Raw genomic sequence first — 111,372 nt, 5'->3', positions numbered from 1 at the left:
ACCACGTGAGTTTGACGTATTGTGTCTGAAAACTGTACTGCCACGGCACCATTAATTTGACCTTGATGAAATGCAATTGAAACACCCTTTCTTCTTTTAGGGCATGAACCCAGCCTGCACAGAGAAACACTCACAAATCAAATGTCAAAATGAGTGATTTAACAACAGCACCCGTGCCGAGCAGTAACCATACAGCAGTGGTGGAAGTGGCAGCATTTTGTCCCAGCTGCAGCCCCCATAGCGGCTGCTGCTATTTTATAACTGTGCTGCATTGCAGGGATATTTACCCCACAACCATCGCTGCGGTTGCATAAGAACTGACAGCATTGTGGTAGTTTTGAGGAGCCCGGAGAGAGAAATGGGTGGAGGAGGCTTGGGTGAAATTTGCCTGAAGAAAAAAATGGAAAAGTTGAGAAAGAACGAGACAAGTTTGTAAAATGATTGAGGGATGAGGTGCAGAGAGAACCAACAAAATATGTAAATAAAGAAAGGAAGAGAGGAGCAGCAGATTGCAGAATTGACAGATTGGCTGTTGTGTGTGTTGACGTTGAACAGATATGGGTTAGGGGGGGTGAGTCACAGTAAAAGAGCGTGTGTGTGTGTGTGTGTGTGTGTGTGTGTGTGTGTGTGTGTGTGTGTGTGTGTGTGTGACGCAGTAGGACGTGTACAGAGACTCAAATGCACTTACTCTATCTCCCCCTCTGCTCTCCTCCTCCTTCCACTCAACCCTGCGATATCACAAAACACTGCTCTACATTACTGTGTGTTTGTGTCTGTGTCTAAGTCTATGTGTGTAAATTTAGAGGAATACTCTTGGCCTCTATCACTCTGTGCCACAGCTTTTAACATCGATGTTGCACTGCAGGACTGACTGCTGTCTCTGCTGACTTGCACATAAAGAGATGTACATGTACTGCACACCCGACAGTCACCATGCCACATCTTTTATTATTCAGCCAAATTAGCAAACTGACATATGAGCGATGACAAGGGACCTTTTCTACTGTCTATGAATTCTGTGGACCCTATAAACTCATGGTGTCTTACTTCCTTACTGTGTCCGATTTTATTCATTCTGAAACATTCTGCAAAGATTTGAATATAAAACATGTTTTTATATGTATCTGACTAATTTAGTTTGTGTTTATTTAACCTCTTAACAATGTGTTTACTATATTTATGTGCATGGGACACTGTGTCATCATGGCAACACATATGAGTCAATGCATAATAGAAACAACATACCCACTAAGGGTATGAATCTTTCCCTTTCAAGACGATTCAATTCGTATTTCGATACATGGTCTGCAATACGATAGAGAACGATACAGTTGGCCATGTAACCATTCGATATCGTTCAATAAAGCACTAGTTTGACAAAAGCATTGCTACCTGATTTATTCCCTCACAAGCGTGACCCCTCTGTTCTTATTTGTGACTTCTCTCAAGTATTATGTTGCGCTCTCCTTTATTCGCTTATTCCCACCACCTGAATGTATTATTCTAACGTGCAATAGATTTAATTGAAAAATCCTCCTTGTAAAAGTGCACAATGTAATCATGAATGACGCATGGCCCTCCTCTAACATTTATAAAATCAGCTTCACAGCAGCTGTGGAGGGACAGGGAAGGAACTGAGCCATTGTGATGCATTAAAACAGAAAACGTATCCATGGGGCTTGGCTGCACAGAAAGGGGCTCCACTCCACTGCAGTCAGTGTCTGAAACGCGGCTAATGTGCAAAAACAACTTGTGTCTAAACCTGTGTATCCTACATGATTACTAAAAGACTTGGAGAAAAAAATGATAGACATATATGAGGCTTCACATGTTACCATGTTTTCATATTTTGCAATGTTTTCACACAACTATTGAATATTGAACAATATCAAAAATGATGGGATAGAGACGGGGAAGAAGATGTTTGAAAATGTGTGACATGGCCTCTATACATAGAACTCATGAGGCCACATCTTGTGACTACGTCATGTGGTTTGGTCCTTGTGCAGAAGCAGACTAAAAGCTGCCATTCAGGTCATGGGGACATTTTTATAGTTCATGTCTGAAAGGTGTTTCAAATACTTTTCTGTTTTCTTGAATGCATGCAGGAGCAACTACTAAGATATGACATAATTTATCCTGAGGGAAAGTGTGGAATGTCAATTTCACTAAATCAATACTGAAGTTCCTTTGAGAATTACTTTGCTACATTCTTTTTCACGATCACTAGACTAAAGTTAAAGCGAAGCAAGCGACGGTCGATACTTTCATGGTCTAATGAAATATGAAACAGAAAATCATCAGCTTAGAGGGAATGTTGGCGCTTATGTCTGTGTTTTTTTAATTTGCGGTACGGCTCCAAACTTCTGTAAATAATAAAAACTTAAAATTGAAATTTAAACTGTTACAGAATAAGCTACATCAAATACCTAATTTTACCATGCTCAATTGATACCAAGTTAAAAAAAAACATGCAACATCACTCCTCCCTAATGTGACGCAGAATACCCACAAGGCATCTTTCTTTCTTCCCCATTTTCACAGTCCCTCTCTTACATCCACACACATGCAGACACACGCCTAAATATTGCAACTGGATTAAGTTATCCCCAGTTATCCCGTAGTTTAAGTTTTTTTTAATTTTGTAACCAGCCAGGTCGGGATGCAGAGAGCAGCTTATCACAGCCATTGTGTGTGAGATAACAGCCAGGAGAGAGCGCAGGATTTCCCTGCCTGAACAAGTACACAACGACAACCGCAAACAAACAGTAGCAGGTAAATGAAATCCCTTCCAGACACACAGATTATCAATTGTTACTGCTTATCTGCCTTCCTTTTAATGTACCATCCTTTCCTTTCTTTGGTCACCACTTTTAACACTGTTCCTGCTGCTTTCTTGATAAGGAGATAATCAAGACTCACTAAAAGGAATTGCCAATACAAGGAAACTTTGAAGTTCAAACAGTCTCCTTCTCTTTGAAAGGAGAATGATGTTGGAACAATGTGGGGCTGGATTTTGACAACCAAATATAAGAGGCCTCTTTAGCTGGCCTTCAATTATATTAACAACATGCTAATTATCACATTGGATTGCCAAATGAGTAAACTCATAAATAACTGCGAACTCAATACTAAACAGCAGTTCCATGTCGAGACCCATGAATGTAATGAGCTGCTCCCTTTAAGAGATCAAATAGGCCACATTTAGATTAAATGTTCCCGCAGGGGAAACATGTTTCAGTTGCACAACATTATCTTTCCGTTTTGACTGTTTGCTTTAGAAACTGTTTGGTATTTGGGTGAGAGCAGGTGCTGATGAGGAAATTATGTTACACAATAAGAAGCATAGGAACCTGTTTTTGAATGGAGGGTTTTGCTGTTTAGGTGCTACAGATTAATTTGCCAAGAATCAGTTCTTTGAAAAAACACATTTAAATCATATACAGCATAAAATATTGTGCATATAATATGAAAGTCCTCCTAGAGTCCTGTTGATATTTGCTGCAGGGGGAGACTGAAATATGCCCCGACTCCATATGAATGTTTCAGCTTACACCGCAGTGCTTTCCGGTTTGTGTGTTAGACAGTTACAAAGATATGAAACTGGGCAAAAACAAGCATTTGTGTTTCACTTCTTCATTGTTTTTGGCACCTGTATTATTGTTTGTTTTGTTCCTAATTCAGAGCCATTTTTATATTGCAGAGTGGAGATTTTAAACAGCTCCTATACCACCACACTAAAATCAAATAGCTGATTACTTCTTGTTTTCTCTCCACCCATATAACCAAACTACAGTTACCGTGCAAATATCTGCGGTTCTCAAATGCACTTCTCCATATTGTCCACAGTGGGGCAGCAGTGTAACCAGACGGCCGATCTCACTGCCATCATCACGACTGCAATGCAAGCCAAGGTCTCTTTCAAGGGCACACATCATATCTGCAAAGTCATGTAAAGCAGGGAGAGGCTGTATAGGCGTTTTCAGCTGAAGCAAAGAGAGCAGTACCGAGGAGAAGAAAACGCTTTCAGCTTAGACATGTATTGGATTGATCTAACACCGACCAAATAGTTCACACCCTGCTGTAGTTGTAAATATTTCAAGTGAAAAAAAAAGAAGAAGATAAGCACAAATATATAAGAAGTATAGCCAAATAGTGCTTTATTTTACAGTCCTTACTTAATGGCTGCTTCTTGTTTTGTCATGAATATAGTTTTCTACCAGGCAATATTCTCACTGTGCAATTTGTGTTGTAAATAATGATGCATAGTTTTGTAAAAGTACAAAGTGTGTTGCACTTCGAGAATGAGCAGGAGAGCCATCATAACTCCAACCCCCCCAAGCCTTACCTTTTTATAGCCATCAAATATACATGGCCCCTCTGAGTATACATATAATGTATTCACGGATTTCCACTGCACTGGAAAGCTCGTCATCAGCAGTTTCTGTGTGTGTGTGTGTGTGTGTGTGTGTGTGTGTGTGTGTGTGTGTGTGTGTGTGTGTGTGTCTGTGTGTGTGTGTGTGTGTGTGTGTGTGTGTGTGTGTGTGTGTGTGTTTGTCTCCAGGACAAGAAACAAAACATAATCAATAAACACTGATTCATAGTCTTGTGGAAGAAGAAGCGGGAGAGAGACGGAGAGAGTCCGCAGTGGCATGTTCTGTATTTGTCAGCAATATAGTAGCTGTTCTACATTAAAATACCAAATATATCATAAAATATTAATAATATATAGACTGTGATGCAGTTCTATTACACTGTTCTTAATGCTATTTTAATTCAGTGTCTGAGGGAATGACACCGAGATCGAAAAGTGGCCGATGGTATGCCACTGTGGTTCAGCGGGGTATATCCCTATTGGTATGCTGTTCAGCGGTAGGTACCTATCCCTAGAGTGGTATGCTGTTCAGCGGTAGGTACCTATCCCTAGAGTGGTATGCTGTTCAGCGGTAGGTACCTATCCTTAGAGTGGTATGCTGTTCAGCGGGGTATATCCCTATTAGTATGCTGTTCAGCGGTAGGTGCCTATCCTTAGAGTGGTATGCTGTTCAGCGGGTACCTATCCCTAGAGAAATGATTAAGCTTTGGCTCCTCTTTGAAACCAAGTACAGAAAACATGCCTTAGTTTAGACAAGAACTGAACATTGTGAGTTTTGTGATGTAATACAAATGTCTCTTCATTGTTTGTCTTGAGAACATTTATTAAACTGCAACAATTATGTATTGAATGTTTATTGTTATTCTTTTATTTGTTAGGAATTAAATGCAAAAGTATTGGGTGGTATTACCCTTTGTAAATAAACGGTAACATTCTGGCATATACCTTAAAATCACCGTAAAACCCAGTTATCCTATCACATACCGTATACGGTAAGATACCGTAAAAGTAAATTACGTTTGGTTCACCGTAAAAAAACAGTAAGTTACTGGGGTCCCTGCTACCAGTAAGTTACCGTTATTTTACAGTAAAGTTGTTTAGAGTGTAACCATAGAAAGTAATAAGCCCCAACAACAAAATGTCTCATTAAAGAAATATTGAGGCAATACAGTATATACTATCAGGTTTGGCCATCCTTTTTCCCCTACACACGTAAACAGTGATTTCTTGCTTGCTCCGCCCACTCCCTCTCTGTCATCCTATGGCAATGGACAAATGGGGGAAATGCACACACACACACACACACACACACACACACACACACACACACCCTTTCTCATTGGACATCAGCTATGGGTGGTCACTGTAAGACTGCTCTGTCAGCGCAATCATTATCACAGAAAGGATGGATGGCGTGTGTGTGCATGTATGTGCGTGTGCGTGTGTGTGTGTGTGTGTGTGTGTGTGTGTGTGTGTGTGTGTGACTAAGAGAGAGAAGGATTGGGGTGACTGACACATAAAATAAAAGGCGGTTGGGTGACTGCAGCCCATACAGCTACTAACTGGACCATTGAGTATTGATCACTGTGCCGAGGTCTACTTTAATTAGCACCACTACAGCATGCCCGAACACACACATACACACACACACACGCACATCGTTACCAGCACCCATTCCCTGTACTGCTGATGCAGTCTCCTTCAGTGTGGTTGATGTTCACTATTATATAAAGACCCTGCAGCTGAACCGGTTAATGAAGGGAGATTAGATGGATAGGAGTTGACATAGATGGATGGATGGATGTTGTGTTCTGTAAATGATGGCCTAATTTTGTAGGGAAAACACAACATTTGAACGGTAGCTTCTTCTTTTAATGAACAGCACTTTGAAGCATTTTGTTCAGGAAAGCGTTCTGCAAAGATATTTATCATGTCATTATTATGACTCTCAGGAACACGGGTACTAATGTGGCTTGTTTATCCTGCCAAGTTGGACAACAGAAGGTTTTCTAATTTAAGGAACATCGCTTTCAGCCAAACACTCTCTGCTATTAATTAGGATAACTTCACACAGCAGCCAACACACACACAGTCCTCTGTCTCTCCTCTGTGCTCTTTCTCACTTGTTGGCTCTCTCTTTGATGCTCCCATGCTCATAAGAGGGCACATACACACATTCATATACGCTTAGATGCACAAACACACAGACACACATGCACCCGAGAATGCACTCTAAAAGCTGCGGGTGGTGTGTCTCATATCTCATGCATCACTCTCCGTGCTGGCTCATCTTCGTCTTCCTGTTTTCCTTTCTCACCTGAATCAGAAGTCTGTTCAGCTCTGCAGTCAGTCCAGCTCTTCTACTTTACCATCAGTTCAAACAATAAGCTTTTAACACGGTTGCAAAGGATTTATGTTATGAAGTCCTGTCTGATTTGTCTCCACTGAATAAAAATCATATTTCCTTTTTCTGCCAAACGGCCAGTTGTACCAGAAAACCACACCTACACGCTAATAGGACAGTTTAAACAAAGCCAGCTAAAATACTACAAGATGTGTCTTATTTCTACACTGTTTACTTACTTGCACATTTCTTTTTTCTCATTTGTTTGACTCAACCTTTATTTGTTCTGCACCGTTTTGTGTAAAGGATTGCAGACAGTCACCTCCTCTCGTTTCCCTCAAAGGAGCATCTGATTAGACACGGACGACCTGTCAGAGGTGTTCTACAGGAAACTGCCTCCAGTGCAGTTTGTCTCCTTGGGCAAACACGACACGTCGGTCCCGATCCAACTGTCTATGCTTCCTTTGTTTATCTTTAGGGTGGGTGGACGAGGAGGCAGTATCACTTCATGACGATGAGCTAATGTAAGCATTCACAGCAGTCTGTGAGCACAGACTCACTGAACGTTTTGTATTTGTGATACATCCTCAGACATTGTCATTCGAGAAAATAATCATTAGTTATAATCAGGGAAATAAGTGTATCTACAGGCTGGCAACACTTTTGCAGTCCTCCTTCAGATGGGTATAGAGGCTTCAGTTGAATCTGTTTCAGTCACATAGCTGTTTTTGACCCCATGAGGGCAACAAGGGCAATCCCATCTGCATAACAATATTTCAAACCTAAAGAGTTTATCACAGGTTACGTACAAAAACTGCATCTTAAATCTACTCAGAGGAATCCAAATGTCTGCGCTTGCTGTCCACTGCACTACCTTCATGCTCGTATTTATCTGTGTGGTGGGCGTGAATCCAGCTCCCACCACGCTGTCACGTTCCTCTCTTCCCTGCATTGCTCCGTGACAGTTCTACTGCACTAGCTTTCTAGGGCACGATGCGCTCTGCTCTGGATGCTTTCCAAGTGTGTAGAGGAGAGTGGGGGGCCCAGCCTCCTGCAGTATTTTATTCCTATTTCAGACAGGTGCAGGGGAAGATACGGAGGAGAGGGAAGGCAGCAAGGGGATTTGCACTGCCCACGCCCTGCAGTCAAAGTGTGTGGACAATACAGGCAAATAGACAGTCTGGCGACTAGGCCACCAGGGAACAGACGGGACACAAACTTGCTCCGAGTCTGGAGAGGTCATGTCCTGATCAGTGTTTTTCCATCGACAGCACAGTGATACCTGACTCATTCTCTAAACTGCACCCTTCCTTTCCTTTTGTGTGACTTATAAAGGCCAAGTGAGGAAAACCATTTATGCATAAACAGCACCGTTAATGTGTTTCTAGGTGTCACGCTGAGCTGCTTCCCTCACCACGCCTTCGGGCCTGTTGTTGGACCTCAGGCAGGGAGAGAACGATCTCTTGACACCACAATATGGCAAGCTCCGATGTCACGCTTGAGTGAAAACCCTGTGACTCCAATTTTGGTGATTCAAATGTTGAATTGAGCGATACGTCCGTACGCCACTGTGTGGTGTTAAGAAAATCCATCAAAATCAACAATGTTTACCATTTTGGAGGTACAGGGTTTCCATGGGACAACTGAGATGAAATTGTACACCAAGCCAAAGACATGCATCACATATTTGAACAGAGATGTTACAACGAAAGGTTCTCAATCGAGCTTTCACCAAAACCAAATCCTTAGAAGGAAGCATTTTCTGAACAACAACCTCCCAGAATCTACTTCACCACACAGTACAGCAACGTGGCTTAAGATATATGACAGATCATCTCTAAAAACTGGGACATTTTGCTTAGTGACCCCACCCTTTGTGTTTCCAGACACTCGTTCAGAAGGGCACCAACACTCAAAGACAAGCCTGGTGAGGAGTCCCCATTCTCTCCAATTAGAGATCAGTTCCATACATTCACTCACCTTAACCATCTCAATGATCAAACTCAAGTTGTCATTTGAATTCTTAACACACACAATGCAGTTAAACAGTGACATGAATCATAAATTGTCTAAACAATCACATGGCAATGTCAAACTGATAAAACTTGAATACCTTGCAAACCTTTTCTTTTTACTTTTAGTACATATTGCAGCTGCCCTTACAAAGTACATACTGTTGCATGCATTCAATTAGGACATATAGCGACTTTGACCCTTTAAATTACAAATCTTTCCAAAAAGAAACCAGAATTTGTTTTCCTGTGTGACACACAAAGTCAGCGAGGTAATTAGCTAGTCAACCAGTCGGTCATTCAGCCTTTCAATCAGTCAGGCTGCTCACTGCACTAAGACATGAAACTGTGATGCCTTTACGCATTGCAGCAGTACACACCTCCCTCTGTCTGGGACTTCAGAGGTCCTCTACGGGTTGATGGACACACACACGCACACGCACACAATTACACGCAATCCCTCCGCCTCCTTTCCCTCCTTCATCCCCTCCCTCCGCCTCCTCCTTCCCCTCTCTCAGTGTCTCCGGGGACCTCAGAGTGCAGCAGGGATGATGGACAGCAGACTAATATCCAAAGCTAACGACTCCTCCCCTCTGACTTCACACAGTAGGCTGACAGAGGCCACTGTGCCCTTCAGATGGAGGAATATGACCCACTACAGTATTGAGGAAACGTTGACGGCGGTACAGCCTGAAAGCATGAGCACAAAGAAGGATGCATACGCTGTGAAATCATTAATATTATAATCTGTTCTTTGAAATATGAATACTGTCCCTCGGAGAGATTTCAAATTTTATAGTCATGCAGTCAGGCATCACTAGGACATCACAGTTTGTTCACCTCACAATGCATTGGTTCAAGAGTTTCAGTTTGATTAAATACAGAGAGGATCAAACAGTCAAACAGGGAGGAATTAATGAGTAACACCACATACATTTAAAAATGTTTCTTGATGATTTACATTTTCACCCTCAAAAGTTCCTTTTGATTTGATCATTCTGGAGATCATTGTGGGTATATTTAACAACACACTGGAGTTGATGTATGAATCCTTCGTGTAATCTTGGGACAGTAACTGTGTAGAAACTTGCTTGGGTCTGCAAGGGGATAGGGTGAGAGCAGGGACGCAATAACGTTGATCGAGGAGGCAACTACAACTTTTATTGTTGATTTAGACCCACGAAATGTCAGCAAGAATGTCTGGCTTCCTCCAGTTGACCCCCTCAGACACACTAAATCTACACTCCTGCTACAACACTGTTGTAACATGACATATTTTGTGCATGATTAGTTTAACCCTGTCAGCTTGGTTTCAAGGACATCCGTGAAATTATCTTCACGAGCACAGAAGTTAAGATCAATGATCAGCTTGCAGTGTGTTCATCCAGTCAGCTGTGGGAAGGGTTCATTTCAAGGAGAGAACCTGTCAATCATCTACTATTAAAATGTTGTCTAATGACAAATAACAAAACAGCAACAAAATGCAACAAATACATGTTGAGAGAATTACACAAAAGACACATATCGGAGCGTTGGGCTGCAGGATATGATTAAATTGCATGGTGGAAAATAGTTGGTGTGATAAATGGAAAATACTTCAAGGTGACGCAGACCCGGTGGCCTAATGGATGAGGCGGCAGCCTCCAGAGCTGGGGATTGTGGGCTTGAGTTTCACCTGAGATTGCATTTGTGTCCACTTCTGTATATTGCAGTTAAATCAGCTGTTTTCTATAGCAACAAAATAGATTGAAGCACAATTCTGTAGGGTTCTCTTATGTGCACAACTAAATCGAGCACCACAATCAAACGGTACATTATCATGAAATGTTCTGAACTACACCTTTAAAGGGGCCAGTGTAGCATTTAGGGCGATCCAGTAGCAGAAATTTAATAAAGTATTAATACATATGTTTTGTTTCGTTTTTTTCACCTGAAAATAATAGTTGTGGTGTTTGTGTTACCTTAGAATGAGCTGTTATTATCTACATATGCAGCGGGTGCTCTTCACGGAGCCGGCCGCCATGTTAGTTGCCAAGAACGGACAAACCAAACACTGGCTCTTGCGTTGTTCGCGTATTCACGTTCACACAGGAGAAGTTTTAGTTGGTTGCAATCTGTAACCTCACCACTAGATGCTGCTAAATCCTTCACACTGCACCGTTAAAATAAAATATATTCTAACTGAGGCAATGACAAGGTATTTTTATTCTGACTGTGCTCTTGTTATAACAGGCTCCACAGTCACTGTCATGCCCACTGCCATGCTCCCGAAACGTTTTGTAAAGGATGTTTTCGGCTGCCACTCCATACATGTTTCACCCTCTGAATAATTGTTCTCAGTGTCTATCAGAGTACTTCACACAGTTGAACGCTTCAAAGTGACTGTGTCCGCATGACATTCAGCTGACTTATTGGCTTATTATATCACAATGAACAAGATTTGACAGGGTCCCTGTATCCAACAGCATGCCTCAGTAGTTGATAATTCATGAATCAGAGGGGCCACAAAGTGAGACAGCTGGCTCTTTGTCAGGCAAACTGTCCTTTATGTACAGAGGTGACTGCCACATGAGAGACCGTAATAATGAAGCTCATGCATGAAAAACACATTTTAGGCTTCTTTTTATCCTCTGTGGAAAAGTTTTTTTTTTTTAAATGATATTAACTGGAACATTACTGACAACATAAGCATGCAGATGCACCAATCCAGCAAATAGGTCTGATGTTGTGCGGCTAATGTCAGGCAGCTATGAGTGAAAACATTCAAAAGGATCTTAAAAGGATTTCAAAAGCCCTTTCACTGACGATCTACTGATGCAGACACCTAAATCGCTGCCTTTTTGCTACGTTCTGCCTCGGGAAATGGCACAGCCGCACTGAGTTGCTGTCCTGAGACATAAGCCACCTTTTCATTGGATAGCAGCGGTGCCCAGCCCCTCTTTGTCCCGGGGCAACAGCTTCGGCAGATCGGAAGCAGGCTGTGTTTCCACAACCGCCACATGCACACGGAGAGGGAAGTTGTTATGCACATACGTTGAATGGCCCTAATTTAATACAAAAGTAAAGGGTGTAGTTGTAGTAGTAGTTGCTTACAGTGATCCCTAACTGTTGGTCATATGTATGCATTGCATAACATTCAAAATGGCTGACTGTTAGTTTTGAAGAGAGCTAGAAAAACAGCACTACAGCTGTGTTTTCATGTGACAGCAATGCTATGCTAATTTGCCCTTCTTTTGAATGGCATGCAGTCCCTGTGGAGCTCTGCCATGCATATTTTGGTAGAAAATGCTTATAAAGTTTTCAGATGGCATTCATTGTAATTGTCTGTGTGTTTCATAGGTTGCTACAGCGGCCATAGATTGGTAATTTTCTTTTATTTTGGAACATATTTATTCTGACTCATAACCTGGATGCAGGCCACATGCTGACATGTGGACAATTAAGGAAAATACAAGGATTTGAACTCCTGTTGTGAGACTCACAAAGACTCAACAAACAAAATAACATACAGACATCATGTTACATAATGAAACAAAGCAGAACAGGGTGCCGTATTACCACCTGGCTGTTTGGATATTGTGCTATTAAAAATGCAAAGTGTCCACAGAAGCAAGTGAATTGTTGTAAAAATGGGATAACTGTAGAGACAGGTGTGGAGATACACTGTTAGAGGAGAATATTATGTTTGGTCACACTCAGCCTTGAAACAATAGTACAGTGGATATGGGTCAGGAGCAAAAAGTGGCCAACCTCTGAGCATACAATCAAGAGACTATAAATCATAGGCTCGTAAAGAAAACCACACTACACTGTAGTGATTGTGGACAGTCAGAGGACACAAACAGAAGCGTGTGTCTGTGTGTGTGTGTGTGTGTGCGTGTTTGTGTGCGTGAGAATGCACTCTGCAGTGATTTCCAAGCGTTTCTAGGCTGTAAACAAGGTGATGGATGCTGGTGCCAGGGTGTGTCGAGTGGACACAGCCTCCTGTGTCTTGATTAATTGATGGGAGATACAGCAGTTTAAGCTCCCCTTGGTCCTCGTTGTGCTCTCTGCAGGTCTGCCTCACCATGTGTGGAAAGTATGGCAACGTTACTATGAGGACAAAAAAGGAAGGACATTGGAAACACTTTCAGGGGCAGGAAAGGCTTATTTCAGAGCTAATGACTTCGTCTGGCTTCAGAAACAAGGCTAGCAATGATAAATGATGAAATGATGATGATGAAACAATGATAAATATCACATTCTTTATTCCCTTATATTTGTCCTCTGATACCATAACACTATGTCATTAGCTTTAATACACCTCGCTACCTCCATATCAGGATTGTCTTGGTGTGAGGTTGTTTTGGAATATTTCTGCCCCTTAATAATAATGGCTTAACAATTAATTTCCAACATTTTGGTTGTTTTTTTCTCATCCCTCAAGTCAATTGCCCATACCCGGAGATAGTACCCGGAGATAGTACCCGGAGATAGTAGTGGCATTGGTCAGTAGGGTAAGTAAGAGACACAAGCGATCAGATGACCATGTTGAGAACAACCTCCAATTTAACCATGTTTCCCAACATCTCACAACATGCTAATATGACTGATTGAAAAAAATTTGAAAATAAAACCCTTAAAGTTGAAAGCTAAAGAAGGGTTGACAACAGGTGATGCAACCATTTACGGGAAAGAATGAGGAAAACCTAATGTTGACTTCTGTGTGTAGCTGTAGCGTGGATGGATTACTGAATGGGCCTACCGGGAACAGGTGTCTGGGGTCCCCCTGGCCTTCACCTGCAATATGGCATTCAAAGGGAGAGACTCAAAATGACCTCAAAGAAACTTAGCAAAACTACAAAGAGATACCAAAGGACTACAAAGACACAAAGCAACTACAAAGAGATTCAGAATAACTACAAAGAAACCCAGAACAACAAGGGAGAGACCCAAAAAGACTACAAAGAGATATAAAATAAATACAAATTAACACAAAATGACCACAAAGAAACATAACACATCTACAAAGAACCTCAAAATGACGACAGAGACATACAAACCAACAAAAACAACAAAAAGAGGCTAAACAACAATAAAGTCTGTGTGTCTTGGTCCTATGTCGGAGCAGTGGTGGGGCCTTTTGCATGTCTGTGCCCAGGGGTCCATTGTCCCATAATCCGCCCTTGAGCTCTAGCATCACATTATGTGCTGCTGCAGACTCTTCTCCAGCTTGCCAAGGACATATTTTCAAGGGACTGTTGAGTTGACATAACACCAGTAGATTCCTTGTCTGCCAGCAGAAAATAAAATATAAAGGTCCCAAATATCTCAAGGACCTGATTTTACCTGCCAGAAACTTGAACACTGTCTTCCCAGGACTTTTTATTAAAACTACTTATGAGCCTTGTTGTTGTCACGTTTGATTGCAGAGGGTCTGAGGATATGGTGATCTATCAGTGAACTCATTTTACTTGATGCCACTCCCTGACTGACTAATTATCCATGTATCCGTGTTTTGTCAATGCATAACACAAAGTAAAAAAGCATGGACTGAATCAAAAAATGGAAGTGAATAATGAAGCGTTTTAGCATCTTTCAGCTCTTTGTCTTGGTCTAAGAGCCTGCCACTTAACGGTTTTGGTTACTCATCGCTCTCAACCTTTTTTTCCAGCAGCAGAAGGCAGAACAGAACAGAAGCTCTGATAAACCCTCTGTACGCTATGCGCTAGGCACCAAACAGCAGACAGACACAGCCCTCCTGCATTTTAGCAGCTAAAGAGCCAGATGTTTCCCTTAGGAGTTGGTGGAGATCAAAAACAGAGCTAGCATGAGAGTTATTGGACTGAAGTAATGCTAATGATGTTATGAGTGCTGCTTTAAACCTCTGTATGTATCTTTAACACTACATATTTGTGTGAATAATTATTTAATATTTTTAGGGCAGTGCATGTAAGTGTGTGTTTTTCATTAATTAAGTGCCTTTTTGCGATATATGTTCTCTATGCAGTCGTACTCACGTGCCACGGTTTGATGAACCGCAAACTAATGAGCTGTGAAGACATGAAGGGAAATCTCATGAAATGCTGATTAGATTTATTATGATGATGATTTATGATCTCCCACGCATTGAGTCTACTAGTAGGCTCCCGTCAAAGTACTTTTAAATGTTTCTTTTCAGTTGAAATTGGTATAAAAAAATTAAAATGGAACCTGCACTTGGGTGATATTACATTGATGTGCTCCCCCCCTCCCCCCCCCCGCCCGCCCCTCTCTCCCTCTGCATGCTCTCATCTCGTCCTGCAGGAATACTCTCTTCCTCCGCCGCTGCAGCCTGACTCTGACACAACCGGCATGTCTGCAAACTGAGAGCCGCGCAGGAAGACACACAGAGAGGCACAATCCCTCCTTTAAGACGCACAACTTGTTCTCCCCGCTGAAGCAGAAGGCGGAGGGTGGTTATAACACTGCGACGAGGCTTTTTGCATTTGGAGGGATAAAGACTTGAAGGAGGATCAAAACAAGGTAAACGAAGCCCGAACAGCCAAAGAACAAGGGATGTTTGTGTGTGTGTCTTTTAGGGTACGGGACCAGGCTCGCGCGCTTGGTAAAAGATGCTGATGCTTCCATACTCTTCGACACTGTGCATTGGCTTCTATGTGCGTGTGTGTATCTAAGCTTGTGGGCGCAGTCATTTAAAGGGAGATCGTACAGTACGGTACTGTAATTGTGCCAAAACGCTGCACCGCACCAGGAGCTTTGAGTGAATACTGTAAGGGTTCATGTGAGGGGAAACTGATGCTGCTGCAGATGATGATGATGATGACGATGAGGACGAAGGAAACCAGGAAATTATTTTAAGGACGTTGCGCTCGTGCAGATTTGACTTTGGGGCGAATGAAAATGACTCGAGGACGAAACAGCGATGTAGGAATAATGAGTGCAGCAAGTTTTTCAGGAGGCTGTTCCCCCCCCCCCCCCAGTAGTCTGCTGTGCCACAATGGCAGAGGGATGCTGTAAAATGCAGCAAAACTACACGTGAGGTTGTTATGTCGTAAAATTAATTATATTATAAAACAATGTATTTTTAAGTAAAAAATGTCGCTTTAGAATCGTTATTGCGCTCTGTGACTTCCATATATATCATAAGAATACTAAAATGATAACCTGGATTATTATTATTTTGTAATCAACCATAAAGCACAATAAGGTCTGTAAACTCACAATTGAGTACCTTAGACATAAAGTTCCAGCAGCAATATCATATAAATAATATAAGTAAGGTCATGTAAGGTTATTATAAAATGCCTATTGATTCACTGTAAATCCTAAAACAAATGTCCTTTATTATAATCATATCAAAAGGAATAAAATGCTCTGATGCTCAATATGAACTCACAAACGTGAAGTGTAAGACCTTGAAGGAAAGCACAGTATCTTTACGGCCGTGTTATGCCCTTGCAGTGATGCTCCCCAAGGCCCATGTACTGACATAAACCATGCCTCCACTTGCTCATCTTTGACCTCTGCATCTGCTTTTTTTTCTGGGAGTTATTTCCAATGAGGGAACCATGACAGGCAGCGTCAGCATAAATTCATACAAGGATGTAGTGTTGGTTGTAAATCAAGGGCGCAGGTGCCTTCGACGAAACTCGGGACACGGTGTTGTACTGGAGGCTAAAGTCATCTTAACCCAGTTTTCGTCACCCTTTTTGTTCTTTAGAGTCAAGATGTGAATTCACAAGTTGACGTGAACTAATTAAGATTTTGTGATTATCGTAAAAAGGGGGAAGAACGTCTTTGTCCTTTGCCAAACAAAGATCTCCGTCTGGAGGTCGTTTCTTGTCCGCATTGAGTCTCATGAGCATCATCATCATCATCATCCTCCTCCCCCATCCCGTCAAACACTTGTATATAAAAATCACTGGAATGAAACTGCATGTCCCAACAGTGGTATTCATGCAGTCACAGCTTGTGTATTCTGTCCCCTGGCTGCAGGTCTGTCCCTGATAACCTGACCACTGAAGGAAGAGAACACAGAACTGCTTCATCATGAATTTTGTAATGAAAGCTGCGATGGGAGGTGAGTAGTCTGCCGGGCTAGAGGTTGATTTAACAGCACTGCAGTGTAAAGGACTTAAAGGGTTGTTCCGCAGCCATAGCAGCAGTACTGCACTAGTACTGGTAAGTTATGGGGCTACTGGGCTGATATAATCCACCCTGCACCAAACTCCTGACTTCAAACAACAGCTGCGCTTCTCTCTCTCTTTCTTTTTTTTCTTCATCCATCTTTTAAAAACCTCTCAGGGCAGGGCATGACATCCTGTTGGTCAAGTCCCGGACTGTTATAACGTGATGTGTTCAAGATTATGAAAACCTGTTCATGGTTTGTGGCTCTGCATTTCTGCCTTTGCAGGAAAAATGCCTTTGTGACCAGTGATTCCCTAAAAGCGTGAAACGTCTCCGTTAAGAAGGTTAGGACTGCTGCAGATGAAATAGGACAGCTGCAGCAGTAGCAGGTCTTTTCATGCTCTAATACTGTACCGGAAAAAGTGCCAAAAATGTTATCTTTTCAAGAGTGCAGCACCCTTATTTCTTAGCTTGATCTTCATGCATTTTTGAGTTTACCCGATGGAATTTGCACAAAGAAGGCTGAACTTTCTCCTCATCCTTATAAAGTTGTGATAACATGAAAATCCCCCCAAAATTAGAGTTATTAGGGTATCAAATTACTTTAATAACAAGGCAGTTTTTGCTTTTTAAGACAACTGTTGGCTTCTTTTTTAAACAAGATAGAATAGAGAAGGGCTATTTTCCCAAGAACTATGACTAAAATTTCTTTTTTTTCCACAAGACTTTTGTCCTTTAAAGCCTTCAGGTATTATCCGTTAGAATATTATCTTAGCTATTATTTGCCCCTTAATTAGTCCTCATTATGGCCCTGTAATTCATCTGCCTTGTCGGCTATAGCTTCAAGGGGAAAGGCAGGAAAGTGGCACCTTTAGCTGTAATAGAGTAGTCGAACACACACACACACACACACACACACACACACACACACTGGTCAGTTATGCAGGTTGCTGAGCTGTTGCTGTCCAGGTTACAGAGGTGTTAGGACTGTTGCAGTTAGGATGTGGAGTTGAAGCCGCTCCTCATCGGGATGCAGAGGATGACAGCCCTGCCTCGCTCTGCGTTGCTGCTGTGCTTCGTGTCTGCGCTATGAATTCTTAAATCAACTGCACTGCATTGGACGCTATTTTATTTCTTCTTTTACTCCGCAGAAGTCGGGCTGCAGTCCGCCTGCGGACTTTGGGAATAGATTTGACAGTGTGGGTGTTTGCTTGTGTGAGCGTCTGTGCCCTGCCTGTGCCGGAGAGATGTTTTATAGATATTGTATAGAGAGTGTGTGTGTACTGCATACTTTAGGGTATAGATTTCAGTGTGTGAGAGAGAAAGCTGAGAGAGTGAGAAAGGGTGCAAGGAAGAGAATGTTTAATAATGTGTGTGCATGTGCTTTAATAATCAATATGTATGGCTATCAGGGTCATTTGGCTATTCTGTCATCAGTGCAAGCCGTCTTTGGTTGTGGGCCATGTTTACCGGCGGGGACACAGTGACCTCTTTCCACTCATATGTCGGCAAAAATGCTGACACTGCACTGGCAGCAAATCAGATAATGAAACAAAGCAATAAGCAGGTAATCAATCCCCTCAGCTATCAATCTGATGGTCAGCGCCAGTCAGTCAATACGTCAATATGAGTGAAATGTGTTTTAATCAATATAGGCTGCATTATTGAGCGTACCTGAGTCTCAGTCCACTAAGTCTGAGTGGTGTAAGCTGCGAACCATGAAACCATGAAACCATGAAACCATCACATGCTTGATTCTGGCTGGGGACCGTTGTTGCTTGGGGACGGTTAATGACTTTCCCTTCACACATTTCCTGTCTTTCTTTAATGTCATCTATCAAATAAAGGCAAGAAATAAAAAAGATTAACATATGATTCTTCTGCCTCTTGCAAAGAGCGATAACATTGCTAATAAGCAGTGTAGCTATAGAGATGGCAATGTTGGTTGGTCGGTCTACCTCGTTGGTCTGTACTGAAACATCCCAAAAATGATAATTTGTCATGAAGTTTTCAACCCTGTCTTCTACAAAATTACATTCCCATACAACTAAACTGCACTCTCAATCACGTTTCGAGGGAAACCTATTTTCTTTCGGACACAACGGTCACAGATTTAAACTGTGAACAAAAAAACACCACAAAATGACACATACAGCAGTCTCTTGGGTGAAAGCCTACTACCGTGGACTCATTTGAAACATATTTTTGATATGTCAAAAGCAAACGTAATCCATGACGAAATAGTGTCCGGGCTGGAAATTTTGCATAAACGTTCATGTGCCCCAGCAGATGGATCCTTATTACTTTGGAGATCCCCTGACTTTTCCTACAGTTCCACTGTGAGGTTGACATTTTGGACTTTGAGTGAAATATCTCAACAACCGTTGGATGGATTTCTGTGAAATGTGGCACACACTTTCATGTCTCCCTCAGGATGAATTATAACGACTTTTGTGAGGCCCTGATATTTCGTCTAGCACCATTATCAGGGCAAAACTAATGACATTTCGATCAGCCTCAACAGCGTTGGGTTCAGTTCTAATTTGCAAATGTTATTGCGTTAGGACACTTAACTAAGATGGTTAGCGTGATACACTTTACCCCCTATACACTCACAGAACCACGAGTGTTGGTCTAGACTCCTAAGATAGTTGTGAACGTGACACCTAATGTACCATTAACAGAACTGCAGGTGTATCTGCTGTCTTGTTAAAAACTGGTTTTGAAAATCAACTTATTCAAACTACTTTAATAAAATAATTCATACAACCTCCTTGAGAGATTAAAACTGAATAAATCAAGCAATGTTTTTTCACTCTTGAACTACTGGGGGATCAGATCGTATAGCCTGTTGTTTGCTCTTTTTCCATCCCGTGATTGTTTTGCTTCTTGTTTGGATGTGGAGTGTTTTTCTGAGTATGTTCGGTGATAAGTGTGTGGACGAGTCTCCTTGAAAGAGAGGATGCTGCCAGTGCATTAACTAATCCTCCAAGGCTTCTTTGGTTACAGACACTTGCAAGAGAACCGAGCAACGTTTAACTGCGGTAAATCGGCAGGACTCTAATCCAGATACATCTGCAGAGTTCAGATGTCTGTTGGATTTTGTTAACAACACTTTACTCATCCTCCCACTGGTGTCTGGAGCCAGCAGCTACAGCATATGTGCATCAAGGAACTTGTGGTGCAATATATAAAAAAATGGCTTCTTGATGGCATGCAATTCTGGACCAAATTGAATGTTAAAACGTGTTGCACTGAACTTCCTATAATGAATTTAGTTTGAGAACAGTTAACACAAAGGAAGTACAAATGACCACTGCAAATGTGGTCAGCTGTATTAGAGAAAACAATAAGCAGCATGTTGGACTGAATGGTCTCGTTATGTACTAGAGGGCACAGATATGGAAAGCAAACACAAAGTTGGCCTTGTACTACAGTGACTGTAGGCTTGCTGAGCTGAAGGCAGTAGTTTAGAAGATAGACAGATAATCGTGCACATTTGACATCCTAATCCACGCGTACCAAACAGTAGAAATAACATGGATTCTTCTTGCGTAGCCATGTTGCTCCATCTCACTGTAGTCAGTAAAGGTTTTAAGTATCGTGTGCAGTCTGTTGGCCTGAGGAAGCTTTTAATCTACATGAGTCAAACATGTGGAAACCTGAGAAGTTTTCAGTGTCAGCTCCATCTTGTTACATTGTATCAGCATTCAGGACACAATGGGAGTTACTTTCTACCTGGATGAATTAAAATCAACGGAATTTGAAATGAATTATTTTAAAGTGACGTATCTGTCACACCACATCTCAGGAATGTATTTGACATCAACTGGGAATTCAGTTCATTGTAATTTGTGCTTTTTCTAAATACGATCTCAATTTGGCGCTGCCCTTTTTATACACCCAACATTTTGACCAAAGGCATACATTAGATATGATTTCCACCCACTAATTATTCTCTTTCTGATTATGATTTTATATTATTAAGGTTTTTGTTAATAATTCGATTTTAATTATTATTTTTCCAGTATAGTCACGTTGAGACTTGAGATTGAATCTGTTTTCCCAGCCCTAGCCTAGTTTATAATAAATAATCGCGCACCTTGCTATCTCCATTAACAATTTAACTTTTTTTAACAGCAGACGCAGTTCAGCAGACTCACTATTGGTTCCTTTGTGATGAATCCCATCTGGCCCGCAAGAACAGAGGGATCCAGACTCATTACTGCTGATGCAACCAACGCCTCTCATATGTAACCACTAAACAATATGGACTTAACTTGTCGATGAGGGAGTTTTGAAATTAAAATATACTGCATTATGCTTTACTGTACAATTGGGATTCATTAGCAATCAATCCTGCAGTGTTGTTATTAGGGAGCCATGAAACAGGGCCTCACACAGCTTTTGCACCCAACCTTAAATTCTTACTTTAGTTTCCTTGTGCGTTGATTGATTCTGTGCTGACTCTGCACTTCAGTGCTTCAGTGCTGACTCTGCACTTCTCAACTCCTAAAAGCCGAAGTTAGTTTGACAGGATACAGGGCTGTTAAATCAGGCAGACGTTAGTCCTGAGGTATGGAGCTCCATCAAACCCTGAAGGCCTCAGGCAGCAGTGAAACCTTGACTGCATCAGCAGAAAGTCAGCGCTACACAGCTAATAGGCGACGGTAGCGATGGTAAGGTTCAATTTACAGAATTAAGAAACATTTAACTTTTGCATCAAGTCTCGTCGATAAATGTGTGGTTTGAGAATCTGCTACAGGAATAAAGAGAGTCTGGCAAACAGTAACTATACTTAAATGTACATTTTAACGATCAATTCAATTAGCAGATGAATTTAGAGACATACCGGTAAGCTTGATATCAGGAAAATAGGTCAAGAAGACTGTCCTTTTTTATTCATGTAGCACAGCATCCAGTTGGGATATCTGTTGGATTGATGTGGGGTGTAATGGAGTTCAAAGGAATTGTGATTTAAGTATTTTCAGCATTAACTGTTTCATTGGAGTGGGATTATGGCTACCAGATTATGGCTACCAGTTTTTCTGGTTCATGGTAGTTTTACTGATATGATACATTGAATTAGACCATCATTTTATGATGTTTAAAAGCGATTTAAATAGCTCCTTTGATTGAGTGTCAAAGCCCCTTGAGGCAAATTTGTGTTTTTGGTTACATAAGTAAAATGTACTTGACTTGAATAGAGACGGGAGACAGTTCTCATTTTGCACAGCTAAATGAAGATGCAGAACTGAATAGGATCGTTGACTCACTCAGTGGTTCTATGTGCTTTCTGGATAAGACACTTGGCTCGTTAGTACTGTGGATACTTAAAATAGCTCATGGCAGTGAGTGTCATTATCCTAACTGAAGCTTTTAGGCAATTGCCAATGATTTATTTATTTTTTTTCATTTTGCAAAACAATGCAAAAATGATATGGCTCCAGAAAGCGTTTTTTGAAAAGCTTGTCACTACTGCATCTTGCAGAAAAGATAAGTGGACTAGAGTAGACCCCACCACGCTCAATGTTTAGCCTTACTGATCTCCCTGAATCACATACAGAATTAGCAAACAAGCTGAAGCTACTTTGTCATGATATTGAAAGCCCAATTCTTTCTTTTATCAATATTAATTAATTCTCTAACTTAACTTTGACTGGTTGGCTTAACAAAGTGTCAGCAAGTACATCGGTTCCCACTAATGGGTGACATTTTCAGTGGATAAGTGTGACAAAGCTGTGTGATTTGAGGCAAAATGAAAACTGAAGACACCTTGAGATGTTCCCCCCCCCCCCACCTCGTCTCCTCAAATAACAGATAATCCCATTTAGCAGCACTCTAATATGATTGGCTGAGAGAATCAGGTCTTCACCGCTGACACAGACACACTCCCCCCCACATCTTCTTCTTCTTGTGCGGTACTCAAGCAAATCAGATTCAGTTCATCAAATTGACCTTGAGCTCCGCCTACTGTAAAGAGTGTGTGTGAGTGCGTGTCTAACCCATGACTGTTTGACAGTATGTCCAGATCTCATAAATAATACATTCAACCATCCAAGTCTTGAATAGTGAGAGAGAAACTGACAGAGAGAGGAAAGGGGATTTGTATTAAAAACATTGTCTATGACCTTTCTTTTGAACATATATATAGATGTATATGTATATACATATATATACATACATATATACATATATATATATATCTAATATATATATAATATAACTGCGACCAATTATACAGCAGAACGGTGAGCACACTTTATCTGCCTTTTTCCACCGATTTCTCACCCTGCCATGTTTTCCCCCCTGCTGTTTAATAAGCTGTATTGAGACAATGTATGTCCTGGAGGCCAAACCCAGATCTTTACACTCATCCGCTTTCCCACCACAGTTTGGATTTAGAGAGGGGATTTGCCTCCAGAACCTGGAGTGGTAAAGGAGTAGATAAGCACTGTTTATCTGATCAAAAAGTTCAAGCACTGGGAGAGTTAGCTAAGGTTAGTCTTATGTCCTCCTTTCCCTCCCGAGACTTTGGATTTAACAAAGACTCAGCAAAGCACTTTCAGAAGGAAAGGATTAGAGAGATGACACCTTTTAACAGCGAAGCAATGTCCAAGTATTGAGAGGAGAATCCTTGTATAACTTTACCTCTGCTGGTAAAGTTGCAAGGAGAAAGTTGCCAGAGGAAAAATGTCTTAAAAAGTTGAATTTGGCACGAGGTCAAAACACCTTAACCCAGGGATCGGCTGGTGTTATTTCTGAGATGGTCTGCATGTTTGACAGCCATTATCATGCAAGTATCAGATCACAGTCAACCCCTTAACATCATATTCTATTTCGTCTATAAGTCAGCTGGCTTTTGATTGGCATGATAGAGAATTTCTCTACAAAGTGCCTCTCTGTCTCTGCTGTTGACTCATCTAATACAACGTTGACTGTATAAAAAAAAAGGGCTAAAGGCCAAGCTGTCAGTCTTCCATTACCGGCTTTTATTAGCTTACATATTGAATGTTATTCCGACAACTACTACAACCTTATGGAGTGTGCAGGGATGAAGTGTAGCCGCACTCTATTCAAAAACATAGCTCGACACAGCTTATGCGATGCCTAAGAGCTTAATAGATTCATATTCTGGTTTGAAAGGACCTTGCTGTATCTCTAAAATGGCTCACAAAGCACGAGCTGGGATCATAGCTCAATATAACCCAAGGCTTTGTCTCTCAGGATCCTCTTTTTTCTTTTTCTTTTTTACATTCGAACAAAGACAATCTGGATGTGCTAATAAGATTTTGTGAAACCAGACCAAGTTTGTTTTGGTTTGGCAGTTAGGAGAGGTACTGGAGGGCTTTTATTCTGGGCCCGTGCATGGGATGGGAATCTTTTGACAATGAGGCTTAGCTGGCAGTGAGTCGCTGCTCCACTTACAGGATTCAATAGCAGTGTTTACACGGACTGTATTGAAGATATTCGGGTATAAGACCATAAACTGAACCCGAAATAGGGATGCACCGAGTTTCAGTCCCGATACAGATACCTGGGCGTTGGGTGTCGGTCGATACGATACGATAGTGTTTATTTAATAAGCCGTATGCCTCACTGTGTGGAAGCGATCGTTCTTTGTAAGGCGACATCAGGCTTGACTTAAACATTGCTTTCCTAATTTTGTAAAACTAATTGTAACAAATATATACAAATATATACATTTAATATAAATTAATAAATATAATATAATAATAAAATCGTACACCAACAACCTGGCAAAACAATTACAAGTGTAAACCTTTCTAATGCAGCCACAAATTGGCCAAAACTTAAACAGAAATTCAATTTCCAGTAGATGATGTATATAGTATATAAACATAGAACTGCACTGAATAGATGGCTCCATTGTCACCGATACCCGATCCAGGTATAGTCAGTCAGTATCGGCCTGTTATCTGATACCGGCTGTGGTATCGGTGCATCGCTGTCAGTACGTCAGATACGAGACACTGGCGCGTGTGAACGTCGAGTTTAGTTTGGATATCCACAGTTTGTGCAGGCTCATTGTTTTGCCGACTAAATCCGAAGTCAAAGAATATATTGCCATTTGTCAACTGCACGGATTCTTAATTGGTCCTTTTTTAATCCCTGTTGCGGTGTTTGCTTACATCAGCAGCTGACACGAACATAAAGGTGGAGGCGAGCTGTTTCCTAGAAACGCAATTAAGATTAAAACATATTGTATGTATGGCGAGTGGTGATTAGAGTTAGGGAAACACTTGAACATGGACACTACTGTACATGGACATGCCCATACATACACATACTGTAATCTGCACATTCAAACACACATGAGAAGTAATTGCTCAACCACTCATGCATGAGACCCGAAAATGGAACGGAGCAATTATTTATAGCCACATGCACATATAGGGACACTCACAGTATGGGCTCTTCAGCTCTCTTTCTAACCATATTTCTCTCACGCAAACACACGCTTAAGAGAACAAAGATATAGCATATCATGGTCGGGGAGGTATTGCTTTGTCAGCTTATCAAATGCCGATACAGCAACACCTTCGTTCACTTTGGATTTCTCTCTGAACTTCAGTCACATCCGTCTCTTTCACTCCAGTCAGAGGGGCTAATTAATGTGACTGATCTAGTAAAAAAAAGAATACATTGCAGCTTTAAATTACTACTAGCTAATTAAACTAATAAAACTGTTCAATATTTGATTTTAAAAGATGTTTCATACACTGCTGCATAGTCATCAGAATATATATTAAAAAAGAGATAAAACGAAAACTCGTGATTGCACAAACCTCACTTTTTATAGCCCGCAGTTTTCCTGATTCCTTTACTACCCTTTCTTTTTCTCCTCCGTTGCTCTTGCACTCATCCCTTCCCACTTCATCCTCTCCTGTCTTTTATCTCTCTGCATTTTGCTGCAGTTTGTTTTCTTCATGCTGATGAGTGAAAAATAGAAACGACACCGGGGGCAGCTGCAGACTGAAGGAGTACTCTTTCTTTCTTGGTGGCGTGCTTTCTCTCCTCAGATGCCCCTTGTCTGCCTGTCAACCTTTTACCTCCTCTTCCTCCTGACTTAACTCTCCCATTCATCCTTCATCACTCTTTTCCTTCCCTCCTTCCATTTATTCTTCTGTCACACTCTCTCTCTCTCTCTGGTTCCACAGAAATTGCGGGGTAATCCCACTAACTGGAACAGCTCAGCTAATATAGCTTCTGACAGATTCTCTCCCTCTCCTCATGCTATTCTTGTTTTTTTCCAAATATGTCTTGTTTTGTCACAAAATTCAGCCGTACACTGACTCCCTATCTCCCGTTTCCTCATTTCTTCTTCTCTTTTTTTCCCCTCCTCCTCCTCACTGCTTATCTGCTCCTGTTTTTGCCAAAATCCTTTAGACCTTTGGCTTTTCTCCTCATCTTTTTCTCTTCTGTTGATGCTTGTTGACAGCTTATACGGGTTTGCCAAGCTCAGCACTTTTCTGGTATCACAAGGCATTATTTTACGGGATGTGCAGCTCCTACAGCGACAGCAAGAAGGCCTGCGTAAGACATAATCCAGGGCTTGTGCCTTGTTGTGTAAAAGTCATATTCACGCTGTACATCGCTTGACCTCCAGTTCGGAAACTACCAGCGCTGTATAGCTACCGCTATGGACACCAAGGTCAAGTCGTCAGTGTTGTTTGTGGAAATTTGGGGGGTTGAATGATGAAAGAATAAGTTTATATTCTACAAACACAAAAGCATTGCTATGGAAGCCCACTGTGAGGAAAAAACGCTGTTAAAACCTGATCTCCATGATTGAAACACTGTACACTCAGACTCAGGCATGTATTTGAGGAAATTCTCCACTACATCGCTCTTCACGTATCCAAACGCAGCTTGCTCTAATATGACAGGCGCGATCTTCACAGACCATCCAAAAAGCAATTATTCAAGCTACACTCTCCCACTGCTTCTGCCCAAAATCATGTCTTAGAAAAGGCACTTTGAGAGCATTTCCCGTTGCGCATTGGTCGTAGAATTCACTCCAGAATTCTGAAAGACAATCTCTCACAACTCCTCCATCATAATATCCCATCTCAGGAGGCAGTACAAGCTGGATTTTGATGTCAACATCTTGAAGTCCATCATCAGAGAAATGTGCCATGAGCTGTGGCAGTACCTGCCCTCTCTGAACAACCAATATTCTCTTCACTCTCTCACTGGCTGGCATGGTTTGTGGTGAAACAGGCAGCGTATCATCCAAATTCTGTTGCTCATCTTCAGAAAAGTCTCCTACAAAAACAACGTCGCTACTCTCAAAAACATCCTCACTCCCACCCTGTGTGGAATATAGTGCAAAGTCAAAATTGTCATCGCTTGTAGTACTTCCAAGAAATATCACATCAGGGTTGACTGTTTGAAATGTAGCAGCTGGTGGGGCTGTAGCAACACTGAGAGAAGAAGTGGAGGTCTGATTCTGAGAGCTCTCTCGTCTCTCCAAAGATGGAGCCAAACCCGTGACTGTGACTGTGTGGTCAAGTAAAACCTAAGAAGATTGAGTTTTGTGTCAGTGTACAATTGTCCAACTGTAATTACATTCTCAACTGTCACATCTTGATAATCTTTGAGATCTAACTCAAACTCTGTTAAGTCCTGTCTGGAAAGAACAGGCCAGTTGCTTCCTGAATCAAATCCCTTTGCTGAGCATCCTTTGAAACGTTGACTTTTCTTGTTCCACCTCCTCGTCTGACTCTCACTTGCTTGAAAGCCTCTTTTTCCATCATCATAATGCATCCATCCTCGTTCTATTTTTCTAATTGTCTTGAGAGCATGTCTTTTCTGAGATTCTTGTGAGTGCTCCCCTTGGTTTTTGCTGCAGCCTCCTTCATCACAAGGTTTTCTTTTGGCCAATTTGTGTTTCAGGCGCTCAAAAAGCTTTGATTTTCCGAGTGTTGTTGTGGCTGTTTTCCTTCCGCTTACAAGATCCTAACACTGCTAGACGATCACCATATGATGGCAAATAAGCCTTTCATTGTTCATCTGTCATCAGCTGTGTGGTGCTGTCATCAATCTAAACAAGGACAGTGGAATTGTTTTAAAAACAGCAATCCTGATTGGATAACTTAATCATTTCTGATAATATTTAGTTATCTACAGTTTAATGAAACAGTAAAATAACAAGTGCTGCAGGGACGTCCTGGTTTACACATATTCTGCAGGCTTAAGAAAACTTATTTTCTGGGTCCAGATTACTGCAAAAACTCACACCATAATCGTTTTCATATTTAATCAATGGAAATAGTGACAGTGAGGGGATGTGCTCATTCGTGCAGCTCCATGGTCTGCTTTCAGGATTCAAAGTGACTAGTTGCCATTTACAATGTTTTAAGGGAGGAGTAGTTCCTTCACTCTCAAACTATTATGGACACAGCCTTTGCCTTTTTCCTTTTTAAAAGTTTTTTTCTCGTTCCAACTTAAATGCTCACAGTCAGTCCTAGGGGCCGGTTGTCCTTGTGTCTCATGCTTTTATGTTTTTCTCTCTCTTTCTCAGGAGGTCCTCCTGATGTGGGCAAGATGCTGGGTGGGGAGGAGAAGGAGGAGGACCCCGACGCAGCCACGAAAGAGGAGGAGCGACAGGAGGCGCTGAGGCAGCAGGAGGAGGAGAGGAAGGGCAAATATGCCAAGATGGAGGCTGAGAGGGAAGGCATGAGGCAAGGCATCAGAGATAAGGTACGATAGTATGCTGTATAATAAGTTAATGGATAATTGAAATACTAATAAAGTTCACACAAGGAATCAAGTCAGAGTCTCGAAAACAACCACTAATACAAAGAAATGAAAATGTATTAATAGAATTGTGAACACTAAACTCTAAAATTGTGTCAAATCCATTGTAAGAAGTTTTGATGACTTTGGATGCCGTCCCGTCTATTTATGTTTCAGTAGCTTCTAAAGGCTTCTCATCTTGGCTGCATGACAGCAAAACCCTTTTTTTTTTTTCTAACAACAGACCCGTGTTTGAAATAGACTATCATCAGACTATTTTTGTGTGCTTTTATGTAATTTTTAAATAGATCAGTGGAAAATCAGGAAGGAGCGGTGCAGAACTGAGAGAAATGAGGAGCCATGATTAATATGAATACATTTGAATTTAAATGGTTGGCTCAGAGAGGACTGCTTTAGGAATGCAAACTTCTATCTGAATTCTTCTTCAGGAAATTGTTTCAATTCGTCAGGCACGACTGTAACAACATTGTGTTATATGTACAGCATGATATCTCATTTCGTAGGTTTTTGATATCTTTTTTTTTTTGCATTTTCTGACTAAACCACAATGTCCCGTAATGACTGAATGAGCATTAGTATGCTTTTATTGTCTACAGTTAGTGTAAGTGTTCGCTTTAAGCTCCCCTCTCCACAAATGTGAGGCTGTGGGGCTGCTGTGATGGTATATAGAGGCTGCAGTGTAACCACCTCACTGCAGAGGCAGTGCGAAAGACAGGCAGTCTGTGGGTGGGGCAGGTCTGAGTGGAATACTGTGAATCAGCGGGATGAAAAGTGGCACTCCTTCCCTGGCTCCTCACCTCCTCTATTCCTCCCAAGTTCTCCCTGAGCAAGGAACGACTCCCAAAGTGCTCGTTACTGAGGAGTTTCTATCAGCTTCCTCCACAGCTTTGTCCCGCTGTGCCACATACTGCGAGAAATCTCCATATTACAGCTGTGTTATCCAGATGTTGGGAAATAGAATGACATTAACAGTTTTGGGTGGCATCAGTTTCCAAAGCTGGTGTGATTATTGTTGTGTGACTTTTCCAACAAATACATACTGCGTGTTTTAGACCGGTTTTTGACATATTCCATAGCTTTGCTGAAAGACACAGACGGGAACAAGAGGAAGACAACGATGAAGGGTTAGCAGCTGCTCAAATTACAGGAACACAGGGAAACGGCTCCATGGGATGATGGGCAAATCTCAACGTTCAGTATAGGATATGGACGGATGAGTAGCAGTGCATGTGCATTATGTCGTATTCATGTTATATTGGAGTTATCATAATTACAATTTACCAACTCACATCCCCAAATGAGTGGTTATCACAATTAAACAACGCTGTTTCCGAGCAAATCACATCATCCGCAGACCATCATTCAATTTAATTAAATCCATCCATTGAATGTAGCGTTACATGGTCAATGTGCAGTGTTTTTCAACACACACGCCAATCTGTATTACATCCCATGCTCACGATGCTTCAAGCAGACATGTTGGCCTCAGCAGAAATTGGTGTCAAGCTTTCCAGGGCAGAGGGCAACTCCATTGTTACAGCTGCAATAAAAGATGTTTTTGGCCTCTTGAACTCCACAAAGGAACAGCACTGGGAGGCACAGCGATTGTTGGTTTAGTGGCCATAGTAGAAACAACAGGTCATGTGACACACTTGGAACCAGACAGCAACCATCGCAAAAAAGAAAGTTTGAAATATTGAAGACGTGATAATACCACACCCAGCAGAACCAATCACTAAGCCACTAAATGCAAACAATGCATCAAATAACAAAATAATGTCTCACATTTGTGTTACTGCCAATGTAGTTATGCATTTACTTTGCACCCTTCGCTCTTCTAACTTTTAACATATTTATTTGTTAACATATTTGTTAACATATTAATTTATTTGTTGAACCAACAGTATGGCTTGAAAAAGCGCGAGGAGGCCGAGGCCGAGGCCGCAGCCGCCGCAGAGGAGTCTGCAGAGGGCAGCCTGACTCGACCCAAGAAGCTCGTGCCGGCCGGCTGCGGCGACGAGGAGGAGGAGAGCATCATGGACACAGTGATGAAATACCTGCCAGGCCCGCTGCAAGACATGCTGAAGAAGTAGGCTAGCTCGTTAGCTAATGCTAACGTTATCTAGCTCAGTTCATAGGCTACATTCACAAAGTTGGCTTAGATCCGGGGGTTTTTTCCCGCCCACGTGACAGATGTGAACATTGCTTTGTAAGTAATGTTACATAACAGGAAGTTTAATCTGGCGTGTTGTTTTGGTGTTCGGACAAATCTAAGTTTTATGGTGGGGAAGTGAATCAGATGTGAAGCAGCAGTGTGAATGGCAGCCATTAGACTGAGCTAGGCTGACCCCAACGGCCAGGTGAACGTTAGCTATGCTACACTAATGAAGCTAACAGCAAGCAGATGGGCTAAAAACACAATGTTAGATGGTTTAGCCTTCTAGTCTGAGACGTTTTAAACTCCCTCCTCTCCTCTGCAGAGCTCTCTTGCAGCACTGAAAAATAACCCCTTTGTCCACCATGCTGTTCACTCAATTTGTACATAAATAAATTAATACATTACAAGCCTGAAGGTGGGCAAACAATCATAAAATATTATATGAAATTATTATATTAACTGTCTGTCTCCAAAAAAAAAAAAAAAAGTGTTAACTTGATAAGCCATATTTTAAAAAGGAAATTTAAACATTACTGTTGTGTGCTCCTAAAGCTACTGTTTTGTGTTGGACCATGTCTGAAATTTATGTAAAACTTTTTGCACAGTGTTACACATGCTCTGTCAGATCTATTGTCTATCTCCCCTACACATAAGTGTAATAACATTCATGTAGTGTAGTGTTTAAAAATGTTTGTATTCCCCTTGTTCAGTGCGTCTCCTTCTTACGTCTTGCATGCCATTTGTCTCGACACGTTTGTTGTGTGAGTATCTACAAACTCAACCCCCCCCCCCCCCCCACCCCTTTTATCCTCTTCTTTGTCATGCAAAAAATATTTAAGGCAATAACTCCTAAGTTTGAGTGTGTTTTCACTTCCATGCAGATATAATCGTTAATAATATCAGTAATGAAAAAATGATACGTATGCATTCAGGAAATTTCATTTACAGGTTTGCAGGGTTTTCTTTTTTGTTGTCTCATTGTTTTTCGAAAAAGAATGACCGTGTAGCCGTTCATACAACAGCCAAAACCTTAAGCTTTCAGCCATAAAACCAGAACTTACTATATATATATATATATATATACTATTACTATCAGGATCTGTAATAGGGAGCGAATACTGAATGAATCTATGAATAAACAGGAAACATGAGTTTTATATTAAGCGGTATAAACCTGAAGGTGGACTACATGTCTGGATTTTGCATCATGTGAAGAAAGAGACCACCCTCCCTCAATACACACACACACATACATGGTGAGTTTGGCTACTGGTTCAGTTACACAGAAAAACCAGAGACAAAGTGATGCTTGATTTAGTTCTTATTGTTGGTTTAGGTGTGAGAATGAGCCGCTGAGCGCGGCGTGGAATGCCATTGAGCAATAAAGGATTATAATGTATGTTTCTGCCTGAGATTCAATAAAAACTTTAAACCTTGTTCAACAGACATTAAAAAGTTGTCATCTTCTGTTCTCTGGGACGTGTGGTGGGCTTCACAACAGAAGTGAACTAGAGACCCTATTGGCCATTGGGATCACACCAGCCGCTCAATCGGGCCAGGGGTGGAACGTGTGTGTGTGTGTGTGTGGGGGTTGAGGTTGAGACCCGATCGAGACGACGAAATCTGTCGACGAACAAAAATATATGCAACTGGCAGACTACTCAAAACTACTTCTGCATAGCAGGTGACTCCAGGACCACATGATGCCAATACGACTCACAAGGGGAATTTGTATTTTTCATATTTTAACAAAATATTTTGTTTCATCTTCATAATTATTAGTATGTACCCAAGATCTTCCATTGTCCATTTCAAGTGTTAATTGTAAAAACAAAGTTGACTTGGTGTATTTCCTCCATATTGCCACAGGGTGGCACTGTTGTCTATATATGGGAGTACACAAAGACATATTTCAAGCTTTATTTATTCATTTATTTGCAAAAATTCAACCCAAAAAGGTGAACTATCTAACAAAACAGAGTCAACCACTAAAATATCAGAAAACACTAGACAGAAAAAATAAAAAGAACTGGACACACAAAGACTTTGAGTGGCCTCTTTTGCCTCTCGGCATTCAGTTACTTATTGTTTTAGAAATGTTTACATCCATAATTACCAGTTGTTGAACAACACCCACAGCACTGATGAGAGAGTAACAAAGCAGTGGTATTAAATAACATTAAAAGGGTTATCAGACCCTTAAGCATGCTGTCAGTATCGGGTACAGTTGTTGGCATCGAGGAAACATGGATGACATGGTCAGGTCAGATTTACTTTCCAGTCTGCAACTTTTGTTTTAAGCAGGAAACATACAGACACATTTCATTTTGAGCCGTTAAAACGTAACAAGAGTGCAGAGCATTTGAAGGTGATTCTTACTGGAGCAGTTTTATTCTCAGACAGCAACATATCTGCTCTGGTTTCTTGTGACATCAGCGGTTCATTGTGCTGTTAGGTTGAATTAAGTGCTGCAAAAATACACTGCAGCGTAGATCATCACCAGCATGTAGTTGTGTAGTTGGTAACAAGGACATAAACATGTATTCACAGACATGTTTCGCCCTCAATAAAAAGAACATGTCCGTCGTGAACTCTAAAAGGATTCATCCAGTATCAGAGCGTAAAACAATATTTCAGATGTCCGGTGTTGATTTAAGACCCGTCACAGCTGAACAAGCATTTTTAAAACTGCTGTTAAGGTTTGTTTTATTCAAACACAATGGATGGACTTGTGTAATCTGACAGCTGTAAAGACATTAGAGGTTTCCTGTGTTTGTAAATCTGTGTCCACTGAAATATTCCCAACCTGGACTGAGGCGTTAATGTGAAACCTGTAACAAACAGAAAGTACCAAACATTTTGTATCAAACCACACAGTTTAGCTCCAGTAAATGTAAAGTAAACACAAACAATCAACAAACCAGACCTGGTTGAAAGTGTGACAGAAGTCCATTCAAATACTCGCTGTTACTTTGGGTTATTACAGTCTGACTTGTAGACAGGAACTTCTATATAACAACACGGTGTTTGTGGGATATAATACAGAGGGTTCATAGAGTATTTAATGTCAGTAAATAAAAGTTGGCAGTTGCCATTCCCAGCTAGCGGGAATGCTCTGCAGGGACTGCTAACATACATGCTGGATAGTATAACAACGTAAAGTGTAATTAGAGTGTACATTTTCATTTACAGAAACATTTTTACACAAGTTATCACGCTGTCCAGCACAATCAATCCATGAAATGAAGTGTTTGAGTGGCTTCTGATTCTTTCCCAGGTCTGTCACAAATAAATATATTCCGTATATAGCGAGAATATCTCACAGTAGCCAGGTTTATAAATCTAATAGTCCATCACTGAAGAATTTATGTAGCTTAGTATTTGAGGACGGTGAGTCACTAAAATACTGTTTACACCGAATTAGAAAAAAAGGCTGCGACATCAGGTCAAAATCCAATATCACAGAGTTTTCATTAGGTCTAATGAATTGAAATGGGACATTGACTTTGGTGAATAATTGGTAGAAAATACCGATTATGTCAACCTTGAAGCAACAGTAGAAGCTTTTGGGAACAGCAGTAATGACAGCATAACTCATTTACAGCATAATAATAATATTAATAATTAGAACTCATTCAACTCATCAATAGAAACAGGGATTTCTAAAAGTGTTCTGTCACCTTTCAGTGGGCCCACATTCAAAACCACACCTCCAGCCCCCTTTATTAAGGACTCTAGACTCTCGAAGGAGATATTAATGGATTCACAACGGCAAAGCCTTCCCTGGTGAGTTCATACAAAGGCCCACGCCTCGAACCCAAGTCACAAATTCAAACTCCAGAGCACAAAAATAAGCACACAATCTCGTCTTTTGCACTGAAAGCTCAGAAGGACACTGCTGATAAATCCCATTGGATCCTTTAATATCTACTAAAAAAAAGAAAAAAGAGTCTGGAAAGTAGAAAGAGTTCAGAGACTATTGAACCTGAAACGATGGGCGTGGTCTTCTGGGCAGGCCATCGGAGGGTGCGAGGCTGGAGAGGACGGGGGTTGGAAAGATGGTAGAATGGGGTCGAAGGGGAACGAGGGCAGCCCTGGTCTCTACACATTCGTCCGACACTTAGGCAAGATGGGACCTCCCTCAAGCCTTCTCTTTCTTACTGTAGATGGAGGAGAGGAGACAGATGGACAGATGAAGAAATATAGCGGTATGAGGGGGAAGGAGGAAGGAAGGGAAGCCCAGAGAAAGAGAAAGATTAGAAAAACAGACATTTATCATCATCGTAAACAACAACTTTAGCTAAAGCATTATTTCCACGAGTAAAGCAAAGAGATGCAACTGAAAAACGGGAACAACTTTCAAAAAGCAGGACAGAAAGATTAAAGTTACAGCTCTTTGTCTTCAAGTGGCTTTAGCAGGAGCTATTGGAGGAGAAAGCAAAACGGCAGACGAGAGTAAGACATTGATAAGAGAAGGGCCAGATAGACAAGTGATCATCATTAATTTGACTGATCACATGATCATATTTAGCAGAATGCACCATGTAACAATATATATATATATATATATATATATATACTGAAACAACAAGGGCCAAAACTTAAGTACTCTGATTTAGCAGTGCACTCCCTAGAACTAAATCAATGCAGCAGAACCAGAGATATCGTCCTCATCAAAACCTGGTGGCTACATTACCCACAATGCAACTCAATCGTCCACAGTTTGATCAGAAAGTGTCATGCTAGTAGCGGCTAATGGTCTGGTACAGAGGTGTGGTAAACTCACTTCTCTCTAACGCCAGAACCCAAGAGTCTCTCCGTTTACAAACTTGCTGCAAGAGACATCACCTGAGGTGATTCATCAAATGTCTCTCTTTGGTGCCACTAAAAGCTTTAACGAACTTCTTTCACATATGCATCCTCAACACCTGTAAACAGAGTCTGGTGTGTAAAACTTGCATTCTTAGGTCACTTTCCTTTCAGTTTATACTGTGCTTTAGTGGTGCATAAAATATGACCAAAAACATCTGCAATGTATTAAATGATCACAAACAAATTGCCACACAATGACCCTGACAACTTCGGGGCCACCGAGGGTTTGGGGAACCAGAGCAGTTGCCCACTTTGCCAGTTTAACAAAGAGTAGAAGAGAGGACAGAGGTGGAGCAGAAGAGGCCAAATGCCTGCAGACAATGCAGGAACAGAAGAAACAGCACATCTGGATAAGAGAATGATCAAATGAGTGAAAAGGCCAAAATGAAACATAAATAAAGTGGCCAAAGAATAGATCACAGCACTGATTTATTACTGGGAAAGTGATGCCAAAACAGCAGATGAAGACCATGAAATTTTTCTAGCATGAAATATATTCTGACTATGGTGGGGACCGTGGAGCCAACAGCAGCTACATTTGGGAGCCGCTGTCAGTGGTGTCTGCAGATCAGAGATGACTAAAAGCTGAAAGGAGGGAAAGTGATGATAGGTGTCGTGGAGAAGCAACAGAAACTCCCGGAGGAGTATGACAGACGGTGGCAGAGGTTTCCAGCGGTCTGGAAAAGAGCCAGGTGATGTTGGCAGAAGAAAGGCAAGGCTGTGCGCTGTTGTTTTTAAATATTTCTTTTACTTAGTCTTGGACTTGAACTTTTTCCCAAAGGCTCTTTCCAGCTCAGGAACAGACAGAGTGAGGGTGAAGGAGCCGTCCGACTCCGACCTGACGACTCGAGCTTCAAGATGGCGAGGGGAAGGAAAACAGTACGACAAGATTATGACACATGGACTTAACTTCAAGTGGTTTGCGACACAACACGAGCACAAATGTAATCATAATTCCTAAACCTAAAAACGGGTTGCCAGGTTACGTTCAAGAGCATTCACAAACAAACTTAACAAGTGTTTATTTTGTGCCGCTTAAAAGTGTAGAGGAGGTAAAATCAACTCATTAGTACAAAGACAGCAAGTCAAATAACTACTGTTGTGCATGGGCAGAGCAAGAACCATCTCGTCCACCGGTTACATTTCGTTCTCTCTCTCATGCACAGACTCTTTTCTTAGTGCTGATGTCATAACTTAGGAAGCCCCTGTTTTGATTGGCCGGGTCTCTCTGGCCATACGACCGTGTTAACGTCCAATGATATCACTCTGATCCTTCTATTAGAGTCTGATTAAAGTAGAACCCGAGGAGATATAGTGAAGATAAAGTGTCAGCACTGACGCACGTAACAACCGACACTGCCAAATGCAATACTACCGAAAGACTGTGTACAAGTTAGATAACCGCCATTACTGGACCAGGACCAGTTCGTGAACTTTTGTCATGTTCCAAATGCAGTTTCTCAGAGCAGACATAAAATGAGTCGTGTGCATGTCAGTAAACCCACCCAGGTCGTTGTTGTTCATCATGGCGTTGGAGCCTCGGAGGCGCGGGCCCTGCTGGGTGAAATGATATCCAAACTTCAACAGCGTGGTGTTTTTCTCCAGCATGCTGGCTATCTCCATCTCCACCTTGTTGCCCAGCGGCTGGCTCTGGAGTTGGGAGAGAGAGAGAGAAAGGAGGAGGAGGAGGAGGAGGAGACACACAAAGAGTTGTGTAGTGATGATCAAAGACGGTGATTTTTTTAGGTCGCGATATGGAAACGTTAGGCGAAAGAGACAAGAAGAGGAGAACGCAAAATGACTGCCATCCTCTCCGCAAACTGCGCCGCCACGGATGAGGCGGTGATCTCCATGGCAACAGAGGATGAAGAGGCAGGAGTAACATGCTTCATCAGGATCATTCAACAAGTTCAACTAATGAGCGCGCTTGTTAGTCACAGATGTACAACTATGCAGTATGACACATGGCAATGCAATCAGGGAGCATTAGACCGAAGTGGCAAAGATGGCCTGTGTACACTACCTGACACACACACACACACACACACACACACACACACACACACACACACACACACCTTTGTTTAAAATACGAGACTCAACGCTCAATTGCGATTTTTTCCCCCCCAGATTCGATCTTTCTTCCTACACAGTTCACATTTAAAGTGACTGATATGTGACATCAGTGTCAACGAATCTCTTCCTCGCATGCAACCAATAACACACACATGCACGTTGAAACAACAACAGAAAATGTTACTTTTGAGAGACAGACATTTCGAGACAAAATGACGTCACACACATGCACGTTCTCTTAGCAGCTCTTAGCAGCTATTGTTGGTTGGATTTGGGCCACTTTTACTTGTCATGTGAACGTAGCCGATGGGTCTGCATCAACACTATGCAGGGGAGATTATCTGTGTGTGTGTATTGATGTGCGTGTGTTGGTACCTGATTGTCTATCTTGAGCTCCTGCAGTATGGTGTTGTACTGCAGTGACGCTATGAGGAACAGGATTCCTGTCCCTGTAATGAAGTTGGACTCAACGTTCAGGCTCTTCAGCGTCGTGTTCACCTTCAACATCTCTGCCAGGGCCTGAGGAAACACACATAACTGTATCTTTTTTTTTTGCAATAAAGCATGATTGTCATTAAAATAAAGAGTGACTCAGATAAACCCTGATAGAAGACAAGTGTTAATAATAGAATGATACCATAACTTGGGACTTGATTTCAGATAGACGGAGCAATTAAGCAGGTAACAGGATTCTGTGCTGTATTTTGTAACAGTTATGACTTACGAATGCGACCGGGTCGTTGCTCCTGGTTCCTACAATACTGAACCTCTCCACCACAGTGTTCTTCACCAGAGCCTCAGCGTACGCCTTCAGAGTCTTAACGGGGATGTTCTGGGTACAGAGAGACACAAACATTACAGCTCAGAAAATGTCAATAAATGAATGTTCTTCACATAAATTCCCAATTTTTTCACATTACAGAAACATTACTTCATTTTGCCAACGGAACGCCTAAAATGTGTTTCATGAAATAAAATGTGCTAGAAATTCAGTTTATGCTCTAAAAAGAATTTCATATTTGCAAAATATTAAAACAAACTTATTTCATTTAAATAACTTTTTAAATCCCATCTGCAAAACTAAAATGTAAAAACTAAATTGTGTGCACCGAGGTTTGTTTGTTTTTGCTTTTTGGAATATAACCAAACACGATATGAATCTTTTGTGAGACAACGTTTAGTTTCCTTCAGTGGTACTAAAAGTACTAAAACAAATACCACCGGGGACAGATGATATGTTTCATATCAGATGTACAACTTTACAACATGTAGGTTGTCAGAATCCAAAATAAATCAAAATCAGACCCTGTTGTTTTTGAGTTTAACGATACAGCAGTATCAAACTCATATCCTCATACACACACACACACACTGTTACCTTGATGTTGTTGAGGTTGACCTCCACCAGGTCAGGGTCATTCCTCTTCACTCTCAACAGGGTCTCTTCTACGTCAGTGGAGTTGGGCTCCTCATCGGGGACTGGTTTGTACTGGGTGCACTGGATCACACCTACACACACATGTACAGGACACACAGAGGATATATGCTGATCGATGAACATTTTCCAATGGATACCACAGCATACATAGTTGTATTTGTTTTATCCCACTTTACAGGCAGTCAGTTTACAACTGGATTATATATCTAGTGTGGTCCACTTATTTCTTCACTGTGTGCTTTGGAAACACTGACCTCAATTGCAGTCCTGTGAAACAATGCTCAAACGATAACAAAAAAAAAGCCAAACACTTTTTCATGCCCTGTGTATCGGCACTGAAAACAGAGCAGCTGACGATTTCAGCAGGCGAATCAGAGGTTTATAGCTAGCGCTCTTTATGAGAGCCGGTCATATTTGGAAGTGAGACGCTCGCCCCCTCTGTCTCTGTTTGGAGCTGGAGCAGAATCTATAGGATGAGCCTCCACGCAACATAAACAATGGCTCTTAGCACGTGTGTTTCTCTGTGTGTGTGTAGTAATGTACCACAGTTTACACTGTGTAGTGGAAGACGACGGGTAGACAGATGAATCATCAGTTATTCCCTAAAGGAGCTATAGGACAACGTAAGTATACACTTAGCATCATCTAATGAATCAGTACTTTGTGTAACTATAGTTGTGCATGCGAGTGCAACAGAAAGACTGAGCCGAACATCTTTGGTAAAATAAACCAACATTCTGCCAACGTGAGATCATTCCGCTTGATTCTGGTCCAAGTCAACTTCGCTTCAACATTTTTCTCGAATGAGGCGATTATTTTTCTGCAAACTAGTTGAGTGATCTGCGTTATTTTAGGATACTTTTACTGCAGCCCTGCAGCAAATGCGTCCGAGTGAAGACAAGCTCATGCAACTGGCGGATTACAACAAATATAAGTTACATAAGTTTCAGTACGTGCGTACTAACGTGTACATGTGTATGCGCGTGTGTTTCACGTACTGTTGAGGCCTTGCTTGTTGACTATGGTGCTGCTGGCCAGGGCTTCGTAGTACTGCTGGTTACTCATCAGGGTGTGCATACCCAGGATGGCTGGAAGACAATAGAAAGACTCAATGAGGATGGAAAGAACAAAGGGCATGAACAGAGAGTCAGAGGAAGAAACACAGAGAGAGAGAGAAAGAAAGAGGAATGCTGAAAAAGAGTCTATAGATTTGATGATTGACTAGTTACAGCCGTACAGTTGACCACCATGCTAATACAGACAGCACATCGGCACTTGCAGCATCACGAGCAACTCACTGTCCTTTTCAACGATCAAGCTGAAAGGTTTAAGTTAATGGGGAACATGTACTGTTTTTTGAACGAGCAGCTACTCTGAGGACGCTAGACAATACGAGATAATGATCAACTCGTTAGTTTGACAGAGACAGGAGAGAACAGAGAGACATAAACAGTTAGGGAACACAGGCTACCAAGCTGCTCTTTGTAGAATTGGGGAACGTTACCTTCATCAACTCCGGGGGCTCGTGCTCTGAAAATATTTCTGCAACAGCATTGCTTGATAATACATTTCTGTCGTGCTAATGCAGGGAGAATAGACTCTGGTAGTGGGTGAAACTAAATGTGTTTACATATTGTAATGTATCCCTCTCAATAGAGATTTAATGTAGCATTTACAGTTGTGATCTCTCAATTTACCACAAGTGAGATTTTAAAAAAGCCTGCTGCTAAATCCATCCGGATCACTCGTTAAAATGTCAGTCACCTTTACAGCAAATATGTTAAAAGTTTGTACATGCAACAAGTAATGACATTCGCCATACATTACACTGAATCGATGATGTGTAATGCATGTACAGCGCAGACTATGTGTCCCTGAGTCAAGCTGCAGGGGTTTTACTAAATGTCTGCCTAACACGAGCTGACAGCACGAACATGACAAGAGGGCCAGAATCGTTCCATGCAAAGACAAATGTGTGTGCAGTCTACAGATACCCCGGGTGATGTTCAGCTAGTGAACCGAGGTATCCAGCAGGGATGGAGGAGGTGGAGGAGATGGAGGGATGAGGGGGAAGGGTGGAGGGAAGATGAAAAGGATTGCTAGAGGAAACGGAGAAGATTTGGATTTAGGAAAAGTAAATGAATGAGGGGAAGTCGAGGCCACCGATTAGTGAGAGAAGATGAAGATGAAGAATAGTGAGACACCTGCACTTTAGCGCATGAGATCCAGTCCATGAATATCCTTCATTCAGATGTTTTTATGTATGTATGTGTGGGAGAGTGTCTGTTTTTTTTAAAGTTAGTTTTTAGTTTTAAAGAAAATCCGAAAGGTTCATTTTCTTTTTTTTTATAAATGCTATAAACACATGAAAAACAGAATTCTTCACTTTCTACTATTGGAAGTATGTTCTAAACTGCCTTCACCACGAGGACTCTGATAATTGTAAAACTGTGGTAAAAGTAGTGTCTTCTTAAAGTTGCAGATATAACAACATTTTGATAAAGAGACACAAAACAATTACAAAACACGTGTGCATATGTGGTTGAAAATAGGAGAAAAATGAAACCTCTGAACCTGAAACGCATACGCTGTATGTATATAGGAGATGTGAGTGGGTGTGATTGAGATACCTGCAATATCACAGAGTTCAGCATCAGAAGCACTAGCCAGGGCTTCTTCTAGCTCCGGCTCCAGGGTCACATTCTCCATGATGGGGTCCACCCTCTTTTTTGGCACAAAGGTTTTCCCTACAACACGAGTGGATGGACTCAATACAGAGACATACACTACAACGACCAGCATCCCTGGCATGTAACGATTAGCTAATAACATTTTGAATATATTGTATTTGCTGGAGACTTGTGAGTTAAAGGTCCCCCTCCGCGCTCACAAAAGGGTTTAATTAATCTGACTAATTAGACCTTTGCAACTAATGTCAATCCAGCCTCTACACAGTCCTGAGGAGGAGTCTAATCAGGCAAATAGGTGAAAACACCTGTGTGGGTGGGCAATAGGAGTGCAGGGCCATTTAACATGACAAATAAATAACACGGCGGCTGGACACTTTATTATATAACGGTATATGAAATTAGCTGAGTACAAGCATGTACTAACAGAGTAAACACGACAAAATGGCCTTGACATGGCATTTTGATTTATCGTAGTCGGCAAAGTACAGGTGTAACTTATAATATTAACGATGTCTCCGTTCCATTCAAGTATCCCACTAAGACACAACAGCGAGCCAGCATGTAGCAACAGCAGGCTCCAAGTCTGATATATATGAGAAGAGTTACAGAAACACGAAACTCTGAGATGACATGAAGGCATCAGCGCTGTACAGACACAGTACAATTGGTTAAAAATACATCTATTTGTAGGCAGAAGAACAACATTTCCTCAGTAAGTCAGTATGAATTACAGAAACAATGAAGACCATTGACTTGTTAGAAGCTTATATTGAAATGGAGAATATACAGACATAATTGTTTCAAATTTAAATGTCAAACTAAGGTGAAGAATGACACAGAGATCTCTGACGAGCTCTCTTACATAACAGCTGAGCCTATCACTTCATCTCGTCACACCTGGCCGCAGGCTGTCGTCACCGGGTCTGTCTGACTGCAGAGACCCAGGCGTCTGTGTCTTTATTGACAGGTCCGCTATGTCTGCGCTCGTGCGATCAGCTCCTCGAATTTCAGCCAGACGGTTACCCAGATGTTACCCAGAGCTCTTAGCCGCTTCTCGCGTGCTCTCTCTCCGTCCCAATCATACCACCGCACCCGCAAATCACAGTTAACAGTTGTGACAAGTAAATCGACCCGTTTCAAGCCCAGCTATGTTGCAACCCTCAGTGGGCTTCATGTCAGTCAGTGGAGGGTGAGCAGAAGGGGAGCAGTGACAGACAGCTTCAAACAGGGTGCAGTAACTCCGCTCACATGCTCCGTTTCGAAGCCGAGTGTTTTAACTAGATGTTAAAAGCCTTGCTCAGCGGTACCTTGACTGTACTAGTTGAGGGAAGGGAGATTGTTACTCATTCACTTTCCCCACCTGCAGTTTTACAGCTGCTCTTTTAAGTGCACTAAAGCAACAACGACAGCAAAGAAGTTCATGACGACAGTGACGGCACGGAGACCTACTAGAGTTTCACATAGAGAAGTTTGGTATCTCTCGCCATCCGTCACGCACCTCTGTGTCCACACTGGACCGGTGCTGCCGTGCTGACAGGCCCCACAAGGCCTGATGTGGGGTAGTCTTGTGGAACCAATCACCCTTCAGGGAATTTAAAAAAAATCCTCCTTGTCGTGGATACCTGAGATGCCCATGCTAGACGTGTGAAATCAGTAGGTCATGATTAATTTGAGCGTTGATTTGAATCTTCTCCAACGTTGAGCATAATATCCACCCTCCCCTCAGCTCACATAATTGTATTACTCTGTCATGTTTAATATTTAGGGAAACCAAACAGTGTTGACATCTGGTGTTCTTGTCATCTTTTCACTTGATAACAACAGGGCAAGGAGCGAGACAAAGACACCTTTTGATCCAAGTAGGTCAACTATGTAGGTTAACAAGTCCGTACCTCTCTTCTCCCCTGTGAAGGGCACCAGGTCTTCTTTGTCAGGATGCTCTTTGGCCTGTTTCTCCAGATGGGCCAGCAGGTTGTCTCTCTGAAACATTCCCGTCGGAGATTTCTTGGTCTGGTCCTTCTGCCGCATCCCAGCTGGCAACAATGCATTCTAGACAAGAATGAGAATTTACGTCAGACTGGCACTGCGTATTAGGGGGAAAAAGTAGTTTTTTCCCGAATTAGTCTCACTTCCTTCTTTCAATCACAGCAGTTAAGTCCTGACATGCAACACCAGTGCAGAACAATGTAGAACAAATTACTCCAGGATGTTTTCCTTGCTACAGTAATACTACTGTATAAAACAGTAATCTCCATTACACATCTTCCAGGCACCAGTGGTACCATTGCGGACTCCAGTTAGAGGTGAGGAACGAATCCTTTGTGCATGGTTTGTGGCGATTTAAATGTCAGAAAATAATCAGTCTTTTATTCTGAAAAATTAACAGTTAAACAGTTTTCATTTAAATGGATGTCTGTTAAGTTACTATCTTTGCCGAGTGAGGACACAATGGTGATTGAGCCTACGGTCCACTGATTTAAAAAGGCCTTCCCTTTACAGTATTACCAACTGGGTAACATTCCCAGGAAATACCACAAGCGGCGATCTCTGAGAAAGTGAAATCAAAAACACACCTGCAATCGTCACACGTGTCGCGATAAGTGACAACGAAAACAGAGATCTTTGCGATTGCCGGAAAGTTAGGACACCTTTAACCCGCTGTAGCATGCACATTCTCCACATTTATTCACGGCAATGAGAATAAATAAGGTCATCACCAGATAAATAAAATAGACCAATAAATGCACGGCACATTAGTGATTGGTAAGTTTAAAAGAAACCCGTTTAAAAAACAAAAGTACACAAACCCACAGCAGAATACACGTTTACTTTTCATACATTTTGCAGGTATTCACTAACATAAGACCAAATTGTGGCCAAATCTGAAATGTATTATTTGTAATACATTATTTTAACAATTTTGTGGACTTTTTAGGAGGGGGACAACAACAATATGATAAAATATTACACCATTAAAGCATAGTGAGATAGATCTTTGGTGGTACAATATCTTTGCTCTGGATAATGTAACTCCTACATCCTATCTCTACTCCAGCCCAACACAGAACCAAGACATTTCCCAGAGCTTTGCTGCTCGCCACGTTATTTTCAACCTAAAGCAGCATTCAAAGCCAAGCTCTTACAAGTGCTACTTATAGCTTCATATCTTATCAGTCCTCTCAGCACTCACAGGCTTCTCTCTCCTCATGACTCTCACTCTCTCAGCAAACCTTTTTTCGAAAAAACATACCAAATTATTTCCCCAGTACGCCACACATTCACCATTATTATTTGGTTTGAGATATACTCTTTGGAAGTAAAAGAACAAGTTCTCTTCTTCTCAGTTTCTCTCATTCAGTTTTTCCAGTGGCGGCCTGTAAATGTTCACGTGACTTACAGAAGTATTTATAGTAAAGCCAGGAGTATAGCACACCGTCACTGCCAAGCTTTTCATGTCACACTTTATATCAGCTGCAGATAACGGGTCCCCAGCATGTTATTTTTACCAGCATGAGACTCTGTCTCTCTGACTCCTGTCCTTTTCTAACTGTACCTTCCCCTGTCATCCCAACACCTGCCTCGTTTGGTCTCTGTCTCTCTCCTCCTCCCAGCAGCCTTAGCAGTCATCTATGAGCACATGAATGCCACCTGTACAGTTACAAGCCTCCACGAACACAAGGCTGAGATGCAGGGGTTAACTTTTTTCGGCATGTGAGTAAAATGTGACATTTTCTTTTTAAAGAAGCAATAACTGATGGTAATATTTTGGAGGGGGGGGGGGGAGGGGGGGGGAGGGAGTAAAGAGGAGGGTTGACCACCGTGAAAAGTTAACATGGCAAACTTGGCAAAAAGCTGCTTATTTACGCATCCAGAAGTCTCAAAGCAACTTTAGCATTAAAATGTTCACTAAAAATATGAGGTAGTGCGGCTTTAAGTTATGTAGATGAGTGAACATTTTCTCTTTAGGTTGAACGTTCCATGATTTGAGAATTGTCACCAGTAATCTCGGTACATGAGACTCGTATTAGCCTATTCCAGATTTGAAAAAGCCTGTTAGAGCTTTAATCCAAAAATGTCTCCAATCTTAAGGGAAGTGACGGCTTAGAAAAGTAAACAATATGATCCAGTCCAAGTTGTAGTGTGTCATTGTATGACTGTGAGGCAGTACTGTCTGTACAAAAAACACAAAATGTTCTCAAGATGGTTGACAATACATTTATATTCCTACAATAACAGTGAAGCTGGCAGACATGTGTTTTTTTTTTTGTCCAACATGATGACTTTTTTGTTTTTTCAATGGCTTACTGAAACTGATGTGAGACGTCTTGCTGGGAAGGTTACAGTGTGTGTCAGAGCAAAGGGGCACTTTACTGTTGTGAAACGGGTTACCCTCATAAACAGGCACAAACAAGGTAAGCGACGCACGCACTGCCTCCCACTGTTTCCTCTGTTTACGTCATGGAGTCCCTCTGGTCCCTCACTGCTGGCATCGGTCTCGCTAATACACACACACACACGCACACACTTAGTCCTGCACATTATACCCTTCCAGTCATCCCCTTGGCATTGAGGGGGAATCCAGCCACTTTATGAGCAGTCAGACATTCATCAGAAAGCTATTACAGCTGCTGTCACCAACTCGACCCATGACACATCACTGAGGGTACCAAGCTGGCGGTGGATGCAGCGAATGCAGAGATAAACACGCCATAAAAAGTAACAGAGACTAAATACGAGTATAACTTATGATGTACTGCACCTTCCGTAGCATAATGACAACATGATATGCTGCCCTGCCTCCCATGGACTGACCTTAATGCTAACAGAGAAATACTAAGACAAACCATTATTTACATCACAGCCATGTACTCGTGAGTGCTGTGCGTTCAAGGGCATTCACATGTGTTGCACTTGAAATGAAATTAGCTTACAGCGATGCAGATGAAAACACAAGGACGTGTAGTAGCAGTATATTACACCAGGGGCCTGTATTAGGCCTGTATGACCCCATAACTCTCCACTGACAACAACATAGCGACAGAAACTCCTCCTTAGGGACTTTATATTATAAACTTACATCAGGATCCAGCTCCTCTAGTTCATCCTCTAATCGCTGCAGATCCTCCTCTGACAGTTTCTTCAGCAGCTCATCCTCGTCTATGTCCCTGTACTTCTCCATCTCCTTCCTCATCACCGACATGATGGACAGCAACACCTGCAAGGTGGATAATGTCTCTTCAATTTGATTTCTGAGATGTGTCTTGAGATGTGAGATTCAGTGCTGCCGGGGTAAATATACACAAAGGGCTTTGGGAGATATTCAAAGCGCTTCCCTCACCTCAATCACCCCTCCAAACGAGAATAACTAATTTTAAGAGATTGGGAGCCTGCAAGACCCTGCGAGTTTGAGAGAGAAATAAAATCTTTATCTGTGGAGAGAAACAGCAGAGAAAGCACTAACAACATTTATGGTGAGTGTCACTTGTTGTTACTGTTTGCTGTTAAAAAAAAAAACTGCACTCACCTCAATGGCCCCCAGCTCAGGGGTGAAATAAAAGCAAAAGGCAGCCAAGTGCCTGTAGCGCTCCTGGGAGAGAGAGAGAGAGAGAGAGAGAGAGACCTGGAGGAAGCAGAAGCACGGAGTGAGGACAGATTAATAGTTGAAGATTCATTTCAACTTCCAAGTTTCCCGATGAGGCAGCTTGTGTCATTTTAACCTCAACGGATTTGATAGCTGGATTTCGTCAGGGTATAGCTGGTAGAAAAGGACATTTGGCATTTGAAATCTGTAAATGTATTCGCTTTCTAGCTCAGATAAGAAAACCGGTAAAACACGATCGTGTTGTTGGTTGGGAGTTGGTCAAACTACTGGGTAATGTAGAAGGGGACAGGAAAATGCTTTTGACAAGAATATCAGTGTTAAATCATGCGAGGTCACTGAAGGTAGCAAGCTGAGATCACCTGTCGATGTTATAAAAATCCGCTGTTCTCAACAACAGATGGAAAAACATTCATCGAGCTTAGTTCAACTGCAGCTACCCGTTTGTGTGATTCTAACAGCAAACGAGCCTTTAGTTAGCAGAGTAGGTTTTCACCTGTTCACTTGCTCTCTTCCCTCCCAGTATTAAACCCTGTATCTGACCCCTCTGCCATGAATCACTGCCACAAGTGCTGTGTATTTTCCTCAAAGTTCTCTGCAGAAAAATGTAAAAGTCGACCTAAGATAAACCTATCTTGTCCGGAAAAGCGTTTTTTTTCTTTCCTTCTCCGCTGGCAGTGTGGACAGACTGGAGATCTGTTTTCCTCTCTCTCTCTCTCCGTGTCAGTCTTGGCTGTAGGACCAGATGACTGATGATGGATGAACTGCAGCAGAGCATTTGAGGGTCACAGCACCGAACGCTCGGCATGCGCTCGAACGCTCGTCTCTAAGCCACGGCTCCTTAAAACTGTGGGTCAGGGTTTGAAAGGAAGGTGTGAGCTGCTGCTGATAGATGTCCACATGACAACACTAATGATAAGTTAGCCTGCATCAAAGGTTGACAACGTTCTCAAATTTGGCAGAAAAAGTTGAGATGTAGCTTAAAAACCCAACCGAAATGCAGAAAATATTGCATTCAAGGAGCGTAAATGTGAGTATAAAGATGTCTTTTTGATCTTAAGTATGTCAGCAAGTGTGTTTTGGCTGAACTCCTATCAGGTGGAGACAAGCGGTTTTTTTTGGGGGGTTCTGCTTTCTCTAAGCTTCACGACAAGACAAGTTTCCAAAACTGAAGATGAAGAACTGGGCTGACCTCCAAGTAACGCTGCAGGTCTGCTGGAAGAAGCCGGCCTGCATCTGATGATATCAAACAGACCTGTGCCTGTATTTACTGCGTTTCTACCAGCTTCTGCTCCATTGGAGGACATTCACTGGGCCCAGAGGAGAGACAATTAAAACTGACCTGAGCCAGAATGTACCGTGTAACGTCATCAACACTTGACCTCTGAACAAGGCCTGTCCAGTCCTAAAGCCTCTTATCACGGCAAATGTGTGAAAAAAACGTTAAAAATGGTGTTAAATGACACCTGGTTCTTCATGAGCACAGCCTCTAATCACAGTAAAATGTGAGTTCACGACTGAAATATCTGTTTTTACACCGGATTTACACAAAACAGCTACTTCTGTAACAGCTGCTCCGAGTTTTTCTGCTGTGAAATACACAAACATCTCAGTAAAAACTCACACATGCCCACAGAGAGGCAGAAAACTCCTTCAGCCAATAAATCAGCACATAAAACAAAGCCGAGAGCACAGCAGCAGACTTTTAGACAACGTCCTGCTTGATGTCGTCAAACAGCTTACACTGTCATGAACAAAAGAAAATCACCACATGTACAGTAAGTGTCGTGTGAACATTTCACTCAAAAGTTCCTCAGTTTGGGAAGTTCAAGATAAATACCTGTCCTCTCTAAGCTTAGGCCAAACTCAGCTAACATAGGAGCTTGATTAGGAGGCACTACCCTCCACACAAACTTTAACGAGAAAGTATTCTTTAGAGTCACATACAAATAAAAACGTAATGCTAAAATTGACAAATTGAACTCTAAAACACCTTAAATATCCTGATCTGCAGGTGGAGCAGTGGACTTGGTAACAAAACATAACCACAATATTCCCATAACGAGACATTGCTTACAGATTCCATCATGCTTTATGCTATTTATCTTCTGTGGTCGAGGAGTACAATTTGTTTGGCATCTGTCTAAACTATTTTGCAAGATTGCAGTTGTTAAGAGTGGTCTCTGGGACGGCCCAGCAGAAAACAGCTGAGAAGCAACTGGTCAGCTTTCCTCTGCGTGTGGCTGAGATAAGCTACCGGACAGTCTGTGCATGTGTGTGTGTGTTTTCTGCTATGACTGTAACAAGGGGGACCAGCAAGGAGTGGTATGTCACGGTGTGTATGATGAGGGGCCGAGCAGCTCACTAGCTGCCTTGGACTTGAGGTCTGGCCATTTGTGCATTCTGCAGAGGTCAAAGAGTCACTTCACTGGTCAGCTAGCTGCTAACTTGATACATTACTAATCCAAGGGAAGAAGATACTCATGAGCGCACGTTTATTATGGTGAAACACGGTGCAACAGTGGGTTCATGGCAAAGAGGGACAAATGGCTCCTGTAGAGAGGTGACCAGAGCTGAAGTTTAGTCTCAAAGTATACAACACGGTTTGCAGCCTGCAACAACAAAAACTAAGAGGAAAAAGCTTAAACTACAAAGGTTAAGGCTCTGCAGTGACGTATGCATCTCACAGCACTCAATAATGCAACGACGGTTTTACATTTTCTACTAAAATTGTACATGAATACTGTTTTTGATCACATCATAAACCACCAAGGAGACACAATTTGGATCATAACTCAAGCCTTTCTATTTATTTTTTTGTAGAGTGATTATAAATCTAACTTAAGTTTGTAGGCTGCAAAAATGTAAATACATAAGGTGAGCCCTATGAAGCACACAATAATAATAATAACTACTCATTTGGCAATCGGATGACAGGCATCGAATGAGTCGAAATAGAGAAGTGCAGGACTTTTCTTGCAGGTTCCCTACCGTTTATAATAAGGACTGCGTTACAATGCGCATATGTGCAGGACTGCGGTGTTAGGACTTGCAGAGTGCCGTTACTTTAAGAGGGATGCAACAGCTAGTAAGACATTATCCAACAGGAAGGAAAACCCTAACAGAGAAATACAAATTAAAAACTATTCCTCAGTATTGCTGGAGAAGCTTCCTTTATTCTCAATGACATCATGGAAACTTATTTTCTCGCAGTACTTCAAAAGCGTAGTCCTGTACATTATTTGAACCTTGCTGCGTGATCTTCACTAATTTGACTGTTGTACAGTGTGCAGTATAATTTTTGCATTTATTTCCGTACCTCCTCCGGCGCTATTTATAGCCGGACAGTCCCGCCGGGTGACAGCAACGAATACTTTGACCAGATATGGTTTCCTTCAGAGCCGCCTGGAGTCGCACTGCGAGGTCCGCTCTGCTGCAGGCGCACAACCCGGGAATCCGCAAAAAAACTCCCAACTAGACGACACCGTCCATGACCCGCAGATAATCCTGAATTCAGCAGATTTAAGCAGCGTGCTCTCAGAGTTTCCTCCCCACGTCCCTGGTCGTGTCTCGGCGGGTTTGCGGAGGCTGAATCTCATCTCCCGCAAAGGGCAAAGTAAACTTAAGGGGAGAGATCCTCCTCCTCCTCCCTCTCCTCCCCCCCAGCACGGCTGCCCTGTCACTCCAGTGATGTCATGCAGCGCAACTGCGTCCATAGTGGGACTCATTGATTCACTGTCATTCAATAAGTGAAATTAGAACGTTATATGCGTACACAAATACTGCTAAGTGTGCACCGCTCATGTTCGTTTCTCGTGCACACAATATGCAGTGGATTTACTCAAATAATGTAAAAACACTCCACTACGTCCTTCCAAAGCGACGAACGCTTGCATTAAATCAGAAGACTGATACTCTCGTGTCCGTCTATTAGAAGTTGCAGCCAGTTAGCTTAGCACGAAGGCTATACGTAAACAGCTGAGATTACAGGAAGTTACTGCACCCAGAAAACATATTAACCCACATTACGTACACTTTAGTCAATAAATGAACTATTCAAACTACCATGTACTAGGTACATGGTAGTTCAGTCCAGTGGTTCCCAGCCTAGTGGGCCCCTCAAAAGGGCCACAAGATAAATCTAGGGGAGTCATGAGAGGTGTTACTTTTCTTAATAATTTATTTTATCTTTTACTTAAATTAAACCACCTGAGAAAATCTAGCTCTTTTCCTCCGCTGATGGAATGTGCCACAGCTGTATGTCACCAGCCACATCTGCTCCTCAGCCCTGAACCAAGTTCATGCTGCGACCCGCATCCTCACCTGTGTGTGTTTGATAACGGATACACTCTATACAGTTACATTTAGTCTCTCTCACAATTTCAACTCTCAGGATGAGCAACAAGTGAAATGAAGTGTTTTAAGTTGAGGTTGTTATCCTGCCAGGTGGGAAATATCAAAATGTTAAAACCGTCAGGTGACGTAGCTCATCTGCTAGGTGCCGTCCTATAACAGACAGCAGATCATTTAAAGTTTGCCCTATCATTTTAAGGGCAATGAAAGTGTTGGTTGGGTCTTCTGACATATTTTAAACACATTTATTACTGGTAGGTCAGATACAGATTCAATATTTCCTACTTGTCAGAAAGCTACGGCAATTTAAAAATATTTTATTTTGCAGTTCAAATTGATAGATTCGTTTCCCCACCAGACGGACTTTAACTTTACTTAAAAGCTCTTTTATTACTGGCAGTGCATCCTGACATGGCAGCTCACATTGCCCCGACACTGGCCCATCTCGGTACATTTTTTAAAAACATTTTTAAAGCTTTCAGTCAAAGTACAGCCTCTTTTGGCGAAATGTTTTAATTGAACAAAACCTTGTGAACAGCTTTTCATGTTGACACACGAGAAATATTACAACGTATTCTTTAAAGCCAAGTAACATGGGGTGTTATTAAACAAGATGTTCCCATCGGTGAAGTTTAAACAATGTAGATTCATAGCAGATGTAGATTTATGTGTTTGAATTGGATTCATGCAAAAACATATACACAACACATGAGCCACACCATTGCATGCATAAGGCACAGCAAACTAAAAACAAAAGAGATGGGGGCAGAGTAGAAAATAAGACACAAAACATGCAACATACAAGTGACGTAACTTTAAAGTTTTGATGAATTAGAGTGAGTTTGGTTTGTCTTACAATGAAGACTGGCAAGAGCAACAATTGATGGCGTGGGATGTTTCCCATCTTTATTTCTCATTCATTTTGACCTCAATAGTGCCCCTGAGACTCATGCAACAGTCCTTAAATTCAGAATAAAATGAACTCCTCAACAAAACATCTATCTCAAGTTGACATGAGCCTTGACTACAATCAAAAATTTAAATAAAAAGGGACTTCTTCAATGTCTCGGTTGGGAGAAAGATCAGGAATGCTGAAAAATGAACCAAGGGCCGAGGAAGTGGCGTTTGGCTTCCAAAGTTCACCATTTTTAGAAAATGAAAACAAGTGTTGTAAGACTCAGTCAGCTTGCTGGTTCATTTACCAACATGCATGAGAAGAGATCCTAGGACAGCTCACTGCTGATGTCTGCCATCATGCCGTGAATCCAAAGGTCCTTGTCCTCGAATGTAGTGTCCACCAGGAACACGGTCAACCTGCATTGCCAGAGTTGACTTCTGACCTCTGACACACTTTCCACCTGGGCTACCAGCGCTCGGTCCTCCACGTGGTTCCTGAACAACATGGAGGCCTCCTCTGACCACTGGTGCTGCTTCATACCTGCAGAACAAACAGGGTGCTGGTACTCACAATGATAACCCGAGTTGCTTCACCGTGTGTTGACAGGGTGGCATTCCATTAACTATAGTTGACTGGCTGATAAAACGACTCAATTAGCATACTCGATCAAGCTACATCCCACAAGGTAACAGGTAGCTAGCAAAAACTAGCAGAAGCCGATAAGTTATTTATCGGTGTACTTTACTTTAGGCTATCTGCTGGCCTTTTAACTACTAGGCCTGTTTTTAGCCCCCTGCTCGGAAATTGCATACTCCTACTCCTTTGAGTACACTACCCAAACTACAAGGTCTATTTTAATAATTTTGATGCTAGAATACTGGTAACACTTGTGAGATGTGTTGATATACATTGATTGATGTATATGTTACTGGTTAATATAGAAAAATAAGAGATTACACAGCTGAAATTGAAAACATTCAGCTCCGCCTGGAAAAAATGCACTTTCAGTGATAAAAAGTTATTGAAATAATGCAGTATGATCCCTAAAAACTTTCTTAAGTCATAGCATAACTGATCAGTAGTTATTACAAAATGGTTAGAGTGGAATAAAGTGAATAATAAGAGGTTTTTATTACAAAGGGGTCAGGCGAGGTCATCATTTTCGAACCAGCTGTTGCAGCTCTTACATTGTACTTTTATACACTATATAACTATATATTTCACTTTCTTTATCACTCATATGATTCAATACATCCAAATACAGATAATAGGAATCATATTCATATTCATAACATCATCAGAGCCAGTTTTGGCTGTCATCTGTAGGATTTTCTCATTGCATGTGTGTGTGTGTGGCTGGATCTCAGCCTATCCTCGGTCGATTTCCAAAAACAACCCCTCTTTAGACGCGTCATCGTCTTAGGAAGACTCATGCCAAATTTGGTGGCGATCGTCAAAAGATTTCGTACAATAAAGTTGCCAGAAGTGAGGCGTGTACCCCGGCGGATATTTCCGGTCGCAGGCAGTCTGACCACTCGCCCAAGCCCCCTTGACCGCTCTTATTCTGGAAACAAGTCGGAAGTCAACAGTATGCAGTTGGCAGCAATGACTACAGCTTTGGAACGGAAATTCCGCGACGTTATTATCCATATTTAGAGAAAACTTGGGCGCATAACCACGATTTTTGTCGGCGAAGTTCAGTATGAAGGTACGTTTGATCGGGACACAACGGTTTAGTGCTTCTACGGATCGTAAAACAGAAGTTAGTTACGTGTTCCGCCACGTGTGCTAATGCTAATAAATGCTTTGTATGACTGGGTAGCTGTTAGCATGAGGGTACAAACATTGATTTACTGTACTCATAGCGCCGATTTCTGGCCCGGATTTGGTGCTTTTATGCCACGATATTGTTATACTTATATGAGTAGCCTATAGTTGTCTTTGGAGTTTATAATAAGTGACTTATATGATGTTGTTGTCCACACGTTGCTATTTCATCCAAAAAAAAAAGTGGCCGTGTCCACACTACTGGCTAATAATCATGCTATTTTCCGCATTTGATTTTGGGGTACCCTCAACACGAGCGCCCCCCAATTGGGGGGCGCTCGTAGCCAGAAGGTTAACTGAAATAACAAAATATAGAATATAGTCACTCCATATCATCAGAACTTACCTGAGATCATGCAGCAGTAATTGCTGAACGCACTGTGCGTGCAGTGGGTTGTAATCCTACAGAATTCCTATTTAATGGGATGCTTTGATGCAGATCTAACAGCAACGCTACCGAGAGAATTAGGAACAAACTCACCTGCAAGTTGTGCAGTGATGGCCTGGAAGGGCAGCTGTCTGAATTCCTCTATCAACGGCCTGAGGAGCGTACTGCGGACCAGCTCATGTTTGCCGTAGTCCAAATCGAACACAGAAGCCAACCCGTTGGCCAGAATCCCCTTCACCTGCACTCGGTACCAACTAGGGAGAGGCACGCATCAGTAAAGCCATTAACCATCAGACAATAGCAACCTCTTGTTTTTACTTCCTCACAGCGGCGCCGAGTCTCTGAGACAAAGGCAGTAATCTAGACGATTCATACATTTACAAATTCTTTAGTCAATTTGTATTAATCAATGATTAATAACCTAAAGTGCTGCAGTTCTTTAACGCTTTCTGTTTGTTTGTTCATTAAAGTTCTGCTACAAACACTAAACACAGTGCATCTGGTCCTTGTGCATACATTGGTGTTACAATTCTAATGCTACGGTGACGTCCAAATCAAATAAACTAATCAACAGAAAGAAAAGAACTTACCAGGACATATTGTCCATGATTAAAAAGGACCAAAACAGGTGTGATGCGTCAGGTTTGAATCACCTACTTCTTGTCTATTTTGGCAGCGTAGATCTGTCCTTTCTGGATGTCTGGGGACGAGTTGGTCTGGTTATAATAGAGCATCATCTCTCCCATCAACACCACCAGCTTATGCAGGTCCTGCCATGGCTGCAGCACAAAGTAACCAGGGTGGCAGGCCACGGGCACAAACACATCCATATTCTGGCCAGGCTGAAAGAAGACGGGGAGAATGACGTGTTTATAAGCACAAGGCGTTGATGAAATATTGGTTTCTATTCTAATATTTGAAGGCATTCTGGGGTTAGTTTATACCCAACAGCGTGCAGGTACGACAAATGAACTGTCAGCTGAGAGTCTGGTGACAGTGGAGTGATGGATTTGATCCACGGGCCACAAAGAAATATTTCTCTTGAATAGAAATCTACAAGTTAACAATTGATGAGTCATAAAATTACAAGTGTGATAGTCAGTAGCCTACAACATGTATACTTTACATCTACCTCCCTCACATGACAAGTGAGCCCCTACAGAGAGTTTGTCCATCTGCACACACCTGGGGGAGCTCCAGTGGGGGAGGCAGCGGAAGAGGCTTGGTGGTCACATCTGGAGCGGATGAGACCTCTGCACCTTGAAGAGGTCCCGTTGAGGATTTGGTGACGGGGTTTGGGACCGTGCTGCTCAGAGTCAACTTCTCTACAAGAGCACTGAGACCTTGTCAAAAAGAAAAACAGGTACATAAAGCTTAGTCAGCACTTTAACCCCAGTCACTGTGCTTTAATACAAAATCGAAAAAACAAAAAAAGAAGTTTGACCAGACATGTACAAATACTGAGTGATCGAGGGAAGCGTCCCACACCTATACAGGACTTTGTGTTTCATGTTGTGTCTTGTGCAGTATTACCTGTTTCCATGCTGCTGCTATTGCTGGTGATTATGTTGTTGTTCTGGGTTGTGAGTTCCTGCCACAACTGGGACTGGGCCAGCTGATGGTTGTAGCTCTTGTCCAGCTCCTGACTGTCAGCACCAACGAACAGGTACATGTAGACCAGCCGGTCCTCTTCATGCTGGTCTAACTTCAAGATCTAAAACGAGGGAACAAGGGGTAAAAAAACAACAACAATAACAAAGAAACACAAACAAAGTTAGAGAGGCCTTGAGGTGACTGTTATTGTTTTACGCTGTTCTCCAACAAGGCCTTACTTGTAAGTTTGATTTGCTGTGTTTACATTTTAAATATCAACACCACTCCTGCTACACTGCACACTTGTTGTGCTTCAAGCAGTCAAGACTTTATTATAAACATAAAGTAAACTGGCTACTTTATTAGGTACTCCTTTCTCATACCGAGTGATACTTTGTCCCCTAAACAGCCTGAATTCTTGAGTTCTTCGTGGACTCCTTAGGATTCCGGTCCATATTGGCATGATCGCGTCACACAGTTGTAGGACATTAGTCAGCTGCACATGCGTCCTGCGAATCTCCCGTTCCACCACATCCCAAAGGTGCTCTATACAATCGAGACTGGTGACTGTTCAACTCGGATACGTGTTAAACTTTACGTTACCTTCATTTTACAGTCTTCAGAGCCCAGGAGAGCCTCCTTCACCCACAGAACGGCCTCAGGGCTCCAGTCTCCCTCTGGAACTGTGACGTCAGCCAGGCGACATTTGATAGCCTGAAGAGATACACAAAAATGTACATGGATTACTAACAATTTTATCAAACAACCACATTAGCATCTTTGGAAACAATGTTCATTAATATAAAAGCCTGTGTGTACATCCCAAGTCTCTTAATTGCGTCCCCGTTTCCCTCACTTGCATCTTAGTCCCTCCCACCAGGGATGCAAGGAAACCATGCGAGGACAGAGGAAACGAGGACGTATGTTTTAAGAGAAATGAGACGTCCTTTCTTTAGTAGCATCACGTGAAGCGACATCTGTTTCTGATGACGGCGGATCAGCTGATTACAGCTGTCAGTTGGCTTTAACAGCTGGAGAGACTTCTGACAGATTTTGTGTCTGCACACATGATCAGTGTACTTTTACTAATAAAGACAGTAATGCTCACTGCCAGAGTAGAGATGTTTTCTCTCAACTGCATTGAGTATTTATACCGTGTTCTGTTTATAAGCGCAGGACCGATTTCTACCAACAGAACGCACTCGTCCCATTTATGACGTCATTATTAAACAACCCAGAATATGATGAAGGTTTCTCTTGAATAATGGCATTAATTTATTAGGCTCCATGTTTCGGGGGAAATTGAAATGATATAACTCATGTAAGAGTGCTGGTAGTTCGAGGAGTCTACATTCCAGCCAGAGGGCTCCGCCCACTCCTTCAGGAGAGCATTGGGGTCCGGTATGGGAGGAGACGCACCTGGAGCTGATCTCATCAGGGAGATGAAGAAACGTCAAGCAGGACAAAACTGATCAGTGTATAACTTGTCTTCCGTCTGGTAAGAAACTCCAGTGATACCGATAAGTATTATAGACAGAGGCTTCAAATCAATTAGCACAGAAAGGATGCCTCGATAGGCTTTTGATTGGTTAAAGATTAAGGTGCAGCTACTCCCAAAACAGGCACACGTGAGAACACATACACACACACACACACACACACACACACACACACACACACACACACACACACACACACACACACACACACACACACACACACACACACACACACACACACACACACACACACACACACACACACACACACACACACACACACACACACACACACACACACACACAACTGACCAGTGGTGGGATGACGGTTATGTTTTTGAGGAAAACATGGGGGATCTCTCGGAGATCAGTGACCTCTACAGTTGCTGGGACACCAAAGTCAATGAAGAGGATCTCGATCACTCGGTTTCCGTAGATGTTGGTGATCTGAAAACAAGAGCAACAACAAAGAAACAAGACCTCAAACTGTCAAGTCAACAATGCAATACACCGATACTTTATGTCCAAAATAATATAAGGTTTTCAAGAAAATAAATGTGAATGGTTCCATTCTTACCTCCACTCTGGACCACTTTCCTTTGTAGCGGGCGAGACAGAACTTGCCAATGAAGGGTCTGGACACCAGGGACTCAGAAGTCATCTGGTCGGTATAATTAAAGAATACACAATTTTAAAGACAGTCTACCTTTCCTGAGACGACTTTTGTGGTTGTGGGTAATATCAAAACACAGCAGCTGTGGGTAGCACTGCATTTGTGAAATGGTAAAAGCCGATACATATACAGTTGATTCTGTATCACATCAGCGGCCAATGAAGGAATAAATCTGGTTTATCGGATTAGGAATCAGCGAAAAATGCTTCGACTTTTATGAAGTTTAATATGATTGATCTTCAGCTATCAAAGGCATATCAAAGATTGGGGTGTGGCATCAATTGCAACGTGCTCGAAAGGTCTCAAAGATGTGTGGCAACAGTATTGTGATTCAGGGTGGGTTTACATCCCTCCCCCTTATCCTATCACATCTTCGTGGCAAGGCTCCCTAACAAAAACAAGGTCTGGTTAACCTGGGAGATGAAGAAGCTCTCCGTTTCTTCCAGTAACTTGCTGAGTCTTGCGGATCCTCTGCAGGGCAGCTGGCAGTAGACGATACCATCTGCACACACATTTGTGACACACACATCCTGATAGGTGGCATTTACCTACAGGCAACAGAAAGAGTATCGTTAGATAACGCAGGCGTCACACTATACTTGTAGTTAGCACCACCATCCTTACAGTCAGAGGGTTGCTCATGGTCACGTCCTGGAGAGCCTTCAGGCAGGCGGAGTTGATGTTGATGTCATCATCCTGCGACGTGTCGTACAGCACTACGACGGGCGTCTCATTCTGTTGACTCGACTCTAATGTCTCCATCAGCAGGATCTTTTCGACTGCCAGCTTGTCCAGAGAAGACAGCACCAGTGGATGGGAGCTGAACGCCTCTAGACCTGGGAGAAAGAAAACAAAGAAGGATGGGAAGCAGTGGGGGGGGGGGGGCATCGATATCCATCTATATCCTCCATGTACCTGCAAGTCCAACACTTATAGCCTGGAAGGGCAGAGAGAGGAAGTCCTGGTGCAGCTCCAGCAGATTAGTCCCACTGGTTTCCACAGAGGAGCCATGGTCCATAAAGTATACCTGGCAACAAGACAAAAGCTCCTTTACTACAGAAACACTCAGCCACCCTGTCTTCCTCCAACAAACTGAAAATTGCCACACGCTGTGCGAAGAGTGAAAGTCAACATTTCTGAACGGGGTACATCACTAAACTGCTGAAACAGTATTCAACCCCTTGACGAAGTAAAACTTGACAGCCAACTGACTAAATTAGTTACCTTGACCTTGTTAGGGGCCGTGACACCCATGACTTGAGCTCTTGTCAGCTCCTCTCCAACCTCCCCTCTGACTGCTACCAGCTGACCAACAACGGGTTTGGACAGAGGACGGTGGGCGGAGCTTTGGCTGTAGAAAGAGTGCATGGCCTCCTCCATGGCTTCCTGGGCGTTCGAGTAGTTCTCACCTATATACCTGATAAGAGAGACAGACTTTTCTCAATCTGAGCACGGCAGTCTTCCAAAAACAGTAACAGTGTGTTGCATTAACAAAGCAACCACGAGTAGTTATGTTATCATAAGATAGAAGATTCTGCACATCCAAGAAAGCCGGATGGCAAACATTGATGTCTGCTAGAATAATGTCTCACCTTATAGTGACAGCATTGCTTCTCTTGGCATCAATAATCAGAACAGAGGGGTACTGCTCTGAGGGAAGAACCAGAGAGGGAGGCACAGGACCCAGGACCTCCAGACCAGAGGGAGGGAGGTGGCTTCTGCACGGCTGGCCTTCGTGGCCTTGTGTGGCTTCCATGTCATCTCTTGTGGAGTTATACAGGATGGCCTGACCACAGCAAAAACAATCATACAAACAGGTTAGCAGGACGGATGTCCCTAAACTCACCTAAAGAATTAAAGCTGACAGACAGCTAGCAACTCATGACCTGATGCGGCAAACACTTGCAATGTAAAGCGGCCACGCTCTCAATTATGCTTAACTTATAGCCTTAAAATAATTTAAAAAAGGTAAGTTATAAAAAAAAAAAAATCACCTCCGTACAGTCGTCATTAACAAGTAAATAAGCTATAGAGAACAACACTTTGGCTAAAAACTGGGCATTTTAACATGGAGGTCTATGAGGATTGATATCAAGTGGCCATATAAGGAACTGCAGTTTTTAGTTGGCTTCACTTCTCAGCACCAGACGTTGCTGCTTGGCTTCAACTGTGAGGACAACGCGACTTCAATTCTACTCGTAAGGACTTCCTGTAACTCTGGCGTACGCTCTCATTTACCTTCTTCTTGTCATGCGGCATGGGGTGCTCCACAGTGAATATATCCAGCAAAAGAGACACGTTGTCCAGAACATGTTGGGGGAACGGCATCTTGTACGTGTCCAAAAAGAGTTTGGGCAAAGCGTGGGCCCACAGACCCTGACTGTACTTGGACAGGAGCTCCTTTATTCTCTGACGCACCTCAGCCGACACAACGACAGCGGGAGATTTCAAGGGAGGACAAGGGGCAGAATCAGAGAAGGTGGCCTTCAAAAGCGGTAAAATTTCCGGGCCGGGTTGGAGGGAGGAAGCCAATGAGGGAGCGCTGGTCGACGCAGGGAAAGTCCAGGTCGGGGTTAAGTTCAGCGTGTTTTGGTTGTGGGTAGTCGTACGCAACTTCTGATTTTGTTTCCATTGACTGCTGGCATTGACTGCATTAGTTACACAGTTGGGAAGCTGCGGAGCAAGAGCCGGGTTGCGGGCAGGGCTGCGCAACGTGACTGAATTTAACGGTTTGCTGGAAGACGCGGCGACAGGTTGCGGAGGAAAGATGAAGGTTGGCTCAACCAAGGGGCTTTGGGGGGAACCTCCAGGTTTAGGGACAGGAAAGGGAGGGGACGAAGGTTGGTCGAGCGTTGAGGGACGTGAAGAAATGGGTGTGGTGATAGTTTTTGAATCAGTGGGTGACGCTGGCGGCATGTTGGTGGTGCTTCTTCTGGGAACAATACTAAGCTTGGGAGGCAGAGGAGGGTAGATTAGGCGGTCAGCTCGGTTGGTGCTGGAAGGTTGCTCCACCTGTGAAAGATGAGCAAGAGATGGAACAAGAAGGAAAGAGATTTGAACCATCAATTCAAAAATATCAACAAAAAAAAAAACTTCTACCTTCATCGACTTGTGTATTTAAATAATGTCAGATAAGTCATAGAGTTTGTACAGGCCTCAAACTTAAGACTCACAGGGCTTCATAATATCAAATTGATCGGGGGTATAATTATCTACTGACTCACCATAATGATGCGTGTCCACTTCTCCAGATCAATGAGTGCCTGAGGGTGGAGCTTCTGACTGAACATTTGACTGTAGACCTCCGAGAGTTTGGACATCCACAACCCGGTGCAGTACCTCTTCAGGAGCTGAGTTATTCTGCTTTGCACCAGCTCCACGTCATACAGACAAGACTGTTTGGGGAGATGTCACATGATTGATCACTACAAGCATGTCCCTGTGCTTTTCTGATTGAGTTTTCTAATCAAATCAATAAAACACTAAATAGTACAAAGTATTAAAAGAGCAGATGGAAAACAACCGCTGTGATGTCACTGATTGGGATGTGGCACAAGTGCTGAATACCTAAACATTATGCAAAACGAAAATAAACATGCAAGAAGCTCGTTGGTGAGAGCTCGGCTAATGTGTGAACTCATGAATGTAATATAAGTAAATATAAAGGCACGGATTAACCCTTTGATTTAGTCTCAAAACATTTTATTAGTGATGTAAATACGACCACACAAAAAGCAATGCACTGCAACTCAAATGTACGCTGTCGGGTCATTTCGGGTAAAATGAGAACAAAATGTTTGTACCTGGGATTGGCCGAGTCTGGAGACTTGTTCAGGAGGCTTCTCTGTGGAGGATTCTACGAAGGAAGAGGGAAAGGTAAACAAGTGCTGACATCAGCAAACAGAGTGCAGCAGATTGATATTTCGTCTCGTTAGCATAATCCGATGTTTGTTCTGGCAGTGTTGCCCAATGTTGATATTACAACTGATGTTGACATATGACAACTAAGTGGATCAGTGGGACTTTTAATTGATCACCATCAGCTGTATGAAGCCCACTTTGTTCATCATGACTGTGTGATCCGCCAGTTGTCAAACCCCCCCCCCCCCCCAACTGCACTCATATGTTGGCTACATCGTCAAACGGAGACAAATTCAGAAAAATGAATATAGCAGCAAACAACGATTTGCGATGTAAAGATAGAGAGGAGAAATGAAGACGCTCTCCCTCTGTGTGCGTTTGAATCCGCTTCAGCTTCTCTGTGCTGAATCAATTAAATGTTGTGACATTGATAAAGGACACACCAAGAAGGTCCCACTTACCTCTGGGCCTCTGGCAGTTTGCCACGTTCTTCTCTTTCCTGTTGGCAACAGAGCAGTCTCTTGAGCATATTGTGCTTTTAACAGCAACCAGCTGCAACGCAATACAAACACCCTGCACTATTTGTTGTAAGTACTATTAACAAGTAGTGTTAGAACGCTAGCTTTTATACTTATCTACTTACACAGAAAATGCATAAGTACCTGAAATGAATACTTAATAACCGAGAACCAGGTGATTTAACAGAGCTGATTTTAGCTGCATGTGTATGTTCACCTGTCAGGCAGGAGACACTGTCTTACAGCTGGTAGAGAAGCCGGTCGTCTGTGCTCGACAGGGGTGAAGGAGCTCAACCTCTGGTCCGACTGCCTGTTGTTTAGAGAGAACACAATCAAAAACTCTGCTTTATTCGTTTTGGATATTGTGCAACTACTGCTCTTTATTTCTTGATTAAAAACAGTTTTGTTTTTTTTACCTGTAGTCTTCAGAGGCGCTGAAGGCTCTGTAGCCGCCATGAGACCGAGAACGGTATGCTGGCCAATTAGAGGCACCGAGAGCTGAGGGTTGGCGGAGAGAGGACTGTGGCCTCACTAAATGCACGGAAAGGTTGAAAATAGGTCGTGTAGGGTGAAAGGAGGAGGTGGGACACAGAGAAAGGTTAGAGGTTAATGTTTGAACCTCTCATCCCTCGTTTTCATGAAAAAAAAAAAGCAGAGATAGCGCCCTGATGTAACAGAACAAGCAGCAAGTGTCTCCTACCGTTAAGCATGTACGGGTTTGAGGGTTTGAATCTCATCTTGCAGTTGACCAATTGGGAGCGACCGGATCTCTTGGAGCTCTTCTGCTTGGCCACAAGCTCAGCAATGTGAATCGTCTCTTTACACACTGCGGCAAAGCATATTATCTACAGAGCAGATTCACTGTATCATTAGAAATTCACAAAGTGATGCATACCGTAAACGGTTTAGCAAATTTGACGACCTACAAACAACTTTTTTTATGTTGTAATGAGTTCCTGAGTTTTGTGCCGAGTATCCGTATAGGGATGCAAATTAACAACCAGGTAAAAAAATGGTTTTATAGATGGGTAAATTTAAGAAAAAGAAACAGCCCTTACATTACCCATGCGGTACTCCAAGCGGACCACAGAGGGGATGCTCTTGAGGTAGTCCTCCATGTTTGCGAAATGCAGCGTCCCCAGCGGGATGCTCTCTCCGCACAGTGACCGGTACTCTGACTGGAGGGTGTTGATGGACACGCCATCCTTGCTGGACTGGAGCACAGACCGCAACAACTTCTTGATGGATTCGCTGTCTGACATCCTGGGAGATTTGCTGTAGAATAGAAACAACAGACATATCAAATCAGTGGGGTTAGACCAGTTACAACATTTTTTTAAATGATTCTACCATGTAGTTTGGAGAGAGAGATTTAGGATTTTCTCACCAATGTGAGATTTTAATCCAACCCTGCTTGGTAGAAATCATGTTTAACTAGCTACTGTATATGCTAAACATTCTTCTTTACTTTAACTGCAAAAGCAGACATTCAACGACATTTTTTTTTTGTATCTTGCAATAACACAGTTCAGTCTTACGGCGGTGGTTTGGGGGGGGGGGCAAACTAGGTCAATGACGTCCCGGCGCAGTTTCACTCTTTCAGGCTCGATTTCAGATTCTCAAAGCAACAAATTGATTAATTTAGGTTGTTTTGCGCGTCTGTTTTCCACGTATTATCGTATTGGTCTTATTGCTGCGAAGCGTGCAAACGTTGGAGATCCATTATCGGACTCCAATCTCCCCGGAAACAACGGGTCTGGACCGACAACGGGTGTTGAACGGCCCAGCTAGAGACGGACAATGTGGGCGCTGGCTAACGTTAGCTGTTAGCTGGCAGCTAGCATGAAATTAAGTTGTTGTTTTTTTAGCGGCCCTCAATTAACCTTTGACAAACCAGCCCAAAGTGACGGCAATGAGCAAGTGCATTAGTTCAACGACGGACAAATATGTGTCCATATTCACCCCAACTTACCTGTGATTTTCACGAGTTAACGTTAGCCAAACTGCCTGGTGTCTTCAGTGTCGCCGCATTCAAAGTCTCGCGCAGTCGCGCACGTTTACGCCCACAAGTTCAAAAGGACGTTGTCGGTTAGTTCGCCTTTTAGACCGACGTTAGGATCACGTTTATCTAATTAGCGTTTATCTAATGTGCACTTTTTAGGTGACCAACGAGTCCGTTGTACAGAAAATAGCCGTTGGAAATGATGCTGCTTTTAAGTGCTGTCGAAAATGTTTGTATTCGAAGTCAGGCGCACCATGATTAGCTAGCTAATATTAAAAACATGAGTGGAAATCACATCTACTCTTTCTGAGTCAAGCGCTGCAATGTTTGTTTATTTTTTCCAACTGAAAGCATTTGTTTGTGCAGCAATTTACAATATAGCAGCTTGGCACACATTGAAATTCAGTTACATTTTATAAAACAAACGTAGAATGAGTTGTGGCTCACATGCATTTAATGAAATCAACATTATTAGACAGAAAGATGGCCAGCTTTAGTGCACAACATCCATTTGTAGATTAGATGCTACAGAGGTTAAGTTTAAAGCTCAAAGTTTCTTTAAATTACATCCAACTGGAGTAAGTTACCAAGAATGAATGCTCCTTCTGAGCTGATAGAAAGGTGTCCTAATTTGATCACATAACTAGATTATAACTCATCAGTCAGATGTTGAAAACACCACAGTACTCCTTCTACGACATGGAGAACCCACGAAAGGACACATAAACAATTTTGGATTCCAACAGATATCTGTATTTACTTTAACATGATTACAATCTATGGAAATGTTTCTTTAACAGTCTTGTGCTGGTGTGACTATGATCTCTGGTGGAGACTGTGACTCTGCTTGGTGGCTCTGTGTTTTGAATGCCATGACGCGAGCCTGCACCACTATGTCTGGCTGGGGAGGTGATGGTGCATGTAATGATGAAGATGAACAGAGGTGGTGCTTCCTGAGCAGGATCAGATGAGGGTTCCTCAGTAAGGTATAAAACAGCATCCAACGCCTACTAGCCCGGCTGTTCACAGGGGATTCTGTCCAAAAGTAAAAAATGTAATAAAAAATTTTTTTTAATGATAACTGAACAAATGCACCAATAATAATCACAGTAAAAAGATAAATTATACTCTTATAAAACAAATACATCTGTGCAGGATCGAACAAAACTGCATTACAGAAATATAGTGCATTTTGAGAGCTAATTTAAAAAGAAGATACTCGTTTGTGAATCTTAGTCAGCGGACAGGTGGAAGCAATAGTTATTTAGTGGATGGTTGTTCATGTAAGAGCTACAAACACACACATACACACACACACACACACACACACACACACACACACACACACACACACACTACTGACCAGAGGGCATGTTGCTGAATGTGGAGTAAGCAGACGCAGTGTGTTTCTCCAGCGAGTTGGAGACCAGCAGCTGGCAGAAACACACCATGACTGGATTGCTATGATAGTGGTCAGCAAAAATCATCCCAATCCAGGTACTGTAGCCTGGGACATGCAAGAAATACTGTTAGAGCCACACACATATATGAGAAATAGCACTGACCTTACAGTATTTTTAACAACATGTGTTAGGATGCACAACTGAGGGGGGGGGGGGGGGGGGGAGATCTACTGATGCTTTGTGAAATGCTGCCACCTCCTGGAAGAAAATGATCTTTAAGGATGAATGACAGTCTTAATCTATAATATGACTCTAATGAGCCACACCACCATCAAATAATAATAATAATAATGATGATAAAATCATATTTTGTCTCTTATCTTCCACCATAGTATGAAAAACAGGGTTGACTGTGACATTGTATGCAGGTAAACATGGAGACAACTTCTTTAAACTGCTTAAACCAATATTTCACTTTTTGTCTCACACACGTCTCGGTTGAAGTTCATCTTACCGGGGTCCATGTTTTCATATCCTCTCTGCATAATGCTCCGGTCTATGCGGGACACCAGCGACGTTCCCACCACAATGCTGCACAGCAACCTCAATATGCAGTTGCTGATCCCCATCACCACGTTGTAGAAAAAGAAGAAGTAGTTGAAGCAGTGGAACGCTTTCCTGAAGAGGAGGAAGAGAAACTGTGATTTCACATCGCTTTGAGTTATATCTAATTTTTGTATTAAGGGGATTTTCCACACTGTAAAACTATCTCTGTATCACCAGCACCGCTCGTTTAAACAATCAGTGTTTGCTGGCAAATGGAGAACCTGGGTTTTAGTGAGGCTGATGGTTCTTCTGATGGTTTTATAGTCAACCCTTCTGAAATATCCATATTGAAATATATAGCCACCTGTTGTTGAGAGCCAGAGGTTTGTCTTTATCGGTAGGGGACATCTTGTCCTGAAGGAAGAAGATCTGAACCAGAACGATCTGGAGAATCACCAGGGCGATGACCAGACTGATGGTCAGACTGAGGAGAGGCAGGGAAATCTAACTGTCAATCTAACCGTCCATTCATATGCCATCGTATATGCACAAACACAGGGAAAGACGGCTTACAGTATAATCCCCAGGTTGGTGAGCATGGTCAGTGTCCTTCCATGCTGTATAGGAAGAACCAGCACATAGACCAACAGCAGAGCAAACAGGAAGTGGACAAAGTGGACAATCAGGTAGCCTGAAGAGAAAATACAGAAGAGCGATTGGTCACTGAAAAGTAAGTTAGTTCCTAAATCTCCCTCTCGCTTCTCTCATTCTCTTCCCCCAGGCTTCTGAAAACATCTCGCTTTGGACAAATTCTGCGTTGGGTCCCATAACGTATACCGTGCTGATATACATCTGCTCAGTGTATGTATTTCAGGAGATGAACTGCTTACCCCACAATGTAAACGCTATTTGCCAACCAGAGTATCTTGCAATGGAAGCCTGTGAAAATTGAAAGAGAAAACTTGTTTTTAATACATTAAATTAGGGGGCCAAAATAAAACGAGATGCAAACGTTCACACATGCTCTGCATATTTGAAACCTCCAAAGGCACGCTCACACAAAATATGCAGATCATCCACTGTGACAAGCACATCATGACCTGGAAACAGTTAAACTGGGGCCAATGTCACACTTGTGAATGCTGCTTGCAAGCATTTGGTGCCAAGCTGAAATCTGATTTGCCCTAGAGTCGTCTGCCATCTGCTGTATGTGTGCGTGTGTGTGTGTGTGTGTGTGTGTGTGTGTGTGTGTGTGTGTGTGTGTGTGTGTGTGTGTGTGTGTGTGTGTGCGTCTTACTTACTACGCTGACAGCAGAGCGAGGGTTGTGAAACTTCTCAGGAATAAAACCCTTCTGTCCTTTCCACAGCCTCTTCAAGTGTTTTCTATAACGGCAGTACACCATGTCACTCATCTATGTTTTTTTGTAATAACATTTCATCTAACTTCCCATTATTACATCAATTTTGTTTGTTGTTTGGGACATTTATCATAAAATTTCAATACATTTTGTATATATCAGATATGTTTTGGTCTCTTACCTGTAACATGCCAAGACATGGAAGCAGTAGGCTACAGAGTTGAGACTAGCAAAGATGGTGGTAGCTAGCCAAGACTCTGGAATAACACAAATAACAACAACTTGACTGATTTACCAGGCTCGGTGTATCAGTGGGGTGCTCATTATTGGCCTATTTCTGATAAGAAATACCCAGAATCAAGGAAGCAGCGGAACGTTTGGTGTAAATGTTCTCAGACTTGTCTTGTTATACCCATTAATGAAGCATTCATCACACAAACTATGAGGGCGGAGCAGACCAACTCACTTCTAGCCACGTCGATGAATTCTTCCAGCTGTGGTATCATGGTTCCCAGATGTTCAGTCTGGTTACAAGACGTAACCAGCTGCTTCAGTGTATTCTTCCACCTGTCTACTTTGTCAAAAGCCACATTACTGAGACTGTAGTCTGCCAGGGTCATCTGGAAAAATGACAAAAAGACAAATTAATACCTCCAGCGGATGCAAAGGTGAGGTGTTTTAGGTATCACGTTTCCAAAGCAAAGTGTATGTACATTAAATTTATGTCTCGCTTTACCGTGTATAGGCCTATTAGCGAGATAATGGAGGTGCCGATGATCCTGTTGGGGAACTTGAAGTAAGGGTCCCACTCATACACTTTGCTCCGGAACCAGCTGCGGGGTTTACTGCAAGATAGAAAGGAGGGTCAAAACCACTGTGTGTGTGTGTGTGTGTGTGTGTGTGTGTGTGTGTGTGTGTGTGTGTGTGTGTGTGTGTGTGTTGTCTTCAAATGCTGAATTCTGGTACTAGTAACTATTCATTTTGTTTCAGCTGGGATCGTTATTGTGTTGAATGACATTAATCAAGATATCAATGCAGTCGCGAAGCTGGTGCTGAAGTCTACCAGCAGCACCTGAACACACCAGAATGGACTTGAAGTCAGTACATTGAACTACATTAACACACAGCATTTGACACATACTGGCTTAAATAGTTTAAACAGACAATAGTTTTCATATTTTAGTTAAACGAATGATACATAGTGGGTGACTGAAATGTAGTAAAAGAGAAATCGATGTTATGTTGTGCTTTTGAAAACACTTAAGTGCTCTCCTTTTAGGTTAAACTGGTTAAAACATTCAGCCATAGTGGATCCCTTTACAAGCAATAGAAGTGAACATACCCACGTGTACAAGGGACACTTGAAAGCAGCATTGGTGCACATGTCTTACCTGTGTGCAGGTGCTTTCCTCAGCAGTCTCTTAACGTGCTGCACCTGATGTTGCTCTGTCAGCTCTTCAGGATCCTGGCAGCAGATTCAGCATGTTAACAGCCACACACAGTTTATTGTTTAGAAAAGTCAGATTGAGATTATATATGTTCACTGCAGAATAGGGACGGAGAATAAAATGCAACAGAACGGTTGACATGATTTTCTTAATGTGACATAAAATCGCACTTTAGATCGTTAGATTTCACCCACAGGGAAAATACACAGCAAGAACCATTTCAATGAGTTCATACATGCTGACCTCCTGTTCCACTTGCAGATGTAGTCGAACAGCTTTCACCAGTATGTAGAAAAATCGTCCCAAGAGGAAGATGAGGGAGAGGATGCAGGGCAACTGGACAATCAACTTCTGGTATTTACCAAGAATCTTTAAACCACACAAACAAAGTCATTCATTCTTTTATGGTTTTCATGAAAAGACGGGCAGCTCTTCATAACTCGATGTTTTGTAGAGCCTAAATTGTGTAGGACGTGACTGGTTCCTTGGTGGAAACCACACAGCCTCAGGCGCATTTCCACCAGCTTTCACGATAGCTTAAATACTCACCTACCTTACCATCAGGACAGGTGAATGTATCCCAGACTGTAACGATGACCCTAAAAAACAAGCATCGAGACATGTGATGTATTTTCTAAGGCTATTAAAATGTGATCAACCACATATCAACCCATTCATCTGTCCATACGGCCGGACCTCTTATACAAATTGTTTTTTAGTTTGTGTGAAGTAACCATCATATATTTGTTTCCATTCCATTTCAAGACATTTACCAGGACAGAGAGTAGAGTATTCCCAGCACTGCCCCGGCCGTTCTGAAAGGTGTGGACAGACAGGCAAAGAAAGGGAAATAGACCAGGCCCACCTCTAACGCTCCAACCAGATACACTATAGCTGAGGACAATAATAAGAAAACACGTCAGTCCACCTGCTAATTTCTTGTGTGTGCAAGGTAAACAGGTGTGGATGTGGAAGCTGTGGGAGTACCTCTGGCCCAGGGCGGGACGGTGAAGGGGATGTATTGTTCAGAGAACAGCAGCAGGACGCTGGAGGACACGGCACCAAATGCGAACCCATAGGACCAACGATTACTGAGGCTGCCAATGGTATCCAAAGGCCTGGGACACAGTGACATCAGAAACACAAATAAAGCTCTTAGACTAATATGTATTCAGACTGTTGCCTAGAACAACCGCAGTGCTGAATTTGAAATACTTTAGCTGTGATATTGAAACGGATATTGCTGTTATTTTATCTCTTGACATTTGTAGTTGTTGATGCTGCTGTTGACTTACACCACAATAGCAAAACGTCCCCCCAGGAAGGGCAATCTGTGGTCGATAGCCAGTCTCTGGGCCCTCTTCTGGAGGAACGAGAGCACCCCCACAATCAACAACTGGAAGACAAGACGTCGATGCATGAAACAAAACTTACTGGGAAAATCCTTTGTTTGCATTGCTGCAACTGTGTGAAAGTGGAAATATGTTCGAGGTAGCAGGGTCTTATCAAAGTAGTTTTAATCAAGCTGCTGTACCGATTTTGGTTGTATCGTGTATTTGTTTTTATTTTGTATTCCTATACACACTCTTCCAATTCCAGGGTAAAGAACAGGGCTGTTTTTCATGACAAGTTCATGTTTTCCAGATTGTTGTCAGGACAGTGACCACAAACAAAGGAAGTCATGGAGTATTCATCTTCCAGGTTAAATATATGGACAACTTACTGCTGGTACGAGTGAAAGATGAAGGAAGAGCTCCATAGAGATTCCACTCTGACAGTCCTGAACCTTCGCAACACTGGAGAAACAGGTTGTGACATTTGATTTAAAACGTTGTGAACTGTCGGGGCAGAAAGCAGGATGAAATAGAAACTAAACAGAAAAACGAAATCAATCAAAAAAGGTTCGAAATCATAAAAACTTCGAGTTAATAATGCATCATTAATCTCAGGTTCAGGTTTAATGTTGCTCTGGCTTGATTCAAAACAGCTACGATTAGGTTGAATAATCCTAAAGTCTGCGTAACATTATACCACAGTGACTAACAGCTGCTAGTAACAAAGTCAAGAGCAGTGTTGTAAATGAGTATATGAAGTCTGTACTTACACATGTTCCACCTGGTTTCTTGTCATCTTTGATAAGTCGGTTCACTGAAGTCTAGAAAGCGTTGTTCCTGCTCTACTGTAAAGACGAAGGAAAGCCTCTGGATTGAAACCACTTCATTGTTTCCTGGTTACAACCATGTGACTCACACATTTGACCTTTGGCTCCATGATACGATACTTTATTTCTCTGTTTTTTTATGTCCTCTCTCCCAGTGCGTTGCTCTGTGCTTCTTTCGCCGAAGCATTTGCTCATACTTTCACTGTTTGTCTTCATCACACGCACACATGCACGCGCACACACACACACGCACACACACGCACACACACGCACACGCACACACACACACACACCTGAACACCATGGAGCACTGTTACTCAGTATAAGGAGTGTAAACATTACGCTCTCCCAAAGAGATAACCAGCCGACCATTCACCTCCTGCCTCCTGCTACAATGAACGTTTTCAGAATATGTTATCATTTATGTTCTTTTCTCCTGACCTTGTATCACTTCCATTTCAAAAAGAAAAGAAAAAAATCTTCCTCCTCTTGGTTCACTTTTATGGGATATAGATGTTATTGATAAAAAAATAAAATAATAATAATAACAGAAGGTTAAATACTGCTGGTTGACATTTATTATTCATTGCAATGACACACACATTTAGGAAATGTAATTTCACAGTTCCATGTTGGGTCGACAATCAGGTCCCGATTGGTCACTCTAGCGATGACATCATCCCCTGGCTGCACAGGTCAGCAGCTCTTCTCTTTGGCGATCAAAATGTCCACCCTGGTTATTCTGCAGAGAGGAACATGACAAGACACGTGCATGTGATTTGTGCTGTTCTGCTAACCTGAGATTTAGTTGAGGTGTAGCAATGTTTTTTTGTCTGGGAAATCACAACTCGTATGAACTCATATGTGCCTGACAGTCGGGATAAAGTGTCCAAAGCCATCAATGAGGATTTTGAATACAGGAAATTGTGTGTTATAAACAGAGACGGAGAGCACTTTCGAAAAAGAGTCACTTCACCTCCAAAATACAACTCATGTGATTTGGAGAAGTTTTGAGATGACATCGACAACAGCTGTCCCAGACCAAATAAATATTCAACTGGCTCTCTTCAAGCCATGCATGTGTATTTAATCAAAATAATCTGCTGTATTTGTTTTTTTCACTGTGGAAAGCAACAAAGCAGAACCGTCTCTTGACATGTTGGTCATCATTATCCTCTAGCAATGACCACTAGACGTGGAAAAAGATGAATAACAGACGAAACTGTAAAGACTTCCAGTCATTTGATTCAGCTGCTGCTGTCAGCCAATCAGGGTTCAGCATTGTGACTGCTCTTTAAATGAATCCACCACCAGAGGGCGACTCCAGCACTCAGTCCTCCAACCGGCCGACTTGGAGGTAGCTGTGCTTCTTGTGTGAATGCCATGAGACTGGAGCAGCTGTGTGTGTGTACTCACTGTCTCTGGACACACAGGGTGCACTCGTTGGCGTATGTGTTTCCATCGCTGCCGCACACAGGAGCGAGGTTCAGAGGGCACGCCAAGATCTCGGCCGTGTCCGGACAGGACGGCTGCCAGGAGGGAGGGAGGGAGGGACACACACACACACACACACACACACACACACACACACACACACACACACACACACACACACACACACACACACACACACACACACACACACACACACACACACACACACACACACACACACACACACACGATCGAAAGATCATGATCAGAAGAAAGCGCACTCACCATAATACATGTTTGGAATGGATTGAGTGAAATAGTTTATACTTCTTTACTTTTTAAATCAGTCACACACACACACACACACACGCACACCAACCTTCCTCAGGAGTCCAGAGTTCTCCTCAGCTTCTGTAAAAGAAACCATAAATGTTGGCATGCAAGTGCGTAAGCAACCCACCCGTTATTAAAAAAATATATAATTAGCATGCAAAGCTACATCCAGATACGTAAACTACATTCATGATTATTTAATATCTGTGATACATTTGATCCTATTATTGATAATTCTGATCTATTATTGTAATACTATAAATACAGAGTATATTATATGTAACATTGAAAAACACATGATGTGGTAACTAACTGAGTATATAATATACTGTAACAGGTCTATGAAAAGCATTGAAACATGAATTTTGTATTTTATATTTCTCTCAATTTCATTGTCTATTTTATATTTCTCTCAATTTCATTGTCTATTTTCACTTTGACCTCAATTATTTTTTTATAATAGTTGATCAGTGTCAAATACACTTTGACACAATGTTGTAAGGCAATGTAACATATTAACTTCCAAAGTGTTTTATTAGACAGTGCGTGTTTCCTTCTATGGCATCTAAAATGAAACCCATCAAAATAGTTGTTGAGACAAACTGTATAGTCTTTAACAACTCTCAAACTAGAATGTAACTCGGATAAAGAGTGTTTTTCTTTCTTACCTGCAGCCACACAGATGAGCAGGAGTCCCAGAAAAACAACTCTCCCAATCATGATGTTGGTGGATGAATAACTGACTGAAACCTCTGAGCGTGCCTGTTTTTACTGGCAACATAAGTGTGTGTGTGGGAACACAGCAGGTGGAAAATAGACACACACAAGCACACTCTAGAAATTTATAATCAGCACGTACACACACACGCACGCACACACACACACACACACACACACACACACACACAGTAACCTTTTGTTCAGTCATTATACTAACTTCCCTTTGACAACAAGCTTTGTTGCATCTACCACACAAACAAAATGCAAAATAATCAACTCAGACGTTCTTTTTTTTCCAAAAGGTATGATTTTTTTTTTTATTTATTCATGTAAAGAGTAACTATAGACAATGCGTAACAGACTCAAACAGCTGTTTAATACTTAAAAATGTAAACATATAATAACAATATAGAGCACGAGAAGAGAAAAATCACCACAGTAATTCAGTCCTGCATGTCTCTCTTTATCTCAATCACGTGGAAGCCGTCCATCTCGATTTCAAGTTTCAAACAGATGTTTTAATGCAGTGGTGTAGCTTCATTTCGTCTGAATTATACCTGTGTTCCAGTGCAGAGAATTGTTAAAACGTACCAAATCCCTACGAATACGTCTTTGGACACAACAGGCTATGAAGTCTATAAAGTGCTCACATTTCACTGAGGGTTTTGGTGCGTTCCAAGATCTGATGTGACACAAGAGAACCCATAATGACAATCCGTCCTCAGTTGAAACCCTGGATGCGGTTTCCTGGACTATAAAGCATTACAAGCACAACTCTAATTCACGTGGTCCCTGTTTCTGTCTAGTCTGGCATGTCGACTTGTCCGTGAAACATAAATTTAGTCAGAAGCGTCTCAACCCCACGTCTAAAAATGTGAGTAACCAACAGTGCAGTTAACGTGGCAGCTTATCGATGTGGACAAACGGAAAGATTAGAATTTTGGCAACATGACTAGAAGATAACTTAAAAAAAAAAAAGAACGGATGTTGACTGAATGAGGGAGCACACATTTTGACACAATGTGTGCTTTTTTAGTTTCGAGCTGCTGACTGCGGATGAAGGCCTGGAATGAAAGCACAACTTTACAAAACAGTTGCCTCCTCCACGTTATGCTGGTGGATCAAAGATATATATATATATTCAGCTCCATTTGGCACAGATACGGTTTGTTCACTCCACTGGTAACATTATTTTTTTTTTTTGTACATAACATCGGTGCTGGCTCAGGTCTTGAACGCTCCCGTCGTGCCCTCACATGTATAAAAGCACGCGTCACTGGAAAAGCCACCATCTTTAGAGCTACAGTTTGATCTGCAGAAGCATTTCCATCTGACTCATCTCACCGCCAACAATCCCATTTTGATACAGATTGCTTTTTTTTTTTGATTAACAACAGAATTATGGATTTAGACTCCACATATACACGATGTGCCAGTAATCCCACAATATTGAAGCACGACTCGAGCCCTTTTACAAGCTGATCTTACGGCATGCTTCGGTGCACACACAGAAGTGCTGATAGTACAGGTGTGTGTGTGGCCCGGTGGAAAGCATGCAAGTATATATTTCCAAGGAACTTTCAAAAACCTGTCCAAATTCTTTGAGCGACATTCAGCCTTCTCTTGAAGTCCCAACTGCCAGTTTGCGATGGTCATCCTTCCGTCCACTCTGATAAGCCTTCAGTTCGTTTAGAGCGAAGCAGGGCGAGTCAAAAACAAGCCAGGACGGCAGACTGCACGTCTTGTACAGACATCAAGCAACCACAAGATTTTTTTTGTTGTCGTTTTGTTTTTGACAATGAAAGACAATTAAAAAAACAGTCACGTTTCATTGACCCTCTTCACAAAAAGCCCCCTTTTTTTGTGCTTTGATGGTATCCGTCTTATACATTCCTGGGCAGCCTACATACATTGTTGTTGTTTTTAATGGGGTGCTCAGATTTCTCTCTGCACCTTGATACAGTATAGGCACTGTGCTGGACAATGTCAAGGACACGAAGAACAAATATAAAAAAGACAGCTTGGTTATCAATCTTAATTATTACCCAAACAAAGAAAAGAAAAACTCCGTAGAGGTTAAGTTTGTCTATTAGAAATAAATTACCTTAGAAAACCGATTAGTACAAATTATTATGTTGCATGATTGTGACTGAAATCAATTGGATTGTAAATGCTTTTTTTTCTTTTTACCATCATTTGCATGATAAAAACAACTGTGCTTGGTAATAAAGAGAGAGCTCGAGAGAGAGAGAGAGGTCTGACCCTGAATAAAAAAAAGTAGTCGGTCCATCTTTTAACAGTTGGCAGTGAATGATCTGGATTTTTGTCTTGTTCCGTTTTACGCTGCGGTGATTTCACGATACGGAGCCGCCCGCCCACGTACACAGTCCCACTGACTACTGCAAACTACTTTCAGGAACGGGGATTCAAACCTACAGATATTTCCTTCCATCATCCCCGATGCCATGTCCATTGAGAGCCTCGCAGGGCCACTACACCTTCCAGTCGAGCGCAGCATTATAATCCCGCTGTTGCTTCAGTCTTTTCTTTCTTTCCGTCCATCTAGTGAAGGAGAAGCACCAGTCTCCAACCCTCACAGGAATATCTTCTCATCTTAAATATATTCTGGTATATTTCTTGCATTGATTTGCATTGAGTTTTCATTGCTTCAGTGTGACAATACCCGCAGTCTCTGCCTTTTCAAGAGGCTGTGCGCTGAAGTGCAGGTCCACTGAGAAATGACAACAATTAAAAAAGACTAAAAAATAGAAGTAACAAAATGAACATAGTTCGTCTCCCCTCGCTGGTTAGTGGTCCATGTTTTCTGGGGTGGGTGAAGCGAAGCGACTCCCATGATGCCATGTTGTGGAATCAGACGCAGCTCTCCTTGGTCTTGTCCGTGAGGAAAGAGTTAAGCTTGGAAATGTCCACTACCACAGCGTCCCGTTTATTCAGATGGGCCTCTTTCAAATGGTCCTCATCACTTTGGTCCTTGGCGAAATTTACAAACACCTGCGGGGGGAGGGGGGGGGGGAAGAAGAGGAAAGGGAAATTTAGACTCAGCCCGTACAGAAGTCAGGGTCCAGTTATAGTCAGAGCTTCGGGGTGCAATTGCTTACTTGGTCTAAAGTTGTCTGTGAGACGGAGTAGTCCTCTATGCTGAGGGCCTCCTTGTTCTTAGAGAGCAGGGAGAAGATGCGGGCGAGGGAGGTGAGGGAGGAGGGCAGCTGGTATTGCAGCATGTTGCGGTGTTGCTCCTTCAGCGTGCTGCCAGGCAGCTCCTGCTCGATGAACTCCATCACCGGCCGAAGGTCTGGGTCCGGGCCAGCCACCCGCAGGATGATGGTGTAGCCATCACCGAACCTGGTGAGAATGCAGCGAAGCACATTTCATTCAACAGAACCTTCTAAGCGATAGTCTGATGAAACCTGCGATTCTTTCATTTCTCATATGGGTGAGCTTTCGTGAAGTGCTATTTTGTCAAGTGTCCCCACCTGTTTTTGAGATGCTGCACACTGCCCAGACAGCGGAACCTGCCGTTGACCATGATGGCCATTCTGGTGCAAAGTGCTTCACACTCCTCCATGCTGAAAAAAAACAACAAAAAAAAAAAACACACACACGGGAACACACCAGGATGAGGTCAGTCATGTTGAGGTAACCACGTCAATTAACAACAAAAATATATAGTTCCATTAATTGAGAAGGTGTAGTTCAGATGGCAAGTCTAACCTGTGAGAGGTCAGGACTACAGATCGTCCCTCTTTGATGATGCTCAGGATTGCGTTCCACAGGGCACGACGGGCTTTAGGATCCATGCCTGTTGTCGGTTCATCCTGTGAACAGGAAGCAACAGATACTCAGCTGCTGCTACAATGTACTTTCACACTGCTGCCCTGCTTTACGCAAAATAAGCCAGAAGTATGTTGTGTACGTGTGAACATGTTCTACTGACCAGAAAGACTACAGGTGGTCCTCCTATGAGAGCGATGGCAGTAGACAGTTTCCTCATGTTTCCTCCGCTGTAGCTGCCCGCTGACTTGTCCACATACTTGACCAAACCCAGCTTCCGGATGCCCCACTCTGCCACCTAGTGGACAAGATACAGTTTTCATGTCAACCATTTTCTTTTTCTTTTGTACATGCATATTGACTGACATATAATAGAGTCGGTTTGTTTATTTGTATAGACCTTTATATCCCACTTAACTTCAGAAAAACATGACTCCAAAAGTAGAGTTATTATATTATATATAAAAGACCAACACAATAAGTTTAATACATCATGTCATAGTAAATCATGTAGGCCCAAACATGTGTTTGTTACTGACCTCACAGACTTCCTTCTCAGGCACTCCTCTCAGGATGGCGTAAAACTCAAGGTGCTCTCTGCCGGTCAGCAGGTCGTTGATGGCATCAAACTGAGGACAGTAGCCCATGTTCTGATGCACCTCATCGATCTCTGTCGTTACACTGAGGTGAGATAAACATGAGTGGAATTAAGTTCCATAGAAAGCAAAAATATACAGTTTTAACTAAATGTAGCCTTGTAGTTTACATTTTTTTTTAAGAATTTGCTTATTATTGCAATATTTATTTCAAGTGCCTTTAAATTGCATCATTGATCCTAAGACCATATCATTGTGACTTCTGCTATTTGCCAGACTAGAATAATATATTCATTCTAACACAGATGAGTGGATGTATTGTATATTTTGAGGAGGCATGTGTCTTACCTCTTGCCAGCCAGGTAAGCCTCTCCGCCGGTGACCAGAGAGTCTCCTGTCAGCATTTTAAAGGTGCTGGTTTTGCCTGCCCCGTTCACGCCCAGCAAACCGAAGCACTGCAGGAGAAGAGAAACACCGTATGTTTATTTTCACGTATAATAATACACACTTTCTTTACTACATTCATTGCATCTACTGTATCATCCTCTTACAAAACACATTCCTAAACAAAACACAAACGTTTTTTAACTGTACTAAAGAAAGCCCCGTGTTTTGCTGGTTTAGAATCCCGTCTGCTGCACGCTGTCTGTATCGTACCTCTCCAGGCGGGATGCCAACACACAGTCGGTCCACTGCCGGCTTCTGTTTCCTCTTGTAGATCTTGGTGAGCTCTCTGAGCTCCAGGATGTCGGACTGTCCTCCTCCGCTCAGGATCCTCTGTCGCTCTCTGGCCACGTCCTCATCTTCTTCTCCAATAGGCTTCAGGTGACTGGTGGAAGACCTGGAAGGTCAGCAAAGGGAGGAGAGACTTAGTTGAAGCCTTCACCCAGAGGGGATTCAAAGCCAGATCCACGTGTTTTGAGTTGTAATGTTTTAGTTACGGATACTGCGTTATAAGGAAAACTCTGGAGGAATGATTCTTTTTTTGTGTATTGAAGGTTTTACCCACCTGGCCTTGAAGAAGAAGTGGTACTGAATGAGGACGGTGATGGTGAAGAAGATCACGCCCTCTATGGCCATTGCAAACAGGTTCTTTCCCACCATGTCCCAGGCCAGAGGGGAGCGGAACCGGTTTTCACCTACAGAGACACGACCACAACCAGAGAATATTTAGAAAATGTAGATCACGTCCCTTGTCAAAACAAATCGGGATACATTTGGGGTAGTGGGTAAAAGAGGTCTGCTGTAATTACCGAATCTCTCCAAAGCGTCTGACATTGCCTGATTCTTCACCATGTCAATCAGTCCTCTGCCCAGACAGAAGTGAGGGAAGATGAGGAACACGTTCTTCAGGATGTCGTTGATGCCACCGATTTCCTTAAAAAGGAACAAAGTGAATATCAACAGTTAATATTCAATCATTCATTTCTAAGTTTGCATTCAAAAGCCTCTCTCTCTCTTCACACTCTTGAATCAACAAACAATCTGTTGCTACTCTAGCTAACTGAATCAAAATGACTTGGAGACATTATTTACATTGCTTCCAAACAGCTCCAGCACAAAAGTGGCGACGCTGCCGTTGATCCCGATCAGGATGTTAACGCTGGTCAGAACCACGTAGGCCGTGCTGGGGATCTTGAAGAAGAACGAGGCCGGGTACATCAGAGGGGTGATCGACCATCTGGAGGGAGCAACAAAGATCATGGTTGATTAGCCGAGGTTAGAGAATTAGAGAAAGTAAGAGCCAAAACAAACTGAGCGTGTGTCAAATATACCCGTAGAGCAGCAGCAGCAGCGCCAGCACGGGCAGATTGGTTGAGGAGACGTACGCGTCTTGTTGGAAACACATGAAGATAATGATGACCAGTGTGGCTGGGACGATGTAGTTACACTGCAAGAGAGGAAGAGAAAGAGGGTGAACAATAGTATTACACTCTATCAAGACAATAATGTAATATTTAGACTTTCATCACTAATATTTAATCTAAACTGAGGAGGAGACAATGGGGCTCAGGGTCCAGCTGGACTGAAATGTCTTACCATATCCCAGACAAAGTTGGCCAGCCAATAGAGTAAGGGCTGCACTCCGCTGATGAACTGCAAGTGTTTGGCCTTGTTCACTCTCTCCTGGATGAGGAAGACCACAAAACTGGCCGGGACAAAGGACATGGCGAAGATCACGCAGATGGAAACCAGCACATCTACTGACGTCGTCATCCTGGGAACAGAGCGAAGGGAGGCGTGAGAATGACAGGCGGGCGATGTCTCCTCGAGAAGGCCAAAGAAATGTTGTCACTTTATACGTGCACTCCCTCGATACTCACAATGCGACCTGTGACAGCTGCTCCTTGGTGAGGTTGAGCGGGTGATTGGAGGCGGTGATGCCAAACTTCGTGGGGTCTTGGTCGTCTTGCAGGCTCGCCCGCAGGATGCCGTTGTTCATCACATTGAGGAAAGAACCGATGCTGTGCCAGCCTTTGTTGTTGAACCAGATCTGGAAATAGAGAGGCGTGTAAGTTTCTGTAACCTCAGAGGAAATACAAAGCAGCCTGGAAGTACATTTCTGTGATCAGCTGTGTGTCATAAGTCTGCATGAGACTAAACATTACATTATGTCTTGAGTCTTGTGTTGTTGTATAACCAGTGTGTGTGTGTGTGTGTGTGTGTGTGTGTGTGTGTGTTTGCTAACCTTGACATTATTCTTGGTGTCCAACCCTTGTATAAAAATGGAGAGACTGTGAAAGAAACGATCTGCTGCAGTTCCCTGGAGGGTGAGAGAGGGAGAAAGTCTTCTTTAGCACACGGGTGAACTCTCACTGTTCAAACCAGAAATATAAGTCTAGCCCCACTACAGTAGTAGTAGTAGTTAGTATAAAAATGTCCCACATTATTGTTTGCTGGTGCCGATTAGTTTAGTGCAGTGTGTAAAACAGTAACGTAATGAAATGTCTTACTCTCTCCAGATGGAAACGCCTCCTCAGTTGAGCGATCGCCTCATCGACGTCGTCCGTGTGGGACATGAGCTGAGAACTCATGGCGCCCAGCGAGAATCCACCGTATCTGTGTAGATCACAATTATTTTAATACCGGCGAAGGACACAGCAGAGAGGCACTCGGTTCAATGTTATCGACCGATTAGCTGAAGACGGATCGTGTCTGATAGTGTACCTGAACTCGTTGACCCAAAGCTTGTTCTTCAGGCTGAAAGAGAAGGAAAAAGAAAAGAAATGAAACGTAATACAATGAATCAAGAATTAGAACTAATTCAAGTGCGCAAAAACAAATGGAAGTTGAGTGTTACCTCTTGCCAATGATCTGAGCGTAGGTTTTAACCAGATAGTCAGAGATGTTTCGGCCAGTCAAATTCTGAAGAGTGTCTGTCTCGCTGATTTTCATCTGTATACACAAAAAGAAAAAGAAAAAAATTAACATTTGGTTTTTTTGTGTGTGTATTTAGGCTTTGCCTTTGTAATTTTAGATCTATAAAAACTTCAGTTTTGACTTTTTAAATGTTTGATGTCGCCAACCTGAGGTGGTGGAAGTCCCCCAGCGCCAGCAGGACACTCGGGAAGCATCCTCTTGCGTCCTCCACAGCTGCACTCACACATGGGAGAGGGGTTCTCCAAGGACCAGTTGCCGTTGTCGAACATGTCCCTCACACTTTGAGAGACTTGCGTGACCGACCACTCATCCTCTGCTGCTGTGCAGGGAGTGTCCCTGGAGCACAGAGATAGAAGTCAGATCTCCATTTGAATGCGTATGTATAAACTACCACATTTGTGTTTTTGCTAAAACTGCGATCAGATCAACTGTAGATCTTAAGTGTTTTTATTTTCCTTAATCAACGTTTTCTTTTGGTCTTAAAACTCACGGTATGGGTTGTCCTTCCATGCAGTGTGTTCCAAATCCTGGGTTTTCTGTCAGAGCTCCCAGTAGTTTGTTGATGTGAGGGTCCTCAGGTAAGTCATTACTACAAACACACAGACAACACGTTGCCTTTAATATCACAAATCATCACACACAAATGATGTTTAACAATCAGCTGTCCAGCCATTGTGTTAAGACTGAAGACAGGTGCACTATATTAATAATAGATTGACATTTAGAATAGTTTTATTATTCATTTCTGACACCATAACTCTCTACTTTCACTGAGCTTAAAACACATCAGGTAGGTCACATGCCTAACCCTTAGTGCAGTTAGGTAACCTTCTACAATTTTAATGAGTTATGCACTTTGTAGATGGAAATAACACATTTCTTTGGACTAAGAAAAGAGAATGCTCTGATTCAGGTGAGTTGAAGATTAAAAAGTCGCTAAATGTAAATAATGAGCAGAAACCTTTTTTTATCTGGAGACACATTGATAGAAAGGAGGACAATGTCATTTTCCCAGACATAAAGAATGGTATCTCACCTGATGAAGGCAAACTGTTCCCCATACATGCTGTGATCCAGAGTCAGACTTGGGTACTTTCCAAACGGAGGGACGATCAGGCTGAACACCAGGGCAATGCACACAAACACCGCCGGAAGAACAATCTGAAAAATCACATCATGACCATTCATTACAACTGACACACCTCAGAAGTACTGCTTCCCTCTTACATTGACAACCTGTTTATTGACAGTGTGTGCAATGAAAATAGCATCAGTATACCTGAGCAAAGAAGCCTTTCCTGGAGCGCCGAGCATAGAGGAATCGTTTCCAGAGTAGTGCAACAAACTGCTGTCTCTTCAGACTCCAGCCTTTGACCTGGTACGAGCCTTTGCCATCTGTTCCACTGAGCCAGTCGGTCTCTCGGGATTCTGGACATAGACGACACAATAGACATGAGCAAACTCATCTTGTCTGTGTCCCGATTCTGTAATATTGCTAATAGGTTGTCCGCAATTGCAATTTCACTGGCACAAAGCAACTGATTTGTATGCTTTGCAACATAAGTCTAGCTTTCTTCAAAGAGAAACTGCACTTTTTCTCTACTCAAATCTGGGATGTGAATGGAGAAATGTCTTTACATATTTTTGGTGAAATACACCTTCAGGTGCAAACAAAGGGCAAAAGCGATGATGGCAACAATACGGTTGCTATCATTGCACTGCATGCTGGGTAGTGCAGTTCTACCTTCAGAGTCGTTGAAGTCAAAGTCGTCCTCAGTGAAGGGCTTCAGGCAGCTCTGGTGGTCTCCGAATGCATGATGGCGACGAGTCCTGGTCGGCACGACTCCATCTGCAGCCACACGAGGGTCAACATGTTACTATTGAGGTTCAAGTCTTCTGTTTTGTATGAATATAACCCCCACAATATTCCAGTAACCTAAAAGCAAGTACCGATGCTGCTAATAGACGTTTAAAACAGGGGCGTAACAATGCGTTTTTTAATACAGATGTGAAGTGTTTAAGTGCTGTGAATCTTTAAAATGCATCATAAATCTCACCTGAGAGCTCAACAGCGTCTACTCCACTGTCCTCAGCCACTTTCAAGAAAATCTGCAGAGTTGGAAGACACATGCTTTAAACATTGGCAGAAGCATACAAACCATCTGATTTTTGTATGTTTCATTCTACTTTCGACAGTGTTTAATATGAAAGGCCCACTTAGACCAGCTGCTCCTTACCTCCTCCAGGGTGGTATCAGATATTCCATAGCTGGATATTCCCAGGTCGGTAAGTCGGTCATCCAGCTCGTGGAAGAGCTCGACAAAGGCTCCGTCTTTAGCTGACTGGTAGGGCAAGACATAGGTGAGTTCATGGCCAACGTCCTCAACCAGGCGAGCCTCGTGGACATGCTTGAATATCAGGTTTGAGATGAGGGACACATCTGTAGTGAAGAAAGGATGAGAGATTGGTGAGAGGGAATGATAAAACATCAACATCTTATATGCCTTTCTAAGTTCATTGTACAGGAATAAACATGTGTGCCTTTAAAGTAGCCAACTGAATGTCTGTTCTCACCAATAGTGGTGGTTTCACTCTCTGGTTCGCTGCCCAGACCAGCATCTGAACTGCTCTGTGATACGCTGTCCTCCTGAACCAAAGACAAAGACGGTAAAGAGTTACCTTTTTAAGTTAACAATACTATAAAGGGAGACAACTTCTCTTGTATCTTTTAAAGACCTGTGTTCTCTGTAACGTCTCTCTAACCTTCTCGGCCTTCTTGATGTAGGACACGGTGCTGGCAGAATTCCTGCAGGACTGAAGTGTCAAGTCATAGTCTCTCTTGACCAGGGTCAGGTAGTAGCCCGTGCCCAGCTGGGTCTTCAGGAAGAGCGAGGAGCCCACGCAGCACAGCTTTCCGTGGGAAATGATGGCGATGCGGTCACCCAGGATGTCGGCCTCGTCCATGTGATGAGTGGACAGGATGATGGTGCGGCCTGATGAGGAACAGAGGGACACATTCAAATTACAAACTCCAGAATTACACAGTTATTGAAAGTAATTTGTAACTGTTACCGACTATCAGTTGTACTTACCTTGTCTGTATTTAAGCAGCAGGTCCCAGATGCCTCTGCGTGCGTAGGGATCGACCCCAGCAGTAGGTTCATCCAGGATCACAACTTTTGAGCCCCCAACAAAAGCCAGGGCCACTGACAGTTTCCTCTGCGTCCCTCCTACAAACACAACAGGGAGTTAAGACCATTTTTCAACATGAAAATCTCCCTGTATAACAGGACTTGTGAAACAACTAAAAGGTAAAGAAATTTAAAACAATCAAACTGACCGGAGAGGGTGCTGGTGCGGGCATGTCGTTTGTCAGGCAGTCCGACATCGTTCACAATTTGTTCCATCTCAGCCTTCACCTTCTCCTCCGACAGCCCCTTCAGACGGCCGTAGAACCAGATGTGTTCCTCCACCGTCAGCCTGGATTACAGCAAAGCAACCAATCAAACAACAATGCTACAAGCGTGCAAAGAATTCAGTCTTCGTTGCTGCTGTATACGTACATGCTGAAAAGTACGTTGTGCTGGGGGCAGACGCCCAGATTCTGCCGGATGGTGCTGAGTTCACTGCGGATGTCCTTGCCGTGGATGTAGGCTGTGCCAGATGTGGGTGGGAACAACCCCGTCAGGATTGACCTATGAGAGAGCAGGGAGGCACACAACAATCACCATTAACAGCTGAACCAACCGAGTAGATTTTAAAGTCTTTCAACTAGTTTCTAGATGAACTGCAGACAATGCGTGTATAATCTTACATGGTTGTTGTCTTGCCAGCTCCATTGTGGCCGAGGAAGGAGGTTATCTGTCCCTTATAGAACTTCAGGGACAGTCCGTCTACAGCCAGCTTTTTTCCATGGCTGTAGACCTTCACCAGATTCTCGATGTAAACACCTGGCTCGATGTGGCTCGGCTCCTCCTCAATACAAACAGCTGTGGGAAAAAAAAAGGATTTAATAAAAGGACAAAAGCTGAGGTTTCACTGGACACATAAAGGGAAGGATCATCCATCTGCATTTGAAACTTGAGACAATTTTCGCTGATGGTTTTATATCTGAAAATTCCTTCCAAAACAAAAAGAGAAATAAAGAGCAATGAGTTTTTTTTGTACCGTCAGCGTTGCCCTTCTTCGACAGAGGGGTGGAGATGTTTGTGTTTTCTTTCTCTCCGCACCAGTACGACTTAGTGAAAGGGAAGTACCAAGGCCTGGGGATCCCATACTGACCTGGAATAGTGACATTTTTCAGTACTGTCCATCAAAACAACCCTGACTATTTAACCGCACATCATCGATTAAGCACTTTACGGAAAAAATACCACAACCGTAAACCACATCCACGACTCACCAGGGAACACAGATTCGATGTACCAGGTCATCATTCCGTAGAGCACAGCGTCAAACAGCATGAGGGAGATAGAGGTGGTCAGGTTGTAGCTGTCCTCCTCCAAAGGGCTGGCCAGCAGGTTCGACCACTGGATACCCACCCCTTGCTCCTCAAACAGGGCAAAGTACTCACAGCCAAAACCAAACGCCACAGGAGACAGCAGACTCTGTGAGAAGAACAAAGAAGCCGGAGTTTAGCGGAGACAGAAAAACAACTGCTCAACACATGCTGTATGTATTCAAACGAGCATTATTCAATTTCTTCCACACACACACCACGGTAAGTTTTCCTCCGAAGCCAATGTAGTCTTGCCAGGCGACACACAGCACGTAGGGCAGGTAGAGCGTGAAGTATATGATGCCACCGCAGGCAGCTGCCAAGTTGGCACGAGAGAACAGAGTGCTGATAAGGAAACACTGCATGATGGTTACAATGCCGAAGGATGCCAGGAAGAAAAACACCACGCCTGGGTCACTGTAAGGCAGCAGGTTTCCCATCTGAACAGGGTGGCAGGGGGGGGAGAGAAAAAGTGATTATCAAGTTAAAATGTGCAAACATCAGCCCGGATCAGTGAGAGTATGTTCACTTGTATTTCTACAATTTGCTGACATTCCTGCAGGATGACAAAGAGTGTTCCCGTGTGTATGTGCGTGTCTGTGGCAACACCAACCTTCAATAACACCACCAACAAGCCGGCGCTGATCAGGAGCGGGATCAAGCTGCTGATGAACCAGCTGAGCCACAGGGTGCCGTTGTTCAGCCCCATGATCCTCATGGTCTCTTTGAGCCGCGCCTCCTTCTCGTACACCACGCCCTTGATGATAATGGCTACCGAGTACATCCACGCCAGGGTCATGAAGAGAGGCATGGACCGACTCATCACTCGCAGGAACCTGGAAAAAAATAAGAAGTAAAAATTGGTTATGCAGGTTTTAAAACTAACTTGACAGTGTACGTTGCGATTATACTCTTGCACATTGGTCACTTACATGTCGTCAACATAGCAGGGGTAGGGCATCTGCTGAATGTAGACGCCTGTCTTCTCCTTGGTGCCAGTGATGGCTCGGATGATTCCGTGCTCGATGACGTCCTGCAGGTAAGAAAATCCGCCCCAGATGTACCGAAGGTCCTCGAAGGGGTCTGCCCTGGGACCGGGGTCCCAATAGCTGCAAAGCAAAATAACAATCTGTTAACAAAAGATCTGCAAAGGGTCTGTAATTCAACAATAGCTAGGGCGCAGCTTCTCACCCGTCTTTAATCTTGTTTGTCCTCTCCACATTATCGATGTCCATGCGGATCTTATAGTTGACGTTGGGAGGCAAGTCGGTGCTGTTGCTATGGGCGATGTCAGGAAACACGATTCCGGCCCAGAACTTCTGGTTGTTCAGGAGACCCAAGGACTTGTTGACCAGCCTCTCCTCATTAGCTACCGGCTCCAGCTTGTCCAGGTTCACACACTGAAAGGGGGAGAGAGGGGTTACGCCATGTTTGACTAGGAATGAAGTCGCATTTGCATGAGCTGTTTTGGGGTCTAACTGGTACATGAAGGTCTTTGTCACACAGTTAAAGAAGGATGGAAAAAGAACACGTGTAATGACTTCTTTCCTGAGAGAGAAAGAAGTAAATTAGTCTCAAGCTTTATCTCCACGACAGCTGAATCTCTTAATTGTGTTTTGTTTAAGTTGCTCTGAATAAGAGAATCTCTTGAGTAGCAGACCCTTTTGGGTGTCCGACTTTTAATAGGTCGCAACAAAAAAAATATCATTAAAATCCTGCTCACACAGTCAAATGCTCTCCTCACAAATATTGCTCAGTAGCCGATAACAACAACGAACTCTTAACCCTGTTACACAAACTCACCGAGTAACCACAACAGAGTTGTTTAGCTCTCACATAGCTGACATAAGCTAAATACAAGTTAAATAATTAGTCTGACACCTAATTGACCTCAAGTTATGGTTTAAAATTCCTTCTTTTTAATGAATTGTCTGTGTCGTCGGTCTTTGGACTGAAAACCATCATCACTCATTCAGCAAATCTGATCATCATAGATCACATCGTTATATATCAGGAGGAACACCACACGGCTGTTAGTCCATTGACCAGTGAACCGTGATGTTTATTTCGGACTCTCAATGAAGAACTTAGATACATAGAAGTCAACAACTCACTCGGGGACAAACATTGATTTACATTTGGCAGGAGTTTAGGGGTGGTTGTTGATCGCTTAAGGCTTGGCTCTGGCATACTAACTCAGCATGACAATGATTCAATTTGGTGAGGGAAGGAAGGGGAAAGAACATTTGATTTCAAGGCTTTTAATAGTTGCGCCGACTTCTAAATGCAGTTCAAAGTGAATAAAGAAAACAGTGGAATAATGGAAGATTTTGTAATGCGACGACCTATTTGGGCAATTAGCATTTAACCTATTTCCCCACTAGGTTTTGACCTAAATAGAAGATATTGGGTAACAGCTAGTTTACAGACACAACTTAAGACCCATACAAGTATGGAAAACAATGACGGCTACACTGTAATATAGTCTGAACTCGTCACGTGAAAACATCACAACACGCTCTACTATCCGTTTCTTTGAAGTCAAGCGTGGTTTAGTATTTTACGCACTGAATACGTTTCCTGTAAAAACGGACTTGCCATCATTGCACACACACACACTGCTTTAGCAGAACATGTCAGTGGTGTTGCGTTGGTGTGATGCATCCTGCACTAACACACTAACCTCCATGAAGCGGGAGATGGTCTGGATGGCCAGGTCGGTTTCGTTGAAGACGTCTCTCCAGGTGTAAGCGGATCCTGCGGGTCTTTGGTCCTCTGAGACCTTCATCAGGAAGGCCGACACATCCGACACACGCCACTCAGTCTCGCTGAGCTGGGCATTAAAGAACGCAGCACTGGCGTTATTCTGGAGCATCGTCTGCAAAGAGGAAGGTTTGTATTGTTTATTATAGAGAGTCAATGTACAATTACTTAGAAGTAACGATAAAGAAGAGCTAAAACATTAAAGAGGATACAGATAAACATCTACTGATTCCCTAAACAACAAAGCAGAACAAAATAGAACTCTGCTTTAATTGTATAAAACTAATTAATGGTTATTTAGAGGTCTGGGGCTCTTTATATACAGTTCATGGTCTTAGCAAAAATCCTATTTGTGAAGGTATTTTACAGTACCACCTTTCGCCACTAGGTGGAAGTGGTACTTATGTAATTTACATCGGACACACAGAGTTGTGGCAAGCTGTGAAAAAAAAAACAGACACATTTCCAGCTAGGAAGAGCCATGTTATGAACTATATGCCATCTGATACAGACTTTTTAAATGGTTCATTCTATTAGAGTGACTGTAATTTTATACCCGTAGATCTATTTGTAGATCAAGCAGTCCTGCGTACAAGAAATCAACACTTTGTGTGCTTGTCCCTGCGTGATGTGACCGACAGATTGTTTAAATGAGGACGACCCGGGTTTGCTTGTTAGTTTCACACTGGTGCCAGAGACATATTTTAATATCACGCTGAAAAATCCCTCCATGCTTTGTTTTAATTAATCGAGTTTCATGGTTGACCTGAACCTGTTGGCCCTTTCAGCTGACTTGTCTGTCTGCACTCTCTTGTTAGCCTCACTTTTACATTTACCCAAAAGACACCAGTTAGTATGAAAAGTAGATTACTCTTGGCCTCGGTCCCCTTTCTCCACACAGTACGTTTATCAACCCGTGAAGAACCCGCAAGAGGATAATATCTGACATAAAGGGTCAGATTTTTGTTAATATAGTCATAACATGGCCTCATACTCCAGCAGCCTGGTTGGTGCACTCTACAGAAGCTTCAGTATGGTCCTTCACATCAACACATACTTATATTGCACTTAGATACACGGATTACCGTCTTAAACCCCCTCATGTAAACAGGAAGAGGACTGAGAACACAGCTCTGATGTGTGTGTGTGTGTGTTGGCATTGCGTCCCACTCACCCTGACCATGTCCATTTCCTCGCCATTCTCTAAGAAGTTCCAGACTTTGGGCCTCATCTCCTCCCACATTCCTCCAAGGTCCCTCAGCACGCCGAACTCCTGGAAGGTCTTATTAACCTGCAAAACACACAAACACGCTCAGCCTTAGTCAATGGGGGTTCACTCGTGATTCTGATAGAGGTTCACATGAGATGAGAGGGGCCTCTTCATACCTCGTGGATGATTCTCTGTGTGGCCGGAGTATCTGGGGTGTACAGGATCTTCCCCATGAGCAGAGGCTTCAGAGCTCTCCAGATCATCCTGGAAATGGGGCTGGACTCCAGGCTCCGCATCATGTCGTTACAATAGGGAGCTGGAAAATAAACACACGCATTTTGAGTCTTAAACATTGTCTGTTCTATGTAAACGGTAAATTGGCAGGGACTCTGGGGAAAAATACATCTGATGAACAAATACTTCCGATAAAAGCACAAAATGGGGTCGTTTCTGATCGTTTGGACGCTTACTGGAAGAGTTGTCGTAAGCTGCGAGGGGGTCAGTGTCGCTGGCATTGCCATGGTTTCCGAACAGGGCCTTGTAGTTGTTGTCCTCGTACCAGTTGAGAGACTTGATTTTGAGGCCGCCTCCCTCGGGGTGTCCGCAGACGATACGTGACACGGCCTGGTACATCTGGTTTGGAGAGCCTGTGGCATTTGCAGTTAAATACTGGATCTCCTTACGCATGTCCTTCCAACTCTTCATACCGGCAAGCTGGAGGGAGAGACACAAACAGAAACGTTAGCATGATGAAGGCTGGAAGTTAGTCAGCAAATACAGCATTCCAAGTCCAAACTTTGATCGGCTGGGGGATACAAATACACACAGATACATCTTCCAGACCCATGAAGCACATATTGCCTTTAACCATCAGACAATCTAATATCCAAGTCATTAATACTCTCATTCTGGTATTTGTGGCTGTAGGTGTCTTTTACTGTCGCACGTTAAGGTGATTTTAAGTATATGGATTATATGAAAGTTGTACTTTTTAACAAAGGAGAACTTTGCAGATAATGATTTTGGTCTGAGAATTCACTCATGTCTGTGAAATTAGTCCTAGATGACATCAGAACCAGGCCTCTCTGTACCGTTCAGGAGGTCGCTGAATATACTGCCCGTCATATCTGCACATGTGCACATGCGTCTTCCTTCAGGGTCTCATGTGTCTCATGTACTGTAGCTCAGCGTGAGAAGTGTTAATAATATGGCTATCACCTGTCACAACAGAGGCAGATTATATGCACCCTGTGTGTGTGTGTGCGTGTGCGTGTGTGATGCTGTGGGTTTGAAGTTATTAAAGGTTATCACATGCACACTATGAGTGGTATTCATGGAAGTCAAGTGGAGACTCTTAGTCGTCTGCCTGACTAAGTTAAATTTAACTGGCGTACCCAGTTCCATCTTTCTCCTCCTGTGTGTGTGTGTGTGTGTGTGTGCATTTCTCTCTAGAGGAGATGTAATCACACCCTTTCTAATATATAAACTGACTGATCATGTATGGTCATGAAATGTCTTAAAGTGTATTCGTATTGTCCTGTACTCACAGGTGTTATTAGGTTGTACGTTTCCACTCTGCAGCTGTTTCTTTATCACACATTTCTCAATGCTGGAGGCCTGGGGGCCGTGCAGAACTCTTGCCTTGTTATCACAATGCAGCCACTAAGCCACTGTTATACTGCCATATATTTGTTATATTTTCTTGTGGCAAACATTGTGGTTATGTTCCCAATAACTACAAAACATATTCCTCTGGTCTCACGAGAAGCTGTTCTTGATAGACTTTAAACATCAGCATTACGTCAGGCTGAAGGGAGCAGGGAGTCGACACAGCCACTACAGGTCAAGACAAGTTGCCACAAGTTCCCCCTCGATGTCTCCAAACTGGTCAACTGCACAAGCAGTAATGTTACCAACTCGTGATTGGGAAGGAATGAAAGGAGGGGTTTTGTGTTTTTCCGTGCAAGTACAACAAAGAAAAGGGCGAAAGAAGAGGGGGAGCTTTTGTTGCCTAAGCGTGAACCGCGGGAGGGCTTACGATTAGCTCAAGCTCTGAAGTGTGAAAGACGGAGGCTGAGAATATCACACCTTTTCCTTAAGGTGAATATGGGAGGAGGTCAGAGATAGAAGACAAAGAAAGAAGGGAAGACCATGGGAGACTGCAGCAAAGCAGGAGGTGGAAATGAGTGCAGAAGGCATGAGAACAAAGAGAGGTTACTATCGGTCGTTCTCCTAATAGGCAAACCTCCGCAGGCTCCATAAGTAGAGCACTATTATACAGACAAGTGTTGCCGTGTACACACTCACCACACAAGCACATTCATGGTCGGACACGTTTCAGGACAAACAACATCGTTTGCTCTGTCGACTTTGTCATTTCAAAATAACGCACGCACACACACACTCCTTGAGATCGTTCTGTATGCGGTTGCTTTGCAGCCACATCAAACTGCTTCCTTCCTGCTCTTTCACATGCAAAGAACTGGGTGCAATAATGTGCGTGTTGTGTTGGACTGGGTGCATATCTGAGTCTTTCTGTAGTCGGTGTTCATGTGAGGCTGCCTTGTTAATGCATTGACAAGGTCTCGGTGTGTGCACAAGCATTTGTTACATTATGTTCTCGTAAGTATGTGTCTTCACCACTTCATTGCAAGAGGCTGATAGAGACCTCAGCCACCATTTCCTTTCTCCTGTTATGGTCTCTCACACACACACACACACACACACACACACACACACACACACACACACACACACACACACACACACACACACACACACACACACACACACACACACACACACACACACACACACACACACACACACACACACACACACACACACACACAGTGTTTTTGCTACTGTGTGTGCAACCGACTGTGCAACAGCCTGTGCTGAAAACGCTTTTGTGTGACTGAATGTGTGTGTCCTTCAGGATGATTCCCATGTTAACTTGGGTGATTAGGTGAGAAATACACACATACACACACACACGCGCACGCAGCAGAAGAGGATTGTCCCAGAGTAACCTGCTAGCAGAGCCTGTGCGAGGTTACTAAAGTTCAAGTTTCCATTCCAGCACACAGCTATTTAGACCAGAGCAGCTCTGGGGACAATCATATGTAAAATTGTTAACATGAACCGATACATTTGAACTCCATCTAAAGCAGGCTGTGACCTGAATATTCTAAGACTTTAGAGTTTGTCTTGGGTCCACTCCTGCTCAATCGAACAACGGTATCCCACTCAATGTAAAGCAGTAAAAGGCAAACAGACGTCTGTGTAAAGCTTTTACATTAAATTATATATCTTTGTATTCTGGCCATATAAAGAGAGTCAACTGAATTTAGAGATTTTGATCAAACTTGCATCCAGATATAAAGTGGTAGATTTATACGTGATGACAGCGATCAGGCTGCGGGACAGAGAGGTTACTAGAGTTTATTCACACTCTCTCTACCCTGAAGATAAATGTCACTAATGTTTCCGAGAAGCATGTCGATTAAATCAGTATGCGTTTGTTAGGCTTGTGAGGGGAAGAATTCAGTATAAGATAATGTAATAGTTCGGGAATGAGTGGGAAGCCAGATTATTAGAAGTTCAAATCTCCGCACTTAGCTAAACAAAATAATCTACTTACAAACAGAGAAAAGGGTTCAGGAGAATAACGCAACTAATTAAGATTTAGCAACAATACATTTAAGAGCATGGATGGCTGTTGATTAGGAAAAGATGGAAGATCTGCCACTTTTTCAAGTGCAACTAAACTTGTTTCGGATGCAGATGATAACTCGTGAGGAGATGGAGGTTCCTGTTACTCGAGAAAAAGAGGAAACGCATAAGTGCATTTCTCGATTCTGCCAAACGCTTACCTTATCCACCAATGCAAGCTAAGAAAACCAAAATAATCTGCTTTAAAACTAAATAATACACACTGAGGAGGAATGATAATCAGTGATTAAATAGATGCTGTGCCACTCTGTGTTAACATGTTCTCCACAGGAGTGTAAAAGATCAACAATAGCCGGTTCAGGTACAAACCACAAACATGGAGAAACCCGGGAGGAAGCTGTTCAACAGGGATTTTTGGGTAACATTCTTCATGAGTTCATGTTCATGGGATGGACGGATGATCAAAAGGATCGGTGAAGGCTGCGACATTTGTAGTTGAGGACAGAAGAAAAGACAAACTCGCTGATGTTCTTACAGCTGCTTAGACAGGAAGCGCTATCACACCGGCAAACACACACACACACACACACACACACACACACACACACACACACACACACACAGCTGGGTCTATGTTTTGCCAACTCAGCAGAGCTGGAGCCTGAGAGAAAGGGGGTCGTGTGTGTTGTACGCGTGTGTTTGCACCAGCGACTGCAGCCCCTCTCCTCTCGTTCTACATTCCAGCAGCTCCGACTCGGCTACGTAGGCTCAAGTCTGGCATGCGAGTGTGTGAGTGCATGTACATGTGTGCTCTCGACACCACTATTTCAAACCGCTCGTTCTTATTTAAGCGTCAAACTAGAATTACCGCCTCGCGGTTGTATGCCTGCGCGCACCGGTCAAGTTGCAGCTTGATGCAGTCTGATCAAAATGGCATCGCTTCAACATTTTTGTGTGACATTGTCATAACTAGCATATGAATTCTGTTATGACCAAAAAAAGCGTTTCGTGGGATCACAGTGACTTTTGAACATTATGATCTTATCAGCTCATCCCTGAGGACGTTTGAGTCAATTTCTAAGGAATTCACTCTCGGCGTATCCTGAGATATCATGTTCAAGAAAATGGGAAGAACAACCCGAAAACATAATGCCTGCTGTCACAAAGGCCTAAAGAAAGGGGAATGTGATCCAGAGAAAATCCAAGCCCACGGTGGTAGAACAAAGCCTCTATTAACAATTTCTGAATGTTGAAATGACTCATGTGGACACGTAATGACAAGATTCACTTTTACATGAGGATTACCTGCTTTGCTCTTTGCTCCTGTTAAACCCATGCAGCACTTGCCCCTTTGTATGACTTCTGTGAAATTCTGTGAATCGACGTATGCAGGCACATTTATATTGCCAATATGGCCCTGACCCAACTGCCCCAAACTTGTACTACTACATGAGACCCGAGTGTAAATAAATTCACGGAGAACTCATTCTAGGTAAGGATTGATTTCAAACATTGCTACTGGAGGCTGAACTTTGGAAGTAAATATTTCAGTAATCCTGTTTGTAAATAAAGTGAGTAGGTTGTGTGTGTGTATCTACCTCCACGGCCAGTGCTCCCAGGCTCTCCAGAAGAGCGTCGGTTGCAGCTGAGACTTCCTGAACGACTTTGGGGTCCGACTTCACATCCTTCTGTTAGACAGAAAAGGCCATGTTTACTATGCAGCTGAGCTTTTTACACTGTATTGTTGGTTCCTGTGCACAATTAATACATCCTGAAAAAACGACATACAATGAAACAGAAAATGGAAGAAAATATATGTTTATTGTCCATTAATTGTGTGTGTGTGTGTGTTCTCGTCTATCACACTAAGCTGTCAGCTGCTGGAACGCCTGGTGCCCCGATAAAGCACAGGCGTCGCTGAAGACGGAACAGCCATTTGTGAAAAGATAAAAGTTCTCTCTCTCTTTTTCTCTCATTTGCTCAGTCTTGTTTTCTGTTTACTTAATGATTTCCACACACACACACACACACACACACACACACACACACACACACACACACACACACACACACACACACACACACACACACACACACACACACACACACACACACACACACACACACACACACACACACACACACACACACACACACACACACACACACACACACACACACAGCAACTAATGGGAGAATGTTGAGTTATGCAAGAGTTCTTTCCCTCACTCTTTTGCACAATTTTGTTACTTTGGAAAGGAATTTTCCTTTCTTGCATCAACGTGTGGAGACTGAGTTCCGATAATAAAGAGGGAGAGTGTGTTTTTGGGCTGAATCTGGTCCGCAGTGAGGCAGGAAATGATTTCATCCTCATGTCGAGTGAGCAGCTTTTCCAACTTGCTGACATGATAATGACACTCTTCCTGTGTCTCTTTGTTTCTCCCTCAAAAGAGAAGTAGGCCGACTAGCAGCAGACCGCAGAGGTTTTTTTTTTTTCCACCTCTTGCCACTTCACCATCGTGACCTAAGTGTGAGTCACGGGTTTTATGGGAAGAGGGCAGGCTGTTCTGTAAGATACAGGCAGAGGAGAGGTGACGCTGGACAGGGAGGAGGCGGAGGGACAACGAGTAAAGAAAAACAAGGGAATCCAGAAAGCACAAAGTTTCACAGTAGGCAGAAAAGACGAGGGATCAGGGATTTACGTACGATGGTTGAATACGGGGGTCTATTGCCCTATACAAACAGTGAACCGCCTTGTCGCATTATATTAGTGTCACAGTCAGCGGATTACAATAAGTGTGTGACCAGACCAACCGTGTGAGACTGTGCACTTGTTCATGATGTAGTTTTAGTTGCTGGGCTTTGCTTTCTACATTCAAATTCTGGTTGAATGTGTTTTGACTCAACAGATAAACTCACCCAAATGGGTTTGAAAAAGTCCAAGTTGGACAGGAAGTGGCTCTGGGCCTTGTTCAGCCAATCGCTGGAGGACTTGCAAATGATTTCTTGAATCAGACGGGACACGTTGCGGTCGGCAATGTGGACGAACTCCTCCAGGGGCGTGGTGTTACAGAGGTCCCGGAGATGGAAGCCGAAACCTTTGGTCAGCACCTGGACAGAGAAAAAGAAAAGAAAAAAAAGAGCACCGTGGTTCAGAAAGGGTAGAGATTATGAAATCACATGTGGACTAGATACTCTGGGAGGACAGAGGTAGAGATAAATAAATCCATGAAACATAACCAGTATATCTGATTTAGTTTGGGACATGAGTTAATGGACAACAAAGGGGCACAAGGGACTGATTCAATAAACAATAACAAGCAGAGGCTCCTCCCATCAAATAACTAGAGGTGATCCAGTCAATTATTCATATTTCCCTTCCACAAGCATAAAAAACAACAACTCTGAAACAAAGGAAATGCAAAGTTATAGAGGGGCCTTTATTCATAATGCTAAGTATTGCAATAATATTTAGGGAGTGAAATTGTTTGTGTTCTTCACTCTTTACAGATTGTCATTTATCAGTCCAGAAAGGTTATGTCTCTAAAACTTGTGTACAAAACAATGACGTCACAGGATACCGCTGAGCAACCATGAGGGAAAGAAATGTTCTGAATGTCAATGCTGGGGCTCGCCAAGGATTTTCTGACTAGAAATGTAAACTTAAAATGATTTAACACATTACTCAGAAGAGGAGCACAGCTGCGCACGTGCAGGCGGACAGAATGTTCTTTTTTTTCTGGGACATCAGAGCATTCAAGGACTGGACAGAGGCTCTGTCTTCTCTAACAGAGTCAAGATATTCAGAGTGTGTGTGTGTGTGTGTGAGACAGACAGAGAACAGGGTGAGAGGGGAGCACTTATCATCTAGATGTCCTTGACCAGTCAGTGTTATTCCATCATGCCTATCATACTACAAACTGTACATACACACACACACACGGCTGGTAATCTTTTCATTGGAAAAACATCAGGGCCTACAGCAGTACGTTTGGAGGAGTGGAAATCATACTAATCGCCTCATAGAGAAGTGAAAAAATATATTTTCCCAAAGAGATTATTATGATCATCTATTTATGCGTTTGCTCTGATGCATCTCAAACAATAACAGCGGCACAGCGATAATAAGCTTTCATTCCCTTTCACTCCCCTCCTTAAACAATGCTCCTAATGGCCGTCACAGACTAATGGATAGCTATCTTTGATCAATAGATGACGGGGAGAACAGGATGGGTAGAAGAGAAGCTGATGGTGTAACGTGAGTTTGTTTTTGAGCCTCGGTCTCTGCACGTGAGGCGAAATAGAGGGGGGAGGGTAAAAATGGAGAAGAGCAATCATGTGACACCAGCCCTCCAATTGCAAAGCAGGGATGATGTGTCGGAGCTGGTTGGGCGCTGTTGTTGAGGTGGTCCTACAGCAGGAAGCTGAATCTGTCAATGCATGTGCGTGATAGATTTATGATATATAAAACTTGATTTGAATGGGAGGTGTGTGTGTGTTGACATGTGCATGGGGCTGCTGGGAAACAGATCATCGTGTCAGCTAGAAAAACAAAATATGCGCAGATTCCCCAAGAGAGGAATAAAACTAAGAGTCAAAAAGATGACAATTACTCAGAAAGAGGAGGCTTGAGAGAGAAATGTGGAACACAGAAAAACACACACACACACGCAGTGATTGGTGGGTATTAAGGGCTTAGCTGTGCCACGATACAGTCCTGTGGCCCAACAGATGCTGTCGAGCCAAGGTCATTGGATTTCTGCATGTGCGCTGTGGCCAGAGGAGCGTGATTCTCTCACGTGACAAGGACGAAAACAAAAAGGCCGCACACAACATATTTACAGTTTTGTTGTCTGCTATCGGCATTCAACATTGTCCCATCTCAAAGCAATATCATCATCGACTGAAGGGTAAACGTTGAAGGACGCGAGAGGAGGGTTTTATTATTAAAAGGGGCTCAAACATTTGAAGTGGTAATGTTTCTACCTTCTCCAGATTGACGTCCGCCTCCAATATCTGTTTCAGCGCGTGATGAGGAAGAGAGGCATTGTGGTGCAGGAAGTGGGACAGGGTCTCGTTGTCTTGCAGAAAGTCCTTTAGCTTGAAACCTAGAAAAAAACAAAACATACATAGATAGAAGCAGTGAGTCAATCAAGCCAACTATGGGACACAAAACTCTCTTTGATAAAAAAGATGTCTGTATCTGATGGTTGATATGGAACCAGGACTCGCGGCAGTGGTCCCAGCTTGATATACAATAACATTCCATTTATTTGACACTATTGAGTTGGGCCGTGATCCATTTTAGTATTCTCCTGTTCATTGCGATCTCATATATATATATATATATATATATATATATATATATATATATATATGAGATCGGTGATCGACCAGCACAGAACCACTGTCCTCTGACTGCACTCAAAGTTCAGAGTTTCTTTGTACTTTTGCTGCATTCCGAAGAAGTCAACGCATTTCTGATACTGGCATGGTTGTGGGCACACTCACACACACACACTGCTCTCTTCTCCTCAGCTTTGGTTTTGCACACCGGGGTTACTACAGGGCGTTTAACTTTGGTCCAGATGCCGCGCCCCAGTCTTTCCATCTCACTCTCTCCAACTCTCTTCCTTCATAAATGTTCACCTTTTACCTACTTATCTCTACCAAGAGCTGATTCTTACACGCTTCCTCTCCACCAATAAGTGGTGCCTGAACATGTCCAAAACTATGGGTGAATCAGCTCTACTTAAGAGGAGTCAGGCGGAGACAACAGCAATAAATCTTGCAGCCTGCGGGCTCATATTTTTGGTTCAACAGCGCTGTCTTTATCTGTTGTGTAACTGCACATGCGAGCGTGGCTTGATAAATCAAACTTGAAAAGTGATTATTTCTCACTCTAAAGAAGTTCACGCATTCTTTTACTGCACTGGGTTATCGAGAGGCATGCTCATTACAAAGAATGAAAGAGTACTGCTCTGCTCTCCTCTACTCTGTTCACACATTTAAAACAAATGCCGAGTTGAACTTTGATTGCTTATTTCAAAATATCTTCCTTCTCCCCCCCCCCCCCCCAAACACACGCACACACAAACAGGAAACACTCTGCTTCTACTGACCTGAACTTCCCCTGGGAGGAAGTGAAAGAGAACAGTGTGTTCCCATACTCCCTCCATGGCTGTGCACCAGAGTGTGTGCTTTTTTTCAGTTTGAGGTGTGATCCTTACCGTCCCTGCTCTCCGTGTACATGTGTGTGTAATTGTGCACCTGTGCAACTCTCAGGGGTGAACGACCAGGGAGCGCTAATATGTTCTAATCAGAGTCCCAGTAGGTCACAGCTCCCATGGTGCATTGCATCCAAAAGGCCCTCGAGGACAGAACAGACCGGATGGAAAGTCTAGCAGTACTTTGCGCAGTCAGCAACAGTGCGTCTTTATGTTCCGTTTCCTTGCGTTGCCTTATCTGTGTTTGAACTGTCCTGAGTGGTTTAAATACCCGGAGTTATCAAGAACAGGGCACTTTTCTGAAGTAGGACAACATAAGAAGGAACAAACACGGCTTGTTTTTCCTATGTCGGAGTCATCCGTGTACAAGGGCGAGCCCTGCATCGACACTTGTCTGTGCTTGCTCCTGACAGTGCCGCATCTGGTTCATATTTGACAATACACACACTTAGCAACCAGTGACTTCACTCGTCGAACTGGTCCATAAACAGGCTGCGATCTCCGTGGAACCACATATTATCCCAAATCTACCCCAGCTTGGCTAACAAGCACAGAGTAGCATTCCTGAATCCCAAGAAGTCTGATCAAGGAAAACAAATAATGGATGGAATTCTGACAAAAGGTGTGGACTGTTAAGTGCTGCTTTGAGACAGTTGGAGGAGCAATAGCTTGCTGGGTTGCATCTGAGCGTGTGTGTGAATCAGAGCCGAAATATCTGCAAGGTGACGTTATTGCTCACTTCCACAAGGTGCTATTTAAGTGCGAGACTGGTCAGGTTGGAGAAATGAGGGCAAACTAAATGTTGAGCGCGACATTTTGGGCTGAAGTTTATAGTTAAGGTGATGAGGAACGAATCCAATGAATGCATTCATACATTCAAGGGTAAAAAAGGGTAGCACCGTCTCCATTTTAAAAGATTAGGCTCAGACACAATGAGCCTTTGGATCAAATGGAGTCCTTTAAAAAAGGAGCCAGACAGAAATGTGAGATGTTTTCCTCTATTATGCAAATCAGGCTTCAGGCTCCATTTTGAGAAGGCAGGTGGTAAGGCAAGAAAGAAATCTGTGGTGTATGAAAAGCTCAGCATTGACAGTCAGACTCAACTTTATCTCTCAAATCATTTATCTATTTGGTATTAAGAACACCATTCTCATGTCCAAAATGCTGCACAATGTTGATTTTCTTCCTCTCATCTATCTGCCATGTCATCCTGTACTGTCTCATAAAGCAGGACTGCATCAGACCTCGTCAAAAGAGTATGTGCTGTGTGATTTATCTAGTTATCCTATGGGGGGAAAAAGCTCACTCCTCTCCCTTACCCGTCAGTGTAAATTCTCTGACCCAGCCAGATGCTGAATTATTAAGTGACATGTGAGGGGTCTCTGTTCTCGGCTCTTAGATCTCTGCCGTTGTTCCCGTAGTGTCCCCTCTGCAGCTTTCTCCTGCATCACACACATGACTGTCCCTGCGCTACGTCGGCGCATTGCCTCACGTGGGTTCAAGAGGGGAATATGGGATTGAGCATGACGCTGTGCGTTTCTAAAATCAATCGTGATGGAGTGCACAGACGTGCTGTTAAAATAATGAAAGCGTCAGAGTAGATAACATGACGAGATATTACTGTCATTGAGGAGTACATCCCATGCCACACAGTCAAACTGAGGAACGTGTGAAAAATAATTTACAATTAAAAGTGAATAGAACCTATTTTATTTTATTTTGCTCTGATGTGTGATCTCTCTCCTTTTTCCCAGCCATGCTATGCTATGCTATTCTATGCTAGGGAGGGCCATTGCATAACGTAGTGTAGCTCAGGACTAGTAAAGCAGACTGAAGCCCAAACAACAAGAACCTTGATTGTTTTGCTTCGTTGCATAACTTCTGATGGTACATTCTGGTCAATTTAAACTTACATTAGGGTCTGATGTGGAACCAAGCTAATACCCCTTTATTTATGGAAACTAACTGATATTGCTGTAGCAAAGCCACAATAATGGAACGAACCGATCTAATTAGACTCACTCATTTCACTACACGTGTGTAAAGCCCTTTGTTGTGTTATTAGCCTCCCTTTTATACAATTAATGGGTTTTCAGTACATGTTTTCCATTTTATTTTTGCCTTTGTACACATGGTCGGCTGAAAAACAGAGATTGCTCCCAGCGTGCCTCCCGTTAATGTGTTTGTGTGAAGTAAAGTAAGTGCAGTTTCAACAAGGGCCCCTTTCCTACGTTCAGGTTGCTTTGCCGGAGTCACCAACAACATGCTATTTTAGAAAGACGGCCTTTCTCTGCTCCCAAAAAGCCACGGTCATGGTTATAAATACCTCCCTCCTTCTTTTTCAAAAGCATCTTCTACAAAACCCTGAGCATTAAATGTGAGGTCATGATTGAATGTGTCGGTATAACTGACAGCAGACACACGTCTCTGACCGCTTCCTCGTTGACAGGAAGCGGCGACATTCTAGGGCAGAGCAACTCCACCTTTCCTACCAGATCTGTGCTCTGATTGTGTAATGGCTGTCTGGGTGGTCCACAATTTTCGGCTTGTACTGTCTTGCACCAGAACGGAGAAGTGCAACACCCACTGGCTTCTGGGAGGGGCCCACCACCGGCTGGCAGGCGGTGATAAGGAAGGGACGCGTTAGAGCTCTGAACACTTGTCTGAAGACTTTTGAGCTAGCATCAGCTGCTACGCTGCGAAAGCGGCCTTGACAAGTCGCTTTATCTAGTTCTAACATGTCGCTAATCCGTTTTTGGGCAATTTATTAATGTGCAGTGATTCAAGCTTCATTCACTTTGTACTAATTGAGTGGCATGCCTCACTCTCTCTTTTTAATCTAAACACTGAAAAGTTACAGTGACGTTGTAAACTGGAGGTGTGAGTCACTCACTCAGTTAAATCCTATCTGCATCATGTGCAGTTGTGTAGGAGTGTTCCCTTCTGTTTCAATGGATGAATGGGTGGTCAACGTGAATGGGCGGGTTGACTGAAGATCACCAGTTGGTCATTCAAAAACTATAATTAAAATGAAAAAGGTGTGTCCTTACGAGCAGTGTTCTTCTGCAGATTCCTGAGGGCCCTCAGCAGTCCCTTGTAGCCCTCGTAGCTTTTATCATTCTGCGTGTAGAGCAGGATCTTCTTGGCATCAGTGAAGAGACGGGAGATTCTGGAGATGTCGCAGGAGAGAGGCAAAAGTCAGACACACTGTTTCACATCTCTCGAGAATGCCAGGCCTTCTAAAAGAATACATCTTGTGACCGATTTAGAACTATTGTCCTAATAATGATAATATGAATACAAAGTGACACGAAACTATTTTTCCTTTGCACTAAGTGAATACTTTGTTACTCACATAGAATCGTTGAAATTCCCCACCACCCCGGGACTCTCGCCTGGGGTAGGGTTACGGAAGCAGGGGTTGTTGGCGTTGCAGATGATGCCTTGTACCCAGGGCAGGGCCCCCGCTGAGGGCATGGCCTTGTTAGGGAAATGGCCTGCAAAAGAGAGGGAGAGCATACAATTTATACGATTAGTTTTATATCTGGACTTCAATATCAATAAAACAGAAACTGGTCTAAATGGAACCTTCCAGACAAACTTATTTATTCATACTTTATATTTATACTTGAAAAAGTAGTTGGTTTATTATTTATTAGTTGTTAAATCACAATAAAAGGATTTCCAACTCATTATAACCAAGGCATGCTATGACACGTAGGCCGTCTCCATTATCTTAACAATTGTTTGTACTCTTATCAGCTACCTTTATGGCCACTGCTACGATTTGCTGAGGTTAAGTAGCTACTATACTGAAGAGATAAGAGTAGATGGCAACAAGGAGGTCAGGAGTTGGAGTTTACTGGGTTATCTGGGTTCAAGCTGACTTGTGATATATTTGTTATCAATGATTTTGTAACGAATAGGGGAACCGGTTCGGTGGACGACGATCCACATGCAAGCTCATAGTGATTACATAACTATGTACAGACTGAAGACTGTCAAACCCATCTGAAGAAATGAACTACACATAACCATAGCTGAAAAACTGTTGCAGGAAACTTCCCGAAATTGAAGAAAAAGCTTAAAATGCAGACTGGATTTCTTTGTTCGTGCTTCTGACCAGCGATAATCGTATAGAGTTGAAACATGGTCAAAGTTATGAAACGACCAATTTCAGGAACTAAAGGTCCTATTACTTCTTTACACAGTGCAAACAAACTTTGGCAAATCCGACTGATCTTTATGTGATAATAACATGGAAACCTTGGATGTCCAACATGTTGATCTAACCGAGAGGCAACAAATAAATAATGGCTACAAATAGAGAATGGCAGAACAGTTGAATAACAGACTAATACTCATCAGAAGCAGTTAAACAACAAAATCACAAAAAAAGCTGAATTCTTGTGTTAGATGTGAATTAAGTGAAAAATATTATCTGTCAAGTAACTCCCTTCCTCTCTCCCTGTCTGCTTACATTCATGTTGCTCGTAGGGAGGATAATGTATCCGGACTGAGATCAGGATGAGGAAGATGAACAGGGGCCAGACGATCTCAATCAGCAGCTGGATCTAAGAGAGGAAGGCAAAAAGGATGAGGACAAAAGATAATCAGGGAAATAGAAGAAGGCTTGGGAAACAAAAACGTGTGAATCAAATGCGTTAATCAACCCTGAAAATAGTGACAAGTTGTCCTTTGTGCTTTGCAGTTTTTGTGTATTTTCAGTTCATCTCTGCTGCTTTAAAATAAGTGTTGTGTGTGTGTGTGTGTGTGTGTGTGTGTGTGCGTGCGTGTGTGGAGGGGGCTGTCCAGCTGCTGTCCTTTGTAAACAGTAATTCCACCATGGGTTTGGGTAAAGTATATGGGTTAATAAGGGGAGACAGAGCGAGAGGTCTGCCGGGTTTAGAGGACTATGCCCATCTGTTCCATATGGCCCCTCTACTTCAGCTGCCTGTTTCTCAGCCTGAACCAGCATGGCAGGAATAAAGACACCGTCTTAGAAAGCGCACTGTATCCCTTTGTTGGAAACAATTGGACTCAATGTCAAGCAGCCACAGCCGTCACTTTGAGGAGGAGTTTCCGCTCGATGGTCGACTGGCTCAATTGTATGCAAGATGAGCTTCCTCACATATAAAGGGGCGTCTATATGCCACAGCCTGGAAGTGAACTTTGATTTACATAACTTTGAGTGTCATCCAGCACAAGATCATTGACTGGACAATGCATCAGACATGTGATGAGATGTGTCATCTCCACATCTTTGACTGACTCACTGTCGTCGGTAAACTGTAATGCTTTTCAGTACAAGTGACTCGGAGGAGAATTACATCACTTCCATTGTTGTGGGCTGCGTACCCATTGGAACATGCATATTTATGAGGAAAGACTCAGACCTCTACTGGAGAAATCACCTCTGATCTAAAGTCGATCCGTTAGAAATGTGACCGAGACGAAGCATTCAGGGGGAATCAGACAAGAGATTAGATGCCCCTCCGTGGTGCTTTTTCTTATTTTGGGAGAATATGTAATAATGTATGTGATGTTGTAAACTGTTTTAGGAAAAAATCTTAAGGAATAGAAAGAAAAAAAAGATATATATATATATCTCATTATATAAACCAATAGATAAGACAAATGATCAATTAATGGACTGTGTCCTTGTACTGTGTACTCATCCAGTCCATTGACTATGATGAGTCAGTCATTTGAAGCACTCCTACTTACAGTCTGTCTCCGTCGGTAAGTGAAGTTCTTCCAAAGCAGTAAACCCAGTTGAGTGGAGACCGACATGTTGATGTCTTCCCAACCTCACTGAGCACGCTCCAGCTCCTCACTGGGAACCCCAAAAAAAGACAGAGAGAGAGAGACAGAGACAGAGACAGAGACAGAGAGAGAGAGAGAGAGAGAGAGAGAGAGAGAGAGAGAGAGAGAGAGAGAGAGAGAGAGAGAGAGAGAGTCAACCACTGCAAACATGTACTACGGGCAATACCTGCGTTCACAGATTAAACACAGTCAGTGAACTAACACTCTGTGGTCCAGCTTTGTTTTTGGAAAAAAAGAAGTTAATCCCAAATCCATTGAAGCACAGAGCTGATGTGAAAGCAGAACAGAAAGTCGTTACATTAACAAACCGTAACCACATGCACGCAACTGCACCAAATATGGCTGTGACGTCCTGTTGATCGTGTCACAATAAGGCACGAGAAACAAGTCAAAAAGAGAACCCTTCATAAAATAAATGTAACAAAAATCATGATGGAAAAAGAGCAAACAGGAACACGACACACATTACCAACCGCTGCTTCTTCTTATATTCTAAAAACCTGCTATGACTAAAAAAAACAAACAGTGAATTGCCGTCAGAAACAAAGAATCACTGCAGACAGAAAAACAAGCATGATAACAGATTCACCTATTGAACAAATGTGTTCTGAAACGCAGACCAGCCAGAAATACAGCAACACTCAGCAGATGAAGTCGCCCGATGACTGAGGACGGCTGTTAGCCTCCGCAAATTCATGTCCACTCATCTGTCCAAAGGTCGAGCTACAGCTAAGCACGGAGGACGAGTGGGTGGTGGGCAGTTTGTAAATGTGGTGAAAGTTAACGGTAAACCTTTTCTCGTCACAATCTTCAACGTGTTAACTCCTCAGTGCATTTGATGTAAATTTTTTTTACAAGAAAACATCCCTGCCTCCCATTGTTCAAACAACACCCTGATTAAACAGCCTTAGTGCTCAAAGTAATGTAATTAGAAGACACAGTTACACAGCTAAATGGCACACCATTCCTCCCAATCACCTTTTCATGCCGAATTGTTTAATCTATTTGCAGATTCAGAAGTCCTTGGATTTGTGCTCAGACTGGTTTTGACTCCAGAAAGAAGACCAAAATACACTAAATATGTTTTGCGACTTGGTGTGTTTTTTTTTTTACTTTGTTCTCTTGCTGGCAAGTCAAACCCAGAGGCCCCACAAATGTCAGGGAGTTACATTTATAATCCTGTTTTCTGAGACAGACACTTGGCCACCAAGAGCTAAAATCAGGTCAGCCACTCAAGACGGAGACCCGTAACTCCTTTATTAAGGTCATCAAGCTTTACAGCACATGAGGAAAAGATAGCGTCGGTCTTAAATGATCGTGTCATCTAAAGAAGAGAATTTCATGCAATATATTTCAAGCTTCATGGCTAGCTTGGAGGAGCAGTTGGAAGTCTTTAGAACAAAAAGGATCAAGGGGATTTTGTGTATTCTTCTGAACGCCCTTTATACAGAATGAAGCTGATTGGTTGACACAGAGTGGAACGACAGCACAACAATGTCAAGGACACGGTGATGTTCAAACACGATGCCCTCCGCTGATCATTTGCTTGTGGGTTGAAGTCCTGCCCCAATCAAATCATTGATCCGGACGTCTCTGGTTTTACACCCCATTTTCTGTAATGCAATCATGACAGCGCCGTCACATCCAACCCCGTCCCCAGCAGACTTCACTTGCAGTGTGAAAACTCATTTATAACATCACTGTCAGAACGTGTGCCTTCTAGCATTAAGTAACTGCCACAAAGACAAAGCGGCGGGTATCAAAACAAAATAAAATACAAATGTCAACAATATTTTTTACACCGGTAACTCGACTTTATTGCAAAAAAATCTACCGTTAGTATGTAATCTGCTGTATTCAGTGAATCCACTGGAATGCATGAAATGTCGTAATAAAAGACAACAGGACCTTTGGGATGAACAAACAACACAGTGACCCATGCACGATATCATCCGTACTAGGACATCGGTTTTCTCTGTGAGTCACCTGATTTAATGGCACAGCCGTCATGGCACACATTGTCAAACAGTGTAAAATACCTGCTGTAGACACCCTAAAGACATCATTTAAGACACACAAGTACAACACCATTTGAAGCTGGTGATTTACTAAGGGCACAATATCAAACTCTTAAAACTACCTTAGAAAAAAACCCATATTGCTGTGGGCTTAAAAGACACAAACATCATCAGCACAAGCTTGTGCCGAGTCACAAATTAAACATTTTCTTTGCTTTTAGAGGAGATGTGGACATTGTCTCTGGCTGTCGGCTATTCCAATACACTACTGCACAAATCCCATGAAATGAATGATGGAAAAAACACATTGTGGTCTGCCATGTTGCTGTATGTGTGGGTGGAAAACAACAATTCGCACCTTCGTCACATTTGACACGCAGTGAATGCTCTCTTCCTCGCCTTTCCTCCTATAATTACGTCCCAATTTTTTTCCCTTTTGACTTTTGACTACTGAAAGAAAATTGTGTCTCTACATTCTCCCCCCTTTCATTTTTGGGGATTGACATCCTAACATAACATCGTGTTTACATGTGATTTACCCATTAACAGAGCCAATTTCCATCGAGCTTTGGATCAGCTTGATTCTACTGGTGTTTTCTGTGGCACACTATCCGGGAAGCATGAGCCGACTTTTTGACGACTCTGCCCTCCGCGAATCGTCTGATTTTTGGACAACACTGTGGTGAAAACACGTCGCATGCAGAGATAACACGGACTCAGCGGAGTGTTGAGCAGCACGAATGGTGCAGAGCCAGCGCGCCTCTAGCGGCACACTTACGAATCTTCACTTTTATACTTGTTTACCATCACTTCTCGCTCACGTGTCATATCGCACTCATACAGGATTTGTTTTTTCTCATCTCCATCGTCTTTTAAAATACTTGACAGAGCATTGAAAATGGAAAAAATAATTAAATGAAATTTTTTTTTTTTTTTGCTGAATGAAAACAAAACAAATGTGACGTTGCACCCACACTGCAGCATGCACATGAATAAAAACACTAAAAACAACACTCTTTAAAAAAGGGACATAAAACATTGAAACATACATGAAAAACAAGCTCCTGTTAAATTGCGACTGTCATTTAGGGGTATCGTTACTGCGACCCGATGTCAACATTATGACAGAACATGCAAATGTTGCGTCTGACTGACTGATTTATAATCTATACTTTTGTTAAAATACTTGTGTTTCATTGTTCTGTTGAAATGAGGTTACTGTCGGTCATTCAGCTTTGCGATGCCGACCCAAAGCAAAGTCAAGTCAGCCACATTGAGACGACGTGTCAGGTGAATGCGCTTACAGTAATAAGCTGCAACAAATGTGACTTGATCAAACTTGCCATTTAGTGCTGCTGATATGTCCTTCTGCACCCGTACAACATAATTGGGGCTTTAAATTGAAGAGCATTGGAAAGAATATGAAAGCTTGCTTTCTACTTCTCACTCTCTTTATTATAAATATGTTGTATCAAACGTTGCCACAAAGAGGCTTTTATTTTCTAAAACCCGAACCGGAAGCCCTGTGTTTGACTACTCGCGAGCTTGCCGCTGGTCCTAATCTCACAGTCGAACTCGAAGAGCCGACTGATTTATGAATAAAAAGAACAAAAACCAGCAAAGAAAACACTTGTCATTTTACTCACACAACGGCATTACCTTGAACGTTTAACGTCCACTGAGCACATTATAGTTGTTGTTGAACTTTGCCACGTTAAAACGACAAAAAACAAAGACTTCCACTAATGCATATCAGCAATTAACGCAGCATTCAACACCAACGTATTGTTTTTGACGTTTTTTCACTCAAAGCCAAACACAGAACATTGAGCTGACAACATATGAAGGAATTGTGATGTCAAAATGGACTATATTTTAACTGTAAAACGATGGCACACATTGTTGAGCCAACAAAGAACCCCCCCGAGATAAAACAAAAAACTCCAAACTCACCAACCTCGATCGTGAACGGCGTTAAAATCCACTCTCTCTCTTTTCATAAATTTAATTTCTTCGTCAAGAACAACTTATAAAGGGTGAGTTACGTGAAACCCACTCCTCCACTGTTATGGTCCTCCGCTGCTCTGTGTCTGACAAAAACTGTGTTTTTTTCCTCCGCCAGGGTTTTATAGTGCCGCTCTATGCGGAGCAGAGCGGAGCGGCGGCAGAGGTAACTAACGGTCACTGTTTGATGCCGCTCCCATAAAAGGCAAGCACGTGCCCAGTCAAAACATGTCTTAAAGAGCCAGCCACACCTCACCCATTCAATTACTGTGAAGCTCAAGATGGTTGAAGGAAAATATTAATTTACTAATAAAACTACTTTAAGGCTGCACCAGTACTACTACTTATTCTACTACAGCAATAATCATATTTTAACAACTTAATTGCATTTAACCAACCCTGCAACAAAACATATGTTACCATATGTTTATATTTTTGTAAAATTGTTTGGTAGTTAGGTTTAGCAGATTTCGGATCAATAAAGTTAATTTATCGATCTATATAAATATTCACCAAAATGGTATATACGCTAGTTGAGAGGATTTATGGGTTAAAGAATACATTTCAATATATAATAATATACATGGAGCAATAATTATAATCCAACACTATGGATATTGCTAAAAAACGAAGTTACACAGTAAAATAGAATATTAAGTATGGAAAATGCAACAATATATACAATACAATACAATAACAGAGCAGAACCAATTACATTTAAAGAAAATAAAGTAACAAAAAACGCAGAAAAATGCACAGTGTATACAATACAATAGAATGGTATTAACTTAAATGAACTAAGTAGGAAAACTAAATTAACCAGTAGTGCAAAAGATTGCCAACAGCAGCAACAACCGTGTAGCGGTGTTGTAGTCATTTGAAGGATGATCTGGCCAGAGGTGATTTATTA

The 111,372-nt window shown here is 42.6% G+C and overlaps 6 protein-coding genes across 6 annotated transcripts; 1 reads left to right on the top strand and 5 right to left on the bottom strand.

Moving 5' to 3' along the window:
- The first annotated feature begins 28,290 nt into the window (after nt 1-28,290).
- Nucleotides 28,291-30,786, top strand: cplx2a (complexin 2a). Its single transcript, XM_076090762.1, has 2 exons — nt 28,291-28,567; nt 30,529-30,786. Exons 1-2 carry the CDS (start codon nt 28,316-28,318, stop codon nt 30,715-30,717), a joined length of 441 nt encoding a protein of 146 aa, XP_075946877.1. The 5' UTR covers nt 28,291-28,315; the 3' UTR covers nt 30,718-30,786.
- A 1,902-nt stretch (nt 30,787-32,688) lies between these two features.
- tmod1 (tropomodulin 1) lies at nt 32,689-51,054 on the bottom strand. Its single transcript, XM_076090349.1, has 13 exons — nt 50,777-51,054; nt 47,383-47,478; nt 47,197-47,255; nt 46,936-47,073; nt 43,751-43,907; nt 41,799-41,915; nt 40,167-40,256; nt 39,109-39,239; nt 38,455-38,562; nt 38,106-38,249; nt 37,160-37,304; nt 36,406-36,505; nt 32,689-34,942 (listed from the first exon to the last, which is right to left on the bottom strand). Exons 4-13 carry the CDS (start codon nt 47,056-47,058, stop codon nt 34,924-34,926), a joined length of 1,134 nt encoding a protein of 377 aa, XP_075946464.1. The 5' UTR covers nt 47,059-47,073; nt 47,197-47,255; nt 47,383-47,478; nt 50,777-51,054; the 3' UTR covers nt 32,689-34,923.
- Nucleotides 51,055-51,724: 670 nt separating this feature from the next.
- tdrd7a (tudor domain containing 7 a) lies at nt 51,725-64,329 on the bottom strand. The gene is made up of 21 exons (XM_076090761.1): nt 64,126-64,329; nt 63,768-63,912; nt 63,484-63,598; nt 63,285-63,377; nt 63,011-63,048; nt 62,492-62,544; nt 61,913-62,083; nt 60,927-61,700; nt 60,281-60,474; nt 59,913-60,105; nt 59,604-59,715; nt 59,313-59,524; nt 59,102-59,236; nt 58,593-58,676; nt 58,328-58,462; nt 57,120-57,230; nt 56,457-56,637; nt 56,109-56,266; nt 55,581-55,765; nt 55,017-55,177; nt 51,725-53,248 (listed from the first exon to the last, which is right to left on the bottom strand). The coding sequence occupies exons 1-21, from the start codon at nt 64,327-64,329 to the stop codon at nt 53,034-53,036; spliced, it is 3,669 nt and encodes a 1,222-aa protein (XP_075946876.1). The 3' UTR covers nt 51,725-53,033.
- A 1,061-nt stretch (nt 64,330-65,390) lies between these two features.
- On the bottom strand, nt 65,391-72,658 carry stra6l (STRA6-like). The gene is made up of 19 exons (XM_076090347.1): nt 72,588-72,658; nt 71,929-72,003; nt 71,548-71,620; nt 71,120-71,220; nt 70,812-70,942; nt 70,598-70,718; nt 70,378-70,423; nt 70,068-70,193; nt 69,768-69,841; nt 69,113-69,221; nt 68,843-68,996; nt 68,558-68,633; nt 68,320-68,401; nt 67,909-67,957; nt 67,592-67,709; nt 67,383-67,502; nt 66,987-67,150; nt 66,433-66,576; nt 65,391-66,104 (listed from the first exon to the last, which is right to left on the bottom strand). Exons 2-19 carry the CDS (start codon nt 71,952-71,954, stop codon nt 65,863-65,865), a joined length of 1,956 nt encoding a protein of 651 aa, XP_075946462.1. The 5' UTR covers nt 71,955-72,003; nt 72,588-72,658; the 3' UTR covers nt 65,391-65,862.
- Nucleotides 72,541-74,610, bottom strand: spink4 (serine peptidase inhibitor, Kazal type 4). The gene is made up of 4 exons (XM_076090348.1): nt 74,421-74,610; nt 73,799-73,830; nt 73,402-73,514; nt 72,541-72,727 (listed from the first exon to the last, which is right to left on the bottom strand). Exons 1-4 carry the CDS (start codon nt 74,470-74,472, stop codon nt 72,682-72,684), a joined length of 243 nt encoding a protein of 80 aa, XP_075946463.1. The 5' UTR covers nt 74,473-74,610; the 3' UTR covers nt 72,541-72,681.
- A 146-nt stretch (nt 74,611-74,756) lies between these two features.
- Nucleotides 74,757-110,581, bottom strand: LOC142948361 (phospholipid-transporting ATPase ABCA1-like). The gene is made up of 49 exons (XM_076090346.1): nt 110,412-110,581; nt 106,342-106,450; nt 105,095-105,188; nt 103,970-104,111; nt 103,665-103,783; nt 99,374-99,495; nt 97,307-97,498; nt 95,986-96,075; nt 91,183-91,426; nt 90,889-91,028; nt 90,677-90,793; nt 89,423-89,617; nt 87,931-88,139; nt 87,672-87,848; nt 87,353-87,575; nt 86,958-87,179; nt 86,644-86,848; nt 86,409-86,522; nt 86,056-86,230; nt 85,805-85,936; nt 85,582-85,721; nt 85,334-85,471; nt 85,005-85,234; nt 84,816-84,888; nt 84,479-84,681; nt 84,299-84,350; nt 83,986-84,090; nt 83,521-83,669; nt 83,278-83,402; nt 82,732-82,830; nt 82,388-82,577; nt 82,162-82,256; nt 82,029-82,061; nt 81,815-81,920; nt 81,550-81,624; nt 81,185-81,354; nt 80,901-81,078; nt 80,636-80,751; nt 80,397-80,541; nt 80,114-80,237; nt 79,870-79,999; nt 79,518-79,701; nt 79,209-79,315; nt 78,804-78,945; nt 78,428-78,562; nt 78,205-78,308; nt 77,967-78,059; nt 77,592-77,835; nt 74,757-77,484 (listed from the first exon to the last, which is right to left on the bottom strand). The coding sequence occupies exons 2-49, from the start codon at nt 106,405-106,407 to the stop codon at nt 77,344-77,346; spliced, it is 6,804 nt and encodes a 2,267-aa protein (XP_075946461.1). The 5' UTR covers nt 106,408-106,450; nt 110,412-110,581; the 3' UTR covers nt 74,757-77,343.
- Nucleotides 110,582-111,372: the final 791 nt, after the last annotated feature.

This window comes from Anarhichas minor, unplaced genomic scaffold (genome assembly GCF_050575085.1).
Source record: "Anarhichas minor isolate MPS153535 unplaced genomic scaffold, ASM5057508v1 ptg000012l, whole genome shotgun sequence".
In the NCBI taxonomy this organism is placed as follows: Eukaryota; Metazoa; Chordata; class Actinopteri; order Perciformes; family Anarhichadidae; genus Anarhichas; species Anarhichas minor.
This window is presented reverse-complemented; position numbering and strand designations above follow the sequence as displayed.

What these genes read in the sequence shown, in the direction of transcription:
- cplx2a (XM_076090762.1), top strand. Translation starts at nt 28,316, where the DNA reads ATGCTCACAGTCAGTCCTAGGGGCCGGTTGTCCTTGTGTCTCATGCTT. An exon ending in GGCAAGGCATCAGAGATAAG is followed by an intron (nt 28,568 to 30,528) that starts GTACGATAGTAT and finishes TTGAACCAACAG; the next exon opens with TATGGCTTGAAAAAGCGCGA.
- tmod1 (XM_076090349.1), bottom strand. Translation starts at nt 47,058, where the DNA reads ATGTCGGTGATGAGGAAGGAGATGGAGAAGTACAGGGACATAGACGAG. An exon ending in TAGAGGAGCTGGATCCTGAT is followed by an intron (nt 43,908 to 46,935) that starts GTAAGTTTATAA and finishes ATTCTTGTCTAG; the next exon opens with AATGCATTGTTGCCAGCTGG. An exon ending in AGCTCAAGATAGACAATCAG is followed by an intron (nt 37,305 to 38,105) that starts GTACCAACACAC and finishes TCCCAACTCCAG; the next exon opens with AGCCAGCCGCTGGGCAACAA.
- tdrd7a (XM_076090761.1), bottom strand. Translation starts at nt 64,329, where the DNA reads ATGTCAGACAGCGAATCCATCAAGAAGTTGTTGCGGTCTGTGCTCCAG. An exon ending in CAGTGTCTCCTGCCTGACAG is followed by an intron (nt 63,049 to 63,284) that starts GTGAACATACAC and finishes TGTTGCCAACAG; the next exon opens with GAAAGAGAAGAACGTGGCAA. An exon ending in AGCAATGCTGTCACTATAAG is followed by an intron (nt 60,106 to 60,280) that starts GTGAGACATTAT and finishes CTCTCTTATCAG; the next exon opens with GTATATAGGTGAGAACTACT.
- stra6l (XM_076090347.1), bottom strand. Translation starts at nt 71,954, where the DNA reads ATGACAAGAAACCAGGTGGAACATGT. An exon ending in CGCTAATAGGCCTATACACG is followed by an intron (nt 68,997 to 69,112) that starts GTAAAGCGAGAC and finishes TCATTTTTCCAG; the next exon opens with ATGACCCTGGCAGACTACAG. An exon ending in AATAGCGTTTACATTGTGGG is followed by an intron (nt 67,710 to 67,908) that starts GTAAGCAGTTCA and finishes TTTTCTCTTCAG; the next exon opens with GCTACCTGATTGTCCACTTT.
- spink4 (XM_076090348.1), bottom strand. Translation starts at nt 74,472, where the DNA reads ATGATTGGGAGAGTTGTTTTTCTGGGACTCCTGCTCATCTGTGTGGCT. An exon ending in GCTCATCTGTGTGGCTGCAG is followed by an intron (nt 73,831 to 74,420) that starts GTAAGAAAGAAA and finishes TTTCTTTTACAG; the next exon opens with AAGCTGAGGAGAACTCTGGA. An exon ending in ACTCTGGACTCCTGAGGAAG is followed by an intron (nt 73,515 to 73,798) that starts GTTGGTGTGCGT and finishes CCCTCCTGGCAG; the next exon opens with CCGTCCTGTCCGGACACGGC.
- LOC142948361 (XM_076090346.1), bottom strand. Translation starts at nt 106,407, where the DNA reads ATGTCGGTCTCCACTCAACTGGGTTTACTGCTTTGGAAGAACTTCACT. An exon ending in TCCCTACGAGCAACATGAAT is followed by an intron (nt 104,112 to 105,094) that starts GTAAGCAGACAG and finishes TCTCTTTTGCAG; the next exon opens with GCCATTTCCCTAACAAGGCC. An exon ending in GCTGGCAAGACAACAACCAT is followed by an intron (nt 85,937 to 86,055) that starts GTAAGATTATAC and finishes GCTCTCTCATAG; the next exon opens with GTCAATCCTGACGGGGTTGT.